The sequence below is a fragment of the Rutidosis leptorrhynchoides genome, chromosome 6 (genome assembly GCF_046630445.1).
Source record: "Rutidosis leptorrhynchoides isolate AG116_Rl617_1_P2 chromosome 6, CSIRO_AGI_Rlap_v1, whole genome shotgun sequence".
NCBI lineage: Eukaryota > Viridiplantae > Streptophyta > Magnoliopsida > Asterales > Asteraceae > Rutidosis > Rutidosis leptorrhynchoides.
This window is the reverse complement of record NC_092338.1, coordinates 377,114,976-377,259,154: the sequence shown is the minus strand read 5'-3', so window position 1 is coordinate 377,259,154 and position 144,179 is coordinate 377,114,976.

The following is a 144,179-nucleotide window of genomic DNA, read 5'->3' as shown; positions in this document are numbered from 1 at the left end:
AATTTTCTGATTTTAGAAACTAAAATAGTTTCTTTTATGATGTAACACATATAGTGCGAAGAGATGAATGATTTCCGATAAGAATAGGATTTCACTGTAGCACTGTAGCAAAATACGATTTACTGTAGCAAATAGTGTTTTACTGTAGCAAATAGTGTTTCACTGTAGCAAAGTCATTTTACTGTAGCAAATAGTGTTTTACTGTAGAAAATTTATTTTTACTTGTACATATATATATATATATATATATATATATATATATATATATATATATATATATATATATATATATACATACATACATATAATTGTTCATGAATCGTCGAGAGCAGTCAAATGTAATGAAACAGTTCTAAAATTTTGAGATTCAACTTCATAGACTTTGCTTATCGTGTCGAAAACATTAAATCTTATAAAGATTAAGTTTAAATTTAGTCAGAAATTTCCGGGTCATCACAGTACTTACCCGTTAAAGAAATTTCGTCCCGATATTTGAGTGAGGTCGTCGTGGCTAACAATAAAAATGTTTTCATGACGAATATGAGTTGTTAAATAGAATTTTATCACCATTGAATAATACGGATAAAACAATCCGATTACTCGAAGCGTATGAGAGAAGTTATCATAATAGAGTGAAATGGAGAATAGAGATTTATCTTATCTCTTGACGTAGTAACGATTGATTTTCGGAATTTAAGGAATAGAAAATCTTCATATTTTAAATAAGATTTGATTCTTCGGAATTTAAGAAAATTAGGATTTCCTTTGATTAAATGCGTAATCTGCCTAAATTGCTATGTATGATATTTTGCTATAAATTGACCTCTTCCGTTTCATTTATTTTCACCACTCCTATAATCTTCTTCCTTATTTCATACTTACAAAAGATTTGTGAAAATGCTTCATCCAGTTCTGATTCTTGATATTTTCTTGGCTATCATATCATTCATTCTTCTTTTTCATCTGCCACCAGAGGAGGATATTTTCTTCTACTATTACCTTGGGGTTATATTGTTTTTCATTCTCCCGTGTCTTTATTTTGCTATACGCATTGATATACACGGTTTATAATTTCGAGATTGTTTTCGGGCTTTATATTTTCCATTATATTTCGGAGCTTCATGCTTTCTTTTTCTCTTCCCGACTTTAAGTCAAGCGAATAATGGTCCAGAATTCGTAGGTATGAATTTCGGAATAAACATAATTAATTTTCTAAGAAAGAAACGGTAATGGCACAATCTGACTTGTCAAATTACCAGAATATTCGGAAAAGACCGAATCATCAAGAAATATATTTTCTTGATATATTTAGAGATTATATAGAATGAAAGAGTTATGTAACATGATTTATGATGAGGGTGTGATCTGTGAACCTTTGTCACGTTCCATTAGAAACTCAACATGACTTACTATAATATACTCACGTTGATCAAGTGTCATTATATTATACTAACTCATGCTTCAGTTCCCAACATTACTTCAAAACATCCATTTTTTCGAATTTTTCTGATTTTAGAAACTAAAATAGTTTCTTTCATGATGTAACACATATAGTGCGAAGAGATGAATGATTTCCGATAAGAATAGGATTTCACTGTAGCACTGTAGCAAAATACGATTTTACTGTAACAAATAGTGTTTTACTGTAGCAAATAGTGTTTCACTGTAGCAAAGTCATTTTACTGTAGTAAATAGTGTTTTACTGTAGAAAAGTCATTTTTACTTATATATATATATATATATATATATATATATATATATATATATATATATATATATACATACATATAATTGTTCATGAATCGTCGAGAGCAGTCAAATGTAATAAAACAGTTCTAAAATTTTGAGATTCAACTTCATAGACTTTGCTTATCGTGTCGGAAACATTAAATCATATAAAGATTAAGTTTAAATTTAGTCAGAAATTTCCGGGTCATCACAGTACCTACCCGTTAAAGAAATTTCGTCCCGAAATTTGAGTGAGGTCGTCGTGGCTAACAATAAAAATGTTTTCATGATGAATATGAGTTGTTAAATAGAATTTTATCACCATTGAATAATACGGATAAAACAATCTGATTACTCGAAGCGTATGAGAGAAGTTATCATAATAGAGTGAAATGGAGAATAGAGATTTATCTTATCTCTTGATGGAGTAACGATTGATTTCCGGAATTTAAGGTATAGAAAATCTTCATATTTTAAATAAGATTTGATTCTTCGGAATTTAAGAAAATTAGGATTTCCTTTGATTAAATGCGTAATCTGCCTCAATTGCTATGTCTGATATTTTGCTATAAATTGACCTCTTCCGTTTCATTTATTTTCACCACTCCTATAATCTTCTTCCTTATTTCACACTTACAAAAGATTTGTGAAAATGCTTCATCCAGTTCTGATTCTTGATATTTTCTTGGCTATCATATCATTCATTCTTCTTTTTCATCTGCCACCAGAGGAGGTTATTTTCTTCTACTATTACCTTGGGGTTATATTGTTTTTCATTCTCCCGTATCTTTATATTGCTATACGCATTGATATACACGGTTTATAATTTCGAGATTGTTTTCGGGCTTTATATTTTCCATTATATTTCGGAGCTTCATGCTTTCTTTTTCTCTTCCCGACTTTAAGTCAAGCGAATAATGGTCCAGAATTCGTAGGTATGAATTTTGGAATAAACATAATTAATGTTCTAAGAAAGAAACGATAATGGCACAATCTGACTTGTCAAATTATCAGAATATTCGGAAAAGACCGAATCATCAAGAAATATATTTTCTTGATATATTTAGAGATTATATAGAATGAAAGAGTTATGTAACATGGTTTATGATGAGGGTGTGATCTGTGAACCTTTGTCACGTTCCATTAGAAACTCAACATGACTTACTATAATATACTCACGTTGATCAAGTGTCATTATATTATACTAACTCATGCTTCAGTTCCCAACATTACTTCAAAACATCCATTTTTTCGAATTTTTCTGATTTTAGAAACTAAAATAGTTTCTTTCATGATGTAACACATATAGTGCGAAGAGATGAATGATTTCCGATAAGAGTAGGATTTCACTGTAGCACTGTAGCAAAATACGATTTTTACTGTAGCAAATAGTATTTTACTGTAGCAAATAGTGTTTACTGTAGCAAAGTCATTTTACTGTAGCAAATAGTGTTTTACTGTAGAAAAGTCATTTTTACTTGTACATATATATATACATACATATAATTGTTCATGAATCGTCGAGAGCAGTCAAGTGTAATGAAACAGTTCTAAAATTTTGAGATTCAACTTCATAGACTTTGCTTATCGTGTCGGAAACATTAAATCATATAAAGATTAAGTTTAAATTTAGTCAGAAATTTCCGAGTCATCACAGTACCTACCCGTTAAAGAAATTTCCTCCCGAAATTTGAGTGAGGTCGTCGTGGCTAACAATAAAAATGTTTTTATGACGAATATGAGTTGTTAAATAGAATTTTATCACAATTGAATAATACGGATAAAACAATCCGATTACTCGAAGCGTATGAGAGAAGTTATCATAATAGAGTGAAATGGAGAATAGAGATTTATCTTATCTCTTGACGTAGTAACGATTGATTTTCGGAATTTAAGGAATAGAAAATCTTCATATTTTAAATAAGATTTGATTCTTCGGAATTTAAGAAAATTAGGATTTCTTTTGAATAAATGCGTAATCTACCTCAATTGCTATGTCTGATATTTTGCTATAAATTGACCTCTTCCTTTTCTTTTATTTTCACCACTCCTATAATCTTCTTCCTTATTTCATACTTACAAAAGATTTGTGAAAATGCTTCATCCAGTTCTGATTCTTGATATTTTCTTGGCTATCATATCATTCATTCTTCTTTTTTATCTGCCACCTGAGGAGGTTATTTTCTTCTACTATTACCTTGGGGTTATATTGTTTTTCATTCTCCCGTATCTTTATATTGCTATACGCATTGATATACACGGTTTGTAATTTCGAGATTGTTTTCGGGCTTTATATTTTCCATTATATTTCGGAGCTTCATGCTTTCGTTTTCTCTTCCCGACTTTAAGTCATGCGAATAATGGTCTAGAATTCGTAGGTATGAATTTCGGAATAAACATAATTAATGTTCTAAGAAAGAAACGGTAATGGCACAATCTGACTTGTCAAATTACCAGAATATCCGAAAAAGACCGAATCATCAAGAAATATATTTTCTTGATATATTTAGAGATTATATAGAATGAAAGAGTTATGTAACATGGTTTATGATGAGGGTGTGATCTGTGAACCTTTGTCACGTTCCATTAGAAACTCAACATGACTTACTGTAATATACTCACGTTGATCAAGTGTCATTATATTATACTAACTCATGCTTCAGTTCCCAACGTTACTTCAAAACATCCATTTTTTCGAATTTTTCTGATTTTAGAAACTAAAATAGTTTCTTTTATGATGTAACACATATAGTGCGAAGAGATGAATGATTTCCGATAAGAATAGCATTTCACTGTAGCACTGTAGCAAAATACGATTTTACTGTAACAAATAGTGTTTTACTGTAGCAAATAGTGTTTTACTGTAGCAAAGTCATTTTACCGTAGCAAATAGTGTTTTACTGTAGAAAAGTCATTTTTACTTGTACATATATATATATATACATACATATAATTGTTCATGAATCGTCGAGAGCAGTCAAATGTAATGAAACAGTTCTAGAATTTTGAGATTCAACTTCATAGACTTTGCTTATCGTGTCGGAAACATTAAATCATATAAAGATTAAGTTTAAATTTAGTCAGAAATTTCCGGGTCATCTATATCGCTTCTCCATTGACAAAATTGACAAGAAAGAACGCAAGATTTAATTGGGAGAACGAGCAAGAAATTGCTTTTCAATTGTTAAAAGAGAAGTTATGTCAAGCTCCGGTGTTAGTGTTGCCGGAAGGTGTGGAAGACATGACGGTTTATTATGATGCTTCTTTAAATGGGCTCGGGTGTGTTCTAATGCAAAGAGGTAAAGTCATCGCTTATGCCTCTCGACAATTAAAGGAACACGAAACAAGATATCCGACTCATGATCTTGAGTTGGCGGCGGTTGTGCATGCGTTGAAAATTTGGCGCCATTACTTGTATGGTGTCAAGTGTACAATTTATTCGGATCACAAGAGTTTGAAACATCTTTTTGATCAAAGAGATTTGAATTATCGTCAACGTAGATGGATGGATGTGGTGAAAGAGTACGATTGTGAGATACTTTATCATCCGGGCAAGGCGAATGTGGTCGCGGATGTGTTAAGTCGTAAGATTCATCACCCGGCGTTACGATTGGGATTGTTACGTATGATTATTACTAATGATTTTCTTGAAAAACTTGGTGTGATTCAAATAGAGGCTTACGTACACAACAAGCATGCGGAGCGAATTGTAGGGCAATCAGAATTCATTACTATGGGTTCGTGTGGTTTGTTATCCTTTCAAAGAAGAGTGTGGGTGCCTAAGATGGGTGAGTATCGACAAGTGCTACTTGATGAAGCACATAAGTCAAATTATTCCATTCATCCGGGCGCAACGAAGATGTATCTTTATTTGAGGAAGGATTATTGGTGGCCGGGCATGAAACGTGATGTTGTAAAGTATGTTGAGCAATGCATCACGTGTTTGCAAGTTAAGGCCGAGCACCAGAAGCCGTATGATAAGTTACAACCGTTAGAAATCCCGAAATGGAAATGGGAGCACATTACCATGGATTTCATTACAAAGTTACCTAAGACGGCGAGAACCCAATTTGATTCGATTTGGGTGATAGTTGATCGATTGACGAAAAGTGCATTGTTTCTTCCCATTCGGGAAGCAATATCATTGGAGACTTTGGCTAAATTGTTTATCAAAGAGGTAGTCACTCGACATGGGGTTCTTATATCTATTATTTCGGATCGAGATACCCGTTTCACATCTCGGTTTTGGGAAAAGTTTCACGAAGATATGGGTACACAATTGAAATTGAGCACGGCGTATCATCCTCAAACGGACGGTCAAACCAACCGTACGAATCAAACTTTGGAGGATATGTTACGGGCGTGTATTATGGACTTCGGTGGTAGTTGGGATGAGCACTTACCTTTGGTGGAATTCTCGTACAATAATAGTTATCAGACTAGTATCGGGATGCCACCTTACGAGATGCTTTATGGGCGGAGGTGTCGAACTCCGATTTGTTGGGGTGAAGTTGGTCAAAAAGAAATCGGGAGTACCGATTTGGTTTTAGAAATGAATAGCAAGATCGATATAATTCGAGATCATTTGAAAAAGGCGCAAGATAGACAAAAGTCGTATGCCGACAAGCGTAGACGAATGATTGAGTTCCAAGAGGGCGACAAAGTGATGCTTAAAGTTTCGCCATGGAAAGGTATTATTCGGTTTCAAAAACGGGGAAAGTTAGCTCCTCGGTTTATTGGGCCATTTAAGGTTTTAGCTCGTGTTGGTGAAGTCGCGTATCGATTGGAATTACCCGAAGAGCTTGCGGGGATCCATAATACATTTCATGTTTCCCATCTCCGTAAGTGTCTTGCGGATGATTCATCATGGGTGCCTTTGGACGAAATCGAGCTAAACAATAAGTTAGAGTATATTGAGGAGCCGATTGCCATACTCGATGAGAAGGTCAAAAGGTTGAGAAATAAAGAAGTGAGAACTTTTAAAGGTCAATGGCATCGTAGTAAAGGTTCCGAGTTTACTTGGGAGCCCTAAGAATTAGTGTTGGTTTATCTTCCCTCTTGTCATGCGGCTTGGATCGCGAGGACGTGTTCTGATTCAAGTGGGGGAGAGTTGTAAGACCCTAATCTTCATTGTACAGCAGAGTAAATAGGGCACATGAAGTGTGGGTGACCTTGTATATTAAAACAGAGGTCAGAGGGCAAACTGAGCAGGGTGCGCTCAGCGCACACTTAGGGGTGCGCCTGGCGCACTCCTCACTGTAGCCGGGTTCTGTTTGTTTTAATCAGATATTTTGATGGGCATTTTAGTAATTTCACTTGTGGACGAGTTGGAGGCCAGTAGGTCAGATCTTGGGGTATCATTCACTCCATTTTCAACAACCTTATCTTCTTCACTTTAATTTTGGAGAGAGAGTGTGATTTCTTGAGTGAGAAAGCTTAAATCCAAGAGGAAGAAGTTGTTCTCGGGCCAAAGTGCGGGTATTAAAGTCGTTCATCTACTCGCTAGCTACGTTGTGGTTGTAGTGGTAAGCTTTAATCTTGTTTTCCTTACTTTGATTTTGTGTAGGGTTAGGGTTTGGGTAAACGAAGAACATAAAACCCGTATTTGTTGATTTTGGGTGTTCTTGGGTAAGATGGAGTCATGAAGACTCAATGGTAACTAACCTAGGGTTTCAAAGTGTTAATTGAGGTTTATGAGTCCTAATTGGTTAGTTAATTACTAGCACACCTAGCTAATTGGTAAATGGGTGTTAGTTGGGTTAGTGGATGACCCGAAATGGGTGTGTTGTTTTTATACTTCCGAATGCTTCAAAGCCGAGTACCTAATACAATAAGTACTCAATCAACAAACAAAGTTGTTGGGCTAAACACCAACAATTCACTCAAGTGCATTTAATGACTTAAATGCATTAAATGCTCCATTTTCACCAAAACCGCCTTAAGGGTTAAGACCAGCGTCAATCACTTAAAAGCTAGTGATTAAGATCTATCAACACTAACTATAACACAATTAGGGTAATTCATACCCATAATCCCCAACTAGGTCAATGATTAACCCCTTTGACTCATTTAAAATCAACACACCCATTTCGGGTCATCCACTAACCCAACTAACACCCATTTACCAATTAGCTAGGTGTGCTAGTAATTAACTAACCAATTAGGACTCATAAACCTCAATTAACACTTTGAAACCCTAGGTTAGTTACCATTGAGTCTTCATGACTCCATCTTACCCAAGAACACCCAAAATCAACAAATATGGGTTTTATGTTCTTCGTTTACCCAAACCCTAACCCTACACAAAATCAAAGTAAGGAAAACAAGATTAGAGCTTACCACTACAACCACAACGTAGCTTGCGAGTAGATGAACGACTTTAATACCCGCACTTTGGCCCGAGAAAAACTTCTTCCTCTTGGATTTAAGCTTTCTCACTCAAGAAATCACACTCCTCTCCAAAATTAAAGTGAAGAAGATAAGGTTGTTGAAAATGGAGTGAATGATACCCCAAGATCTGACCTACTGGCCTCCAACTCATCCACAAGTGAAATTACTAAAATGCCCATCAAAATATCTGAATAAAACAAACAGAACCCGGCTACAGTGAGGAGTGCGCCAGGTGCACCCCCAAGTGTGCGCTGAGCGTACCCTGCTCAGTTCGCCCTCTGACATCTGTTTTAATATACAAGGTCACCCACACTTCATGTGCCCTATTTATTCTGCTGTACAATGAAGATTAGGGTCTTACACAATAACTACAACAAACGTCCCAACAACAACAACAACTACAATAACCGTTTCAATAACAATAACAACCCCAACAACAACCTCAATAACAACAACGGCAACAAAAACCAAAAACAGACATGCCAAAGGTGTGAAGAAAATCACCCGGGGTTTTGCACGACATTTTACAACAGGTGTAAAAGAAATGGTCATAGCGCGACAAAGTGTGAGTTCTACGGACCAAGGTTTAATAGAACTAAAGGAACAAATAGTATCGGAATAAGTAATGCTGGAACGAGTAGTGTAGGAGCAAGTAATGTCAATGCAGTTTGTTATAAATGTGGAAAACCGGGCCACATTATTAGAAATTTTCCGAATCAGAGAAATACTAATGGGCAGGGCCGCGGAAGAGTTTTCAATATTAATGTGACAGAAGCACAGGAAGACCCGGAGCTTGTTACGGGTACGTTTCTTATTGAGAATAAATCTGCTTATGTTTTATTTGATTCGGGTGCGGATAGAAGCTATATGAGTAGAGATTTTTGTGCTAAACTAAGTTGTCCACCGAAGCCATTGGATAATAGATTTTTACTCGAATTAGCAAACGATAAATTAATTACAGCAGATAATATATGTCGGAATCGAGAAATTAAACTATTTAGCGAAACATTTAAGATTGATTTGATACCAGTAGAGTTAGGGAGTTTTGATGTGATAATCGGCATGGACTGGTTGAAAAAGGAGAGAGCAGAAATCGTATGTTACAAAAATACAATTCGCATTGTACGAGAAAAAGGAAAACCCTTAATGGTGTACGGAGAAAAGAGCAATGCGAAGTTAAATCTTATTAGTAACCTGAAGGCGCGAAAACTAATAAGAAAAGGTTGCTATGCCGTTCTAGCACACTTCGAGAAAGTCAACACTGAAGAAAAGAACATCAATGATGTTCCCGTCGCAAAAGAATTTCCCGATGTATTTCCGAAAGAATTACCGGGACTACCTCCATACCGATCTGTTGAATTTCGAATAGATCTCGTACCAGGAGCTGCACCAATAGCTCGTGCTCCATACAGACCCGCACCCAGCGAAATGAAGGAACTCTAAAGCCAATTATAAGAACTTTTAGAGCGTGGTTTTATACGACCAAGTACATCACCATGGGGAGCCCCTGTTTTGTTTGTCAAAAAGAAAGATGGTACATTCAGGTTATGTATCGACTACAGAGAGTTGAACAAACTTACCATCAAGAACCGTTACCCACTACCGAGAATCGACGACTTATTTGATCAACTACAAGGTTCGTCAGTTTATTCGAAGATTGATTTACATTCCGGATATCATCAAATGAAGGTGAAAGAGGATGATATTCCGAAGACTGCTTTTAGGACGCGTTACGATCATTACGAGTTTATGGTTATGCCGTTTGGTTTAACTAACGCACCAGCTATATTCATGGACCTCATGAACCGAGTGTATGGGCCATATCTTGACAAGTTTGTCATTGTCTTCATCGATAACATACTTATCTACTCAAAGAATGATCAAGAGCACGAAGAACATTTGAGAAAAGTGCTAGAGTTGTTGAGGAAAGAAAAATTGTACGCTAAGTTTTTGAAGTGTGCATTTTGGTTGGAAGAAGTTCAATTCCTCGGTCACATAGTGAACAAAGAAGGTATTTAGGTGGATCCGGCAAAGATTGAAACCGTTGAAAAATGGGAAACCCCGAATACTCTGAAACACATACGCCAATTTTTAGGATTTGCTGGTTACTACAGAAGATTTATCCAAGATTTTTCCAAAATAGGAGAACCCTTAACTACATTAACGCATAAAGGGAATAAATTTGAATGGAAGGATGAACGAGAAAAAGCATTTCAATTGTTGAAGAAAAAGTTAACTACGGCACCTATATTGTCATTGCCTGAAGGGAATGATAATTTTGTGATATATTGTGACGCCTCAAAGCAAGGTCTCGGTTGTGTATTAATGCAACTAACGAAGGTAATTGCTTATGCGTCTAGACAATTGAAGATGCACGAGCAGAATTATACGACGCATGATTTGGAATTAGGCGCGGTTGTTTTTGCATTAAAAACTTAGAGGCACTACTTATATGGGGTCAAAAGTATTATATATACCGACTACAAAAGTTTCCAGCATATATTTAATCAGAAACAACTGAACATGAGGCATCGTAGATGGATTGAATTGTTAAATGATTACGATTTTGAGATTCGACACCACCCGGGGAAGGCGAATGTGGTAGCCGACGCTTTGAGTAGAAAGGACAGAGAACCTATACGAGTAAAAGCCATAAATATAATTATTCTTATTAACCTTACTACTCAAATAAAGGAGGCGCAACAGGGAGTTGTAAAAGAAGGGAATTTGAAGAATGAAATACCCAAAGGATCGGAGAAACACCTTGATATTCGAGAAGACGGAACCCGGTATAGAGCTGAAAGAATTTGGGTATCGAAGTTTGGAGATGTGAGAGAAATGGTACTTGGGAAAGCACATAAAACCAGATACTCAATACATCTCGGAGCGGGAAAGATGTACAAGGATCTCAAGAAACATTTTTGGTGGCCGGGTATGAAAGCCGATATTGCTAAATACGTAGGAGAATGTTTGACGTATTCTAAGGTCAAAGCTGAACATCAGAAACCATCAGGTCTACTTCAATAACCCGAAATCCCAGAATGGAAATGGGAAAACATTACCATGGATTTCATCACTAAATTGTCAAGGACTGCAAGTGGTTTTGATACTATTTGGGTAATAGTCGATCGTCTTACCAAGTCAGCACACTTCCTGCCAATGAGAGAAGATGATAAAATGGAGAAGTTGGCGCGATTATATTTGAAGGAAGTCGTTTCCAGACATGGAATATGTGATGACCCGGAAAATTTCGACTTATTCTAAACCAAATTCTCGATATGGTTTAATATTTCTGACATGATAAGCAAAGTCTGTTAAACTGAATCTCAAAATTTTGAACTATTCAATTACCCTTCGATTGTTCTAAACGATTCGCGAACAATTATATGTAAATAGATACATATACTATAACTTGAAAACGTAACAAAGTGTTAAGTAAACGATACTGTGCATTAACCTTATTGGTTTGATTATCTGATTGATATATTTAACTACGGAGTTAAAAGATTATGCCAAACGATTGAATTAAAAGATATTTATTAAGTCCCTTAAGAATTATGATATTATTACGGGTCTCTGTTGTGAGGTCCACGTTGATTTGGGAAATCATTCATTTACCGGTATTCGGAATAAATGGTAAAGTGTTTGTTCATATAACGTAATTTGGAACTTTGGTTAAAAGATATATAAATAACTTGCGATATGTATTTTAAAAACGTGTTTATTAATATTGAAAATATATATTTAACAATACGATAAAATATAATATTAACTTGGTCATAAAACGAATTGTTATTATATATATATTAACAAATAGCGAGACGATGATTTATAGAAGTAAATGACTAAAACACTCAAGTGTATAAGTTACAATTCTAGTGGTATAGTTTATGGATAATTTAAGACTATATTTTGATAAAGGTACGATCCGCGAAACGTAAAGTACCAGTTTTCTCAGTATACGAAAGGACGTTCGAAAAATCAGAACCGGGACATAAGTCAAGTGACGACGTACGACTTATCGGAACAAAAATTACAAGTCAACTATGTACGTGAATTTAATATAATATATAATTAATTAATTTAAATTATATATATTATATATATTATTAATAAATATGTCGACAAACAAAATACAAAAAATTGTGAGCTGGAATCCTAGGCCATGCGATCGCATGGCCATTACACACAGAAACCATGCGATCGCATGGGGTCTGAAATCTGGCCACATCTATAAATTCGATCGTTTTTCCGATTTATGATGCATTCTTCACTTCTATCTATCTCGTACTCCCTCTATATTATTATTATTATTATTATTATTATTATTATTATTATTATTATTATTATTATTATTATTATTATTATTATTATTATTATTATTATTATTATTATTATTAAGATTAATATTATTATTATTATTATTAATCTTATTATTATTATTAGTATTTTTAGATATCGTTATTATTAGTATTATACATAAAATACTACGACGAGGTTATGAACGTGTCACTTTCAAAATAGGTTTCGAGCAGGATAGAGCTAAGGAAATTATGGGTTATAGCTATGGAGGTTATGGGTAATATTTGTGGGTAATATTCGCAAGTCAAACCTAGTGTTTATTATCTCCGTTACGTCTACGTACATTCCTACAATATTGAATCTCAATATTGATACGTAAGCACTCATATTTTATCTTTTATATATTAATTGTGTATCCATGTCTAGTGCTCGAGTATATATATTTATGCATGCTTGTATGCTAAATTTCGTCATTAAACAGTTATGATGAATCATGAAGTAAATACATATATTACTGATAAAAGGTATATGATATGCATGTTTTTGGAAAGCTGTCGAAAAATCAATAACTTTTCATTTAGATATCGAATAGTTTAGATGAACGGATTAAAAGATATGATCAACTGAATTATGATTGACGTTAATTGAAATTGCTTTTGAATCTGCAATTAAGATTTAAACAACTTGTTTACGAAACTAATAAAGTGAACTTTTAAATATTATCAACTGAGTAAATTAATCCTTATATAAGGCACGTCTCGTTTTGTTGAACTATTGTCAAAATTGACTTTTTGAAATGACTTTGGATAACTATTATATGTCGATCTCGAGCATTAGGATTGTGATACACTATGACCTGACCTAGCTTAATAGACATTTATTGACCAACATATGTTCTCTAGGTTGAGATCTACGATTAATTGGTAATCCGAGTTTTGGTCACATTTTGGTGAACAACTTTATATGCTGCTAAGGTGAGTTTCATTGCTCCCTTTTTAATTGCTTTTGCAATATATATTTTTGGGCTGAGAATACATGAAATTTATTTTAAACGCAAGGATACAAGTACATACTTAATTCTACACTGAGTTTGAACCGAAAATCCCTTAGCTTTGGTAACTAGTAGCTGCCAGTGCATAGAATATGGACTGGTGGGCGCGAATAACAGTATATGGATCCATAAGGCTTGACATCCCCGTCCGAGCTAGAGCGCTAGCCTTTTAACGGACGTGTGTTATTTGAGTTTAGGACACGTTGGTTTGCGTGTATTAAAACGAATGGGGTATTTATCATTATAACGTTAAAGCTTAGTTACCAGGGTGCTCTGTTACGTAGAATCTATTGACAAACTTTTGATAAACGTTTCTGGATGAAACAACTGAAATTTTGTGATCCACTTTTATATACAGATTATGCGAAACACTAAAACTATGAACTCACCAACCTTTGTGTTGACACTTGTTAGCATGTTTATTCTCAGGTTTCCTAGAAGTCTTCTGCTGTTTGCTTATATGTTAGACAAGCTATGTGCATGGAGTCGTACATGGCATATTTTTCAAGAAAACGTTGCATTCACCAAATCATCACCATGTATCTTATTTTGACTGCATTGTCAACGGAAGTACTATTGTAAACTATTATTTACGGTGATGTCTATATGTAGAAATTATCAGATGTCGAAAACCTTTGATTTAAATATTCATTTATGGTGTGCCTTTTCAAAAGAATGCAATGTTTACAAAACGTATCATATAGAGGTCAAATACCTCGCAATGAAATCGATGAATGACGTGTTCGTCCATATGGATTTGGAGGGATCGTCACAGTTGGTATCAGAGCGTTGGTCCTAGTGAACCAGGTCTTGCATGAGTGTGTCTAACTGATAGTTGTTAGGATGCATTTGTAAGTCTGGACTTCGACTGTGTCTACATGTCAAAAGTTTTGCTTATCATTTCTTATCGGAAATTACCTGTCTATCATCTTAAGTCTAAACGCGTCTTATTGCATTGATTGCATAGATAGTGTATAGACAAAATTCGTATCTTAGTGTATCTGCTAATTTATATCTTAGCGTACCTGTTACTGTAAACTTTGCCTGACAGCTTTTGAAAGATCCTCCGTAATTTGCGGATCCCTTGTACTATATATAGGTATTCTATGTAATTAGAATATCATCCGATATCCAAAAATCATTTCATATCAAAAATCCTTTATCTAACCGTGTAAGATGAATTCCGCATCTAGTTCGAATTCCTCAGATTCCGACAGCTATTCCGATATGGATTTCCACTCAAGCTCCGGAAACAGCGTAACCGGAATGGATCAACCAATTAGCCATCATCTATTCTGGATGAATTGGGGATGGGTTCGTAGCCTACTTAATCATTGGAGACAAGAAGAAGGCGATCCCTTCCATCCACCACATTGCCCTCTTGGCGAAGAACCTGAAGCACTTACCGGCGAACCTGTTCGAGACACCATTTTCTTTCTCATTTCCAGAGTTTCTCGTCATGACTATATACTATCTCGAATTTTAGATCTTATTTATCCGCTCGTCCGAACCGATCATCCTGGTATAATAGAAGAAGTCAACGAGCTTCGTGCTCGGGTAGTGGCTTTGGAGAATATGGTGCAAGGGTTACGAACACCAGCAGCAGCACCAGCGACATAACCAGTACCACCATCATCAACACCAACAATATCATTACCACCACCAACAATCACATCCGCATCACACGCCTCAACATCATAATCTGTACCTCGGATATCAACATCATACGCACCATAGGTACCAAGAAGTACCAACAACAATAAACGATGAAGTATTGATTCATAACTTCATCGGAGAAATATTCTACGGCGATTATGTAATCTCTAAAATTTTAGAGATTATTTATCCCAGTTCTAATCATAAATCAGATGAGTAGAGAGGAGAATAGAAACTCCGACAGGAATGGTGCGTAAGGTACAAGCTAGACTTGTTTTACCAACAACATCAACAGTACCCTTAGCCTCATCAGCACATTCAGTGCTGTCAACATCGTTAGAATCATCAGCACCTCTAACATCACAAGCTCCGCCAGTTCAAGAAAGCACCGTGGACATCATTACGAATCAATAACGCGTATATTGTATCAACGAGTTATGAAATATTAACCCATTTCCCCTGAAGAATTTTTATGTATATCTTATATATATAAATTTTAAAACCTTCATAAATCTTTTCGTACTAAGCTATTATGTATGAATTGAAAAAGGGTAAATATTACTCGGTTAAACTCATATTATTAATATACTATGATATGCATCCTTCGTTAACAACTTAACCTTCGTTAACTACAAGCTCTGTTTCAATTCAATGAATTTCGTTTCATAATAAACCTAGTGTATTATTCAATAACATAGTTGATTTTACACTTTCATCTTCGATGCATTCAAAATTTTCTAGAAAACCTCATTTGCACCTTGCGAAGTTTGCAAGAATTCCACAAATATCAACTCCCTTCACCGAGGAATATCAATAAGAATAAATAATGAAGTATTGATTTCATTAGTAAAATACTCCGCGAAGATTATGTAATCTCTAATGTTTTAGAGATTATTCATTTCTAAGTCAAGCCGAAAATCAAATGAGCTTAATATGATATTAACTCATTAAATCTGTATTACATCTGAAGAAAATATACATACATATATTTTCATAAAGACGGTAATAAAATTTTTTTTGTACAAAGTATTAATTATGAAATCTTTAACGGGTAGGTGATACTCGGGAAATATTTAAGTTCGCAATTAATATATTACACTGTACATTCTTCAACTTTGATTCAAAAATCATTAACTATACTCACTATCTTAACAATGATACACAATCATTCTCATACAAATTCGATTACATATTCTGATATTGACGGATCAGAATCCAAGTCAAAACTCTTAACCAGTAACATCATTCTTAGATCTCTACATCTTTAAAAGCTATACTTTGACTTCAAAACTGTGCAAAATCCTTTAAAGTTGTTATTACCGAAAATAATCTTGCAATCCTTTTCAAAGTCCAGTTTTATCACACTTCCAACAAGACAACTTCGACTTTTCCGATTAGCCTTATTGTAACCTTGACATATACGTTTTTGTTACCGGGGAACCTTTTATGTCCCACCACATTAGCAGTAAATTTACCAACAACTCCATTGATCTTTGACCTTTAGAAAAATCCTTATACTCATTGAAACCCTATCATGTACTCATCCACGTCTTGTAACGGTAATTGCCATACCAACTACCGGGAATTAGCAATCAGTATTTCGAATATCGCAGCAATTCTACGCCAACAGTTATATATAAACATATAATGTCTATCTCCTAGACTTATTTACTCCGAATGTGAAGTTTCTGAAAAACATCCCAAACTATGAACTAGTTCTCTAAAATTGGAACAATGCTGATGAAGCAACAAAAACTGTAAACGACCTTAACAGTCAAAAGTTTGATGATAAAGAATAGTATGGTGGTAAAGCTGAGAAAAAGAGAAGGTTTGAAACTGGAAAACGGATTGAGCAAACCATGAAGGAGGCTGTGGACAAATCACAAGGACGAAATCTACCTTCAAAGGATCCAAATGATTCAGTGTCTGCTAAAATCGTTAGCAAACACCTTACTCCTCATTCTAAACCTTCACAGACAGATTTTCTGCATCATCATCGGATATTAGAAATTCTAAGATATCATCGTATTCTTCATTATAAATATCCTCGATATTTCTGGAGATATCTTCAAAACTATTCTTATCTGAAATCATTCATCTCTTCGCGCTATCTGTATTACATCATAAAAGAAACTATTTTAGTTTCTAAATTCTGAAACCTTCAAGTTTAAAATATGAATGTTTTGAAGTAGTGTTGGGAACTGAAGCATGAATTAGTATAATATAATGACACTTGATCAACGTGATTATATTACATTAAGTCATGCTAAGTTTCTAATGGAACGTGATAAAGGTTCACAGATCCCATCCTCATCATGAACCATGTTACATAACTCTTTCATTCTATATAATCTCTAAATATATCAAGAAAATATATTTCTTGATGATTCGGTCTTTTCCAGATATTCTGGTAATTTGATAAATCAAGATCGTGCCATTACAATTCCCTTATTAGAACATTAACTATGTTCATTTCAAAATCCATACCTACGAATTCTGGACAATTATTCGCTTGACTTAAAGTCTGGAAGAGAAAATGAAAGCATGAAGCTCCGAAATATAATGGAAAATATAAAGCCCTATAACAATCCCGAAATTACAAACAGTGTATATCAATGCGTATAGCAATATAAAGACACGGGAGAATGAAAAACACTATAACCCCAAGGTAATGGTAGAAGAAAATAACTTCCTCTGGTGGTAGATGAAAAAGAAGAATGACATATATGAAAGTTAGGAGTATATCAAGAATCAGAACTGGATGAAGCATTTCACAATCTTTTGAAAGTATGAAATGAAGAAGAAGATGTAGAAGTGGTGAAAATAATGAAACGGAAGTATTTAATTTATAGCAAAATATCAGACATAGCAATCGAGGCAGATTACGCATTTAATCAAAGAAAATCCTAATTTACGCAAATTCCGAAGAATCAAATCTTATTATGAAGATTTTCTATTCCTTAAATTCCGAAAATCAACCCTTACTACGTCAAAGGTTAAAATGAATCTCTATTATCCATTTCACTCTATTACAATAATTTCCCTCATACGCTTCGAGTAATTGGATTGTTTTATCCATATTATTCAACGGTGATAAAATTCTATTTATAGACTCATATACGTCATGAAAACATTTTTATTATTAACCATGACAACCTCACTCAAATTTCGGGACGAAATTTCTTTAACGGGTAGGTACTGTGATGACCCAAAAAATTTCGACTTATTCTAAACCAAATTCTCGATATGGTTTAATATTTCTGACACGATAAGCAAAGTCTGTTAAACTGAATCTCAAAATTTTGAACTATTCAATTACCCTTCGATTGTTCTAAACGATTCGCGAACAATTATATGTAAATAGATACATGTACTATAACTTGAAAACGTAACAAAGTGTTAAGTAAACGATACTGTGCATTAACCTTATTGGTTTGATTATCTGATTGATATATTTAACTACGGAGTTAAAAGATCATGCCAAACGATTGAATTAAAAGATATTTATTAAGTCCCTTAAGAATTATGATATTATTACGGGTCTCTGTTGTGAGGTCCACGTTGATTTGGGAAATCATTCATTTAACGGTATTCGGAATAAATGGTAAAGTGTTTGTTCATATAACGTAATTTGGAACTTTGGTTAAAAGATATATAAATAACTTGCGATATGTATTTTAAAAACGTGTTTATTAATATTGAAAATATATATTTAACAATATGATAAAATATAATATTAACTTGGTTATAAAACGAATTGTTATTATATATATATTAACAAATAGCGAGACGATGATTTATAGAAGTAAATGACCAAAACACTTAAGTGTATAAGTTACAATTCTGGTGGTATAGTTTATGGATAATTTAAGACTATATTTTGATAGAGGTACGATCCGCGAAACGTAAAGTACCAGTTTTCTCAGTATACGAAAGGACGTTCGAAAAACCGAAACCGGGACATAAGTCGAGTGACGACGTACGACTTATCGGAACGAAAATTACAAGTCAACTATGCACGTGAATTTAATATAATATATAATTAATTAATTTAAATTATATATATTATATATATTATTAATAAATATGTCGACAAACAAAAATACAAAAAATTGTGAGCTGGAATCCTAGGCCATGCGATCACATGGCCATTACACACAGAAACCATGCGATCGCATGGGGTCTGAAATCTGGCCACATCTATAAATTCGATCATTTTTCTGATTTATGATGCATTCTTCACTTCTATCTATCTCGTACTCCCTCTATATTATTATTATTATTATTATTATTATTATTATTATTATTATTATTATTATTATTATTATTATTATTATTATTATTATTATTATTATTATTATTATTATTATTATTATTATTAATCTTATTATTATTATTAGTATTTTTAGATATCGTTATTATTAGTATTATACATAAAATACTACGACGAGGTTATGAACGTGTCACTTTCAAAATGGGTTTCGAGCGGGATAGAGCTAAGGAAATTATGGGTTATAGCTATGGAGGTTATGGGTAATATTCGTGGGTAATATTCGCAAGTCAAACCTAGTGTTTATTATCTCCGTTACGTCTACGTACTTTCCTACAATATTGAATCTCAATATTGATACGTAAGCACTCATATTTTATCTTTTATATATTAATTGTGTATCCATGTCTAGTGCTCGAGTATATATATTTATGCATGCTTGTATGCTAAATTTCGTCGTTAAACAGTTATGATGAATCACGAAGTAAATACATATATTACTGATAAAAGGTATATGATATGCATGTTTTTGGAAAGCTGGCGAAAAATCAATAACTTTTCATTTAGATATCGAATAGTTTCGATGAACGGATTAAAAGATATGATCAACTGAATTATGATTGACGTTAATTGAAATTGCTTTTGAATCTGCAATTAAGATTTAAACAACTTGTTTACGAGACTGATAAAGTGAACTTTTAAATATTATCAACTGAGTAAATGAATCCTTATATAAGGCACGTCTCGTTTTGTTGAACTATTGTCAAAAATGACTTTTTGAAATGACTTTGGATAACTATTATATGTCGATCTCGAGCATTAGGATTGTGATACACTATGACCTGACCTAGCTTAATAGACATTTATTGACCAACATATGTTCTCTAGGTTGAGATCTACGATTAATTGGTAATCCGAGTTTCGGTCACATTTTGGTGAACAACTTTATATGCTGCTTAGGTGAGTTTCATTGATCCCTTTTTAATTGCTTTTGCGATATATATTTTTGGGCTGAGAATACATGAAATTTATTTTAAACGCAAGGATACAAGTACATACTTAATTCTACACTGAGTTTGAACCGAAAATCCCTTAGCTTTGGTAACTAGTAGCTGCCAGTACATAGAATATGGACTGGTGGGCGCGAATAACAGTATATAGATCCATAGGGCTTCACATCCCCGTCCGAGCTAGAGCGCTAGCCTTTTAATGGACGTGTGTTATTTGAGTTTAGGACACGTTGGTTTGCGTGTATTAAAACGAATGGGGTATTTATCATTATAACGTTAAAGCTTAGTTACCAGGGTGCTCTGTTACGTAGAATCTATTGACAAACTTTTGATAAACGTTTCTGGATGAAACAACTGAAATCTTGTGATCCACTTTTATATACAGATTATGCGAAACACTAAAACTATGAACTCACCAACCTTTGTGATGACACTTGTTAGCATGTTTATTCTCAGGTTTCCAAGAAGTCTTCCGCTGTTTGCTTATATGTTAGACAAGCTATGTGCATGGAGTCGTACATGGCATATTTTTCAAGAAAATGTTGCATTCACCAAATCATCACCATGTATCTTATTTTGACTGCATTGTCAATGAAAGTGCTATTGTAAACTATTATTTATGGTGATGTCTATATGTAGAAATTATCAGATGTTGAAAACCTTTGATTTAAATATTCATTTATTATGTGCCTTTTCAAAAGAATGCAATGTTTACAAAACGTATCATATAGAGGTCAAATACCTCGCAATGAAATTGATGAATGACGTGTTCGTCCATATGGATTTGGAGCGATCGTCACAGAATACCCATCTCTATCATATCTTATAGGGATGGCAGATTTGTTTCAAGATTTTGGCAGGCATTACAGCAAGCAATTGGAACTCGTCTAGACATGAGTACTGCCTATCATCCACAAACTGATGGGCAGAGCGAAAGGATGATACAAACGCTTGAAGACATGCTACGAGCATGTGTTATTGATTTCGGAAACAGTTGGGATCGACACCTACCGTTAGCAGAATTTTCCTATAACAACAGCTACCATTCGAGCATTGAGATGGCGCCGTTTGAAGCACTTTATGGTAGAAAGTGCAGGTCTCCGATTTGTTGGAGTGAAGTGGGGGATAGACAGATTATGGGTCAGAGATAATAAAAGAAACTACCGAGAAGATCATCCAAATTCAACAACGGTTGAAAACCGCCCAAAGTCGACAAAAGAGCTACGCTGACATTAAAAGAAAAGATATAGAATTTGAAATTGGAGAGATGGTCATGCTTAAGGTTTCACCTTGGAAAGGCGTTGTTCGATTTGGTAAAAGGGGGAAACTAAATCCAAGGTACATTGGACCATTCAAGATTATAGATCGTGTCGGACCAGTAGCTTACCGACTTGACTTACCTCCACAACTCGCAGGGGTGCATAATACTTTAAATGTCTCGAATCTGAAGAAATGTTTTGCTAAAGAAGATCTCACTATTCCGTTAGACGAAATCCAAATCAATGAAAAACTTCAATTCATCGAAGCACCCGTTGAAATAATGGATCGCGAGGTTAAAAGACTTAAGCAAAATAAAATACCAATTGTTAAGTTTTGATGGAATGCCCGTAGAGGACCCGAGTTCACCTGGGAGCATGAAGATCAGATGAAGCTGAAATACCCTCACCTATTACTTGAAGATGCGTCAACACCTTCAACCGCTTAAAATTTCGGGATGAAATTTATTTAACGGGTAGGTACTGTAGTGACCTGAACTTTTCCATGATTATATATATTAAATGAAATTGATATTTACATGATTAAGTGTTTTCAACATGTTAAGCAATCAAACTTGTTAGAACTTGATTAAATGAGATGAGTTTCATGTAGACAATTGACCACCCAAGTTGACCGGCGCTTCACGAACGTTAAAAGTTGTAAAAACTATATGATGACATATATGGATATATGGATATATGGATATATATATATATATATATATATATATATATATATATATATATATATATATATATATATATAGATAACATGATATTATGATAAGTAAGTATCTCATTAGGTATTTTAACAATGAGTTATATACATAAAATGAGACTATTGAATAAAGAAACTCGAAACGATATATATAACGATTATCGTTATAACAACGTTTAATTAAAATAAATACATATGTATTGAATTAAGATATGAACACACTATGTTTAACATGATAAAATGATAATTAATTATATCATTAAGTGTATTAACAATGAACTACATATGTAAAAACAAGACTACTAACTTAAGGAGTTCGAAACGAGACATGTATGTAATGATTATCGTTGTAACGACATTTAAATGTATATATATCATATTAAGATATATTAATACATCATAATATCATGATAATGTAATAATGTAATAATTTAATATCTCATTAGATATAATAAACAATGGGTTAACAACATTTAACAAGATCGTTAACTTAATGGTTTCAAAACAACACTTACATATAAAGACTAACGATGACTTAACGACTCAGTTAAAATGTATATACATGTAGTGTTTTAATATGTATTCATACACTTTTGAAAGACTTCAAGAAATATATCAAAGAATTTCTACTTAACAAAAATGTTTCACTTTACGTCCTCATTCGTTTTCATCAACAATTCTACTCGTATGTACTCGTATTTGTACTCGTACAATACATAGCTTCTAAATGTATTTACTATTAGTATATACACTCCAATGATCAGCTATTAGCAGCCCTCATTTAGTCAACAAACATTTGGAACTAACCATTTGGCAACTAGCATGAAATATCTCACAAAATTACAAACTAATGTGACCTTAAATGAAGACCTAGTTCATGTTTTTCATCATCATCATTATCACTTTCATTTTTCAACATTCATGCACCAAACACATCTCTCTCTTGTTCTCTCTTGATGTTCTAAGTGTTCTTCATCATTTCCTTCAAAATCTACATCAATCTAGCTCATAAATCCTAACCTATATCAACTTATAAAACAACTACTCAAGAAAACTTCAAGAACACTTTCATGTTTGCAAGACTACTTCCAAGCTTTCTAATCCATTCCAAGTAATCATCTAAGCTCAAGAAATTTTTCTTATTTACAGTAACATATCTTTCTAATACAAGGTAATATTCATATTCAAACTTTGATTCAATTTCTATAACTATAACAATCTTATTTCGAGTGAAAATCTTACTTGAACTTGTTTTCGTGTCATGATTCTGTTTCAAGAACTTTCAAGCCATTCAAGGATCCTTTGAAGCTAGATCTATTTTTCTTATTTCTAGTAGGTTTATCCACAAAACTTGAGGTAGTAATGATGTTCATAACATCATTCGAATCATATATATAAAACTATCTTATTCGAAGGTTTAAACTTGTAATCACTAGAACATAGTTTAGTTAATTCTAAACTTGTTCACAAACAAAAATAAATCCTTCTAACTTGACTTTTAAAATCAACTAGACACATGTTCTATATCTATATGATATGCTAACTTAATGATTTAAAACCTGAAAACACAAAAAACACCGTAAAACCGGACATACGCCGTCGTAGTAACACCGCGGGCTGTTTTGGGTTAGTTAATTAAAAACTATGATAAACTTTGATTTAAAAGTTGTTCTTCTGGGAAAATGATTTTTCTTATGAACATGAAACTATATCCAAAAATCATGGTTAAACTCAAAGTGGAAGTATGTTTTTCAAAAAGGTCATCAAGACGTCATTCTTTCAACTGAAATGACTACCTCTTTCAATATTGACTTGTAACCTGTATTTCTGAATATAAACTTATACGTTTTCTGTTTAGTTTCATAAATTTAAGTTCATTATGAAACCATAGCAACTTGAATCACTCAAAACGGATTTAAAACGAAGAAATTATGGGTAAAACAAGATTGGATAATTTTGCTTGTTGTAGCTACGTGAAATTTGTAACAAATCTATACAAATCATAACTTAACCAACTTATATTGTATTATACATGTATTCTAATATATATTATGTAATCTTGGGATACCATAGACACGAATACAATATTTTTACATATCATATCGACCCATCTATATATATATTTCGGAACAACCATAGACACTCTATATGCAGTAATGATTGAGTTAGCTATACAGGGTTGAGGTTGATTCCAAAATAATATATATACTTTGAGTTGTGATCGAGTCTGAGACTTGTAGACACTGGGTCGTGGATTGATTAGAGATAATATATATTGCTTTATTTCTGTACATCTAACTGTGGACAACTAGTTGTAGGTTACTAACGAGGACTGATGACTTAACAAACTCAAATCATTAAAATGTAATAAACAATGTTGTAAATATATTTTGAACATACTATGATATATATGTACATATTTGTTATAGGTTCGTGAATCGACCAGTGGCCAAGTCTTACTTCCCGACGAAGTAAAAATCTGTGAAAGTGAGTTGTAGTCCCACTTTTAAAATCTAATATTTTTGGGATGAGAATACATGCAGTTTTTTAAATGTTTTACGAAATAGACACAAGTAATTGAAACTACATTATATGGGTGAATGATCGAAGCCGAATATGCCCCTTTTGTTTGGTAGCCTAAGAATTAGTAAACCGATCTACTAATTGACGCGAATCCTAAAGATAGATCTATTGGGCCTAACAAACCCCATCCAAAGTACCGGATGCTTTAGTACTTCGAATTCATTTTTATCATGTCCGATGGATGTCCCGGAATGATAGGGGATATTCTTATATGCATCTTGTTAATTTCGGTTACCAGGTGTTCACCATATGAATGATTTTTATCTCTATGTATGGGATGTGTATTGAAATATAAAATCTTGTGGTCTATTATTACAATTTGATAAATATAGGTTAAACCTATAACTTACCAACATTTTTTGTTGACGTTTAAAGCATGTTTATTCTCAGGTGATTATTAAGAGCTTCCGCTGTTACATGCTAAAATATGGACAAGATTTGGTGTCAGCATGATTGTATAATATTGTTTAAAACTGCATTCGAGATTTACTTTGTTGTAACATATTAATATTGTAAACCAATATGTATTGGTCGTGTGTAAGTGTTGAAATGTCCCGTTCATATTGATTATAAACGTTCCATATTAATTGATTTCGTCGCGAGGTTTTGACCTCTATATGAGACGTTTTTCAAAGACTGCATTCATTTTTAAAAAACCATAACCTTTATTTTATCTATAAATGTTTAAAAAGCATTACGTAGATTATCAAATAATGATAATCTAAAATATACCGTTTACACACGACCATTACATAATGGTTTACAATAAGAATATATTACATCAAAAATAAATTTCTTGAATGCAGTTTTTACATAATATCATACAAGCATGGACTCCAAATCTTGTCCTTATTTTAGTATGCAACAGCGGAAGCTCTTAATAATCACCTGAGAATAAACATGCTTAAAACGTCAATAAAAAAGTTGGTGAATTATAGGTTTAACCTATATATTATCAAATCAAAATAATAGACCACAAGATTTCATATTTCAATATACATCCCATACATAGAGATAAAAATCATTCATATGGTGAACACCTGGTAACCGACATTAACAAGATGCATATAAGAATATCCCCTATCATTCCGGGAAATCCTTCGGACATGATAAAAACGAATTCGAAGTACTAAAGCATCCGGGACTTTGGATGGGGTTCGTTAGGCCCAATAGATCTATCTTTAGCATTCGCGTCAATTAGTATATCGGTTTACTAATTCTTAGGTTACCAAGCAAAAGGGGCATATTCGGCTTTGATCATTCACCCATATAATGTAGTATCATTTACTTGTGTCTATTTCGTAAAACATTTATAAAACTGCATGTATTCTCATCCCAAAATATTACATTTTAAAAGTGGGACTATAACTCACTTTCACAGATTTTTACTTCGTCAGGAAGTAAGACTTGACCACTGGTCGATTCACGAACCTATAACAAATATGTACATATATATATCAAAGTATGTTCAAAATATATTTACAACACTTTTAATACATTTTGATGTTTTAAGTTTATTAAGTCAGCTGTCCTCGTTAGTAACCTACAACTAGTTGTCCATAGTTAAATGTACAGAAATAAATTGATATATATTATCTTGAATCAATCCACGACCCAGTGTATACACGTCTCAGGCTAGATCACAACTCAAAGTATATATATTTTTGGAATCAACCTCAACCCTGTATAGCTAACTCCAACATTACTGCATATAGAGTGTCTATGGTTGTTCCAAATAATATATATACATGGGTCGATATGATATGTCAAAACATTTGCATACGTGTCTATGGTATCCAAGATTACATAATATATTAGAATACATGTATAATACAATATAAGTTAGCTAAGATATGATTTGTATAGAATTGTTACAATATTTCCCGTAGCTACAACAATCAAAATATATCCAATCTTATTTTACCCATAACTTCTTCGTTTTAAATCCGTTTTGAGTGAATCAAATTGCAATGGTTTCATATTGAACTCTATTTTATGAATCTAAACAGAAAAAGTATAGGTTTATAGTCGGAAATATAAGTTACAAGTCATTTTTGTAAGAGGTAGTAATTTCAGTCGAAGAGAACGACGTCTTGATGACCATTTTGAAAAACATACATCCACTTTGAGCTTAACAATGATTTTTGGATATAGTTTCATGTTCATAAGAAAAATCATTTTTCCAGAAGAACAACTTTTAAATCAAAGTTTATCATAGTTTTTAATTATCAAACCCAAAACAGCCAGCGGTGTTACTACAACGGCGTATGTCCGGTTTTACGGTGTTTTTCGTGTTTCCGGGTTTTAAATCATTAAGTTAGCATATCATATAAATATAGATCATGTGTTTAGTTGATTTTAAAAGTCAATTTAGAAGGATTAACTTTTGTTTGCGAACAAGTTTAGAATTAACTAAACTATGTTCTAGTGATTTCAAGTTTAAACCTCCGAATAAGGTAGTTTTATATATATGAATCGAATGATGTTATGAACATTATTACTACCTCAGGTTTTGTGTATAAACCTACTGGAAATGAGAAAAATAGATCTAGCTTCAAAGGATCCGTGGATGGCTTGAAAGTTCTTGAAGCAGAATCATGACACGAAAACAAGTTCAAGTAAGATTTCCACTCGAAATAAGATTGTTATAGTTATAGAAATTAAATCAAAGTTTGAATATGAGTATTACCTTATATTAGAAAGATATCTTACTGTAAATAAGAAAGATTTCTTGAGGTTGGATGATCACTTTACAAGATTGGAAGTAAGCTAGCAAACTTGGAAATATTCTTGATTTTATGAAACTAGAACTTATAGAATTTATGAAGAACGCTTAGAACTTGAAGATAGAACTTGAGAGAGATTAATTAGATGAAGGAAATTGAAGAATGAAATTGTTTGTAGGTTTTTTTGGTCGTTGGTATATGGATTAGATATAAAGGATGTGTAATTTTGTTTACATGTAAATAAGTCATGAATGATTACTAATATTTTTGTAATTTTATGAGATATTTCATGCTAGTTGCCAAATGATGGTTCCCATATGTGTTAGGTGACTCACATGGGCTACTAAGAGCTGATCATTGGAGTGTATATACCAATAATACATACATCTAAAAGCTGTGTATTGTACGAGTACGAATACGGGTGCATACGAGTAGAATTGTTGATGAAACTGAACGAGGATGTAATTGTAAGCATTTTTGTTAAGTAGAAGTATTTTGATAAGTGTCTTGAAATCTTTCAAAAGTGTATGAATACATATTAAAACACTACATGTATATACATTTTAACTGAGTCGTTAAGTCATCGTTAGTCGTTACATGTAAATGTTGATTTGAAACCTTTAAGTTAACGATCATGCTAAATGTTGTTAACCCAATGTTTATTATATATAATGAGATGTTAAATTATTAAATTATCATGATATTATGATATATTAATATATCTTAGTATGATATATATACAGTTAAATGTTGTTACAACGATAATCGTTACATATATGTCTCGTTTCGAAATCATTAAGTTAGTAGTCTTGTTTTTACATATGTAGTTCATTGTTAATACACTTAATGACATGTTTACTTATCATTTATCATGATTAAACATAGTGTATCAATATCTTAATATGATTCATATGTATTTAGTAAGACGTTGTTATAACGATAATCGTTATATATACCGTTTCGAGTTTCTTAATTCAATAAACTCAATTTTATTTATATAACTCATTGTTAAAATACCTAATGAGATACTTACTTATCATAATATCATATTAACAATATATATAATCATATATATGTCATCATATAGTTTTTACCAGTTTTAACGTTCGTGAATCACCGGTCAACTTGGGTGGTCAATTGTCTATATGAAACCTATTTCAATTAATCAAGTCTTAACAAGTTTGATTGCTTAACATGTTAGAAACACTTAATCATGTAAAAAATAATTTCATTTAATATATATATAAACATGGAAAAGTTCGGGTCACTACAGTACCCACCCGTTAAATAAATTTTGTCTCGAAATTTTAAGCAGTTGGAGGTGTTGATGTATCTTCTGGAAATAAGTGCGGGTATTTCTTCTTCATCTGATCTTCTCATTCCTAGGCGAACTCGGGTCCTCTACGAGCATTCCATCGAACTTTAACAATTGGTATCTTGTTTTGCTTAAGTCTTTTAATCTCACGATCCATTATTTCGACGGGTTCTTCGACGAATTGAAGTTTTTCGTTGATTTGGATTTCATCTAACGGAATAGTGAGATCTTCTTTAGCAAAACATTTCTTCAAATTTGAGACGTGGAAAGTGTTATGTACAGCCGCGAGTTGTTGTGGTAATTCAAGTCGGTAAGCTACTGGTCCGACATGATCAATAATCTTGAATGGTCCTATATACCTTGGATTTAATTTCCCTCATTTACCAAATCGAACAACGCCTTTCCAAGGTGCAACCTTAAGCATGACCATCTCTCCAATTTCAAATTCTATATCTTTTCTTTTAATGACGGCGTAGCTCTTTTGTCGACTTTGGGTGGTTTTCAACCGTTGTTGAATTTGGATGATCTTCTCGGTAGTTTCTTGTATTATCTCTGGACCCGTAATCTGTCTATCCCCCACTTCACTCCAACAAATCGGAGACCAGCACTTTCTACCATAAAGTGCTTCAAACGACGCCATCTCAATACTTGAATGGTAGCTGTTGTTGTAGGAAAATTCTGCTAACGGTAGATGTCGATCCCAACTGTTTTCGAAATCAATAACACATGCTCGTAGCATGTCTTCAAGCTTTTGTATCATCCTTTCGCTCTGCCCATCAGTTTGTGGAAGATAGGCAGTACTCATGTCTAGACGAGTTCCTAATGCTTGTTGTAATGTCTACCAGAATCTTGAAATAAATCTGCCATCCCTATCAGAGATAATAGAGATTGGTATTCCATGTCTGAAGACGACTTCCTTCAAATACAGTCGTGCTAACTTCTCCATCTTGTCATCTTCTCTTATTGGCAGGAAGTGTGCTGATTTGGTGAGACGATCAACTATTACCCAAATAGTATCAAAACCACTTGCAGTCCTTGGCAATTTAGTGATGAAATCCATGGTAATGTTTTCCCATTTCCATTCCGGGATTTTGGGTTGTTGAAGTAGACCTGATGGTTTCTGATGCTCCACTTTGACCTTAGAACACGTCAAACATTCCCCTACGTATTTAGCAACATCGGCTTTCATACCTGGCCACCAAAAATGTTTCTTGAGATCCTTGTACATCTTCCTCATTCCAGGATGTATTGAGTATCTGGTTTTATGAGCTTCTCTAAGTACCATTTCTCTCATATCTCCTAATTTTGGTACCCAAATTCTTTCAGCCCTATATCGGGTTCCATCTTCCTGAATATTAAGATGCTTCTCCGATCCTTTGGGTATTTCATCCTTTAAGTTTCCCTCTTTTAAAAATCCTTGTTGTGCCTCCTTTATTTGAGTAGTAAGGTTAGTGTGAATCATTATATTCATAGATATTACACGAATGGGTTCTCTGTCCTTTCTGCTCAAGGCGTCGGTACCACATTTACCTTCCCTGGGTGGTAACGAATCTCAAAGTCGTAATCATTCAATAAATCAATCCATCTGCGCTGCCTCATGTTCAGTTGTTTCTGATTAAATATGTGTTGAAGACTTTTGTAGTCGGTATATATAATACTTTTGACCCCATATAAGTAGTGCCTCCAAGTCTTTAATGCAAAAAAACCCACGCCTAATTCCAAATCATGCGTCGTATAATTCTGCTCGTGAATCTTCAATTGTCTAGACGCATAAGCAATTACTTTCGTTCGTTGCATTAATATACAACCGAGACCTTGCTTTGAGGCGTCACAATATATCACAAAATCATCATTCCCTTCAGGTAATGACAATATAGGTGCCGTAGTTAACTTTTTCTTCAACAATTGAAATGCTTTTTCTTGTTCATCCTTCCATTCAAATTTCCTCCCTTTATGCGTTAATGCAGTCAAGGGTTTTGCTATTTTAGAAAAATCTTGGATGAATCTCCTGTAATAACCAGCTAGCCCTAAAAATTGGCGTATGTGTTTCGGAGTTTTCGGGGTTTCCCACTTTTCAACGGTTTCAATCTTTGCTGGATCCACCTGAATACCTTTTTTGTTCACTATTTGACCGAGGAATTGAACTTCTTCCAACCAAAATGCACACTTTGAAAACTTAGCGTACAGTTTTTCTTTTCTCAGCAACTCTAGCACTTTTCTAAAATGTTCTTCGTGCTCTTGATCATTCTTCGAGTAAATAAGTATGTCATCGATGAAAACAATGACAAACTTGTCAAGATATGGCCCACACACTCAATTCATGAGGTCCATGAACACAGCTGGTGCGTTAGTCAATCCAAACGGCATAACCATAAACTCGTAATGACCGTAACGCGTCCTAAAAGCAGTCTTTGGAATATCATCCTCCTTCACCCGCATTTGATGATATCTCGAACGTAAATCTATCTTCGAATAAACAGACGAGCCTTGTAGTTGATCAAATAAGTCGTCGATTCTCGGTAGTGGGTAGCGGTTCTTGATGGTAAGTTTCTTCAACTCTCGGTAGTCGATACACAACCTGAATGTACCATCTTTCTTCTTGACAAACAAAACAGGAGCTCCCCATGGTGATGTACTTGGTCGAATGAAACCATGCTCTAAAAATTCCTGTAACTGACTTTGTAATTCTTTCATTTCGCTGGGTGCGAGTCTGTATGGAGCACGAGCTATTGGTGCAGCTCCTGGTACAAGGTCTATTTGAAATTCAACGGATCGATGTAGGGGTAATCCCGGTAATTCTTTCGGAAATACATCGGGAAATTCTGTTGCGACGGGAACATCACTGATGTTCTTTTCTTCAGGTTTAACTTCCTCGATGTGAGCTAGAATGACGTAACAACCTTTTCTTATTAGTTTTTGTGCCTTCAAACTACTAATAAGATTTAATTTCGCGTTGTTCTTTTCTCCGTACACCATTAAAGGTTTTCCTTTTTCACGCATAATGCGAATCGCATTTTTGTAACAAACGACCTCTGCTCTTACATTCTTTAACCAGTCCATGCCAATTATTACATCAAAACTCCCTAACTCGACTGGTATTAAATCAATCTTAAACGTTTCATCACCCAGTTTAATTTCTCTATCCCGACATATATTATCTACTAAAATTAATTTACCATTTGCTAATTCGAGTAAAAATTTATTATCCAAAGACGTCAATGGACAACTTAATTTAGCACAAAATTCTCTACTCATATAGCTTCTATCCGCACCCGAATCAAATAAAACATAAGCAGATTTATCGTCAATAAAAAACGTACCCGTAACAAGCTCCGGGTCTTCCTGTGCTTCTGCTGCATTAATATTGAAAACTCTTCCACGGCCTTGCCCATTAGTATTCCCCTGATTCGGGCAATTTCGAATAATGTGGCCCGGTTTTCCACATTTATAACAAACAGCATTGGTATTACTTGCTCCGACACTATTCGTTTTGGCATTACTTGTTCCGACATTATTTGTTCCTTTAGTTCTGTTAAACTTTGGTCTGTAGACCTCACACTTTATCGCGCTATGACCATTTCTTTTACACCTGTTGCAAAATGACATGGCTGTTTTTGGTTTTTGTTGCCATTGTTGTTATTGAGGTTGTTGTTGGGGTTGTTATTGTTGTTGAAACGGTTGTTGTAGTTGTTGTTGTTGTTGGGATGTTTGTTGTAGTTAATGTTAGGATTTCGGTTATTGTTGCGATTTTTGTTGCGGTTGTTGGGATAGTTGTTACGATTGTGGTTGTAATTGTTGTTGTTGTTGTACTGGTGACTCTTGTCACCGTTTTCCTACCATTTCCTCTTGAGTTGTTTCGTGTTGGCTTCTTCGGTCGCCTGCTCTTTAATTCTTCCCTCAATCTGATTTATGAGTTTATGAGCCATTTAACTTGCCTTCTGTATAGAAACGGGCTCGTGTGAACTCACATCTTCTTGAATCCTTACTGGTAACCCTTTTACAAATGCGTCGATCTTCTCTTCTTCATCTTTGAATGCTCCCGGACGCAATAGGCACAACTCTGTGAATCATCGTTCATATGTGGTAACGTCGAACCCTTGTGTTCGTAACTCTATAAGTTCTGCCTTGAGTTTATTAACTTCGTTTCTAGGACAGTACTGCTCGTTCATCAATTGCTTGAATGCCGACACGGTAGTGCGTAAGCAGCATTTTGTCCTACCTGTTCAAGATAGGTGTTCCACCACGTTAACGCAATACCTATGAAGGTATACGTAGCGTACTTAACTTTGTCCTCTTCAGTACACTTACTTATTGCAAACACCGATTCGACTTTCTAGGTCCACCGTTTCAATCCAATTGGTCCTTCGGTTCCATCAAATTCCAAAGGTTTGCAAGCAGTAAATTCTTTGTAGGAGCATCGTACACGATTTCTTGCATCGTTAGCTGCATTGCTAGATTCAGAGTTATTGTTGGTATGTAGTGCAGCCTGTACTGCGGCTATGTTTGCAGCAAGAAAGGTACGAAATTCCTCTTCGCTCATATTCATGATGTATCGAGTAGTCGGTTTCATTTCCTTCAAAATAGCCAACTGAATCGAGTTAATCATACAGAATATTAAGAGTAGTCAATAGTATTTCGTAGCATAATATGAACTCATTTATAAAAGCTTTTTCTTCATATTAGCGTTTTATAAGTTTAAATTCGGGTACTACCTACCCGTTAAGTTCATACTTAGTAGCTAATATACAATTCAACTACTACAATTCCATATGAAAAACTGATTATAATAATATATCACATACAAATATTCTTCAAACTTACAACTTCGCTATATTACATATAACATGAAATATAGTACACTTTGATACAGGACAGTTTTTGAAGATAAACCTAGTTAATACGCAAGTTGTTCAGCAAAGGAAATAAAGACACGTAGTTCATAAGTCCAGAAACAAGTCATGCATTCTGGTTTTACTAAGACGACTTCCCATCCTTGGTCTTGTGGAAAATAACCGTTATGACCATTGGCTAGGCAGCATGTTTAAATGTCGTCAAAAGAACGAGGGTTTCGTAATGTCCAACAGCCCCGTAATAATCTAAAAACCTTGTTTCTCACCCCAACTACTGAATCCGTCACTTGTGAGAAGGTTTTATTTAAAAGTTGCAATCCGATGTTCTTTTTCTCACTTTGGTAAGAAGCGAACATTACTAACCCATAAGCATAACATGCTTCTTTATATTGCATGTTAGAAGCTCTTTCTAATTCACGAAATCCTATGTTGGGATATGTTGAGTCAAAATAGGTTCTTAACCCGTAGCGTAAAATTGCATTTGGGTTCCCCGCATTTAACGCTTTAAAGAAAACACGGCGTAACTTACGGTCTCCCTAATGTGATATACCCCACCTATCAAAGGAAAGCCTTTTATAAACTTAGGCATTTCTGGAAAGTCTTTCAAATGTTTGACAAGTTAATTTTGCCGTAATTAATTGTGCTGATGAATTCTGACCGACTCTAGACAAGATTTCCTCAATCATATCCTCTGGTAGATCTTCTAAAATATTCGGTTGTCTACCCTTAACGTCCATTTTGTTTTTATACTGTAAAATAGACAAGGATTAGATTCGTAAAAGATAATTAACAAACAATACAAGCAATTTTTACATAGAACATAAAAGTACAAGCACACTATAATACATATAATATACAACATGATTACAACCCTCTAATCTGAATCACTGGTTTCTTCTTCTTCGGACTTGGTTCGTTTTCCTAATTTTCTAGGAATATATGGTGTTCCTCTAATACGAGCCGTCGTTTTCCACAATGGTTTAGAAAAACCTGGTGGTTTAGAGGTTCCCGGGTCATTGTTACATTTTAGGAAATACGGATGTTGCCGATAGATATAAAGTTCATAGGGTTTGGAATCGGGTTTCTCTATTTTTATACCTTTTCCCTTATAATTTTCTTTCGCTTTATTAAATTGGGTCGAGGTAATTTCTATAACATCATCAGAATCCTCATCGGGATCCGATTCATTGGAAAATTGGTAATCTTCCCAATATTTTGCTTCCTCGGCGGAAACACCATTGACCATTATTAACTTTGGTCCGTTGGTTGAGGATTTTCTTTTATTTAATCGATTTACTATATGTATCAATATCTCTTCCTCCGGAACCTCTTCTTCTGATTCCTCCTCTTCCGGTTCCTCCTCTTCCGGTTCCTCTTCTTCCGATTCCTCTTCTTCCGGTTCCTCTTCAGGAATTTGTGAATCTTCCCAAAGTATATTCGACTCTTCATTATTATTAGGTGAGTCAATGGAATTTGTACTAGTGGTAGACATCTATCACACAATATCAAACACATTAAGAGGTTAATATATCACATAATATTTACATGTTAATAACATATAGTTTCCAACAAAAGTGTTAAGCAATCGTTTTTAAAGAAAACACGATCGAAGTCCAGACTCACTAATGTATCCTAACAAACTCGATAAGACACACTAATGCAAATTTCTGGTTCTCTAAGACCAACGCTCGAATACCAACTGAAATGTCCCGTTCATATTGATTATAAACGTTCCATATTAATTGATTTCGTCGCGAGGTTTTGACCTCTATATGAGACGTTTTTCAAAGACTGCATTCATTTTTAAAATAACCATAACCTTTATTTTATCTATAAAGGTTTTAAAAGCATTACGTAGATTATCAAATAATGATAATCTAAAATATACCGTTTACACACGACCATTACATAATGGTTTACAATAAGAATATATTACATCAAAAATAAATTTCTTGAATGCAGTTTTTACATAATATCATACAAGCATGGACTCCAAATCTTGTCCTTATTTTAGTATGCAACAGCGAAAGCTCTTAATAATCACCTGAGAATAAACATGCTTAAAACGTCAACAAAAATGTTGGTGAGTTATAGGTTTAACCTATATATTATCAAATCATAATAATAGACCACAAGATTTCATATTTCAACATACATCCCATACATAGAGATAAAAATCATTCATATGGTGAACACCTGGTAACCGACATTAACAAGATGCATATAAGAATATCCCCTATCATTCCGGGAAATCCTTCGGACATGATAAAAACGAATTCGAAGTACTAAAGCATCCGGTACTTTGGATGGGGTTCGTTAGGCCCAATAGATCTATCTTTAGGATTCGCGTCAATTAGTAGATTGGTTTACTAATTCTTAGGTTACCAAGCAAAAGGGGCATATTCGGCTTCGATCATTCACCCATATAATGTAGTTTCATTTACTTGTGTCTATTTCGTAAAACATTTATAAAACTGCATGTATTCTCAATCCAAAATATTAGATTTTAAAAGTGGGACTATAACTCACTTTCACAGATTTTTACTTCGTCGGGAAGTAAGACTTGGCCACTGGTCGATTCACGAACCTATAACAAATATGTACATATATATCAAAGTATGTTCAAAATATATTTACAACACTTTTAATACATTTTGATGTTTTAAGTTTATTAAGTCAGCTGTCCTCGTTAGTAACCTACAACTAGTTGTCCATAGTTAAATGTGCAAAAATAAATTGATATATATTATCTTGAATCAATCCACGACCCAGTGTATACACATCTCAGGCTAGATCACAACTCAAAGTATATATATTTTTGGAATCAACCTCAACCCTGTATAGCTAACTCCAACATTACTGCATATAGAGTGTCTATGGTTGTTCCAAATAATATATATACATGGGTCGATATGATATGTCAAAACATTTGCATACGTGTCTATGGTATCCCAAGATTACATAATATATTAGAATACATGTATAATACAATATAAGTTAGCTAGGATATGATTTGTATAGAATTGTTACAATATTTCCCGTAGCTACACCAATAAAAAAATATCCAATCTTGTTTTACCCATAACCTCTTCATTTTAAATCCGTTTTGAGTGAATCAAATTGCTATGGTTTCATATTGAACTCTATTTTATGAATCTAAACAGAAAAAGTATAGGTTTATAGTCAAAAATATAAGTTACAAGTTATTTTTGTAAGAGGTAGTCATTTCAGTCAAAAGAACGACGTCTTGATGACCATTTTGAAAAAACATACATCCACTTTGAGTTTAACAATGATTTTTGGATATAGTTTCATGTTCATAAGAAAAATCATTTTCCCAGAAGAACAACTTTTAAATCAAAGTTTATCATAGTTTTTAATTATCAAACCCAAAACAGCCCGCGGTGTTACTACGACGGCGTATGTCCGGTTTTATGGTGTTTTTCGTGTTTCCAGGTTTTAAATCATTAAGTTAGCATATAATATAGATATAGAACATGTGTTTAGTTGATTTTAAAAGTCAAGTTAGAAGGATTAACTTTTGTTTGCGAACAAGTTTAGAATTAACTAAACTATGTTCTAGTGATTTCAAGTTTAAACCTTCGAATAAGGTAGTTTTATATATATGAATCGAATGATGTTATGAACATCATTACTACCTCAGGTTTTGTGGATAAACCTACTGGAAATGAGAAAAATAGATCTAGCTTCAAAGGATCCTTGGATGGCTTGAAAGTTCTTGAAGCAGAATCATGACACGAAAACAAGTTCAAGTAAGATTTTCACTCGAAATAAGATTGTTATAGTTATAGAAATTGAATCAAAGTTTAAAATGAGTATTAACTTATATTTGAAAGATATCTTACTGTAAATAAGAAAGATTTCTTGAGGTTGGATGATCACTTTACAAGATTGGAAGTAGATGGGGTGAGAAACAAGGTTTTTAGATTGTTACGGGGCTGTTGGGCATTACGAAACCCTCGTCCTTTTGATGACGTTACAACATGCTGCCTAGCCAACGTTCATAACGGTTATTTTCCATAAGACCAAGGATGGGAAGTAGTCTCAGTAAAACCAGAATGCATGACTTGTTTATGGACTTATGAATTACGTGTTTTTATTGCCTTTGCTGAACGACTTGCGTATTAACTAGGATTGTTTTCACAACTATTTTGTATCAAAGTTATTGTGTGCTATATTTCATGTTATATGTAAAATAGCGGAATTGTAAGTTTAAAAAATATTTGAATGTGAAATATTATTATAATCAGTTTTTCATATGGAATTGTAGTAATTGAATTGTACTTTAGCTACTAAGTATGAACTTAACGGGTATGTATTACCCGAATTAAAACTTATAAAATGCTAATATGAAGAAAAAGCTTTTATAAATAAGTTCATATTATGCTACGAAATACTATTGACTACTCTTAATATTCTATATGATTAACTTAATTCTTTTGGCTATTTTTGAAGGAAATGGCACCGACTACTCGTCTGAACTTGAACATGAGCGAGGAAGACTTCCGTGTTTTCCTTGCAGCAAACATAGCCGCAGTACAGGCTGCGATGCAAAATAACAATAACTCTGGATCTAGCCGTGGAACTAATTTCACAAGAAATCGTGTAGGATGCTCCTACAAAGAATTCACTGCCTGCAAACCTCTGGAATTCGATGGAACCGAGGGTTCGATTGGATTAAAACGGTGGACCGATAAGGTCGAATCGGTGTTTTCCATAAGTAAGTGCACTGAAGAAGATAAAGTAAAGTACGCTACGCATACCTTCACAGGCACTGCGTTAACATGGTGGAATACCTATCTCGAGTAGGTGGGACAAGATACTGCCTACGCGCTACCATGGTCAGCATTCAAACACCTGATGAATGAACAATATCGCCCCAGAAACGAGGTCAATAAGCTCAAAGTAGAGCTTAGAGGATTACGAACACAAGTATCCGACATGAGATGGTAAACCAGCTTGAAAGTAACCAGAATGATATAATCCTGGAATCTTTTTTGAAGCATCATCTAAAATCTTAGGATCTTCATAATCTAACCCCCACTTTTCACCATGAATCGTTTTTGGTCTATTCATGAAAATTGTTTGTTTTGAAAGTTCCATATCAATGATAGCATTGGATTGCTCTGTGCGATAGAGTTTTTCCTCATATCGAGCAAGTCATGCTTTCATTTGAAAAGGCTCTTTTGACAGTGAAGAAATTTCAGTGTTCTTTTCAATTATGGTGTTTTCCAATTGAATAATTTTCGTGTTTAGCTTTGAAAGTATGGGTTCATATTGGTTTTTCAGATCAGAAAGATCTTTTTCTAAAAATTGAACTTTTTCTGCAAGTCGTTCTGATTTTAGACGATAATCTGTCCTTTCGACTTTAATCGAATGAATTGATTTTTTAAGATCTTCCAATTTAGTTTCAGTTGAGCTGAGTTGAACAGTCAATCTTTGCAATTCCAATTCTAATTTTGATGAAGAAGGTCTGGTCCCAAAATGTTTGATTTTATCTTTTAAAACCTTGTTTTCAGATTTTAAACCTTTGACCTCTTTTGACATTGAGACCAGATTCTTCATCATGTCATTTTACACTTTTATAAAATCAGGTGAGATTTCGGATGATTGTACCTCATCATCATTAGATGTTGAGTCAGAATTCTCCATTGCTTCCTTAGCTTTGATGAGCTTAGTCACCTCTGAATCTGAATCATCAGTCCAGTTAAACCAAGTATCATCAACTGGTTTCAGCTCTCCCCCAGTTTCTACAATCTTTGCCATCAACATTTTCTTCTTGTAGTAAGCTGCGTCCTTCTTCTTAGGCATCTTGCACTCACGAGAGTAATGACCAGCTTTGCCACAATTGAAACAGATTGAATCATCCTTCTTGGAATCATCAGCACGTTGTTGTTGTTTTGATTGATCAGCTTTCTTGTAGTACGAGGAAGACGATGAGTTCTTGTGTTGATTGCTTGATTTGCCTTTAAACTTGTGTTTGTTCAAGGCTTTTGTGAACATGGCTGCCATTTTGACTAATTCAAGGTGAGAATCATCAACATCAGAAAGATTCAACTCTTCAGAATCAGTTAATTCTTCTACAAGCACTTTCTTGGACAAACTTTTGGAAGTCGTAAATAATTTGCTCTTCTTTTTGGCAATTAGGACAAGTGGATTGCCCAGAGAAGACTCTTTCCTTTCTTCTTGAAGTTTAGACACTTGGGGTTGGTAATGCATAAGAACTCCAACAAGCTCATGAATAGTCAATTTGTCAATCTCTTTGGTAGATCGAACAATGGTTCCATAAGGAAACCAATCAACATTGAGCTTTTTGAGAAATTTCATGTTGACTTCAGCATGTACTTTTATGATCTTGCCCCTTTTCAACTCATTGAGAACAACATTGAAACGACGGTAGGTATCCTTGAGTGGTTCATCGGGTTCCTGCTTGAAATCTTCATAAAATCTCAGAGCCTTATTCAATTTAGTAACGTCTGACATGTCATAACCTTCTTGCTGCCGTTTGATCTCATCCCATATATCTTTTGCTGTGGTGTTGCTATCAACATTTTCAAACAACTCATACGGGATAGCTTGCATAACAATGTTCTTTGCCTCTACGTCACCTTGAGCTCTCTCACGTCTATCACCAGAAAGTTCATAGACTGGAATTGGCATACCAGTATCCGGATGATAATATACAACTGGACCATCTCTCATAGAAGCCCATATGTATTTTGCTTTCTCACCCTTGTAGTCTATGTACTGAGTGATACTGTGACGACCCGGAAAATTTCGACTTATTTTGAACCAAATTCTCGATATGATTTAATATTTCCGACACGATAAGCAAAATCTATAAAGTTGAATCTCAAAATTTTTGAACTGCTTTCATATATTCAATTACCCTTCGATTGTTCTCGATGATTCGCGAACAATTATATGTAAATAGATACATATACATAAATATATATGATAACTTGAAAACGTTAACAAAGTATTAAATGTATGATACCGTACATTAAACTTATTGATTTGAATATCTAATTGATATATTTAACTACGGAGTTAAAAGATAATGCCAAACGATTGAATTAAAAGATATTTTTATACATTTATCAATTCCATAAAAATTATGAATGCGTGTATATATATATATATATATATATATATATATATATATATATATATATATATATATATATATATATATATATATATTCAACTTATAAATATAAGAATTAATTATCTTATTTGTCATCTTAACAAAGTATTAAAAATATACATTTTGAAACTATTAACTAAAGAATTTTCTTTTAATATTTGTGTACTATTTAAACAACGTAAGTAAGTTATATATTATGTATCATGATTATAAATACATATTTAAAAGTATTGGGTACACTTTATAATATACATATACATATGAAAGATAGCTATACTCGTATTCCCGTTCATTTTTCTCAAGAATTCTAGTCATACTTATACAATATTTATACACGTATTATACGTAACTTTTTGAAGTATTTACTATTCGTATATACTAATAGTAATTTGAATGATTGATGAATTATGTCATGCATGACATCATCAATCTTATTATGTCATGTATGACATCATCAATTTAACTTATACTAGATTTTAGTCAAAAAAAAGACAACATAATACTTCTTGAAGTATTTACTATTCGTATATACCAATAATTTGCATGATTGATGTATTATGTAATGCATGACATCATCAATCTTATTATGTCATGCATGACCTCATGGTATTTAACTTATCCTAGATATTTATCATAAAACAACAAATTACAAGTAGTATATAAAGGCCTTACATGATATATTTTTTACACACATTTACATCCATTCTACTTTCAATTCTCTTCCAAGTATTCTCTTATTCGTTCTCTCTAAAAACAATCTCTAATATCCTCTCTTCAATTTCTAATAAACCTTCATCATCCACAACAAAAACTAGTTACAAAAACAATCCATAAACATCATATAAGAAGTGATCAAGAACACTTTCATTTGATTCAAGTTTTGCTTCCAAGTTTTATATTCTTTAAGCAACCTTTCATGGAGTCTTTCAATCTCTAGAAATCCTCTTCGTATTCAGCTACTTCCCTTTCTTAAATCAAGGTATTAGCCTTACCAAAACTCTTGTTCAATTCATATAATTATAGCTATCTATATAAGAGTTTATAAACTAGAACATAGTTTAGTTAATTCTAAACTTGTTCGCAAACAAAGTTAATCCTTCTAAATTGACTTTTAAAAACAACTTAACACATGTTTTAAATCTATATGATATGCTAACTTAATGAGTTAAAACTTGGAAACACAAAGAACACAGTAAAACCGGACATACGCCGTCGTAGTAAAACCAGAGGCTGTTTTGGGTTGGATAATTAAAAACTATCATAATCTTTGATTTAAAAGTTGTTCTTCTGGGAAAATGATATTTTATATGAACATGATAAAATATCCAAAAATCATGGTTAAACACAAAGTAGAAGTATGTCTTTCAAAATGGTCATCAAAATGTCATTCTTTCGACGAAAATGACTACCTCTTTAAAAATAGGCATGTAACCTGTAACTCAGACTATAAACCACAACTTTTTTAGTTTAGTTTTACAAATTTCAGTTCTTTACGAAACCATAGCAATTTGATTCACTTAAAACGGATTTATTATGAGCAAAACAATATTGGTTAAAAATGGCTAAAATGACTACGTGATGATTTTACAAAAATCTATACTAACCATATCTTAGCTAACTTTTCTTGTATTATACATGTATTCTAACGTGTCATGGTTACACAATACGTTGGGATAAGTCAAAAGACACCACATACACAATACGTGTAACTACAATAGCGGTATTGTGGGTCATGATTGAGTCTTATACAATACGTGTATACTATGTCTTGATTATTTCAAGGTGATGTATCGATCTATATATTTAGTACTAACTGTGGACTACTAATTGTGAACTACTAATTTTGGACTACTAACATTGGACTGCTAACTTGACAACATAAAACACGTGATTGAAACTATAAACTTAAACAATCACACGTGAATGAAAATATCAACTTAAACAATCACACGTGATTGAAAGTATGAACTTAAACAATCACATGTGATTGAAGATATGATATGAACTTGCTATATTAATTTTGTTCACATGTATTATTATCTGAATCATTGTTATTATTATAGGTTCGTGAATCCAAGGACGACGGCCATATTTTTAATAAGTTGAAAACTTATTATTAATATACTTTTACTACCGTGAGTATATAGTCCCATTTTTAAACTCTAAAAATATTTTGGGATGAGAATACATGCATTTTATGTTTTACACTATGGACACAAGTACTTAAAATATATTCAACGTTGAGTTGTACCACCTTGCATATTTTCCCTAATAGCTTGGTAACTAATATTTACATGTTGTAAGAACATGTAAGCGCGAATCCTATTGATAGATCTATCGGGTTTGACAACCCCAACCGGGCTAGTTGCTCTAGTAACGTAAATGGTTGCATAGTACTTCGTTTTTACTACACTTGGTATAGTGTAGGGAGATTTCATAATAAAGATAATATGCCATATTAATGGTTAAGTATGGTTACCGAAGCGCTCAGCAACTTATAGAATATCTTTATTGAAATATTTATAACTATGAAATCTTGTGGTCTATATTTATATCGATGCTAGCTTTAAACCTATATATTTCACCAACCTTTGTGTTGACTGTTTAAGCATGTTTATTCTCAGGTCCTTAAGAAAGTCTTCCACTGTTGCATTATCTGAGCAAGCTGTGCATGGAGTCTCATGCTTTTGTTTAAATGAAGTGTTGCATTCAATAAAACCTTTGTGCATGGAGTCTTTTTCCTTTATTTAAACATCGATCCTTGCAATATGGTGAATTAGGTCATCGGTAGTTTTTCGCAGATTCATGAGCTCGTACTTGGCATCAACTTCATCGTAGGAAGGAGATCGGGATCTTTTCTTTGACGGGCCGATTTCTTCAAAACGTTTCTTTTTGCCTTCCGATCTTGGAGTCGGGTGGTGATCGGGAGAATTAGGTAAAGTATCCGGACTATAGTTTGGTGAGGGAGGACCACCAAAGCCATAAGGTGGACCTTGGACTGGTCTTTCAATGGAAGACCTTTCAGTATCTTTTTCGGTTGGCTTGAAAAGATTCATTTTGGTCGCTTGGTGAGAATTAGACATCCTAACATTAGGAATGAGATTTTGATCAGTCTTAGGATAAGATTGTAAAGCATATGCTTTAAGATTACAAGGCATCCCTAAGTGCTTTAAAGTCTAAGGCAGGAAAGGATATAGTTTCCTAGATTGCTAAGTGTGATGACCCATCCTTATCCACCTGGACGAAGTCATCAACATTTGGTCCCATTGCGATGATCGACTCCAAGTAATGTCCTTAAAATGAGCAAATGCACAGCGGAAGACTTAATTCGTACCTGAGAATAAACATGCTTAAAAGTGTCAACCAAAAGGTTGGTGAGTTCATAGGTTTATCATAACAATCATTTCAATATTTTAATAGACCACAAGATTTCATAATCATAAACATAATACACTCGCAAGTGTATGTAAAGCATTCTAAGTGGTTGAGCACTTGGTAACCATACTTAACATTTAATCAACGTCGCATATTCCCTTTATTATGAAATCTCACTACACCGTACCAAGTGTAGTCACGAAACGAAGTACTGTGCAACCGTTGAATACTGGTCGTCTTGTCCGGTTGGGGTTGTCAGGCCCGATAGATCTATCAACAGGATTCGCGTTTACAATACCCATGTAAATAGTAGTTACCAAGCTACAGGGAAGTATGCCAGCGGTACAACTCAACGTAGAATATATTTTTAAGTACTTGTGTCTATTTCATAAACATTTATAAAAGCAGCGCATGTATTCTCAGCCCAAAAATATATATTGCAAAAGCAATTAAAAAGGGAGCAAATGAAACTCACCATACTGTATTTTGTAGTAAAAATACATAGGACGACATTGAACAAGTATAAGGTTGGTCTCGGATTCACGAACCTATATCATTTCTTTATATATTAATATATATAATTGAAATCAAGCAATTTACATATTATTAATGATATAATTGTGATTTTAATATATTATAGGTTTCATTCATATCATAATTAGATATTTTTATTTTTGTATACATTAAATAGATAATTCACATTTATTACAAAAATATTAATATAGTTATGTCTTATGTTATAATTATATTTTTTTTAAAAAAATCTTTATTTGATATATTAATAATACAAATAATAATAATGATAAAATTTTTACTAATTATGATAAAAATCATAATAATTCTAATAATGATAATTTTAATAATAAAAATGATAATCTGGATAAAAATGTTTGTTTCAATAATAATACTAATTTTAATAAACATGATAAAAATAATGATACTTTTAATTATAATAATAATAATAATAATAATAATAATAATAATAATAATAATAATAATAATAATAATAATAATAATAATAATAATAATAATAATAATAATGATATAACTACCTTTGAAGGATAAATCATCAAAAAGGAACACATAATCTGCCCCAACCCGGGCTCGAACCCGGGACCTCCCGTTCACACCACAATACCCTCAACCATCGGACCATGTTTGCTTATCTGTTATGTTTTAACTTTTTATAAATATAAGTCGTATATACTTCTATTTCCCTCTTCAACTTCTTCTTCTCAACCATAAATCGACCAAGTTGATATCAAACACAAAAAGAAAACGTTTCTTGATAAATTTTTGGATTTGTAAACAATACAAAAGCGATTTGATGATGAATTAAATTAAAACAAAGTAATAATGAAAGAGATTAAATATGATGTCTGTTCGTCGAGCATATATATAAAAAAATTTTGTGATATTCGATTTTAATGCATTATAGCTGATGACTATAACACGAAATAATTTCCTAATCTCCTATAGAAACTATAGGAATCATCAATTTACATTGAAACATCGAAACCATTTTGAATTTCATGATAATCCGAAAGTTTGACTTATAAATTCGAAAGTTTGACTCCGAAATTAATCCTTGGTTTCGAAAATTAAGACTTGAAAATTTGCAGATAGTTTTAGTGAAAGATTTATAACACTTCTGCACTTTTAGATTTTTAAAAATGATTCAAAATCGATCTTTTGGTGTTCTTGGTCAATAACAGAGGGAACGGCTTTATTTTCATAATTTCTGTTTTAATTCTATCAGTTTAAAGCAAATGTAAATGATAATTTGATAATGGGAAAATCGAGTGATCCTTTTAACACCTTGAGTGAATCGATTTATATAAAGAATATGTGGGTATCGACATTTAGATACAGACAAGGAAAGAAAGAAAATAAAAAATAAAAATAAAAATAAAGTAGACAAGGATGCGTAACAACTTCAATTGTCTGTTGTGTGATTACAGATATCGATTTGTAAATAAGTGATAATGCTAAAAACGAACATATATTTCATAGCATTATTCCTCAAGAAAGACAAGCTTTTAGTTGCAATTGTTCTATTTACAAGTGATATTCGTTTAAATAATAAAAGGTGAAGACAAAAGACAGATTCGACGAATTGAAGACGCAAACGACCAAAAAGCTCAAAAGTACAAAATACAATCAAAGAGGTTCCAATTATTGATAAGAAACGTCTCGAAATTACAAGAGTACAAGATTCAAAACGCAAAGTACAAGATATTAAATTGTACGCAAGGACGTTCGAAAATCCGAAACCGGGACCAGAGTCAACTCTCAACGCTCGACGCAACGGACTAAAAATTACAAGTCAACTATGCACATAAATATAATATAATATTTAAATAATTCTTATAATTATTTAATATATTATATTATTTATAAAACCGTCGGCAGAAGAAAACAACCAAATATGAGCCTCCCCAGCTGGCCATGCGATCGCATGGCCTGGAAGGCATAAATCCATGCGATCGCATGAGCCCCAGTTCCAGCCCACATGCCTATAAAAATCGAGCTTTGGTGCACCACAAAATCTATCTATCTTTCTCTTCTCTCCATATATACGTAAAATATATATTTATAATTTATATTTTAATTTTAATTTTAATTATAATTCTAATAATAAGGGTATGTTAGCGAATATTGTAAGGGTGTAAGTCGAAATTCTGTCCGTGTAACGCTACGCTATTTTTAATCATTGTAAGTTATGTTCAACCTTTTTAATTTAATGTCTAGTAGCTAAATTATTATTATGCTTATTTAATCCGAAGTAATCATGATGTTGGGCTAATTACTAAAATTGGGTAATTGGGCTTTATACCATAATTGGGGTTTGGATAAAAGAACGACACTTGTGGAAATTAGACTATGGGCTATTAATGGGCTTTATATTTGTTTAACTAAATGATAGTTTGTTAATGTTAATATAAAGATTTACAATTGGTCGTCCCTATAAATTACCATATACACTCGATCGGACACGATGGGCGGGGTATTTATATGTACGAATAATCGTTCATTTAACCGGACACGGGAATGGATTAATAGCCACTAGAATAATTAAAACAGGGGTGAAATTATGTACAAGGACACTTGGTATAATTGATAACAAAATATTAAAACCTTGGATTACACTCAGTCGACATCCTGGTGTAATTATTAAACAAAGTATTAAAATCTTGTTACAGTTTAAGTCTCCAATTAGTTGGAATATTTAACTTCGGGTATAAGGATAATTTGACGAGGACACTCGCACTTTATATTTATGACTGATGGACTGTTATGGACAAAAACCAGACGGACATATTAAATAATCCAGGACAAAGGACAATTAACCCATGGGCATAAAACTAAAATCAACACGTCAAACATCATGATTACGGAAGTTTAAATAAGCATAATTCTTTTATTTCATATTTAATTTCCTTTATTTTATATTTAATTGCACTTCTAGTTATCGTATTTTTATTTATTGTTATTGTATTTAATTGCACTTTTAATTATCGTACTTTTTAATTATCGCAAGTTTATTTTATCGCACTTTTATTATTCGCAATTTCATTATCGTTATTTACTTTACGCTTTAATTTAAGTCTTGTATTTATTTTTAATATTTTACATTTGGTTTTAACTGCGACTAAAGTTTTAAAATCGACAAACCGGTCATTAAACGGTAAAAACCCCCCTTTTATAATAATAATATTACTTATATATCTATTTGTATTTTTATAAAAGTAAACTAATATAGTGTTAAGCTTTGTTTAAAAGAATCCCTGTAGAACGAACCGGACTTACTAAAAACTACACTACTGTACGATTAGGTACACTGCCTATAAGTGTTGTAGCAAGGTTTAAGTATATCCATTCTCTAAATAAATAAATATCTTGTGTAAAATTGTATCGTATTTAATAGTATTTTCTTACTAAAATTAATAGTATTTTATATACACCTCGCGAAACATCAAGTTATTTTTGGCGCCGCTGCCGGGGAAAACTCTTAAACGCCGGAAGCGCAACGCTAATATAAAAAAAAAAGATTTTTAGTTTACTTTTATTAAAATTCGTTTTTATAAAAATACATTTTAAATATTCGAAAATATAAAAAGAAAAATAAAAATATAAATATTTTTTTTAGAGTTTGGTAAATATTTAAGTTTTATAAAGTTTCTTTATTTTTATTTTTTTAGTTTGTAAAAATATAAGTTTTATTTAATTAATAAATATATTTTATATTTTACAGCAAAAACATAAAAAAAAAAATTTATTAATTCGGCCTGTACTGTAGCAGCCCACTCTGTGGCCCGAAACCCTAGCCCATGCGATCGCATGGCTGGGCAACTGAGGACTCATGCGATCGCATGAGCCCATCTGACACGCCCTACTGAACTTGCCGACAGCATTAATTACGGATTATTATTAATTATTATTAATATTAAACCCTAATTAGGGTTAGTTATTATATTAATTAATTTTAGATATTAATTAATTTGTATTTTTAGTTTAATTAGTTTATTTAAATTGTAAAATTAATAGTTTTATAAAATAAATAATATAAAAATAATATTTTTTGTACTTTTTACAACTTTTTATATATTTTTATATTTTGTCCCTTTTTAATCGTTTTTGCGTAACTTTTGTATTTTTCGCTCATATTTAGTTTTAATTCATAGTTTTTGCCAAAGTTATTTTTACTTCTAGATTTTTAGGCTTTGCCATATAATTCCTTAACTGCTTTTTCTTTAGACTAAGATTTAAGTGCTTTAAAATTTTGCGACGCCTTTTTAAGTTTTAGTTTCTTTTTAAGTTATTTCCATTTGGGATTTAGTTTTTCCTGTAAGCTTTAATATTTTTAGACGACTTTTACCTATGTATCAATTATCATTCCAATTATTAATCTCAATTTGCGATTATAATTTTAAGTTAGTTGTAGTAATAAGGTTAGGTTAGTCAAGTGTTTTTAAGTTTTATAAGTTTCTTTTATTTTTCCGTCACCTTTTATTTTTCAACCATTTTTCTTTTTCGACCTTTTTCCGACGAGCTCTTTTTCTTTCTTATTTCTCGCTATTCTAGTTTTAGGACATAGATTTTTATTCTACTTCTTATCTAATTTTCTTAAAATTACGAAAATTTATTTTAAGTGGTTAAATTGATAGACATCAAAATTTTCTGGTTCGTAGTAATAGTTGGATTTGTACGTGGACCGGGTTATTGGAGCCAAACAGTCCTCAATTATATTGAGACCAAACGAATCCTGCCCCTCTGCTGCATCTTTTGGCTATTCGAAACGTGGGCAAAATCAGAAAATTCTATTGATTGGATAACTTATTATAATTTTTCTTTCCTTTTAAAAACTAATAGGATATTCAGTGAATGCACCGAGCAAGACTGTAACGACCCGCACTTTTTCGATCATACTATACTTATAAGATTAATATTTACATAAATTAAACCTTGCCAACATGATAAGCAATCCAAATTGTCGAGACTTATATTTCCGAAAAGAGTTTTACACAACGTTTGACCGTCTAGTTTGACCGATGATATCACGAACTATACAATATATGATAATTATACGTTTGTGTATATAAATGTATATATACATATTTAACATGATTAATAAATGTTTTAATATCTCATTTTGTATTAATAACAACAAGTTATATGTGTATTTTGAAACTACTAACTTAAGTTTTCAAAACGATAACTATACGTAACGTTATTTGACATAAATATTTAAGACATATAATGTTTATACATATATTGTATAAGTAATGTATTTAATCACTTTTAAAGACTTAAATACATAAAACCATATAAGTGTATTCACAAAAGATAGCTATATTTGAATCCTCATTCCATTTTTCACAAAATTTCTATACGTATACCTAGAGTATTTGTACTCGTATCATACCAAGCTCCTATACGTATTTACTAATAGTAAATACACATCAAAATCACCACCTAACCAGCCATTATTCATGCCATGAGGGCTAGGTAATTGAATTTGGAAGCAATTAGGACTAGATACATAAAATTATAACTTGGAATTTTTGTCCATATACACCATGGAACACGTTTTTGGTGTATATATATACATGATCATTTTGCTTCATTTTTACTACCATTTTCTTATCAAAAACACACACTCTTTCTTACTCTCTAAACTCCATAAACATCCAGCAAGAAACCTTGAAGATCTAACTTCAAAAACCATACTAAAACACCATAAGAAAACCATACAAAAACACTTCAAGAAAACCCTCCAAGAACACCAACTTACTTCCAATCTTTCATCCACTTCTATCACCCTTTTGATTCTAGCTTCTTACTTCTCTCTTACAGCAACTTCATCCAAGGAACTTGAGGTAGAATCTATGTTCATAACCTTATTCGATTCATATATATATACCTATCTTATTTTGTGGTACAAAAGTTTAACAACAAGAACATAGTTTGAATGTTTTCAAACTTGTTTGCAAACTAAATAGATCCTTCTAACTTAACTTTTAAAATACTTCAAGACCTGTAATATAACTTATGTATATGCTAATTTAACAAGGTAAAACTTGGTTTTTCAAAGTATAAGTATTTTTAGAAAAATGGTCATTAAATGATTTTGTTGTAACAAAAATGTTTAACTTCATATGTTTCACTAATGTTTCACTTATGCCGTATGATTTTGAATACAAACCAAGGTATTTACAGTTCATAGTCTTAAAGAAGAACTCGATCCAAGAAGATGGCAATTTGAATCAACGAAAACGGATTTGTAACGAAGAAACTATGACCGAAACAAAATTGGTTATCCTAGATCATTTCAACTACGGGATCAATTGGAAAAAAATGATATAAATCACATATTTCTAAGATAACATGATATTTTATATATATGTACTTATAATTCAATTTTATATGGTTCAGGATCACCCGTAAACAACACGAGAAGATTAATCATAAGATCCCATGATTGTACGCAACACGTCATTTGACAACACCGGTACCATGGGTCAAGATTAATCTCGACCAATACATATACGATGGGTTTTTATTTATTTCGTTGGGGGTTTTATTTATTTCATTGCGGGTATATTAAACATCTAAAAATGAACCATTAAAATTGAATTACTAACATCGGACTGCTAACTACGGACTAAGGAATTATTCAAAGTATTAAAAGTATAACAAGTATATATTTATAACGTTTGTTTAAAAATGAAAACATATTGATATATTATATATGGATAGGTTCGTGATATCAACCGGAAGACCGAGTCAAAATATATATATCATCAAGACAAGAGTGAGTATATAGTCCCACTTTTAAACTCTAAATATTTCGGGATGAGAATACATGTATTTTATGTTTTACGATATGGACACAAGTAACTGAAAAATATGTTCTACGTTGAGTTGTACCACTGGCATACTTCCCTGTAGCTTGGTAACTAATATTTACAGCGGTATTGTAAACGCGAATCCTGTTGATAGATCTATCGGGCCTGACAACCCCAACCGGACTGGACGACCAGTATTCAACGGTTGCACAGTACTTCGTTTTGTGACTACACTTGGTACGGTGTAGTAAGATTTCATATTAAAGGGAATATGCGACGTGAAAATGTTAAGTATGGTTACCAAGTGCTCAACCACTTAGAATATTTTTATTAAACTGTTTATATACGAAATCTTGTGGTCTATATATATATTGCTGCCGGCACTAAACCTATATCTCACCAACTTTATGTTGACCTTTTAAAACATGTTTATTCTCAGGTGATTTCTAAAGCTTCCGCTGCATCATGTTGGATCTAACCAGAATCTTGCGTACGCATGTTTGTGTCAAAAATAAAACTGCATATCCGAGATGTTGTATTGTAAAATATGCTAGAAACCGTGTTGTTGTCATTATTTGTAAAGTTTGTAAGTCGAAGATTATCGCTAAACGTTAATCTTCTTTTTATTGTCTTAAGCTTGTAACAAAAATAATGGTTATGGTTTGTAATGTATAATATATGCAGTTTTCTTTCAAAAATGTCTCATATAGAGGTCAATACCTCGCAATGAAATCATACGTTATCTAACGCGTTCTTATGGTTAAGGACGGGTTATGACATGTGGTATCAGAGCGGTGGTCTTAGCGAACCAGGTTTGCATTAGTGTGTCTAACCGATAAGTCGTTAGGATACATTAGTAAGTCTGGACTTTGACCGGGTCTGATTTAAAAACCATTGCTTATCATTGTTGGTTAAAATTTATATGTAAATATTATGTAGTACTAATGGGTTAGTTGTTGTATGATAGATGTCGGGCTCAAAACTTGTTATCACATTCAGCGACTCCGAACCAGAATCTTCAGATTGTGTTTCAGTCATTAACATATCCGATGACGAAAGTGGTATTTTTGGGGAAGACTCACAATTTCCGGATGAACCAACTATAGAAATATCGGAAAGTGAACCCGAGGAGGAAAGTGAACCCGAAGAGGAAAGTGAACCCGAGGAGGAAAGTGAACCCGAAGAGGAAAGTGAACCCGAGAAAGAAATACAGGAAATTACAAAGGACGAGTTCGAACTAGGAAAGAAACGAAAAGCTAGTGAATTAGAAAATCCAAATCCCGAGTTTAATGAGAATGAAGTGGCACCAATTCCACTCAACACTACCACCCCTATCCCCGCTATTCCTATTAGTGCTATCCCCGCATCTAGTTCTTCGGCACCTCAGCCAAAACGTAGGGAGACAGCTAGGATTCGCGTTGGGGGATTCCCTGGACATAAATGTTTTGGGAAATAGACCAAACGATGCGCTGCCAAATTAAACCATGGAATCAAATAATGTTTTGTATAATATTATTAGTGTGGTTTGTTTAATGTTCGATGTAAGATAAGCATATGTAAAATAGCGAAGTATGAAATGCAATAATTTTCCATGGTTAAGTATTATTTAGATTGTAGTAATTGGTTCTGTACTAAGCTATTAAGTATGAACATTAACGGGTAGGTACTACCCTAGATATAATTATAAAACGCTAATAAGAAGAAAAGGCTTTTATAATAATACCTGGTTCATATTATTAACAAGCTATAATGTACTATAAATACACACTACATCTATAATAATCCATGTGAATAATTATTTTCTTTCATTAGGAAATGGCGCGATTGAACCGAATGACGGAACAAGAAGTCGAGAACTTCATCAACCAGCGAGTCAACGATAGAATGCTATGGGTCGAAGCTGCAAGAGCTACTGCAGTTAATCCAAATCCTCGTGTAGGATGCTCCTACAAGACGTTTCAAGCTTGCAAACCTTCATCATTCAGTGGAACGGAAGGACCTATCGGTTTAACCCGATGGATAGAAAAGATGGAGACTGTGTTCAAAATCAGTGGTTGTGATGAAAAAGACATGACCAAGTTTGCATCGTGCACTTTACAAGATAGTGCACTCACATGGTGGAAGAATTATGTGAAGGCGGTAGGAGGAGATGTAGCTTATGATACTCCATGGGAAGAATTCAAAGCAATGATAATCACCGAGTATTGTCCAAGGAATGAGGTTATTAAGTTAGAAGATGAGTTACGAAGTTTGAAGGTGGTTGGTACTGAAATCACCAACTACAACCAGCGATTCATGGAATTGGTTTTACTATGTCCTGAATTGGTTCCAACCGAAGCACGGAAGATTGAAATGTACAAAGGTGGTTTGCCCAAAAAGGTCAAGGCAAACGTTACGGCGTCGAAACCTAAGACAATTCATGAAGCTATAACCATGGCGAACGAGTTAATGGATCAGGTCATTCTGGATAAGAAAGCATTCACTACTGAGGTGAAGGTATCGAGTAACAAAAGGAAGTGGAACGGAAATTATGATCGAGGTTACCAACAGCAATCTTTTAAGAAACCAGAAACCCCGAAAGGTGCGGGTAGCAGTTCAGGCTTTGGTTACAAAGGACAAAGTCCTTTATGCAACCGTTGTCACAAACATCACTTTGGTTACTGTAGTGTGTTGTGCACCAAATGCAATCGACAGGGACATCTTGCTGAAGATTGTAAGGCTCTCGTTACAAATGCAAATGGTAACAAGACTCCTGCCACCAACGCAAATAGAACTGCTTTGGCTAACATTACTTGTTTTGGGTGTGGAAAACAAGGTCATTATAAGAGCCAGTGCCCGAATCAGAATGGCGGACCTGCACGTGGAAGAGCGTTTGTTATTAATGCTAGAGAGGCACGAGAAGACCCGGAGCTTGTTACGGGTACGTTTACCATCAATAACTTATCAGCATCTATTCTATTTGATACTGGCGCCGATAGAAGTTATGTGTGTAGAAATTTTTACACTAAATTGAATTGTTCATCATTACCTTTAGATGCTAAGTACTTGATTGAGTTAGCTAATGGTAAACTAATTAAAGCCGATAAAATTTGTCGTGGTTGTGAAATAAATCTAGCCGGAGAAACGTTTAAAATCGACTTAATACCCGTAGAATTAGGAGGTTTTGATGTAATAGTCGGCATGGACTGGATGTCCAAAATAGGAGCGGAAGTTGTTTGTGCTAAGAAGGCAATTCGTATTCCTGGTAAGGATAAAATACCGGTGATGATTTATGGAGAGAAGGGTAATTCAAAGCTAAAACTCATTAGCTGTTTGAAAGCCAAGAAGTGTTTAGAAAAGGGATGTTACGCTATTTTAGCACATGTTAATAAAGTCGAAAAGAAAGAAAAGTGCATCAACGACGTGCCTGTGGCAAGAGATTTTCCTGAAGTTTTTCCGGAAGAATTGCCGGGATTACCTCCATTTAGATCGGTAGAATTTCAAATAGATTTAGTACCAGGAGCTGCACCAGTGGCTCGTGCTCCATATAGACTTGCACCGTCCGAGTTAAAAGAACTTCAAAGTCAGTTAAAAGAATTACTGGACCGTGGATTCATACGACCGAGTACTTCACCGTGGGGAGCTCCAATTTTGTTTGTTAAGAAGAAAGATGGATCTTTCAGGATGTGTATAGATTATCGTGAATTAAATAAGTTAACTATCAAGAATCGGTATCCACTACCGAGAATTGATGATTTATTTGATCAATTGCAAGGATCATGTGTGTATTCGAAAATCGACTTAAGATCGGGCTATCATCAACTACGCGTCAAAGAAGAGGACATTCCGAAAACTGCTTTTCGGACACGTTATGGTCATTACGAATTTTTGGTCATGCCGTTTGGATTGACAAATGCGCCAGCTGTATTCATGGACCTCATGAATCGAGTTTGTAGTCCGTATTTAGATAAGTTTGTTATCGTTTTCATTGATGATATTCTTATCTATTCCAAGAGTGAGCAAGAGCATGAAGAGCATTTAAGGTTGATATTGGAGTTGTTAAGAAAAGAACAGCTATATGCTAAATTTTCTAAGTGTGCTTTTTGGTTGAAAGAAGTGCAATTTCTTGGCCATGTTGTTAATAGCGAAGGAATTCAGGTTGATCCAGCAAAAACTGAAGCTATTGAAAAATGGGAGACTCCTAAGACACCAACACAGATACGCCAATTTTTGGGTTTAGCCGGTTATTATAGAAGGTTTATTCAAGATTTTTCCCGAATAGCTAAGCCGTTGACAGCGTTAACGCAAAAAGGGAAGAAATATGAATGGACCTCGGAGCAGGAGAACGCATTTCAAATACTGAAGAAGAAGTTAACTACGGCGCCTATATTATCGTTACCAGAAGGGAACGATGATTTTGAAATATATTGTGACGCTTCGCGACAAGGTTTTGGTTGTGTTCTTATGCAACGGAAGAAAGTAATTGCATTTGCATCCCGACAATTGAAGATTCACGAGCGAAATTATACGACGCATGATCTAGAATTGGGAGCAGTCGTGTTTGCATTGAAGATGTGGAGACACTACTTGTATGGGGTTAAATTCACTGTGTTTACTGATCATAAAAGCCTTCAACATATTTTTGATCAGAAACAATTGAACATGAGGCAACGTAGGTGGGTCGAGTTAATAAACGACTATGATTGTGAAATTCGTTATCATCCCGGAAAGGCGAACGTGGTGGCCGATGCTTTAAGCAGAAAGGAACGAGAACCAATTCGAGTTCGAGCAATGAATATAAAAATTCGCATGAATCTCAACTCACAAATCAAAGAAGTTCAACAAGAAGCACTCAATAAAGAAAACATAAAGAATGAAATAATGAAGAAGTATGAGAAGCAACTCGTTATACGGGAAGACGGAATTAGATATTTTGCAAATCGTATTTGGGTACCGAAGTTGGGTGGATTAAGGAAGTTGATATTGAATGAGGCACATAAGACAAGATACTCGATACATCCTGGAGTTGGAAAGATGTATCAAGATCTTAAGACACGTTATTGGTGGCCTAACTTAAAGACCGACGTTGCAACATATGTTGGGGAATGTTTGACTTGTTCCAAAGTCAAAGCAGAACATCAAAAGCCGTCAGGGTTACTTCAACAACCAGAAATCCCAGAATGGAAATGGGATGGTATTACCATGGATTTCATCACGAAGTTACCAAAGACTGCCTGGGGATACGACACCATCTGGGTGATTGTTGATCGTCTCACCAAGTCTGCACATTTCTTGCCTATAAAGGAAACAGATAGAATGGAGAAACTATTACGATTGTATATAAAGGAAGTTGTTTCAAGGCATGGAATACCTATTTCCATTATATCCGATCGTGATAGTAGATTTACCTCAAAGTTTTGGCAATCACTACAGGAGGCACTAGGAACTCGTTTGGATATGAGCACCGCATATCATCCGCAAACCGATGGGCAGAGTGAAAGAACAATTCAGACTCTCGAAGACATGCTCAGGGCATGTGTGATCGATTTTGGAAACGGATGGGATAAATATTTACCGTTAGCAGAATTCTCGTATAATAATAGTTATCATGCGAGCATTGGAGCTGCGCCATTCGAAGCATTGTACGGAAGGAAGTGTAGATCTCCTATCTGTTGGAATGAAGTAGGAGATCGACATTTAACTGGTCCCGAGATCATACATGAAACGACTGAGAAGATAGTGCAAATCAAGGAGAGATTAAAAACAGCCCGCAGTCGCCAAAAGAGCTACGCCGATGTCCGAAGGAAACCATTAGAGTTTCAGGTCGGGGACATGGTTATGCTAAAGGTGTCACCTTGGAAAGGTGTGATACGTTTTGGCAAAAGGGGTAAACTGAACCCAAGGTACGTAGGCCCGTTCAAGATCATCGAACGCATTGGACCGGTAGCTTATCGACTCGAGTTACCGCAACAACTCGCCGGAGTACATAATACCTTTCACATCTCGAACCTTAAGAAGTGTCTTGCAAAGGAAGACCTTACCATTCCTCTTGAAGAAATCCATGTCGACGAGAAACTACAATTCGTCGAAGAACCAATCGAAATCATGGACCGTGAAGTTAAAAAGCTCAAACAGAGCAATATACCGATTGTTAAGGTTCGTTGGAATGCTAGAAGAGGTCCCGAGTTTACTTGGGAACGAGAGGATCAGATGAAGCAAAAGTATCCACACTTGTTTCTCGATGACGCAAAATAGGTACAATTTTAAAATTTCGGGACGAAATTTATTTAACGGGGAGGTAATGTAACGACCCGCACTTTTTCGATCATACTATACTTATAAGATTAATATTTACATAAATTAAACCTTGCCAACATGATAAGCAATCCAAATTGTCGAGACTTATATTTCCGAAAAGAGTTTTACACAACGTTTGACCGTCTAGTTTGACCGATGATATCACGAACTATACAATATATGATAATTATACGTTTGTGTATATAAATGTATATATACATATTTAACATGATTAATAAATGTTTTAATATCTCATTTTGTATTAATAACAACAAGTTATATGTGTATTTTGAAACTACTAACTTAAGTTTTCAAAACGATAACTATACGTAACGTTATTTGACATAAATATTTAAGACATATAATGTTTATACATATATTGTATAAGTAATGTATTTAATCACTTTTAAAGACTTAAATACATAAAACCATATAAGTGTATTCACAAAAGATAGCTATATTTGAATCCTCATTCCATTTTTCACAAAATTTCTATACGTATACCTAGAGTATTTGTACTCGTATCATACCAAGCTCCTATACGTATTTACTAATAGTAAATACACATCAAAATCACCACCTAACCAGCCATTATTCATGCCATGAGGGCTAGGTAATTGAATTTGGAAGCAATTAGGACTAGATACATAAAATTATAACTTGGAATTTTTGTCCATATACACCATGGAACACGTTTTTGGTGTATATATATACATGATCATTTTGCTTCATTTTTACTACCATTTTCTTATCAAAAACACACACTCTTTCTTACTCTCTAAACTCCATAAACATCCAGCAAGAAACCTTGAAGATCTAACTTCAAAAACCATACTAAAACACCATAAGAAAACCATACAAAAACACTTCAAGAAAACCCTCCAAGAACACCAACTTACTTCCAATCTTTCATCCACTTCTATCACCCTTTTGATTCTAGCTTCTTACTTCTCTCTTACAGCAACTTCATCCAAGGAACTTGAGGTAGAATCTATGTTCATAACCTTATTCGATTCATATATATATACCTATCTTATTTTGTGGTACAAAAGTTTAACAACAAGAACATAGTTTGAATGTTTTCAAACTTGTTTGCAAACTAAATAGATCCTTCTAACTTAACTTTTAAAATACTTCAAGACCTGTAATATAACTTATGTATATGCTAATTTAACAAGGTAAAACTTGGTTTTTCAAAGTATAAGTATTTTTAGAAAAATGGTCATTAAATGATTTTGTTGTAACAAAAATGTTTAACTTCATATGTTTCACTAATGTTTCACTTATGCCGTATGATTTTGAATACAAACCAAGGTATTTACAGTTCATAGTCTTAAAGAAGAACTCGATCCAAGAAGATGGCAATTTGAATCAACGAAAACGGATTTGTAACGAAGAAACTATGACCGAAACAAAATTGGTTATCCTAGATCATTTCAACTACGGGATCAATTGGAAAAAAATGATATAAATCACATATTTCTAAGATAACATGATATTTTATATATATGTACTTATAATTCAATTTTATATGGTTCAGGATCACCCGTAAACAACACGAGAAGATTAATCATAAGATCCCATGATTGTACGCAACACGTCATTTGACAACACCGGTACCATGGGTCAAGATTAATCTCGACCAATACATATACGATGGGTTTTTATTTATTTCGTTGGGGGTTTTATTTATTTCATTGCGGGTATATTAAACATCTAAAAATGAACCATTAAAATTGAATTACTAACATCGGACTGCTAACTACGGACTAAGGAATTATTCAAAGTATTAAAAGTATAACAAGTATATATTTATAACGTTTGTTTAAAAATGAAAACATATTGATATATTATATATGGATAGGTTCGTGATATCAACCGGAAGACCGAGTCAAAATATATATATCATCAAGACAAGAGTGAGTATATAGTCCCACTTTTAAACTCTAAATATTTCGGGATGAGAATACATGTATTTTATGTTTTACGATATGGACACAAGTAACTGAAAAATATGTTCTACGTTGAGTTGTACCACTGGCATACTTCCCTGTAGCTTGGTAACTAATATTTACAGCGGTATTGTAAACGCGAATCCTGTTGATAGATCTATCGGGCCTGACAACCCCAACCGGACTGGACGACCAGTATTCAACGGTTGCACAGTACTTCGTTTTGTGACTACACTTGGTACGGTGTAGTAAGATTTCATATTAAAGGGAATATGCGACGTGAAAATGTTAAGTATGGTTACCAAGTGCTCAACCACTTAGAATATTTTTATTAAACTGTTTATATACGAAATCTTGTGGTCTATATATATATTGCTGCCGGCACTAAACCTATATCTCACCAACTTTATGTTGACCTTTTAAAACATGTTTATTCTCAGGTGATTTCTAAAGCTTCCGCTGCATCATGTTGGATCTAACCAGAATCTTGCGTACGCATGTTTGTGTCAAAAATAAAACTGCATATCCGAGATGTTGTATTGTAAAATATGCTAGAAACCGTGTTGTTGTCATTATTTGTAAAGTTTGTAAGTCGAAGATTATCGCTAAACGTTAATCTTCTTTTTATTGTCTTAAGCTTGTAACAAAAATAATGGTTATGGTTTGTAATGTATAATATATGCAGTTTTCTTTCAAAAATGTCTCATATAGAGGTCAATACCTCGCAATGAAATCATACGTTATCTAACGCGTTCTTATGGTTAAGGACGGGTTATGACAAAGACGTTCACCACCTTTTGTACGTTCACCACCTGTAACTAGATCAAGACATTTAGCAAATATTACTGCCGTTGATTTCTCTTTAGAATCGTCATCCAGTCGACCAAGTACTTCAGTTCAAATTTCCGATAATCCATTTTTTGAACCCGACCTCACAATTGAGAATCCGGAGAATATTCAGGAACTGTTCGTAGATCCTGAACCATTAAATTTTCCTCCGGAACCACCAATCATTCAAACAGAGATTGTTGAGGAACGAACCATTAAATCAGAATCCTCTAGTGATTCAGATTCAACAAGTTCAATTATGGAGAATCTGGAACCTTTAAGTATGGAAGACCGAATGAGAGCTAAACGCACTGGCCAAGGTCACGCAATTACTCATCCAGACATTAATGCGCCAGATTATGAAATCAAAGGACAAATTCTACACATGGTGACTAATCAATGCCAATTTAGTGGTGCGCCGAAGGAAGATCCAAATGAACATCTACGTACCTTTAATAGGATCTGCACACTATTTAAAATCCGAGAAGTGGAGGATGAACAGATATATCTCATGTTATTTCCCTGGACTTTAAAGGGAGAAGCCAAAGATTGGTTGGAATCGTTATCTGAAGGGGCGATTGATACATGGGATGTTTTAGTTGACAAATTTCTTAAACAATTCTTTCCTGCATCTAAAGCCGTAAGACTTCAAGCAGAAATTGTTACGTTTACACAGAAACCGAATGAAACTCTATATGAGGCATGGACTAGATATGGAAAGTTGTTAAGAGGATGTCCGCAACATGGTTTAGACACCTGTCAAATAGTACAAATATTCTACCAAGGATGCGACATCACTACAAGGAAAGACATAGATATAGCAGCTGGTGGTTCTATTATGAAGAAAACCGAAACTGATGCTTACAAAATTATTGATAACACTGCTTCCCACTCACATGAGTGGCACCAAGAAAAAGATATCGTTAGATCATCTAAAGCAGCTAGAGCCGATTCTAGCCATGACTTAGATTCCATTTCCGCAAAGATAGATGCTGTGGAGAGACGAATGGAAAAGATGACTAAAGATATTCACTCAATACGAATTAGTTGTGAGCAATGTGGAGGACCACATTTGACAAAAGATTGTCTCAGTATTGAATTAACAATGGAACAAAGAGAGAATATTTCATACATAAACCAAAGGCCTGGAAATAATTATCAGAATAATTATCAACCGCCAAGACCAATTTACAATCAAAACCGGAATTATAACCGAAATATTCCATACAACAACCAACAAGGTCCTAGCAATCAACAAGTATCCAATAATACTTACAATCAGCAAAGACCTAATTTTCAAAACAAACCACCACAACAAACCGATGATAAAAAGCCGAATTTAGAAGATATGATGACGAAGCTAGTTGAAACTCAAACGCAGTTTTTCACATCTCAAAAACAAACCAATGAACAAAATGCTCAAGCATTTAGAAATCAACAAGCTTCTATTCAAAATCTGGAACAAGAAGTAAGTAACCTAGCAAGGTTAATAGGTGAAAGAAAACCGGGAAGTCTACCTAGTGATTCAAATGCTAACCCCCGGAATGAAACAGCTAAAGCCATTACCACAAGAAGTGGTACAACACTTAAACCACCTGAAATACCCGTAACTTCTAATGAAGCTATTCCTACTCCACAAGAACCACAACCTGATCAAGATAAGGAAAAAGAACCGGTAGTTGAAAAGGTTAATGAAGACAACACAGTTAAGGCTAAACCTTATGTTAAACCATACCAACCACCACTTCCTTACCCGAGTAAAATGAAGAAAGAGAAACTTGAAGCCGAGCAATCCAAATTCTTGGATATGTTTAAACAGATAAATGTAAATCTTCCTTTCATTGATGTAATTTCAGGAATGCCTAGATATGCTAAATTCTTGAAAGATCTAATCTCAAATAGAAAGAAAATGGAAGAACTCTCGGCTGTTACTATGAATGCTAATTGTTCAGCAGTGCTGTTGAATAAGATACCAGAAAAACTATCTGATCCAGGAAGTTTCATAATTCCATGTTTTCTGGGTAGTCTTAGTTCAATAGAAGCATTGGCAGACTTAGGTGCTAGTATAAATCTAATGCCGTATTCAATATACGCTAAACTAGACCTTGGAGAATTGAAACCAACCAGAATAAGCATACAACTAGCCCATAGATCAATAAAATATCCTAGAGGGATAATGGAGAACATGCTAGTTAAAGTTGGTACTTTAGTATTTCCAGTAGATTTTGTTGTTCTGGACATGGAAGAAGATTCTCAAGTTCCTCTCATATTAGGAAGACCATTCTTAAACACGGCTAAAGCAATGATAGACGTGTTCGGTAAGAAACTGACCCTAAGTATAGAGGATGAGAGTGTTACCTTTTCAGTTGATAGAGCAATGCAACAACCGCAATCTGCAGATGATACATGTTATTATATTCAAACTATAGATGCACATGCAGAATTATTAGAAGAATTTCCAGAATTACAAGGAACAGGAGAATGTTCTTTAGGAGAAGGTAATGAACCAATTGATGAAGCTGAAATGTTAGCTACACTTATAGCTAATGGATATGAACCAACAACAGAAGAAATTCAAATGCTAAAAGAAGAAGACAAATATCGATATAAATCATCGATAGAAGAACCTCCGAAATTAGAGTTAAAGCCACTTCCAAACCATTTGGAATACGCTTATTTACATGGTGAATCTGAATTACCTATAATAATATCATCTTCTCTTACTGAAAATGAGAAATCACAACTCATTTCTGTGTTGAAAGCTCATAAACCAGCCATTGCATGGAAGATTCATGATATTAAAGGAATAAGTCCTTCGTATTGCACACATAAAATCCTTATGGAAGAAGGTCATAAAACGTATGTGCAACGCCAACGAAGACTAAATCCTAATATGCAAGATGTAGTTAAGAAAGAGATTATTAAACTGCTAGATGCAGGTTTGATATATCCAATTTCTGATAGTCCATGGGTAAGCCCAGTTCAATGCGTGCCTAAGAAGGGTGGCATGACTGTCATTACAAATGAGAAAAATGAGCTTATTCCTACTAGGACTGTAACAGGATGGCGTGTATGTATTGATTATATAAAATTAAATGTCGCCACCAGAAAAGATCACTTTCCCTTACCTTTCATTGATCAAATGTTGGAAAGATTAGCCGGAAATAGTTACTATTGTTTTCTAGATGGATTTTCCAGATATTGTCAAATTCCAATAGCACCCGAGGACCAAGAGAAAACCACATTCACGTGCCCTTATGGTACTTTTGCTTACAAACGCATGCCATTTGGACTTTGCAACGCCCCTGCAACCTTTCAAAGGTGTATGATGGCGATTTTTCACGACATGATAGAAGAATGCATGGAAGTTTTCATGGATGATTTTTCAGTCTTCGGTGATACATTTGAATCATGTCTAATTAATCTTGAACGAATGCTTATTAGATGCGAACAATCAAATCTAGTTCTTAATTGGGAGAAATGCCATTTCATGGTTAAAGAAGGCATCGTTCTTGGTCATAAAATTTCAAAAGAAGGAATTGAAGTGGATAGAGCTAAAGTAGATGTAATTGCTAAACTTCCACATCCCACCAATGTTAGAGGAGTTAGGAGTTTTCTAGGGCATGCCGGTTTTTATCGACGTTTCATAAAAGATTTTTCTAAAATTGCCACTCCTATAAATAAACTCCTAGAAAAGGATGCTCCATTCATCTTTTCAGATGAGTGTATCAAATCTTTTAATATTCTTAAAGAGAAACTCACTAATGCACCGATCATGATAACACCAAATTGGAATCTACCATTTGAACTAATGTGCGATGCGAGTGATTTTGCAATGGGAGCCGTTTTAGGACAAAGGATTGAAAAACGATTTCAACCTATATATTATGCTAGTAAGACGTTACAATGAGCACAAACGAACTATACAACTACTGAAAAAGAACTCCTTGCTATTGTCTTTGCTTTTGACAAATTTCGATCATATCTCGTTCTAGCAAAAACGGTGGTCTATACCGACCATTCTGCTTTTAGATACCTATTTTCGAAACAAGATGCTAAACCAAGATTAATCCGTTGGATCTTACTATTACAAGAGTTTGATATTGAAATCCGAGATAAAAGAGGAGCAGAAAATCTCGCCGCTGATCATCTTTCTCGTCTTGAAAATCCTGAGTTAGAAGTTCTAAATGAATCGGCCATACAAGACAACTTTCCTGATGAATATCTATTGAAGATAGATTATAATGAAATTCCATGGTTTGCAGACTATGCAAACTACTTAGTTTATGGATTCCTTGAAAAAGGATTATCGTACCAAAGACGAAAGAAATTCTTCAGTGATATAAAACACTATTTTTGGGAAGATCCACATCTGTTTAAAAGTTGTCCCGATGGAATAATACGCCGATGTGTATTTGGAGATGAAGCTAGTAAAATATTAAACCATTGTCACACAGGACCAACTGGAGGGCATTATGGGCCTCAACTAACAGCAAGAAAAGTTTATGATGCTGGATTCTATTGGCCTACAATTTACAAAGACGCACACCTTCTTTGCAAATCCTGTGATGCTTGTCAAAGGGCAGGAAAAATAAGTCAACGTGATGAAATGCCACAAAATGTCATCCAAGTATGTGAAATATTTGACATTTGGGGTATTGACTTTATGGGTCCATTTTCAAAATCTCATAATAATCTATATATACTCGTAGCCATTGATTATGTATCTAAATGGGTGGAAGCACAAGCTCTCCCAACTAACGATGCACGAGTTGTAGTCAACTTTTTAAAACGTCTTTTTGCAAGGTTTGGAACACCGAAAGCTTTAATAAGTGATCGGGGTACTCATTTCTGTAATAATCAACTTGAGAAAGTTCTTAAAAGATATGGAGTAACTCATAAAATCTCCACCGCATATCATCCACAAACAAGTGGACAAGTTGAAAATACCAACCGAGCTTTAAAACGTATTCTAGAGAAAACCGTAGGATCAAATCCGAAGGAATGGTCCATTAAATTGGAGGATGCACTCTGGGCTTTTAGAACAGCCTACAAAACTCCAATTGGAACCACACCTTTTAGACTTGTTTATGGAAAAGCATGTCATCTTTCAGTAGAAATTGAACACAAAGCATTTTGGGCTTTGAAGACATGTAATCTTGATATACATGAAGCTGGACGTCTACGATTAAGTCAACTAAACGAATTAGAAGAATTAAGACATGAAGCATACGATAATTCGTTAATCTATAAAGAAAGAACGAAGAAATGGCATGATAAAAGAATCAGAAGTTCAAAAGATTTTAAAGAAGGAGACAGAGTTCTTCTTTTCAATTCACGATTCAAGCTATTTCCTGGAAAATTGAAATCAAGATGGTCTGGACCATTCATAGTTAAAAGAGTTTTCCCATACGGAACAGTAGAATTGATAAATTCAAATGGGATTGAATTTAAAGTTAATGGTCACAGAGTTAAACACTACATAGATAGTCCGATGGAAGTCGACAACGAAGTTAATCACAATTTCGACACCACAGCTAACTAAGTGTGGGGAGAATCAAGTCTTTAAAGGATAATATGTATTTCTGTTAGAGTTAGATTGTCTGTTTTCGTGTAGTTCTCGAAAATGGAACTCGAATGGTCTTTCCCTAGCAGACCCTAAAGAACTAGTCTTCTCCCCCCATTCTGAATTTTTATTATTTTTAGGAAATGAAGACTGCCTGTGAACTAAACCATGGTCTAATGCTACATGCTTTGATCACTAAATGTAATAATGACACACTTCCGAGTGAATTTGTATCAGTAATCAGAGAAAGAATGGACGGAGTTAGAAAAGAATCCAGATGCGAAGATAATAAGTTACAATTTGGTAAAGGAAAATCAAAATCCGCAGCGAAAAGAAGAGCATGACACCTAGAACGATGTCACAAATGCGGAAAATTGTCACATGGAGGTAAATGTTCAAATAATCAAACCTATTCAAATACCGAATTTGTTACTTTATGCAGAGACGGACCGTTCATATGTTTAGAAGAAAAAACACTGAATGCTCGAGGTTACGCCTATGTAGCTATGGAAAACCAATTAAACCGACTATCTTATGAATGGGATAGATCATATAACTAATAATACTATCTCATAGGTAAGTCTGTACAGTTTTTATTTTTTATTTATTTTTATTTTTAAACCTTTTGATAATAAACGCTAATTTGTTCGCTATAAAGTATTAAATTGGTATTGAATAAAATTAGGTTTGGCGACCGAAATTATTGATATCATTTAAAAAAAATTATTACATCACTGCGAAATTTAACGTTTATTCTTAAGGTATAAATATCTTTAATCAATCAACCCAAAATATTTCAAAAATTCGTCATGAGTTAAATTAGGTCTTGGAACCGAAATTACTTTACCGAAAAGAGGGGCGCATATTTTTGATAATATTTGATTGATTAAAGTGGGATAAAAAGCCAAAAAGATTTTTAATTTTATTTTTACCATGTTTTCAAAATTAATATTTAAATCTTAAATTAATATTGTAAACTTTGTAAAAATAATATTTTTAAAATTGTAAATATTTGAATTTTTAAATTAAGTTTGGTGTGAATTTTTAATTTTTAAAATATGAATTTTTAATTTTATGCATTTTAAATTTTAAGATTGGTATGAATTTTAATATTAATTTTGAATTTTATATTTAAATTGTGTGAATTTAAAAACAAAAATTTACTTTATCTCATTAAGTTAAAAATATGATTTTTAAAATTCGTCGTGAGTTGAAGGTCTTTGAACCGAAATTGCTTTACCCGAGGGAGGGACGAAAACTTTTATTATCATTATTTTTAATCTTATTGAATTAAAGTATGCCAAAAACATTAAAAAAAAAAAAAAAAAAAAAAAACCCAAAAATCTTTACTTTTAAAAACCGCGCTTTGATTTGACAAATTTTAAAATTTTGTCAAGGAACAGACTAGGACAACGATCTGAAACGCCCTCGCTCCTAAAGGAAAACAAAATTTTTAAAATTTAATTATTTATAAGTTTTATAAAGTATAAGGTTTTAGCTATAAAAAAAAAAAAAATCAGAAATCACTGTAGCCGGCACCCCATGCGATCACATGGGGTTTGCACTTGGAACCCATGCGATCGCATGGGGACCAAATGCAGGTCAGAAACAAATACAGCAGCGAGTTCTGCTCTTCACCACAGCACACACACATTCACGAAACTCACCCAAAAATTCACCAATTTTCGCCATTTTTCCACCGTAATTCATCAAATTTCTTGCTCTAATCATGCCTAGATTCTCATTCTTCAGCAATTTGGTAAAAATTACACCCCTAAACTCTATAAATTCCTAATTTTTGTGATAATTACCAATTTTTTACCTAATGCAATTTTGTTAATTTCTAGTGTAATTAGTGTTAAATTGTTAGTATTTTATGCATGTATAACATAGATTGATGCTATTTAACATGATTTGAAGCCAAAAACTTCAAAATTTTTAGAAATCTAGGGTTTGTGTTCTTGAGCAATTTGGGGCTTTTTGATATAAACAGGTTATGGCCGATTTTTGTCATGAATTATTGCTAAATTGAGTAGTGTAACATGTTTAGATAGTTAAATGATCCAAACAATGATCCTAAACATAATTTTTGGAGATTAAAGTGGACTTTTTAAGTCCAAAATTCATGAACTTGATTAATTTGATATATTTGCCATTTGAGACTTGTTTAATTATTAGTAATGAATATTTTGACATGTTATTTGAATTAAATGCTTATGAATTTTGTATACATTTTCATATGTGCTTATTTGAAAAGTGTAGAATTGTGAAAAATTGTGAAAATGTGTATAAGTTTAATTTTGATTTAACATGTTATAGTGATTGTTTTAAGTTGTTATTTTGCTAACACTAATGCATATTTGGATGCACAAATTTTGTGTTTAATGTGTTTTGCAGAAAGCCGATACTGGAGGTTCAGGAGCATCATCATCTAGACGATCAGCACCAGCACCAGAACCAGAAATGCAACACGAACAAGAACCACAACAGGAACAACAACAACAACAACAGCCTGATCAGCACATACCTTATTATGATCCGGTACAGTTTGTTAATGAATTCATAGTATTCCCAATGAGGCCGCCAGTAGAATTCCCAACGATTCATGAGCACACTCTACATCATAATCTGAGATTTGATAGAAGATGGAGAGATTACGAGACATATCAAAGGAACAAATTCAAATTGGTAACAAAAAATGTAGAGGTGCCAAGGGTAATCGATTGGGCCCCTTTGGAAACGATCCATCTAGCTGACCGTGTTAGACAGCTTTTAGTTCAAAGGTATGGCAGTTCTTCTTTTACAGATTGGGAACGTCTTTTCACCATTCGTAGACCTGTATATAAGGAATGGTGTGTTGAATTGATGAGTGCTGTATCACTTGATACAAATATAGTTAGAATAGATGATAGAAGATTTCTTAGGTTTATCCTTGGCGGGAGGATGTACAGAATGTCCATGCTGGACATGGCCAGGGCCTTACAGATATATACTCCTGGTGAGTTGCTATTACCCGATTGTACAAACTTGATTCATTATGGTGAACGGGTAGATAGTAACTTTGACGCTGACGCCATTTGGAGGCGTATGTCACATTTTGATGTTTTTACACGAGCAGGAGGACACTCCTATACACATATTGACAGAGCCGAGCTTCGTATTATTCATAGATTTTTTGCTAACTCGATTACACAAAGAGGTCATAATAAATAAAAAATTACCTTATATGATTTATTCTACCTAAAGTGTATTCAGGAGCCTAGAAGCTTTGTCAATATCCCTTACTGTGTTGCTTTTTATTTATCTAAAATGGTAGAGGGAATGCAGGACGGGAGTATAATAGGAGGAGGTATTTTTGTTACTCTCATTGGACAGGTTGAGCCCTTAGGATTGAAAGTTTATGTGGGTGCTAAGGTATTGAAAAGTAGACGTAACCAGGCAGTACCCTATGAGGGATCTCATCCTCAGGTAGAAAGAGGCTCAGACGAGGAAATGGAGGAGGCGGAAGACATTAGGGATGTCTTTCGAGATGCTATTCTTGACGTCCACGTTCGTATAGATGAGGAAGCAATGACGAACGCAGCAAGACATAGTATGTATGAGCAGTGGAACTCCGAGCGAGTATACGAGGATTATAGGCGACGCCAACACGATAGCTGGTTAGTTCATCAGCACCAAATCATGAGCCAGCTATCATATCAGGTACCAAATAACTATGTACCTACTCGACCTGCTCATTTTCCGCCACATAGCCCCGATATCCGACTACCCTTTAACCGGTATGACTATAACCAAGCCTATCAGAACACCTATAACCAACAATGGAACCCACCCGATGATATGAACTGGAACCCCTATCCAGACTGATTTAGTTCCATTTGGTTATTTTTATGATTTTTATGTTTTTATCTTTTGCCTTTTTCATGTTTAAACTTATGTTATTGGATATATTTGTGTAATTTTTATTTTTATTATTATTGTGTACTAATATTTCATATTTAGAATTTGAAAGTGGGATATTAAGTCCCATTTCAAATTGCCATGCATGATTATATTTGTATGTATGTATATTGTCGATTGTACAAAACAGGGTAAAACAGCGCAATTTCAAAGACTGGCATTAAGTTCAGCAAAAGCTACTAATTTTGACGACAAGATGACAAATAAATGTGATGTAACAACAGACGAAATGAATAAATGCTATGCACCATTTATCATTCAGCAAACAAACGCCAATATGTTTGGAAACTTTGGTAAAATTTAATCATTTCTACGCTAATCACCCTCAATAATTTAAATTGTACTGATTTCTTGCAAATGAGGGCATTGCAAGATCTTAAGTGTGGGAAGGGGTTAAATTCTTGCGGATTTTTAAAAATTTTTATCTTTATACACTTGGTTACCATTAAAAATACTAGTAAAGCAGTAGTTGTATTAGAATCTAGTGCTCTCTGATAATAAAGAACAGCCCTAGTCTTATATACTGACTACCCAATTCTAGTAAAATTTTTCAAAATTTTCAATTAAATGAACTCAAAATCATGTTTATACATATTTATGAACGATAAAACTAGGTGTTAACACCGAAATTATTGTTACCTCGGAAAGGACATAAATTGAGAAACAAACCAAAATGTTAAAATTCATTTAAAATGGAATAGAGAACAATAAAAAGGAAAATAAAATCCAAGTATGGGAAAAATTATCAAGTTATCTTAAACATATGTCACATATTTCTGTAACAAATAACTGAAAATACTTTTGCTTTGGACTAAACTAAACTATTTTACCTGATGAAAGAAAAGAAGAGATGGATCTACACGATGAATCAATTCCATCATTAAAAGGAAGTAAAGTCTTCTTAAAAAGAAACGCGCTTCTTGATTTAGGTCAGGAAGTTGTCGTCCAGACCAGCTGTAGGTTGACGAAAAATCCAGAAAAGTCATCACTAAAATCAGCAGGAAATCCACGGACCTCTGCATTAAACAAGGTCGCCAAGTGGTCAGATTTATCCTAACCATGAGAAGGATTTATCTCGTAAAATAGGGGGCACCATGCAAATTAGCTGGATAAGACTAATGAATCAGATCCCCAGAAAGGATAATCTCCTTAAAAGATCAAAAATCATCTTTTAAGCCTGATATTACTCAATCCTTGAGATTGACCTTAAAGATTGAGAATTACAAACTCATGGAATTCAATGATATCTAAACTCGAGCTTGAACGAGAAAATATTTTGATCAAAATTACAAACCGATTTGTTTTCTGAAAACCCTATTTTCAATACGTTCATTACCATTGAACGTAAAATCTTAGGAATTCACCTGGAATTCATTAGGTCACCTGAACTAAATCGGGTGTCAACCGAGAGAACGGTGGTTGCATAGCATGGTCAAAGACAGGACCTTGTGCCAGACCGAAAAATTATAAGGATGAGCTTTACTATTGCTCCTACCAAGGATAGTAATTGCGTCCGACACGTTATAGACCATAATTAAAAGCATGTCAGGGGACATTGCCTTAACAGTTGCTTGTTCAACGCTTTCCTTTACAACCGGACGGTAGTTTACCGAAAGGTAATATACGGGACAAGTAAACTGGATGTGTTGCTTTCCAAATACAAGGTTAGCAAGTAGGTGACACAAAACCGCAAGTTTTGAGCTAAAATTTTCAAATCTGAAACCCACCAAAACCACAAAAATATTTTGCAAACACCGGTAAAGGGTTATTCCGGAAAACTTATCTAGGGTAAAAACTAGATTTAATTTTCAAAAGATCAAATGTTTTCATAAAGATCCAATTTCCTTAATGGATCTAAATTTTTATAGTCATGTGGGACTGTAAACCATATCGTTACTACCATTGTTTATACCGCCGTATAGAAATCACTGATGTACAAAGTGTGAAGAATAAAGAAGTGATTCTAGTATTTCAAGACGATATTGCTTGAGGACAAGCAACGCTCAAGTGTGGGAATATTTGATAATGCTAAAAACGAACATATATTTCATAGCATTATTCCTCAAGAAAGACAAGCTTTTAGTTGCAATTGTTCTATTTACAAGTGATATTCGTTTAAATAATAAAAGGTGAAGACAAAAGACAGATTCGACGAATTGAAGATACAAACGACCAAAAAGCTCAAAAGTACAAAATACAATCAAAGAGGTTCCAATTATTGATAAGAAACGTCTCGAAATTACAAGAGTACAAGATTCAAAACGCAAAGTACAAGATATTAAATTGTACGCAAGGACGTTCGAAAATCCGGAACCCGGACCAGAGTTAACGCTCAACGTTCGACGCAACGGACTAAAAATTACAAGTCAACTATGCACATAAATATAATATAATATTTAAATAATTCTTATAATTATTTAATATATTATATTATTTATAAAACCGTCGGCAGAAGAAAACAACCAAATATGAGCCTCCCCAGCTGGCCATGCGATCGCATGGCCTTCCAGGCATAAATCCATGCGATCGCATGAGCCCCAGTTCCAGCCCACATGCCTATAAAAATCGAGCTTTGGTGCACCACAAAATCTATCTATCTTTCTCTTCTCTCCATATATACGTAAAATATATATTTATAATTTTAATTTTAATTATAATTCTAATAATAAGGGTATGTTAGCGAATATTGTAAGGGTGTAAGTCAAAATTCTGTCCGTGTAACGCTACGCTATTTTTAATCATTGTAAGTTATGTTCAACCTTTTTAATTTAATGTCTCGTAGCTAAATTATTATTATGCTTATTTAATCCGAAGTAATCATGATGTTGGGCTAATTACTAAAATTGGGTAATTGGGCTTTGTACCATAATTGGGGTTTGGACAAAAGAACGACACTTGTGGAAATTAGACTATGGGCTATTAATGGGCTTTATATTTGTTTAACTAAATGATAGTTTGTTAATGTTAATATAAAGATTTACAATTGGACGTCCCTATAAATTACCATATACACTCGATCGGACACGATGGGCGGGGTATTTATATGTACGAATAGTCGTTCATTTAACCGGACACGGGAATGGATTAATAGCCACTAGAATAATTAAAACAGGGGTGAAATTATGTACAAGGACACTTGGTATAATTGATAACAAAATATTAAAACCTTGGATTACACTCAGTCGACATCCTGGTGTAATTATTAAACAAAGTATTAAAATCTTGTTACAGTTTAAGTCTCCAATTAGTTGGAATATTTAACTTCGGGTATAAGGATAATTTGACGAGGACACTCGCACTTTATATTTATGACTGATGGACTGTTATGGACAAAAACCAGACGGACATATTAAATAATCCAGGACAAAGGACAATTAACCCATGGGCATAAAACTAAAATCAACACGTCAAACATCATGATTACGGAAGTTTAAATAAGCATAATTCTTTTATTTCATATTTAATTTCCTTTATTTTATATTTAATTGCACTTCTAATTATCGCATTTTTATTTATTGTTATTGTATTTAATTGCACTTTTAATTATCGTACTTTTTAATTATCGCAAGTTTATTTTATCGCACTTTTATTATTCGCAATTTCATTATCGTTATTTACTTTACGCTTTAATTTAAGTCTTGTATTTATTTTTAATATTTTACATTTGGTTTTAACTGCGACTAAAGTTTTAAAATCGACAAACCGGTCATTAAACGGTAAAAAACCCCCTTTTATAATAATAATATTACTTATATATATATTTGTATTTTTATAAAAGTAAACTAATATAGCGTTAAGCTTTGTTTAAAAAGATTCCCTGTGGAACGAACCGGACTTACTAAAAACTACACTACTGTACGATTAGGTACACTACCTATAAGTGTTGTAGCAAGGTTTAAGTATATCCATTCTCTAAATAAATAAATATCTTGTGTAAAATTGTATCGTATTTAATAGTATTTTCTTGCTAAAATTAATAGTATTTTATATACACCTCGCGAAACATCAAGTTATTTTTGGCGCCGCTGCCGGGGAAAACTCTTAAACGCCGGAAGTGCAACGCTAATATAAAAAAAAATATTTTTAGTTTACTTTTATTAAAATTCGTTTTTATAAAAATACGTTTTAAATATTCGAAAATATAAAAAGAAAAACAAAAATATAAATATTTTTTTTAGAGTTTGGTAAATATTTAAGTTTTATAAAGTTTCTTTATTTTTATTTTTTTTAGTTTGTAAAAATATAAGTTTTAATTAATTAATAAATATATTTTATATTTTACAGCAAAAACAGAAAAAAAAAATTTATTAATTTGGCCTGTACTGTAGCAGCCCACTCTGTGGCCCGAAACCCTAGCCCATGCGATCGCATGGCTGGGCAACTGAGGACTCATGCGATCGCATGAGCCCATCTGACATGTAGTGACCCGAACTTTTCCATGTTTATATATATTAATTGAGATTGATGTTTACATGATTAAATGTTTCCAACATGTTAAGCAATCAAACTTGTTAAGACTTGATTAATTGAAATAGGTTTCATATAGACAATTGACCACCCAAGTTGACCGGTGATTCACGAACGTTAAAACTTGTAAAAAAACTATATGATGACATATATATGGTTATATATATAGTTAACATGATATTATGATAAGTAAACATATCATTAATTATATTAACAATGAACTACATATGTAAAAACAAGACTACTAACTTAATGATTTTGAAACGAGACATATATGTAACGTTTATCGTTGTAACGACATTTAATGTATATATATCATATTAAGAGATATTCGTACATCATAATATCATGATAATATAATAATTTAAAATCTCTTTTGATATTATAAACATTGGGTTAACAACATTTAACAAGATCGTTAACCTAAAGGTTTCAAAACAACACTTACATGTAACGACTAACGATGACTTAACGACTCAGTTAAAATGTATATACATGTAGTGTTTTAATATGTATTTATACACTTTTGAAAGACTTCAATACACTTATCAAAATACTTCTACTTAACAAAAATGCTTACAATTACATTCTCGTTCAGTTTCATCAACAATTCTACTCGTATGCACCCGTATTCGTACTCGTACAATACACAGCTTTTAGATGTATGTACTATTGGTATATACACTCCAATGATCAGCTCTTAGCAGCCCATGTGAGTCACCTAACACATGTGGGAACCATCATTTGGCAACTAGCATGAAATATCTCATAAGATTACAAAAATATGAGTAATCATTCATGACTTATTTACATGAAAACAAAATTACATATCCTTTATATCTAATCCATACACCAACGACCAAAAACACCTACAAACACTTTCATTCTTCAATTTTCTTCATCTAATTGAACTCTCTCAAGTTCTATCTTCAAGTTCTAAGTGTTCTTCATAAATTCCAAAAGTTCTAGTTTCATAAAATCAAGAATACTTTCAAGTTTGCTAGCTCACTTCCAATCTTGTAAGGTGATCATCCAACCTCAAAAAATCTTTGTTTCTTACAGTAGGTTATCATTCTAATACAAGGTAATAATCATATTCAAACTTTGGTTCAATTTCTATAACTATAACAATCTTATTTCAAGTGATGATCTTACTTGAACTTGTTTTCGTGTCATGATTTTGCTTCAAGAACTTTGAGCCATCCAAGGATCCATTGAAGCTAGATCCATTTTTCTCTTTTCCAGTAGGTTCATCCAAGGAACTTAAGGTAGTAATGATGTTCATAACATCATTCGATTCATACATATAAAGCTATCTTATTCGAAGGTTTAAACTTGTAATCACTAGAACATAGTTTAGTTAATTCTAAACTTGTTCGCAAACAAAAGTTAATCCTTCTAACTTGACTTTTAAAATCAACTAAACACATGTTCTATATCTATATGATATGCTAACTTAATGATTTAAAACCTGGAAACACGAAAAACACCGTAAAACCGGATTTACGCCGTCGTAGTAACACCGCGGGCTGTTTTGGGTTAGTTAATTAAAAACTATGATAAACTTTGATTTAAAAGTTGTTATTCTGAGAAAATGATTTTTATTATGAACATGAAACTATATCCAAAAATTATGGTTAAACTCAAAGTGGAAGTATGTTTTCTAAAATGGTCATCTAGACGTCGTTCTTTCGACTGAAATGACTACCTTTACAAAAACGACTTGTAACTTATTTTTCCGACTAGAAACCTATACTTTTTTTGTTTAGATTCATAAAATAGAGTTCAATATGAAACCATAGCAATTTGATTCACTCAAAACGGATTTAAAATGAAGAAGTTATGGGTAAAACAAGATTGGATAATTTTTCTCATTTTAGCTACGTGAAAATTGGTAACAAATCTATTCCAACCATAACTTAATCAACTTGTATTATATATTATGTAATCTTGAGATACCATAGACACGTATACAATGTTTCGACCTATCATGTCGACACATCTATATATATTTCGGAACAACCATAGACACTCTATATGTGAATGTTGGAGTTAGCTATACAGGGTTGAGGTTGATTCCAAAATATATATAGTTTGAGTTGTGATCAATACTGAGATACGTATACACTGGGTCGTGGATTGATTCAAGATAATATTTATCGATTTATTTCTGTACATCTAACTGTGGACAACTAGTTGTAGGTTACTAACGAGGACAGCTGACTTAATAAACTTAAAACATCAAAATATATTAAAAGTGTTGTAAATATATTTTGAACATACTTTGATATATATGTATATATTGTTATAGGTTCGTGAATCAACCAGTGGCCAAGTCTTACTTCCCGACGAAGTAAAAATCTGTGAAAGTGAGTTATAGTCCCACTTTTAAAATCTAATATTTTTGGGATGAGAATACATGCAGGTTTTATAAATGATTTACAAAATAGACACAAGTACGTGAAACTACATTCTATGGTTGAATTATCGAAATCGAATATGCCCCTTTTTATTAAGTCTGGTAATCTAAGAATTAGGGAACAGACACCCTAATTGACGCGAATCCTAAAGATAGATCTATTGGGCCTAACAAACCCCATCCAAAGTACCGGATGCTTTAGTACTTCGAAATTTATATCATATCCGAAGGGTGTCCCGGAATGATGGGGATATTCTTATATATGCATCTTGTTATTGTCGGTTACCAGGTGTTCACCATATGAATGATTTTTATCTCTATGTATGGGATGTGTATTGAAATATGAAATCTTGTGGTCTATTGTTACGATTTGATATATATAGGTTAAACCTATAACTCACCAACATTTTTGTTGACGTTTTAAGCATGTTTATTCTCAGGTGATTATTAAGAGCTTCCGCTGTCGCATACTTAAATAAGGACAAGATTTGGAGTCCATGCTTGTATGATATTGTGTAAAAACTGCATTCAAGAAACTTATTTTGTTGTAACATATTTGTATTGTAAACCATTATGTAATGGTCGTGTGTAAACAGGATATTTTAGATTATCATTATTTGATAATCTACGTAAAGCTTTTTAAACCTTTATTGATGAAATAAAGGTTATGGTTTGTTTAAAAATGAATGCAGTCTTTTAAAAACGTCTCATATAGAGGTCAAAACCTCGCAACGAAATCAATTAATATGGAACGTTTTTAATCAATAAGAACGGGACATTTCAGTTGGTATCCGAGCGTTGGTCTTAGAGAACCAGAAAATTTGCATTAGTGTGTCTTATCGAGTTTGTTAGGATGCATTAGTGAGTCTGGACTTCGACCGTGTTTTCTTTAAAAATGATTGCTTAACATTTTTGTTGGAAACTATATATTTTTAACATATGAATATTATGTGATATATTAATCTCTTAACGTGTTTGATATTATGTGATAGATGTCTACCTCTAGAACAAGTCCCATTGACTCACCTAATAATAATGAAGAGTCAAATGTAAATTGGAATGATTTGTGGACTGATTCACAAGTTCCCGAAGAGGAACCGGAAGAAGAGTCGGAACCGGAAGAAGAATCGGAACCGGAAGAAGAATCGGAACCGGATGAAGAAATAGAACCGGTGGGGGAAATAATAAAACGGTTAAGTAAAAGAAAATCCTCAACCAACCGACCAAAGTTAATTATGGTCAATGGTGTTTCCGCCAAGGAAGCAAAATATTGGGAGGATTACCAATTCTCCGATGAATCGGATTTCGACGAGAATTCCGATGATGTTATAGAAATTACCCCAACTGAATTTAAAAAGGCAAAAGAAAATAATAAGGGAAAGGGCATAAAAATAGAGAAATCTAATTCCAACCCCGATGAACTTTATATGTATCGTCAACCCCCGAAGTCCTTAAGTTGTAACAATGACCCGGGAACCTCTAAACCACCAGGTTTTTCTAAACCAATGTGGACAACGACGGCTCGTATTAGGGGAACATCATATATCCCTAGAAACTTGGCAAAACGAACCAAAACCGAAGAAGAAGAAACGAGCGAGTCGGAATAAGATAGTTGTATTCGTGTGGTGTAATATATGGAATATAGTGTTCTTATGCTTTATGATATATGTAAAAATTGCTTGTATTAATAAGTATTTTTTTTTTATGAATCTAACTCTTGTCTATTTTACAGTTTAAAAACACAAAATGGATAGACAACCCAATATTTTAAGAGACCTACCCGGAGACATGATTGATGAAATCTTGTCTAGAGTCGGCCAGAATTCTTCGGCACAACTATTTAAGGCGAGATCAGTTTGTAAGACATTCGAAGAACGTTCCAAGAATGTCTTGGTTTATAAGAGACTTTCGTTTGAAAGATGGGGGATATCACATTGGGAAACCCATAAGTTACGATGTGTTTACTTTGACGCATATATTGCGGGGAACCCAAATGCTATTTTACGCAACGGGTTAAGAAATTATTTTGACTCAATATATCCGAATATTGGACTTCGTGATTTAGAAAAAGCGGCTAACATGCAACATAAAGAAGCATGTTATGCTTACGGATTAGTAATGTTCGCTTCTCACCAAAGTGAGAACAAGAACATCGGGCTACAACTATTAAACAAAACGTTTCCACAAGTGACGGAGTCGGTAATTGGGGTAAGAAATGAGGTTTTTAGATTATTACGGGACTGTTGGACATTACGTAACCCTCGTCCCTTTGATGACGTTACAACACGCTGTCTTATCAACGGCCATAACGGTTATGTTGCACAAGACCAAGGATGGGAAGTAGTCCTAGTAAAACCAGAATGCATGACTTGTTTCTGGACGTATGAATTACGTGTCTTTATTGCCTTTGCCGAACGACTTGTGTACTAGCTAGAATTGTCTTCACAACTATCTTGTATCAAAGTTATTGTGTGCTATATTTCATGCTTTATGTAAAATAAGCGGTATTGTAAGTTTGTAAAATATTGTATAAAAGTTTGAACGCGAAATATTATTACAATCAGTTTTTCATATAGAATTGTAGTAGTTGAATTGTATATTAGCTACTAAGTATGAACTTAATGGGTAGGTACTACCCGAATTTAAACTTATAAAACGCTAATATGAAGAAAAAGCTTTTATAAATGAGTTCATATTATGCTACGAAATACTATTAACTACTCTTAATATTCTGTATGATTAACTTGTTCCATTTAACTATTTTGAAGGAAATGGCACCGACTACTCGACACACCGTGAATATGAATGAAGAGGAATTCCGTACTTTTCTAGCTTCAAACATAGCCGCAGTACAGGCTGCGCTACATACCAACAATAACCTTGGATCTAGCAGTACAGGAAATCGTGTAGGATGCACCTACAAAGAATTCACTGCCTGCAAACCTTTGGAATTTGATGGAACCGAAGGACCGATCGGATTGAAACGGTGGACCGAGAAGGTTGAATCGGTGTTTGCCATAAGTAAGTGTACTGAAGAGGACAAAGTGAAGTACGCTACGCATACCTTCACAGGTTCTGCGTTAACATGGTGGAATACCTATCTAGAGCAAGTGGGACAAGATGATGCGTACGCACTACCGTGGTCAGCATTCAAGCACTTGATGAACGAGAAGTACCGTCCCAGAACCGAGGTCAATAAGCTCAAGACAGAACTTAGAGGGTTACGAACCCAAGGATTTGATATTACCACGTACGAAAGACGATTCACAGAATTGTGCCTATTGTGTCCGGGAGCATTCGAAGATGAGGAAGAGAAGATCGACGCGTTTGTGAAAGGATTACCGGAAAGAATCCAAGAAGATATAAGTTCACACGAGCCCGCCTCCATACAACAGGCATGTAGAATGGCTCACAAACTAGTGAACCAGATTGAAGAAAGAATTAAAGAACAGACTGCTGAAGAGGCCAATGTGAAGCAAGTCAAAAGAAAGTGGGAGGAAAACGGTGATAAGAATCACCAATACAACAACAACAGCAATTACAACAATAATCGCAACAATTATCCCAACAATCGCAACATCAATCGCAACTACAACAAACGGCCCAACAACAACAACAACAACAACAACAACAACAACAGCAACTACAACAATCATCCCAACAACAATAATAACCGCAACAACAACAACAATCAGAAGCAACTATGCCAAAGGTGTGAAAAGAATCACTCGGGGTTCTGCACCAAATTTTGCAACAAGTGTAAAAGAAATGGTCATAGCGCGGCGAAGTGTGAGGTCTACGGACCAGGGGTTAATAGAACGAAAGGAACAAATGGTGTCGGAACGAGTAATGGCGGAGCAAGTAGTGTCGGAGCAAGTTATGCCAATGTAGTTTGTTATAAATGTAGAAAACCAGGCCACATTATTAGATATTGCCCGAACCAGGAGAACACGAATGGACAAGGCCGTGGAAGAGTTTTCAATATTAATGCGGTAGAGGCACAGGAAGACCCGGAGCTTGTTACGGGTACGTTTCTTATTGACAATAAATCTGCTTACGTTTTATTTGATTCGGGTGCGGATAGAAGCTATATGAGTAGAGATTTTTGTGCTAAATTAAGTTGTCCATTGACGCCTTTGGATAGTAAATTTTTACTCGAATTAGCAAATGGTAAATTAATTTCAGCAGATAATATATGTCGGAATCGAGAAATTAAACTGGTTAGCGAAACATTTAAGATTGATTTGATACCAGTAGAGTTAGGGAGTTTTGATGTGATAATCGGTATGGACTGGTTGAAAGAAGTGAAAGCGGAGATCGTTTGTTACAAAAATGCAATTCGCATTATACGAGAAAAAGGAAAACCCTTAATGGTGTACGGAGAAAAGGGCAACACGAAGCTACATCTTATTAGTAACTTGAAGGCACAAAAACTAATAAGAAAAGGTTGCTATGCTGTTCTAGCACACGTCGAGAAAGTACAAACTGAAGAAAAGAGCATCAATGATGTTCCCATTACAAAAGAATTTCCCGATGTATTTCCGAAAGAATTACCGGGATTACCCCCACATCGATCCGTTGAATTTCAAATAGATCTTGTACCAGGAGCTGCACCAATAGCTCGTGCTCCTTACAGACTCGCACCCAGCGAGATGAAAGAACTGCAAAGCCAATTACAAGAACTTTTAGAGCGTGGTTTCATTCGACCAAGCACATCACCGTGGGGAGCTCCTGTTTTGTTTGTCAAGAAGAAAGATGGTACATTCAGGTTGTGTATCGACTACCGAGAGTTGAACAAACTTACCATCAAGAACCGCTACCCACTACCGAGAATCGACGACTTATTTGATCAACTACAAGGCTCGTCTGTTTATTCAAAGATTGACTTACGTTCCGGGTATCATCAAATGCGGGTGAAAGAAGATGATATTCCAAAGACTGCTTTCAGAACACGTTACGGTCATTACGAGTTTATGGTCATGCCGTTTGGTTTAACTAATGCACCAGCTGTGTTCATGGACCTTATGAACCGAGTGTGTGGACCATACCTTGACAAGTTTGTCATTGTTTTCATTGATGACATACTTATTTACTCAAAGAATGACCAAGAACACGGTGAACACTTGAGAAAGGTGTTAGAAGTATTGAGGAAGGAAGAATTGTACGCTAAGTTTTCAAAGTGTGCATTTTGGTTGGAAGAAGTTCAATTCCTCGGTCACATAGTGAACAAAGAAGGTATTAAGGTGGATCCGGCAAAGATAGAAACTGTTGAAAAGTGGGAAACCCCGAAAACTCCGAAACACATACGCCAGTTTTTAGGACTAGCTGGCTACTACAGAAGGTTCATCCAAGACTTTTCCAGAATAGCAAAACCCTTGACTGCATTAACGCATAAAGGGAAGAAATTTGAATGGAATGATGAACAAGAGAAAGCGTTTCAGTTATTGAATAAAAAGCTAACTACGGCACCTATATTGTCATTGCCTGAAGGGAATGATGATTTTGTGATTTATTGTGACGCATCAAAGCAAGGTCTCGGTTGTGTATTAATGCAACGAACGAAGGTGATTGCTTATGCGTCTAGACAATTGAAGATTCACGAACAAAATTATACGACGCATGATTTGGAATTAGGCGCGGTTGTTTTTGCATTAAAGACTTGGAGGCACTACTTATATGGGGTCAAAAGTATTATATATACCGACCACAAAATTCTTCAACACATATTTAATTAGAAACAATTGAATATGAGGCAGCGTAGGTGGATTGAATTATTGAATGATTACGACTTTGAGATTCGTTACCACCCGGGGAAGGCAAATGTGGTAGCCGATGCCTTGAGCAGGAAGGACAGAGAACCCATTCGAGTAAAATCTATGAATATAATGATTCATAATAACATTACTACTCAAATAAAGGAAGCGCAACAAGGAGTTTTAAAAGAGGGAAATTTAAAGGATGAAATACCCAAAGGATCGGAGAAGCATCTTAATATTCGGGAAGACGGAACCCGGTATAGGGCTGAAAGGATTTGGGTACCAAAATTTGGAGATATGAGAGAAATGGTACTTAGAGAAGCTCATAAAACCAGATACTCAATACATCCTGGAACGGGGAAGATGTACAAGGATCTCAAGAAACATTTTTGGTGGCCGGGTATGAAAGCCGATGTTGCTAAATACGTAGGAGAATGTTTGACGTGTTCTAAGGTCAAAGCTGAGCATCAGAAACCATCAGGTCTACTTCAACAACCCGAAATCCCGGAATGGAAATGGGAAAACATTACCATGGATTTCATCACTAAATTGCCAAGGACTGCAAGTGGTTTTGATACTATTTGGGTAATAGTTGATCGTCTCACCAAATCAGCACACTTCCTGCCAATAAGAGAAGATGACAAGATGGAGAAGTTAGCACGACTGTATTTGAAGGAAGTCGTCTCCAGACATGGAATACCAATCTCTATTATCTCTGATAGGGATGGCAGATTTATTTCAAGATTCTGGCAGACATTACAGCAAGCATTAGGAACTCGTCTAGACATGAGTACTGCCTATCATCCACAAACTGATGGGCAGAGCGAAAGGACGATACAAACGCTTGAAGACATGCTACGAGCATGTGTTATTGATTTCGGAAACAGTTGGGATCGACATCTACCGTTAGCAGAATTTTCCTACAACAACAGCTACCATTCAAGCATTGAGATGGCGCCGTTTGAAGCACTTTATGGTAGAAAGTGCAGGTCTCCGATTTGTTGGAGTGAAGTGGGGGATAGACAAATTACGGGTCCGGAGATTATACAAGAAACTACCGAGAAGATCATCCAAATTCAACAACGGTTGAAAACCGCCCAAAGTCGACAAAAGAGCTACGCTGACATTAAAAGAAAAGATATAGAATTTGAAATTGGAGAGATGGTCATGCTTAAAGTTGCACCTTGGAAAGGCGTTGTTCGATTTGGTAAACGAGGGAAATTAAATCCAAGGTATATTGGACCATTCAAGATTATTGATCGTGTCGGACCAGTAGCTTACCGACTAGAGTTACCTCAACAACTCGCGGCTGTACATAACACTTTCCACGTCTCGAATTTGAAGAAATGTTTTGCTAAAGAAGATCTCACTATTCCGTTAGATGAAATCCAAATCAACGAAAAACTTCAATTCATCGAAGAACCCGTCGAAATAATGGATCGTGAGGTTAAAAGACTTAAGCAAAACAAGATACCAATTGTTAAGGTTCGATGGAATGCTTGTAGAGGACCCGAGTTCACCTGGGAGCGTGAAGATCAGATGAAGAAGAAATACCCGCATCTATTTCCAGAAGATTCGTCAACACCTTCAACAGCTTAAAATTTCGGGACGAAATTTATTTAACGGGTAGGTACTGTAGTGACCCGAACTTTTCCATGTTTATATATATTAATTGAGATTGATGTTTACATGATTAAATGTTTCCAACATGTTAAGCAATCAAACTTGTTAAGACTTGATTAATTGAAATAGGTTTCATATAGACAATTGACCACCCAAGTTGACCGGTGATTCACGAACGTTAAAACTTGTAAAAAAACTATATGATGACATATATATGGTTATATATATAGTTAACATGATATTATGATAAGTAAACATATCATTAATTATATTAACAATGAACTACATATGTAAAAACAAGACTACTAACTTAATGATTTTGAAACGAGACATATATGTAACGTTTATCGTTGTAACGACATTTAATGTATATATATCATATTAAGAGATATTCGTACATCATAATATCATGATAATATAATAATTTAAAATCTCTTTTGATATTATAAACATTGGGTTAACAACATTTAACAAGATCGTTAACCTAAAGGTTTCAAAACAACACTTACATGTAACGACTAACGATGACTTAACGACTCAGTTAAAATGTATATACATGTAGTGTTTTAATATGTATTTATACACTTTTGAAAGACTTCAATACACTTATCAAAATACTTCTACTTAAGAAAAATGCTTACAATTACATTCTCGTTCAGTTTCATCAACAATTCTACTCGTATGCACCCGTATTCGTACTCGTACAATACACAGCTTTTAGATGTATGTACTATTGGTATATACACTCCAATGATCAGCTCTTAGCAGCCCATGTGAGTCACCTAACACATGTGGGAACCATCATTTGGCAACTAGCATGAAATATCTCATAAGATTACAAAAATATGAGTAATCATTCATGACTTATTTACATGAAAACAAAATTACATATCCTTTATATCTAATCCATACACCAACGACCAAAAACACCTACAAACACTTTCATTCTTCAATTTTCTTCATCTAATTGAACTCTCTCAAGTTCTATCTTCAAGTTCTAAGTGTTCTTCATAAATTCCAAAAGTTCTAGTTTCATAAAATCAAGAATACTTTCAAGTTTGCTAGCTCACTTCCAATCTTGTAAGGTGATCATCCAACCTCAAGAAATCTTTGTTTCTTACAGTAGGTTATCATTCTAATACAAGGTAATAATCATATTCAAACTTTGGTTCAATTTCTATAACTATAACAATCTTATTTCAAGTGATGATCTTACTTGAACTTGTTTTCGTGTCATGATTTTGCTTCAAGAACTTTGAGCCATCCAAGGATCCATTGAAGCTAGATCCATTTTTCTCTTTTCCAGTAGGTTCATCCAAGGAACTTAAGGTAGTAATGATGTTCATAACATCATTCGATTCATACATATAAAGCTATCTTATTCGAAGGTTTAAACTTGTAATCACTAGAACATAGTTTAGTTAATTCTAAACTTGTTCGCAAACAAAAGTTAATCCTTCTAACTTGACTTTTAAAATCAACTAAACACATGTTCTATATCTATATGATATGCTAACTTAATGATTTAAAACCTGGAAACACGAAAAACACCGTAAAACCGGATTTACGCCGTCGTAGTAACACCGCGGGCTGTTTTGGGTTAGTTAATTAAAAACTATGATAAACTTTGATTTAAAAGTTGTTATTCTGAGAAAATGATTTTTATTATGAACATGAAACTATATCCAAAAATTATGGTTAAACTCAAAGTGGAAGTATGTTTTCTAAAATGGTCATCTAGACGTCGTTCTTTCGACTGAAATGACTACCTTTACAAAAACGACTTGTAACTTATTTTTCTGACTAGAAACCTATACTTTTTTTGTTTAGATTCATAAAATAGAGTTCAATATGAAACCATAGCAATTTGATTCACTCAAAACGGATTTAAAATGAAGAAGTTATGGGTAAAACAAGATTGGATAATTTTTCTCATTTTAGCTACGTGAAAATTGGTAACAAATCTATTCCAACCATAACTTAATCAACTTGTATTATATATTATGTAATCTTGAGATACCATAGACACGTATACAATGTTTCGACCTATCATGTCGACACATCTATATATATTTCGGAACAACCATAGACACTCTATATGTGAATGTTGGAGTTAGCTATACAGGGTTGAGGTTGATTCCAAAATATATATAGTTTGAGTTGTGATCAATACTGAGATACGTATACACTGGGTCGTGGATTGATTCAAGATAATATTTATCGATTTATTTCTGTACATCTAACTGTGGACAACTAGTTGTAGGTTACTAACGAGGACAGCTGACTTAATAAACTTAAAACATCAAAATATATTAAAAGTGTTGTAAATATATTTTGAACATACTTTGATATATATGTATATATTGTTATAGGTTCGTGAATCAACCAGTGGCCAAGTCTTACTTCCCGACGAAGTAAAAATCTGTGAAAGTGAGTTATAGTCCCACTTTTAAAATCTAATATTTTTGGGATGAGAATACATGCAGGTTTTATAAATGATTTACAAAATAGACACAAGTACGTGAAACTACATTCTATGGTTGAATTATCGAAATCGAATATGCCCCTTTTTATTAAGTCTGGTAATCTAAGAATTAGGGAACAGACACCCTAATTGACGCGAATTCTAAAGATAGATCTATTGGGCCTAACAAACCCCATCCAAAGTACCGGATGCTTTAGTACTTCGAAATTTATATCATATCCGAAGGGTGTCCCGGAATGATGGGGATATTCTTATATATGCATCTTGTTATTGTCGGTTACCAGGTGTTCACCATATGAATGATTTTTATCTCTATGTATGGGATGTGTATTGAAATATGAAATCTTGTGGTCTATTGTTACGATTTGATATATATAGGTTAAACCTATAACTCACCAACATTTTTGTTGACGTTTTAAGCATGTTTATTCTCAGGTGATTATTAAGAGCTTCCGCTGTCGCATACTTAAATAAGGACAAGATTTGGAGTCCATGCTTGTATGATATTGTGTAAAAACTACATTCAAGAAACTTATTTTGTTGTAACATATTTGTATTGTAAACCATTATGTAATGGTCGTGTGTAAACAGGATATTTTAGATTATCATTATTTGATAATCTACGTAAAGCTTTTTAAACCTTTATTGATGAAATAAAGGTTATGGTTTGTTTAAAAATGAATGCAGTCTTTTAAAAACGTCTCATATAGAGGTCAAAACCTCGCAACGAAATCAATTAATATGGAACGTTTTTAATCAATAAGAACGGGACATTTCATGACACGCCCTACTGAACCTGCCGACAGCATTAATTACGGATTATTATTAATTATTATTAATATTAAACCCTAATTAGGGTTAGTTATTATATTAATTAATTTTAGATATTAATTAATTTGTATTTTTAGTTTAATTAGTTTATTTAAATTGTAAAATTACTAGTTTTATAAAATAAATAATATAAAAATAATATTTTTTGTACTTTTTACAACTTTTTATATATTTTTATATTTTGTCCCTTTTTAATCGTTTTTGCGTAACTTTTGTATTTTTCGCTCATATTTAGTTTTAATTCATTGTTTTTGCCATAGTTATTTTTACTTCTAGATTTTTAGGCTTTGCCGTATAATTCCTTAAGTGCTTTTTCTTTAGACTAAGATTTAAGTGCTTTAAAATTTTGCGACGCCTTTTTAAGTTTTAGTTTCTTTTTAAGTTATTTCCATTTGGGATTTAGTTTTTCCTGTAAGCTTTAATATTTTTAGACGACTTTTACCTATGTATCAATTATCATTCCAATTAGTAATCTCAATTTGCGATTATAATTTTAAGTTAGTTGTAGTAATAAGGTTAGGTTAGTCAAGTGTTTTTAAGTTTTATAAGTTTCTTTTATTTTTCCGTCACCTTTTATTTTTCAACCATTTTTCTTTTTCGACCTTTTTCCGACGAGCTCTTTTTCTTTCTTATTTCTCGCTATTCTAGTTTTAGGACATAGATTTTTATTCTACTTCTTATCTAATTTTCTTAAAATTACGAAAATTTATTTTAAGTGGTTAAATTGATAGACATCAAAATTTTTTGGTTCGTAGTAATAGTTGGATTTGTACGTGGACCGGGATATTGGAGCCAAATAGTCCTCAATTATATTAAGACCAAACGAATCCTGCCCCTCTGCTGCATCTTTTGGCTATTCGAAACGTGGGCAAAATCAGAAAAGTCTATTGATTGGATAACTTATTATAATTTTTCTTTCCTTTTAAAAACTAATAGGATATTCAGTGAATGCACCGAGCAAGACGTTCACCACCTTTTGTACGTTCACCACCTGTAACTAGATCAAGACATTTAGCAAATATTACTGCCGTTGATTTCTCTTTAGAATCGTCATCCAGTCGACCAAGTACTTCAGTTCAAATTTCCGATAATCCATTTTTTGAACCCGACCTCACAATTGAGAATCCGGAGAATATTCAGGAACGGTTCGTAGATCCTGAACCATTAAATTTTCCTCCGGAACCACCAATCATTCAAACAGAGATTGTTGAGGAACGAACCATTAAATCAGAATCCTCTAGTGATTCAGATTCAACAAGTTCAATTATGGAGAATCTGGAACCTTTAAGTATGGAAGACCGAATGAGAGCTAAACGCACTGGCCAAGGTCACGCAATTACTCATCCAGACATTAATGCGCCAGATTATGAAATCAAAGGACAAATTCTACACATGGTGACTAATCAATGCCAATTTAGTGGTGCGCCGAAGGAAGATCCAAATGAACATCTACGTACCTTTAATAGGATCTGCACACTATTTAAAATCCGAGAAGTGGAGGATGAACAGATATATCTCATGTTATTTCCCTGGACTTTAAAGGGAGAAGCCAAAGATTGGTTGGAATCGTTACCTGAAGGGGCGATTGATACATGGGATGTTTTAGTTGACAAATTTCTTAAACAATTCTTTCCTGCATCTAAAGCCGTAAGACTTCAAGCAGAAATTGTTACGTTTACACAGAAACCGAATGAAACTCTATATGAGGCATGGACTAGATATGGAAAGTTGTTAAGAGGATGTCCGCAACATGGTTTAGACACCTGTCAAATAGTACAAATATTCTACCAAGGATGCGACATCACTACAAGGAAAGACATAGATATAGCAGCTGGTGGTTCTATTATGAAGAAAACCGAAACTGATGCTTACAAAATTATTGATAACACTGCTTCCCACTCACATGAGTGGCACCAAGAAAAAGATATCGTTAGATCATCTAAAGCAGCTAGAGCCGATTCTAGCCATGACTTAGATTCCATTTCCGCAAAGATAGATGCAGTGGAGAGACGAATGGAAAAGATGACTAAAGATATTCACTCAATACGAATTAGTTGTGAGCAATGTGGAGGACCACATTTGACAAAAGATTGTCTCAGTATTGAATTAACAATGGAACAAAGAGAGAATATTTCATACATAAACCAAAGGCCTGGAAATAATTATCAGAATAATTATCAACCGCCAAGACCAATTTACAATCAAAACCAGAATTATAACCGAAATATTCCATACAACAACCAACAAGGTCCTAGCAATCAACAAGTATCCAATAATACTTACAATCAGCAAAGACCTAATTTTCAAAACAAACCACCACAACAAACCGATGATAAAAAGCCGAATTTAGAAGATATGATGACGAAGCTAGTTGAAACTCAAACGCAGTTTTTCACATCTCAAAAACAAACCAATGAACAAAATGCTCAAGCATTTAGAAATCAACAAGCTTCTATTCAAAATCTGGAACAAGAAGTAAGTAACCTAGCAAGGTTAATAGGTGAAAGAAAACCGGGAAGTCTACCTAGTGATACAAATGCTAACCCCCGGAATGAAACAGCTAAAGCTATTACCACAAGAAGTGGTACAACACTTAAACCACCTGAAATACCTGTAACTTCTAATGAAGCTATTCCTACTCCACAAGAACCACAACCTGATCAAGATAAGGAAAAAGAACCGGTAGTTGAAAAGGTTAATGAAGACAACACAGTTAAGGCTAAACCTTATGTTAAACCATACCAACCACCACTTCCTTACCCGAGTAAAATGAAGAAAGAGAAACTTGAAGCCGAGCAATCCAAATTCTTGGATATGTTTAAACAGATAAATGTAAATCTTCCTTTCATTGATGTAATTTCAGGAATGCCTAGATATGCTAAATTCTTGAAAGATCTAATCTCAAATAGAAAGAAAATGGAAGAACTCTCGGCTGTTACTATGAATGCTAATTGTTCAGCAGTGCTGTTGAATAAGATACCAGAAAAACTATCTGATCCAGGAAGTTTCACAATTCCATGTTTTCTGGGTAGTCTTAGTTCAATAGAAGCATTGGCAGACTTAGGTGCTAGTATAAATCTAATGCCGTATTCACTATACGCTAAACTAGACCTTGGAGAATTGAAACCAACCAGAATAAGCATACAACTAGCCGATAGATCAATAAAATATCCTAGAGGGATAATGGAGAACATGCTAGTTAAAGTTGGTACTTTAGTATTTCCAGTAGATTTTGTTGTTCTGGACATGGAAGAAGATTCTCAAGTTCCTCTCATATTAGGAAGACCATTCTTAAACACGGCTAAAGCAATGATAGACGTGTTCAGTAAGAAACTGACCCTAAGTATAGAGGATGAGAGTGTTACCTTTTCAGTTGATAGAGAAATGCAACAACCGCAATCTGCAGATGATACATGTTATTATATTCAAACTATAGATGCACATGCAGAATTATTAGAAGAATTTCCAGAATTACAAGGAACAGGAGAATGTTCTTTAGGAGAAGGTAATGAACCAATTGATGAAGCTGAAATGTTAGCTACACTTATAGCTAATGGATATGAACCAACAACAGAAGAAATTCAAATGCTAAAAGAAGAAGACAAATATCGATATAAATCATCGATAGAAGAACCTCCGAAATTAGAGTTAAAGCCACTTCCAAACCATTTGGAATACGCTTATTTACATGGTAAATCTGAATTACCTGTAATAATATCGTCTTCTCTTACTGAAAATGAGAAATCACAACTCATTTCTGTGTTGAAAGCTCATAAACCAGCCATTGCATGGAAGATTCATGATATTAAAGGAATAAATCCTTCGTATTGCACACATAAAATCCTTATGGAAGAAGGTCATAAAACGTATGTGCAACGCCAACGAAGACTAAATCCTAATATGCAAGATGTAGTTAAGAAAGAGATTATTAAACTGCTAGATGCAGGTTTGATATATCCAATTTCTGATAGTCCATGGGTAAGCCCAGTTCAATGCGTGCCTAAGAAGGGTGGCATGACTGTCATTACAAATGAGAAAAATGAGCTTATTCCCACTAGGACTGTAACAGGATGGCGTGTATGTATTGATTATAGAAAATTAAATGACGCCACCAGAAAAGATCACTTTCCCTTACCTTTCATTAATCAAATGTTGGAAAGATTAGCCGGAAATAGTTACTATTGTTTTCTAGATGGATTTTCCGGATATTTTCAAATTCCAATAGCACCCGAGGACCAAGAGAAAACCACATTCACGTGCCCTTATGGTACTTTTGCTTACAAACGCATGCCATTTGGACTTTGCAACGCCCCTGCAACCTTTCAAAGGTGTATGATGGCGATTTTTCACGACATGATAGAAGAATGCATGGAAGTTTTCATGGATGATTTTTCAGTCTTCGGTGATACATTTGAATCATGTCTAATTAATCTTGAACGAATGCTTATTAGATGCAAACAATCAAATCTAGTTCTTAATTGGGAGAAATGCCATTTCATGGTTAAAGAAGGCATCGTTCTTGGTCATAAAATTTCAAAAGAAGGAATTGAAGTGGATAGAGCTAAAGTAGATGTAATTGCTAAACTTCCACATCCCACCAATGTTAGAGGAGTTAGGAGTTTTCTAGGGCATGCCGGTTTTTACCGACGTTTCATAAAAGATTTTTCTAAAATTGCCACTCCTATGAATAAACTCCTAGAAAAGGATGCTCCATTCATCTTTTTAGATGAGTGTATCAAATCTTTTAATATTCTTAAAGAGAAACTCACTAATGCACCGATCATGATAACACCAAATTGGAATCTACCATTTGAACTAATGTGCGATGCGAGTGATTTTGCAATGGGAGCCGTTTTAGGACAAAGGATTGAAAAACGATTTCAACCTATATATTATGCTAGTAAGACGTTACAAGGAGCACAAACGAACTATACAACTACTGAAAAAGAACTCCTTGCTATTGTCTTTGCTTTTGACAAATTTCGATCATATCTCGTTCTAGCAAAAACGGTGGTCTATACCGACCATTCTGCTCTTAGATACCTATTTTTGAAACAAGATGCTAAACCAAGATTAATCCGTTGGATCTTACTCTTACAAGAGTTTGATATTGAAATCCGAGATAAAAGAGGAGCAGAAAATCTCACCGCTGATCATCTTTCTCGTCTTGAAAATCCTGAGTTAGAAGTTCTAAATGAATCGGCCATACAAGACAACTTTCCTGATGAATATCTATTGAAGATAGATTATAATGAAATTCCATGGTTTGCAGACTATGCAAACTACTTAGTTTGTGGATTCCTTGAAAAAGGATTATCGTACCAAAGACGAAAGAAATTCTTCAGTGATATAAAACACTATTTTTGGGAAGATCCACATCTGTTTAAAAGTTGTCCCGATGGAATAATACGCCGATGTGTATTTGGAGATGAAGCTAGTAAAATATTAAACCATTGTCACACAGGACCAACTGGAGGGCATTATGGGCCTCAACTAACAGCAAGAAAAGTTTATGATGCTGGATTCTATTGGCCTACAATTTACAAAGACGCACACCTTCTTTGCAAATCCTGTGATGCTTGTCAAAGGGCCGGAAAAATAAGTCAACGTGATGAAATGCCACAAAATGTCATCCAAGTATGTGAAATATTTGACATTTGGGGTATTGACTTTATGGGTCCATTTCCAAAATCTCATAATAATCTATATATACTCGTAGCCATTGATTATGTATCTAAATGGGCGGAAGCACAAGCTCTCCCAACTAACGATGCACGAGTTGTAGTCAACTTTTTAAAAAGTCTTTTTGCAAGGTTTGGAACACTGAAAGCTTTAATAAGTGATCGGGGTACTCATTTCTGTAATAATCAACTTGAGAAAGTTCTTAAAAGATATGGAGTAACTCATAAAATCTCTACCGCATATCATCCACAAACAAGTGGACAAGTTGAAAATACCAACCGAGCTTTAAAACGTATTCTAGAGAAAACCGTAGGATCAAATCCGAAGGAATGGTCCATTAAATTGGAGGATGCACTCTGGGCTTTTAGAACAGCCTACAAAACTCTAATTGGAACCACACCTTTTAGACTTGTTTATGGAAAAGCATGCCATCTTCCAGTAGAAATTGAACACAAAGCATTTTGGGCTTTGAAGACATGTAATCTTGATATACATGAAGCTGGACGTCTACGATTAAGTCAACTAAACGAATTAGAAGAATTAAGACATGAAGCATACGATAATTTGTTAATCTATAAAGAAAGAACTAAGAAATGGCATGATAAAAGAATCAGAAGTTCAAAAGATTTTAAAGAAGGAGACAGAGTTCTTCTTTTCAATTCACGATTCAAGCTATTTCCTGGAAAATTGAAATCAAGATGGTCTGGACCATTCATAGTTAAAAGAGTTTTCCCATACGGAACAGTAGAATTGATAAATTCAAATGGGATTGAATTTAAAGTTAATGGTCACAGAGTTAAACACTACATAGATAGTCCGATGAAAGTCGACAACGAAGTTAATCACAATTTCGACACCACAGCTAACTAAGTGTGGGGAGAATCAAGTCTTTAAAGGATAATATGTATTTCTGTTAGAGTTAGATTGTCTGTTTTCGTGTAGTTCTCGAAAATGGAACCCGAATGGTCTTTCCCTAGCAGACCCTAAAGAACTAGTCTTCTCCCCCCATTCTGAATTTTTATTTTTTTTAGGAAATGAAGACTGCCTGTGAACTAAACCATGGTCTAATGCTACACGCTTTGATCACTAAACGTAATAATGACATACTTCCGATTGAATTAGTATCAGTAATCAGAGAAAGAATGGACGGAGTTAGAAAAGAATCCTGATGCGAAGATAATAAGTTACAATTTGGTAAAGGAAAATCAAAATCCGCAGCGAAAAGAAGAGCACGACACCTAGAACGATGTCACAAATGCGGAAAATGGTCACATGGAGGTAAATGTTCAAATAATCAAACCTATTCAAATACCGAATTTGTTACTTTATGCAGAGACGGACCGTTCATATGTTTAGAAGAAAAAACACTGAATGCTCGAGGTTACGCCTATGTAGCTATGGAAAACCAATTAAACTGACTATCTTATGAATGGGATAGATCATATAACTAAGAATACTATCTCACAGGTAAGTCTGTACAGTTTTTATTTTTTATTTATTTTTATTTTTAAACCTTTTGATAATAAACGCTAATTTGTTCGCTATAAAGTATTAAATTGGTATTGAATAAAATTAGGTTTGGCGACCGAAATTATTGATATCATTTAAAAAAATTTATTACATCACTGCGAAATTTAACGTTTATTCTTAAGGTATAAATATCTTTTATCAATCAACCCAAAATATTTCAAAAATTCGTCATGAGTTAAATTAGGTCTTGGAACTGAAATTACTTTACCGAAAAGAGGGGCGCATATTTTTGATAATATTTGATTGATTAAAGTGGGATAAAAAGCCAAAAAGATTTTTAATTTTATTTTTACCATGTTTTCAAAATTAATATTTAAATCTTAAATTAATATTGTAAACTTTGTAAAAACAATATTTTTAAAATTGTAAATATTTGAATTTTTAAATTAAGTTTGGTGTGAATTTTTAATTTTTAAAATATGAATTTTTAATTTTATACATTTTAAATTTTAAGTTTGGTATGAATTTTAATATTAATTTTGAATTTTATATTTAAATTGTGTGAATTTAAAAACAAAAATTTACTTTATCTCATTAAGTTAAAAATATGATTTTTAAAATTCGTCGTGAGTTGAAGACTAGGTCTTTGAACCGAAATTGCTTTACCCGAGGGAGGGACGAGAACTTTTATTATCATTATTTTTAATCTTATTGAATTAAAGTATGCCAAAAATATTAAAAAAAAAAAAACCCAAAAATCTTTACTTTTAAAAACCGCGCTTTGATTTGACAAATTTTAAAATTTTGTCGAGGGACAGACTAGGACAACGATCCGAAACGCCCTCGCTCCTAAAGGAAAACAAAATTTTTAAAATTTAATTATTTATAAGTTTTATAAAGTATAAGGTTTTAGCTAAAAAAAAAAATCAAAAATCACTGTAGCCGGCAACCCATGCGATCGCATGGGGACCAAATGCAGGTCAGAAACAAATACAGCAGCGAGTTCTGCTCTTCACCACAACACACACACATTCACGAAACTCACCCAAAAATTCACCAATTTTCGCCATTTTTCCACCGTAATTCATCAAATTTCTTGCTCTAATCATGCCTAGATTCTCATTCTTCAGCAAATTGGTAAAAATTACACCCCTAAACTCTATAAATTCCTAGTTTTTGTGATAATTACCAATTTTTTACCTAATGCAATTTTGTTAATTTCTAGTGTAATTAGTGTTAAATTGTTAGTATTTTATGCATGTATAACCTAGATTGATGCTATTTAACATGATTTGAAGCCAAAAACTTCAAAAATTTTAGAAATCTAGGGTTTGTGTTCTTGAGCAATTTGGGGCTTTTTGATATAAACAGGTTATGGCCGATTTTTGTCATGAATTATTGCTAAATTGAGTAGTGTAACATGTTTAGATAGTTAAATGATCCAAACAATGATCCTAAACATGATTTTTGGAGATTAAAGTGGACTTTTTAAGTCCAAAATTCATGAACTTGATTAATTTGATATATTTGCCATTTGAGACTTGTTTAATTATTAGTAATGAATATTTTGACATGTTATTTGAATTAAATGCTTATGAATTTTGTATACATTTTCATATGTGCTTATTTGAAAAGTGTAGAATTGTGAAAAATTGTGAAAATGTGTATAAGTTTAATTTTGATTTAACATGTTATAGTGATTGTTTTAAGTTGTTATTTTGCTAACACTAATGCATATTTGGATGCACAAATTTTGTGTTTAATGTGTTTTGCAGAAAGCCGATACTGGAGGTTCAGGAGCATCATCATCTACACGATCAGCACCAGCACCAGAACCAGAACCAGAAATGCAACACGAACAAGAACCACAACAGGAACAACAACAACAGCCTGATCAGCACATACCTTATTATGATTCGGTACAGTTTGTTGATGAATTCATAGTATTCCCAATGAGGCCGCCAGTAGAATTCCCAACGATTCCTGAGCACACTCTACATCCTAATCTGAGATTTGATAGAAGATGGAGAGATTACGAGACATATCAAAGGAACAAATTCAAATTGGTAACAAAAAATGTAGAGGTGCCAAGGGTAATCGATTGGGCCCCTTTGAAAACGGTCCATCTAGCTGACCGTGTTAGACAGCTTTTAGTTCAAAGGTATGGCAGTTCTTCTTTTACAGATTGGGAACGTCTTTTCACCATTCGTAGACCTGTATATAAGGAATGGTGTGTTGAATTGATGAGTACTGTATCACTTGATACAAATATAGTTAGAATAGATGATAGAAGATTTCTTAGGTTTATCCTTGGCGGGAGGATGTACAGAATGTCCATGCTGGACATGGCCAGGGCCTTATAGATATATACTCCTGGTGAGTTGCTATTACCCGATTGTATAAACTTGATTCATTATGGTGAACGGGTAGATAGTAACTTTGACGCTGACGCCATTTGGAGGCGTATGTCACATTTTGATGTTTTTACACGAGCAGGAGGACACTCCTATACACATATTGACAGAGCCGAGCTTTGTATTATTCATAGATTTGTGGCTAACTCGATTACACAAAGAGGTCATAATAAAGAAAAAATTACCTTATATGATTTATTCTACCTAAAGTGTATTCGGGATCCTAGAAGCTTTGACAATATCCCTTACTGTGTTGCTTTTTATTTATCTAAAATGGTAGAGGGAATGCAGGATGGGAGTATAATAGGAGGAGGTATTTTTGTTACTCTCATTGGAGAGTATTTAGGTGTTGATAGGAACCAAGGGGGTCCATTACAGATTTGTAGAGAACAGGTTGAGCCCTTAGGATTGAAAGTTTATGTGGGTGCTAAGGTATTGAAAAGTAGACGTAACCAGGCAGTACCCTATGAGGGATCTCATCCTCAGGTAGAAAGAGGCTCAGACGAGGAAATGGAGGAGGCGGAAGACATTAGGGATGTCTTTCGAGATGCTATTCTTGACGTCCACGTTCGTATAGATGAGGAAGCAATGACGAACGCGGCAAGACATAGTATGTATGAGCAGTGGAACTCCGAGCGAGTATACGAGGATTATAGGTGACGCCAACACGATAGCTGGTTAGTTCATCAGCACCAAATCATGAGCCAGCTATCATATCAGGTACCAAATAACTATGTACCTACTCGACCTGCTCATTTTTCGCCACATAGCCCCGATATCCGACCACCCTTTAACCGGTATGACTATAACCAAGCCTATCAGAACACCTATAACCAACAATGGAACCCACCCGATGATATGAACTGGAACCCCTATCCAGACTGATTTAGTTCCATTTGGTTATTTTTATGATTTTTATGTTTTTATCTTTTGACTTTTTCATGTTTAAACTTATGTTATTGGATATATTTGTGTAATTTTTATTTTTATTATTATTGTGTACTAATATTTCATATTTAGAATTTGAAAGTGGGATATTAAGTCCCATTTCAAATTGCCATGCATGATTATATTTGTATGTATGTATATTGTCGATTGTACAAAACAGGGTAAAACAGCGCAATTTCAAAGACTGGCATTAAGTTCAGCAAAAGCTACTAATTTTGACGACAAGATGACAAATAAATGTGATGTAACAACAGACGAAATGAACAAATGCTATGCACCATTTATCATTCAGCAAACAAACGCCAATATGTTTGGAAACTTTGGTAAAATTTAATCATTTCTACGCTAATCACCCTCAATAATTTAAATTGTACTGATTTCTTGCAAATGAGGGCATTGCAAGATCTTAAGTGTGGGAAGGGGTTAAATTCTTGCGGATTTTTAAAAATTTTATCTTTATACACTTGGTTACCATTAAAAATACTAGTAAAGCAGTAGTTGTATTAGAATCTAGTGCTCTCTGATAATAAAGAACAGCCCTAGTCTTATATACTGACTACCCAATTCTAGTAAAATTTTTCAAAATTTTCAATTAAATGAACTCAAAATCATGTTTATACATATTTATGAACGATAAAACTAGGTGTTAACACCGAAAATATTGTTACCTCGGAAAGGACATAAATTGAGAAACAAACCAAAATGTTAAAATTCATTTAAAATGGAATAGAGAACAATAAAAAGGAAAATAAAATCCAAGTATGGGAAAAATTACCAAGTTATCTTAAACATATGTCACATATTTCTGTAACAAATAACTGAAAATACTTTTGCTTTGGACTAAACTAAACTATTTTACCCGATGAAAGAAAAGAAGAGATGGATCTACACGATGAATCAATTCCATCATTAAAAGGAATTAAAGTCTTCTGAAAAAGAAACGCGCTTCTTGATTTAGGTCAGGAAGTTGTCGTCCAGACCAGCTATAGGTTGACGAAAAATCCAGAAAAGTCATCACTAAAATCAGCAGGAAATCCACGGACCTCAGCATTAAACAGGGTCGCCAAGTGGTCAGATTTATCCTAACCATGAGAAGGATTTATCTCGTAAAATGGGGGGGGGGCACCATGCAAATTAGCTGGATAAGACTAATGAATCAGATCCCCAGAAAGGATAATCTCCTTAAAAGATCAAAAATCAGCTTTTAAGCCTGATATTACTCAATCCTTGAGATTGACCTTAAAGATTGAGAATTACAAACTCATGGAATTCAATGATATCTAAACTCGAGCTTGAACGAGAAAATATTTTGATCAAAATTACAAACCGATTTGTTTTCTGAAAACCCTATTTTCAATACGTTCATTACCATTGAACGTAAAATCCTAGGAATTCACCTGGAATTTATTAGGTCACCTGAACTAAATCGGGTGTCAACCGTGAGAACGGTGGTTGCATAGCATGGTCAAAGACAGGACCTTGTGCCAGACCGAAAAATTATAAGGATGAGCTTTACTATTGCTCCTACCAAGGATAATAATTGCGTCCGACACGTTATAGACCATAATTAAAAGCATGTCAGGGGACATTGCCTTAACAGTTGCTTGTTCAACGCTTTCCTTTACAACCGGACGGTAGTTTACCGAAAGGTAATATACGGGACAAGTAAACTGGATGTGTTGCTTTCCAAATACAAGGTTAGCAAGTGGGTGACACAAAACCGCAAGTTTTGAGCTAAAATTTTCAAATCTGAAACCCACCAAAACCACAAAAATATTTTGCAAACACCGGTAAAGGGTTATTCCGGAAAACTTATCTAGGGTAAAAACTAGATTTAATTTTCAAAAGATCAAATGTTTTCATAAAGATCCAATTTCCTTAATGGATCTAAATTTTTATAGTCATGTGGGACTGTAAACCATATCGTTACTACCATTGTTTATACCGCCGTATAGAAATCACTGATGTACAAAGTGTGAAGAATAAAGAAGTGATTCTAGTATTTCAAGACGATATTGCTTGAGGACAAGCAACGCTCAAGTGTGGGAATATTTGATAATGCTAAAAACGAACATATATTTCATAGCATTATTCCTCAAGAAAGACAAGCTTTTAGTTGCAATTGTTCTATTTACAAGTAAATATTCGTTTAAATAATAAAAGGTGAAGACAAAAGACAGATTCGACGAATTGAAGACGCAAACGACCAAAAAGCTCAAAAGTACAAAATACAATCAAAGAGGTTCCAATTATTGATAAGAAACGTCTCGAAATTACAAGAGTACAAGATTCAAAACGCAAAGTACAAGATATTAAATTGTACGCAAGGACGTTCGAAAATCCGGAACCAGGACCAGAGTCAACTCTCAACGCTCGACGCAACGGACTAAAAATTACAAGTCAACTATGCACATAAATATAATATAATATTTAAATAATTCTTATAATTATTTAATATATTATATTATTTATAAAACCGTCGGCAGAAGAAAACAACCAAATATGAGCCTCCCCAGCTGGCCATGCGATCGCATGGCCTGGAAGGCATAAATCCATGCGATCGCATGAGCCCCAGTTCCAGCCCACATGCCTATAAAAATCGAGCTTTGGTGCACCACAAAATCTATCTATCTTTCTCTTCTCTCCATATATACGTAAAATATATATTTATAATTTATATTTTAATTTTAATTTTAATTATAATTCTAATAATAAGGGTATGTTAGCGAATATTGTAAGGGTGTAAGTCGAAATTCTGTCTGTGTAACGCTACGCTATTTTTAATCATTGTAAGTTATGTTCAACCTTTTTAATTTAATGTCTCGTAGCTAAATTATTATTATGCTTATTTAATCCGAAGTAATCATGATGTTGGGCTAATTACTAAAATTGGGTAATTGGGCTTTGTACCATAATTGGGGTTTGGACAAAAGAACGACACTTGTGGAAATTAGACTATGGGCTATTAATGGGCTTTATATTTGTTTAACTAAATGATAGTTTGTTAATGTTAATATAAAGATTTACAATTGGGCGTCCCTATAAATTACCATATACACTCGATCGGACACGATGGGCGGGGTATTTATATGTACGAATAATCGTTCATTTAACCGGACACGGGAATGGATTAATAGCCACTAGAATAATTAAAACAGGGGTGAAATTATGTACAAGGACACTTGGTATAATTGATAACAAAATATTAAAACCTTGGATTACACTCAGTCGACATCCTGGTGTAATTATTAAACAAAGTATTAAAATCTTGTTACAGTTTAAGTCTCCAATTAGTTGAAATATTTAACTTCGGGTATAAGGATAATTTGACGAGGACACTCGCACTTTATATTTATGACTGATGGACTGTTATGGACAAAAACCAGACGGACATATTAAATAATCCAGGACAAAGGACAATTAACCCATGGGCATAAAACTAAAATCAACACGTCAAACATCATGATTACGGAAGTTTAAATAAGCATAATTCTTTTATTTCATATTTAATTTCCTTTATTTTATATTTAATTGCACTTCTAATTATCGCATTTTTATTTATTGTTATTGTATTTAATTGCACTTTTAATTATCGTACTTTTTAATTATCGCAAGTTTATTTTATCGCACTTTTATTATTCGCAATTTCATTATCGTTATTTACTTTACGCTTTAATTTAAGTCTTGTATTTATTTTTAATATTTTACATTTGGTTTTAACTGCGACTAAAGTTTTAAAATCGACAAACCGGTCATTAAACGGTAAAAACCCCCCCTTTTATAATAATAATATTACTTATATATATATTTGTATTTTTATAAAAGTAAACTAATATAGCGTTAAGCTTTGTTTAAAAAGATTCCCTGTGGAACGAACCGGACTTACTAAAAACTACACTACTGTACGATTAGGTACACTGCCTATAAGTATTGTAGCAAGGTTTAAGTATATCCATTCTCTAAATAAATAAATATCTTGTGTAAAATTGTATCGTATTTAATAGTATTTTCTTGCTAAAATTAATAGTATTTTATATACACCTCGCGAAACATCAATAAGAAACAAGAATTAAAATAGTATAATTGCGATAAGAAACTACATTATATTCCAAAAGCCGTACATATAAATTTTTATATAATTATTAATAATTATTGATTATAATTAAACTAATAATAATAATCTAAAGAAAATAATTCTGGTTATATCTGTATCTAACTATTTATACGGAGCATATATATATATATATATATATATATATATATATATATATATATATATATATATATATATATATATATCTAATCTATATTTACACATATACATATATATCTGTATAACTATTTGTATATACCATATATTTATGTCATTATTTGTGTATGTATTTATATATATAAATATATAACTGTATGTTTATATATATGTATATATATAAATCTGCTTTTTCTATGTTTGTACATATACATTCATAAATTTTTATAATTATAATATATATTAATATCATTAATAATACTATTATTAATATTACTTGTAATAACAATAATGAGAATTTTAATAATCTTAATTACTAATAATGATGATATTGATATTATAAATGTTAATAACAGTCTTATTTGTTGTAATAGTATTAATATCATTAATGATAATAATTATATAATAATATCATCACTTATATCTATCAAACTTTATATACTTTAGTTTAAAATCATTAATATTAATAATACAATTATTAGTACTTACAATGATGATAAAGAAAATAAAAAAAAACATTTATATATTAATCTTATTTTACATAATTAACTTTAATGTTTATATTATATTTTATTATTTTCGATTATTATATATATACATACATTTATATTTACGTATTTATTACACACAATTGTTCGTGAATCGTTGAGAGCAGACGAAGGTCATTTGAATATATAAAATAGTTCACAATTTGAGACTCAACCTAACAGACTTTGCTTATCGTGTCAAAATACAAAATCGTATCGAGAGTTTGGTTTAAAATAGTCGAAATTTTCCGGGTCGTTACAGTACCCACCCGTTAAAGAAATTTCGTCCCCGAAATTTGATAGAGGTCGTCATGGCTAACAATAAAAATGTTTTCATGACGAATATGAACTGATAAATAGGTTTTATCAATATTGAGTAATATGGATAAAACAATTCGATCATGCGAAGCGTACGAGTGAAGCTATCACAAAGGAGTGAAATGAAGTGATTAGTGGTTCGTCTTAACTTCTGACATAGTCAAGGTTGATTTTCAGTATTCAAGAGATTTAAGAAAACCTTCTAATCAGAAAGAAAATGTATTAGCACGAATTATTAACAAATTTTGGAATTACGGAAGAACAGAAATATCAATGAAATATTTTCGTGATATGCTTAGAGATTGAGTAGGATGAAAGAGTCGTGTAACATGGCACATGATGATGGTACTAAGAATCATCACGTTTCATTAGAAACTCAGCATGACTTACTGTAATATAATCACGTTGGCCTGACGTCATTATATTATACAAACTCATGCTTCAATTCCCAACACTTCTCTAGGAAATCATTCATAATTCAAACTCGAATTTTAAAGAATGTAGAAACTAAAACAGTTTCTTTTAGGATGTAACACAGATAGCACGAAGAGATAGATAATTTCGAACAAGAATATTTATGAATATATCTTTAGAAATATCGAAGATATTTATGACGATATTTTGGAGTTTCTAAGTTTGAAGGTTGATGAAGAAAGATTTCCGCAAGATTTTAACATGACTTTGGAGCAAGATATTCTCTAAAGTTTTCATCGGATCCAGAAGATATACGTTATATATAGATATATAACTATTGATGTAAGAACGTTGCGAAATTCGAGAATTAATGATTAATGCTTCCCGGTATTTAGTATGGCAACTATCGCTACAAGATGTCGATGAGCACATGATAAGACTTCAATAGATAAATATAGTGATTTGTCAGAGAGATTTAAGTCAAAGAGTAATGAGGTTGCTACTATATATATATATATATATATATATATATATATATATATATATATATATATATATATATATATATATATATATATACGTCTGCTGGCAATATGATGGAATAATAAAGGTTCTCCGGTAATGATGATGAAGGGCAACTTATATATCAAAGTTATAATATGATTTGTTCAATGAAAAGTCGAAGTTGATTTGCTGGAGCTGTGACAAAATTGGCTACTTTGGAAAGGGATTGCAAAGTTATTTTCGGTAATAACAACGCTAAAGAAGCTAGCACAAATACGTGATAATCGTTTACTCAGGTTCCGAGTGTTTTCCGGTGCATAACTATATGCATAATCTTTCCTTCCGTAGATGAAGTGCAGTTGGTTCATCCTCTCGATTGAGGTGTTTTCAAGAATCATGAAAGATTTGAACGCGGATTTTAATTGTCGAGGTACAATTGAGGTTTAAGATGAAATCAAGTGGCAAACTTGAAGAACTGTTTAGTTTCATATGTTATAATCAATATTTTAATTCATTTTAATTGTCCAAAGTTATCAGTCCAATAGTCCAATTGTCCAATAGTCCAATGCATTCATATATAATTTAATATAACATTCGAATTAATTAATACGTAACGTGACCCGTGTACCGATCTCAGTATTGATCACAACTCAAACTATAAATATATTTTGGAATCAACCTCAACCCTGTATAGCTAACTCCGTCATTTGCATATAGAGTGTCTATGGTTGTTCCAAGATAGATATATAGATGGGTCAATATGATATGTCGAAACCTTGTATACGTGTCCCGTTATTTAAAGTGCGTAAAAGTAAATAACAGAAATTAAATGACGATAAATAAAATTGCGATAAATAAAATGCAATCAGTTAGCTAGGAACAGTTAGCTGGAACAGTTAGCGTGGATTCTTAACAAAATTTCAATTAGTTAATTCGTTTGTTTCTAACAAATTTTATTTTATCCAATGTTTTCTTCATTATGTCACTTGCTAGATTTTGATAAGTCAAAATCCAGTTATGAAATTGAATGAAAAGGGTTATTCTGCGGTGAACGGATACGTATATTGGTGGATGTAAGTAGGATAGTAAATAACTGTTGAATCAGATTCGACAAATGTACAGTGTAACTTATTAATGTGAAATCTAAATATTCCTTGGGTACTACCTACCCGTTAAAATATTTTTCATCATTAACAGTTTGTACGAAAGAATTTTCAATTACAATCTTTATGAAAATATACTTACATATATATTTTCTTCAGATGTAATCATGGATTTAATGAGTCAATAAGATATTAAACTCATTTGATTTATCGTTAACACTAGATTACGTAATCTCTAAAACTTTAGAAATTACATAATCGCCATGTCGAGCGAAGATAAATGAGGTACAACGATACGTAAAGCGAAGATAATCGATGTAGAACGATATGTAGAACGAAGATCATATTCGAAGTACAGATGGTGATATTGAGGCATGTGATGTTGAGGCTTGTGTTATTGGTGGTACAGGTGCCGATGCTGGTGGTACTGTTGGTGTCGGTGATATTGCTGAAACGGTTATGTTTTGCACCATATTGTCCAAATTGATTTCTCGATCGCGAAGTTCGTTATCTTCTTCTATTATTCCAGGATGATTGTCGGTAGGAACGAGCGAGTGAATAAGGTTTTGAATTTGAGATAGTATATAATCATGGCGAGATATTCGAGAAATGAGGGTGAAAATGGTGTTTCAAATAGGTTCGCCGGTAAGTGCATCAGGTTCTTCGCCAAGAGGAAAATGTAGTGGATGGAAGGGATCACCTTCTTCCCGTCTCCATTGGTTAAGTCGACTACGAACCCATCAGATGAATTGGGGATGGATGATTGGTTGATTCATTCTGGTAACGCTATTTTCGGAGCTTAGGTGAAACTCCATATCGGAATAGCTGTCAAAATCCGAGGAATTTGAACTAGTGGTGAGTTCCATTTCGTATGATTGAATGAAGGATTTTTCGATATGAAATGATTTTTAGATATCGGATGCTATTCTAATTACATAGAATACCTATATTTAGTATAGAAGATCCCGTAGATTACGGAGGAAACTAAGGAAACGTGTCAGGCAAAGTTTACAGTAACTGATAAGCTAGGATATGAATTTATCTATACACTATCTATCAAATAAGTGCAGGAAATCGTGTCTAGACTTAGGAATAATAAGCAGGTAATTTTCCACTAGGAATGATAAACAATACGTATAATATGCAGCTAAGGTCAAAGTCCAGACTCGCTAATGCATCCTAACAACTATCAGTTAGACACACTAATGCAAGACCTGGTTCGCTAAGACCACTGCTCTGATACCACCTGTGATGACCCGTCCTTATCCATCTGGACGAAGTCATCAACATTTGGTCCCATTGCGATGATCGACTCCAAGTAATGTCCTTAAAATGAGCAAATGCACAGCGGAAGACTTAATTCGTACCTGAGAATAAACATGCTTAAAAGTGTCAACCAAAAGGTTGGTGAGTTCATAGGTTTATCATAACAATCATTTCAATATTTTAATAGACCACAAGATTTCATAATCATAAACATAATACACTCGAAAGTGTATGTAAAGCATTCTAAGTGGTTGAGCACTTGGTAACCATACTTAACATTTAATCAACGTCGCATATTCCCTTTATTATGAAATCTCACTACACTGTACCAAGTGTAGTCACAAAACGAAGTACTGTGCAACCGTTGAATACTGGTCGTCCAGTCCGGTTGGGGTTGTCAGGCCCGATAGATCTATCAACAGGATTCGCGTTTACAATACCCATGTAAATAGTAGTTACCAAGCTACGGGGAAGTATGCCAGCGGTACAACTCAACGTAGAATATATTTTTAAGTACTTGTGTCTATTTCGTAAACATTTATAAAAGCAGCGCATGTATTCTCAGCCCAAAAATATATATTGCAAAAGCAATTAAAAAGGGAGCAAATGAAACTCACCATACTGTATTTTGTAGTAAAAATACATAGGACGACATTGAACAAGTATAAGGTTGGTCTCGGATTCACGAACCTATATCATTTCTTTATATATTAATATATATAATTGAAATCAAGCAATTTACATATTATTAATGATATAATTGTGATTTTAATATATTATAGGTTTCATTCATATCATAATTAGATATTTTTATTTTTGTATACATTAAATAGATAATTCACATTTATTACAAAAATATTAATATAGTTATGTCTTATGTTATAATTATATTTTAAAAAAAAATCTTTATTTGATATATTAATAATACAAATAATAATAATGATAAAATTTTTACTAATTATGATAAAAATCATAATAATTCTAATAATGATAATTTTAATAATAAAAATGATAATCTGGATAAAAATGTTTGTTTCAATAATAATACTAATTTTAATAAACATGATAAAAATAATGATACTTTTAATTATAATAATAATAATAATAATAATGATAATAATAATAATAATAATAATAATAATAATAATAATAATAATAATAATAATAATAATAATAATAATAATAATAATAATAATAATAATAATAATAATAATAATAATAATAATAATAATAATATAACTACCTTTGAAGGATAAATCATCAAAAAGGAACACATAATCTGCCCCAACCCGGGCTCGAACCCGGGACCTCTCGTTCACACCACAATACCCTCAACCATCGGACCATGTTTGCTTATCTGTTATGTTTTAACTTTTTATAAATATAAGTCGTATATACTTCTGTTTCCCTCTTCATCTTCTTCTTCTCAACCATAAATCGACCAAGTTGATATCAAACACAAAAAGAAAACGTTTCTTGATAAATTTTTAGATTTGTAAACAATACAAAAGCGATTTGATGATGAATTAAATTAAAACAAAGTAATAATGAAAGAGATTAAATATGCTGTCTGTTCGTCGAGCATATATATAAAAAAAAAATTGTGATATTCGATTTTAATGCATTATAGCTGATGACTATAACACGAAATAATTTCCTAATCTCCTATAGAAACTATAGGAATCGTCAATTTACATTGAAACATCGAAACCGTTTTGAATTTCATGATAATCCGAAAGTTTGACTTATAAATTCGAAAGTTTGACTCCGAAATTAATCCTTGGTTTCGAAAATTAAGACTTGAAAATTTGCAGATAGTTTTAGTGAAAGATTTATAACACTTCTGCACTTTTAGATTTTTAAAAACGATTCAAAATCGATCTTTTGGTGTTCTTGGTCAATAACAGAGGGAACGGCTTTATTTTCATAATTTCTGTTTTAATTCTATCAGTTTAAAGCAAATGTAAATGATAATTTGATAATGGGAAAATCGAGTGATCCTTTTAACACCTTGAGTGAATCGGTTTATATAAAGAATATGTGGGTAACGACATTTAGATACAGACAAGGAAAGAAAGAAAAAAAAATAAATAAAAAAATAAAGTAGACAAGGATGTGTAACAACTTCAATTGTCTATTGTGTGATTACAGATATCGATTTGTAAATAAGAAACAAGAATTAAAATAGTATAATTGCGATAAGAAACTGCATTATATTCCAAAAACTGTACATATAAATTTTTATATAATTATTAATAATTATTGATTATAATTAAACTAATAATAATAATCTAAAGAAAATAATTCTGGTTATATCTGTATCTAACTATTTATACGGAGCATATATATATATCTAATCTATATTTACACATATACATATATATCTGTATAACTATTTGTATATACCGTATATTTATATCATTATCCGTGTATGTATTTATATATATATAAATATATAACTGTATGTTTATATATATGTATATATATAAATCTGCTTTTTCTATGTTTGTACATATACATTCATAAATTTTTATAATTATAATAAATATTAATATCATTAATAATACTATTATTAATATTACTTGTAATAACAATAATGAGAATTTTAATAATCTTAATTACTAATAATGATGATATTGATATTATAAATGTTAATAACAGTCTTATTTGTTGTAATAGTATTAATATCATTAATGATAATAATTATATAATAATATCATCACTTATATCTATCAAACTTTATATACTTTAGTTTAAAATCATTAACATTAATAATACAATTATTAGTACTTACAATGACGATAAAGAAAATAAAAAAAAAACATTTATATATTAATCTTATTTTACATAATTAACTTTAATGTTTATATTATATTTTATTATTTTCGATTATTATTATGTATATACATACATTTATATTTACGTATTTATTACACACAATTGTTCGTGAATCGTTGAGAGCAGACGAAGGTCATTTGAATATATAAAATAGTTCACAATTTGAGACTCAACCTAATAGACTTTGCTTATCGTGTCAAAATACAAAATCGTATCGAGAGTTTGGTTTAAAATAGTCGAAATTTTTCGGGTCGTTACACTAAGGCACCCTAGCTAACAAGTAAGGCACACATAAAAATGCAATTCTGGTTCTCTATAACAGCCTGGTTATGCTCTGATACCAATCTGTAATGCCCTCCCAATAGGGTCTGGAAGAAACGTTACTAATATCAAAATAAACCAACATATTATAATACGATAACAATACTAAATGAGAAAATTTAACTTTTTTGAGTACGCAGCGGAAAATGAAATGTCGTTTACAATAATGGAAATAATGATAAAGTAATTATTCATATACAGAAGTAATAAATGCGATATCTCTTGATCCTAAGTCCAAGTAGCATCACATAAGTAGTAGATAAGAAAGCTTGAATCAAACAGCACCTGAGACAAAAACATGCTAAAGTGTCAACTAAAAAGGTTGAGTGAAGTTCATAGGTTTAACAAAAGTAGTTATCGTTATTTTTAGACCACAAGATTTAGTTTGTAAAGTAGATTACACAGATCTTAAGTTTTCAAGGAAGATCACAAAGATCTTTAAAGTTGATCTCGCAAGATCAAAAGTTTATGCCAATGCGTGATATTTAGAATAAACGTTGTTTGCCCCATGACAAGTTAGTTCTCCTTGTCGGTTAAATATCATTATCAAGTAATACAAAGACTTAGTCAAATGTATCGGGGACGTTACTCCCGATAGGCCTACCCCCAATAATTAAGCATGCCGCAGCAATTAAAAATATCACTGTAGGGACTTAGTCGAACATAGCTGGGTATAGCATAGTTTAATAGTTTGTACTGACATTTAGACTAGACTTTCAAGTTTGCCCCGTGACAAGTTATCGTTCATACTTGTCGGTTGGGGACTTGCTGGTCATAGCCCAATATATCATAGTTTAATAGTTTGGTACTTGTGTCTAAGTTGTAAAAAATAAAAACAGCATGTGTCTCATCCCAAAAGTAAGTAAGTTTGCTAGCAATAAAGAGGGGCTATGAATTCACCTTAGTAAGTAGAGAGAGATATCTTAGCAAATCGTATTGTAGTCGAACAATCACGACCGAACAATGTAACCTAGTCAAATAGGTTATCTTAAGTATACACATATAGGTCATAATGTCAACCCATAGTGTACGCAAAGTCCTAGTGCTCAGACTGACTCAACGAACAAGTAAAAGTCAACTAATCCAAGCAAGTCAACCAAAGTCAACCCTAAAGTCAACTCGGTCAAAGTGGTCCACTAAAGTCAATCATCTCAGTAGGTCATGCAAACATGGTCAACAAGTCAAAATTAAGTCATATAACATGTTATCGCTCGTAGTTTAGCAAATCGCATTTTCCACACCTTAGAGTAATCCTTCGAAATTCATACGTCGTAAAGAAATACATTCATAGCACATAGCACATAATTCATAAAATTATGATCAACTCCAGATCATAACTATACTTAAAATTGATTCCAAAAAGTCTGGCCAAAGCCTCATACTACAATTAAAAGTCTAATATAAAAAAGGATCAAGTTCAGGTTCGTTACAGAAATTTCTGCTCGCGCGTCAGTTTTTAAACATTTTTCATAAAATATAGAAAATAGATTTTGACAAACAGCCAATTGGTGTGATCTCATAACATCACAAAATGTTAGTGATAAAATAATCAGAAGCATTGCTTTAGCCAATTTGTACAGTTTTGCAAAACAACACAGACTCTTCAGTTTTTGAGCATCAATCGGGCACATCACAAAGATAAGCAAATAACTCATGGAAAATCACGTTATCGCAAGTTCGCATACAAATGAAACATGTCAAGGAACAATTAGAATAACATATTCCAGAAGCTAAAAGTCTAAATAAATTCCTAGTTCGTTCTATCAATTTTTATGTAAACTTAAAAACAGATTCAACATACTTTACAAATCGAATCTTCGTTTTATCATATCGGGAGTATTACATAACCTTTCGACGCAAATCTTTAGTCTAAATTGCATAAATTTTCACAAGGAATACAGTAGCATAACTTTCATAAGCTAAATCACAAAGCATATAACTCAAAAAATTCGGATTACATGTGAAACCCTAACGAAACTTCGATTAATCATAACTTAAGCATCCGGTAACGAAATCATGCAAATCCAAAGTCCAAATTTATTAATTTTTTGAGATATACATATCTAGATACATTATATGACTAGTAAATAAACTCATATAATCAGATTCATAACAATAAAATACGGTTTTCATAACAAAGACAACAATCGAGCAAATTAACGACGAACAACGACTCTAACCGCAATCAATTGAGAACTAGACTCTTGTACACCATGTAATTGATTGAAATCAGATCTAAATAGATTAGGGTTAATGAAATTATACCTCATAAGCTTAAATTGATTATAATAGCTCGTAGAGAACGATCAAAGGAAGCACTTTCGTGTAGAACGCAAGAGCAAATAATCAAAATTGAATGGAGGATGATGGTGATGATGATTGATGATGAAGATGATGATATGTGGCTGCAAATTTCGTGGGTTAGGGTTAAGGGAGGATAAATGGGTGTATTTCTCTAGTTAGGGGTTTTAAGGGTTAGTTTTTGGGCCCTAATCAAGGTTAAATGGACACTAGGAGAAGTAATAGCCCAATATAGATCAAAGAAAGCCCCCTTCTTGTGGATTTCGGCCTAGAGGCTGGAAGAAGACTCCTTGGGATTTATTTTGTCTAGGTAGTTTAAGTATTGTGAAATCCATCGAGTGTCGTTAACCGAAAACGTGAACCGGAACGTTAAACGTCAATTTCTCGCGTTTTTAATCTATATAAATTCTAATAAATTGAAAATATGTTTAAAACATAATATTTACATAAAATAATTATTAAAAGTGAAGCATCATTCGTTTTGTTATTTTCTTGTACGCGCGTGGTCTGTATCGAGTGCCGTGAGCCAAAGGAGAGGGAGAGATTGTTGTTGAGAGAGGACTGTGAGAATTGTTTGGGTATTTAATATTAAAAAAATATAGAATGGAAAAATGAGGGTCATTATAGTACCTCCCCGTTATTGAAAACTTCGTCCCGAAGTTTTAGGTAGAGTTCTCGTTTGCATCAGCAGTTGAGAAGAGATGGAAATATTTCCGTATCATTTAGTCTTCACGTTCCCATGTGTGTTAGGGGCTGCTACGCGAATCCCAACGGATTTTAACAATAGAGTTTGATTTTCACGTTCCCTGGTACAATCGGGGCCCTTTCGTGAATTCCAATGAGTGTTAACAATAAGTATATTGTTTTGTTTATACGTTTGATCACATGATCCTTAACCTTATTAGGTTGTTTACAGAGTGCATTAAATGCGGAGATTTTCCAAGGAATAACAAGAGTATCGTTGACTAGTTTCCCTTTAAAAGGAAAGATGACGCTATACCAGCATTAAATGTGTCGTTGAGTTCGTTAGAGTCTTGAGTGTTTATGCTGCTCTAGTAGGGAAGATAAAATAAAGTAGAGTACGTAAGATTTCAGTTACGTAGTTTGATGTATGACTGGTGTTTGTTAGAGATGGCACCAGCTTCAAGTTTCGAAAGGTAACCATAATACCTTTAGTTTTCAAGAGATGTCTAATGGACAACTGAGATGTTTAGTTGAGGATCCATTGACCTCAGGATACTATAGTTTCAGAATGTAGCATCAAGATTTATGATTTCAGTTTCATGTCGATCCATAAGTTAAAACTTGACTAGAATAACATCTAGTTGCAATCCATGAAGGAAGAAATGTGTAGAGTGTCTTCATAAATGTTTAGGGTAACTCCTTCGGAGTAAGAAAAGTGTTTTCACACAAATGGCGAGTCGGTCTATTATTGACTTATGAGTTTAAACGCGGATTCGAATAAAGGTGAATCATTATTTATGAGATATTGTTTCTATTATGGAGGAACCCCTGCTTCCTTGTTCGAAAGATCGTAGTATCGATGTTTACGAGGGTGTTGCGGTTTAGCCGCGAAATACCGGAAGTAGAAACTTCTTAATGATTAGCATAGCAAGGAATAGATGATGTACGTAGAGAGGTAAGTCTCGGTCTAGCATGGAGAATGAAAATAAAGGTAATCCAAACACATTGGAGAGCAATACGAAAGTCCTAATAATAAGCCAAAGTAATTTTTTGAAAAGTTGCGACGTTTGATATAACAATATAAACGAAGCGGAGCTATTAGTAAGACTTGAGTTATGTACAACACGTACTATTTTACGTGAAATAATTTGAACAATACGAAAAAGAGTTGATTAAAAGAATTTTTAATTTAATAAAACAAAGGTAAATTGATAAAAATGCGAAAGTATTTATACTATTAGTGAAAGTAATTTTAGAGGAGGTGACGAAATGATGTTCATAGTAAAACTAGGGTTACGTAAAATTTGTAAAGTAATTTTGATTTAATCAAAGTGGAAATTTGTAGAAGCGAAAGTATTTATTTAATATGTACTAGTCAAAGTACGTAAAGTTAAATTTATGTATAAGATTTTATAGATCGCATAAGTGAAAAATCATTTTTTTTTTATAAATTTTGAGATAGTTTGAAAATAAAGACTCGTGTAAGAAATCTTTGGAAAACAGGATATTTGTATTTAAGAGTTTATTGGTTTGAGAAAAATTGATTGAAGATTTTAAAATTTCGGAGGATAATTGTGTAATAATTGTTTCGAGGTAGTGAAAACTAATGAATTGACTTTTATCAGGGCATGAGTCCTTGGACTCAGAATGTTAACGTTAAAGTAAGAAGGATGATAATGTGATTATCATCAAATGAGTAAATCCCTTGGATTTAGAGTTATGTATGAAAGAACTTCAAATAAGATTTGCAACTTCGAATTGTTCGAGTGATAGTGAGAGTTCGAGAACTCGGCATGAATAATCTGGCAGTCGCATAGACAAGTATAAATGCTAAAGCAGTGACTTTCAAGTATGAAATGATCGTTTGAATTCAGCCTTAATTGGCACGAGGGGAGGATATGTTAAAGTATGATGGAATCGTTTCAGTTGTTACAGCAGTTCTTCAGATGTAGTGATCACAACTTGAGATAGTGTATTTCACCTTTGATTTTCGAGTTGACAATGATCGATTATTGTTTGAGTATGACACCATTACTTGCATGGTGCCAAGTATTATAAATAGATGTTTGAGAAGTTTCTTGACTATGATAGTCAGAACGTTACACGTATGGAGGTTCCATGCTTTATTGGCCCTGGTGTTTGTAATATCGACGTTTGAGGGTTCAAAAGTCGTACCAAAAGTGTAATAATAGAGAGGATCTGGATATAACAAGTGATGATTAAGTATCTGATGTGGTAGCGTGGGGGTACGAAATAGTATTATTTTTACTAGGAAATACTACAAAATATGACACAAGTTTTATTAATTTACGGATGGGATATACCTAAACCTTGCTACAACACTATAGGCAGTGTACCTAATAGTAGAGTAGTGTAGTTTTTAGTAAGTCCGGTTCGTTCCACAGGGAGCTGGTGATACTTACTATATTTTTAACTATATTTTTACAAAATATATATAATTATATAAGTAGTAATATTATTATAAAAGGGGGGTTTTACCGTTTAATGACCGGTTTGTCGATTCTATATTTTAAGCGTAAAGATAAATGACGATAATTAAAGTGCGTAAAATAATGACAATAAATAAAATGACAGTAAATAAAATTGCGAGTAATAAAATGACAGTAAATAAAGATACGATGAGAAATATAATAAAAGAATTATGCTTATTTAAACTTCCGTAATCATGATGTTTGACGTGTTGATTTTAATTTATTACCATGGGTTAATTGTCCTTTGTCCTGGTTTATTTGATACGTCTATCTGGTTTTTGTCCATAATAGTCCATCGGTTATAAATATAAAGTGCGAGTATCCTCGTCAAATTACCCTTATACCCGAAGTCAAATATTCCAACTGATTAAGGATTTAAACTGTGACGCAGTTATCACTTCTGTCAACAATTACACCAGTTATCACTGTATGTAATCCACCCCTGTTTTAATTAGTTTATGAATATTAATTCATCCACTTGATCAGAATGAATAATCAATTACCCAACCCAATTGATTAATTAAATGATTATAACAGATTCCATATGAACATCACTAAATAGGACAACCATAATCATTATTAATTATTAGGTTAATTAATTTGAAGATAGGTTCGACAGACTCCAATGAGTTGTCACTCAATTAGACAATACCCCCCATCTATTAATAGTCAATAGTCTAATTTCCACAAGTGTCGGTCTTTTGCCCAAACCTTAATTATGGTACAAAGTTCAATAACCCCGTCTTAATATTTTAGCCCAACATCACGATTACTTCGGCTCAAATAAGCATAATAATAACTTAGTTACGAGACATTAATTTAAAAAGGAAGAACATAGCTTATAGTGGTGATTAATCGCGTAGCGTTACACGGGCAGAGTTTCGACTTTAAAACCCGTAAAACATTTCTTACATTAACCCAACTAAACCATAACTTTATTATTAAAATTAACTTAAATTAAAATTATGATATAAATATTATTTCTTTACAGAAGGAAGAAAGAAAGAAAAGGTGTACTTAAATTCATCGATTACATGGCCTTTTATAGGCAAATGATTAATTTGAATTTTCACTTATGACCCCTGAACTATGCTCAATTAACAACTTTTTAATATTTAATATTATTCTTATTATGAATTATTTAAATATTATATTATATTCTTGTGCATAGTTGACTTGTACTTTCAGATCCGTTGCGTTGAGCGTTGAAAGTTGGTTCATGTGTCGGTTCTGGATTTTCGAACGTCCTTTCGCACAATTTTATATCGTGTACTTTGCGTTTTGTAACTTGTACTCTTGTCGTTTTTAGACGTTCCTCATCAATAATTTGAACCTTTTTTATTGTATCTTGTACTTTTTAGCTTTTTGGACCTTTGCGTCTTCAATTCGTCATTTTCGCCTTTTGTCTTCGCACTTATTTAATATAAACGGATATCACTTGAAAATGGAACAATTGCAACTAAAATCTTGTCTTTCTTGGGGAATAATGCTATGAAATATATGTTCCTTTTTAGCCTTATCAATATCCCCACACTTGAGCGTTGCTTGTCCTCAAGCAATACATAACTTGAAATAAAAACATACAAATCACTTCTTTATTCTTCACACTTTGTACATCAGTGATTTTGATAGAGCGGTATAAACAATGATATTAACAATAGAACCATGGTTAAAGGTGGGTGTGTCATCCACAGTTGCCTTGGGTTTAGGTCAACGACACTTGCAATCAAATAGCCGATTTACTTTCGGTTTCCAAAGCAAAGTGCACATTTTAAAGGCGGTTTACAGTCCCACATGACTATAAAAATGTAGATCCTTTAGGAAATTGGATCTTTATGAAAACATTTGAACTTTTGAAAATTCAAGCTAGATTTTACCCTAGACAAGTTTTCTGATTTGATCCACCATCGGTGTTGCAAAATATATTTGTGGATCAATATTTTGGCTAAAAACTTTTAGGCTCGTGTAATCCACTGCTATCCCTGTATCGGAAAGCACACATCCAGTTTACTTGTTCCGTATATTACCTTTCGGCAAACTACCGTCCGGTTGTAAAGGAAAGCGAGGAACAAGAAACTGTTAAGGCAATGTCTAATGACATGCATTTGTTTATGGTCTTTTTAACGTGTCGGATGCTAGTACTATCCTTGGTATGAGCAATAGTAAAGATCATCCTATAATTTTTCGGTCTGGCACAAGGTCCTGTCTCCGACCATGCTATGCAACCACCGTTCTTACGGTTGACACCCGATTTGGTTCAGGTGACCTAATGAATTCCAGGTGAATTCCTAGGATTTTACGTTCAATGGTAATGAACGCATTGAAAATGGGTTTTCAGAAAACAAATCGGTTTGTATTTTTGATCAAAATATTTTCTCGTTCAAGCCCGAGTTTAGATATCATTGAATTCCATGAGTTTGAATTCTCAATCTTTAAGGTCAATCTCAAGGATTGAGTAATATCAGTCTTAAAAGCTGATTTTTAATCTTTTAAGGAGATTATCCTTTCTGGGGATCTGATTCATTAGTCTTATCAAGCTAATTTTCACGGTGCCCCCCCCATTGTACGAGATAAATCCTTCTCATGGTTAGGATAAATCTGACCACTTGGCGACCCTGTTTGATGCTGAGGTCCGTGGATTTCCTGCTGATTTTAGAGATGACTTTTCTAGATTTTTCGTCAACCTACAGCTGGTCTGGACGACAACTTCATGACCTAAATCAAGAAGCGCGTGTCTTTTTCGGAAGACTTTACTTCCTTTTAATGATGAAATTGATTCATCGTGTAGATCCATCTTTCTTTAATAAATCGGGTAAAACAGTTAATTTAGTCCAAAACAAAAACACCTGCAATAACTTTACAGAAACATGTGATAGATAGTTTTTAATTGAATAACTTGGTACATTCTCCCCACACTTATTTCTTTCTTTGCCTTTTTATTCTCCTTTATTTCATTTTAAATGAATTCAAGCATTTTAGGGTGTTTCTCAATTTATGTCCTTTCCAAGGTAACGATAATTTCGGCATTAACACCTAGTTTTCATCGTTCATAAATATGTGTAAACATGATTTTGACTTCATTTAGTTGAAAATTTTTCAAATTTTCACAAAATTTGGCAAATAAACCAAGTATAAACCCGAGAGAATTTATAACCCTTCCCCACACTTAAGATCATGCAATGCCCTCATTTGCATGAAATCAGACTATAATTATAAATTCATGAGGGTGATTAGTGTAGAAAAGTGATTAGAAATACCAAGTTCGCAATCATATTGTTGTTATTTCACATTTGATCTTTCGCGTCTTGTTGTCAAAATTAGTACCTTTTGCTGAACTTAATGACAGTCTTTGAAAGTGCGCTGTTTTACCCTGTTTTGTATATAATAAAATACAAACATATATATATACATATTTTTGAAGTTTGGTATATAACCCCACGTTCAAAAAATTATAAAATATAATATTTTTTTTTTGCATACTTTATATCAATAAAATTAAAAATAATGATAACAAAATTTGTCGCCCCGCCCTCGGGTAAAGTAATTTCGGCTTAATGACCTAGTCTTCAACTCACGACGAATTTTAGAAATCATTTTTTCAACTTAATGAATTAAAGTAAATTTTGTTTTTAAAAACTTAAATTAAAATGCATATTAATTTCATAAAAAACCTACAAAACAAAAATTCAGAATGGGGGGAGAAAACTAGTTCTTTAGTGTCTGCTAGCGGAAAAGACCAATCGGATTCCATTCTCGGAACTACACGAGAACAGAACAACTAACTCTAGACAGCATTTTCTTTTTAGAACACTTGAATCTCCCCACAGTTAGGTAGCTGTGGTGTCGAAATTGTGATTAACTTCATCATCAATTTCTCTTGGTCCATAATCAACTTGCATATCTGTGACTTTTTCTTTAAGCCATTGACTAGCTTCTCCCGTAATATCCACAATTTCAACTAGTTTCGCCTTTTCTTTAGGCGACAGATTGGATACTAATCGGTTACATAACTTAAAGTTCCCCTTACTTTTAGCATCAATAACCCGTTTAAAAAGTTTCTTCATTGAACTGTTAATAACGGGGTCATCTAATTTCGTATCAACAACGGGGTTCTTTATTATCAAGTCATCATTAGGTGTTACTTCATTTTCCCCACACTTAGGCGTTTCATTATTGTTTAGCACTACCGCTGGAGTTGGTAAAACAACATGGTTATTACCAATCATTTTTATTGATTCAATGGTTTTGGTTGGTGGAGATTTAGACTTTCGAATCATAAAGGTGATTGATTTGTCACCTCTTTTAAGTGTCATTCTTCCATTTCCTACATCAAATAACGCCCCGGTGGACGCAAAGAATGGTCGACCTAAAATTAGAGGAACGTTTGGGTCCTCTTCTATGTCAATGACAATAAATTCGACTAGAAAGGTTAAATTACCTACTTGAACGGGTAGGTTGGCAGCAATTCCAACTGGGTGCTTAATGGTTTGATCAAAGAGTCGAACACTCATATCCGTTGGACTTAACTCACCTACCCCTAATCTCTTATATAATGAAAGAGACATAACACTCACACTTGCACCTAAATCTGCTAGTGCATCATACATGACACAATCACTAAGTAGACAAGGAATAATAAATTCACCCGGATCACCTACCCTAGGTGGAGGTTTTGGTGGAACTGTATTCACCGAGTTTACTTCTACGGCTTTTGTTTCTTGTACTTTCTTATTCTTTTTCTTCTTCTTCTTTCCAGAAGTATCACAATCTTTATTACTTATTACTTGCTCATACTCAACTCCTTTTCTTGGAAACGGGATGGGTGGTTTGTATGGTGTCACCACTAGCTTTACATACTCGGGTGGTGGTGGTGATGTAACTTCTTCATTGTTACTCACATCTAAAACCTTCCCATCTTCTGGAGCTGGTTTTTCAGAATTTGTTGACACCATATTAACATTCTCTTTTCGAGGATTTACTTCAGTATTACTCGGTAGCTTTCCTTGTTCCCTCTCACTCATCATGCTAGCAAGAGTACCTACGTGTTTTTCAAGATTCAAAATGGAAGCTTGTTGAGTTCTTAATGACTGATCAAACCTCTCGTTCGTTTGGGTTTGAGATGTAATGAATTGTGTTTGAGATTCAATCAGCTTTGCCATCATTTCTTCTAGATTTGGCTTTTTCTCTTCGGTTTGTTGTGGTGGTTTATACAAGCTAGGTCTTTGTTGATTGAAAGTGTTGTTTTGAGTTGGTTGGTTATTCGGACCTTGTTGGTTGTACGAGTTGTTGTTGGGTCCGTTTGGATTGTAAAGAATGTTTTGATTTCGATTGAAGTTTAACTTTGGCGGTTGATAATTATTTTGATAATTATTTCCAGGCCTTTGGTTCATATAGGAAACATTCTCTCGTTGTTCCAATGTTGGTTCAATGTGACAATCTTTCAATAAGTGTGGTCCACCGCATTGCTCACAACTGATTCGTATTGCGTGAATATCTTTATTCATCTTTTCCATTCGTCTTTCGAAAGCATCTATTTTTGCGAAAACGGAATCAAAGTCATGGCTAGAATCGGCTCTAGCCGCTTTAGATGATCGAAAGATATCTTTTTCTTGATGCCACTCATGTGAGTGGGAGGCTGTATTATCAATAATTTTGTAAGCTTCAGTTGCGGTTTTCTTCATGATGGAACCACCAGCTGTTATGTCGATGTCTTTTCTTGTAGCGATGTCTACGCCTTTATAGAAGATTTGCACTATTTGAAAAGTATCTAGACCGTGTTGAGGACATCCTCTCAACATCCTTCCGAATCTTGTCCACGCCTCATATAGAGTTTCGTTTGGCTTTTGCGCGAACGTAACAATTTCTCCTTGAAGTCTCACGGCTTTGGATGCCGGAAAGAATTGTTTAAGAAAATTTTCAACTAAAACATCCCATGTGTCAATCGCCCCTTCAGGTAACGATTCTAACCAATCTTTGGCTTCTCCCTTTAAAGTCCAGGGAAACAACATGAGATAGATCTGTTCATCCTCAACTTCTCGGATTTTGAATAGTGTACAGATCCTATTAAACGTACGAAGATGTTCGTTTGGATCTTCCTTCGGCGCACCACTATATTGGCACTGATTAGTTACCATGTGTAGGATTTGTCCTTTGATTTCATAATCTGGCGCATTAATGTCTGGCTTAATAATGGCGTGACCTTGGCCCGTGCGTGTGGCTCTCATTCGGTCTTCCATACTTAGAGGTTCCAGATTTTCCATAATTGAATTTGTTGAATACGAATCACTAGAAGATTCTGATTTAATGGTTTGTGGTTCAGGAGGAATGATTAGTGGTTCAGGATCTCTGAATTGTCCTTGAATATCCTCCGGGTTCTTAGTTGTGAAGTCGGGTTCAAAAGATGGATTGTCGGAAATTTGAGTTGGAGTTCTTGGTCGACTAGATGACGATTCTAAAGAAAAATCAACGGCGGCAATATTGGCTAGATGTCTTGATCTGGTTACAGGCGGTGAACGTATGAAAGGTGGTGAACGTTTTGCTCGGTGCATTCACAGAATATCCTATTAGTTATAAAAATAAGAAAAACTTATATAAGTTGTCCAATTAATAGAGTTTTCTGATTTTGCCCACGTTTCGAATAGCCAAAAGATGCAGCAGGAAGCCAGGACCCCTTAAATCGGAAGCCCACAACTTGCCACTAACAAATCCAACTATTACTACGAACCAGAAAAATGTCAACGTCTATTAACTTAACCGCTTAAATAATTTTTCTTTCCGTTTGAAGAATTAGATAAGAAGTAAAGAAAATTCTATATCCTATAACTAGAGCGTCGAGAAATAAGAAAGAAAAAGATTGCGCGTCGAAAAATAAAAAGGTCGAAAAATAAGCGTCGAAAAATAAAAATAAGAAGGTAGCACGAAAAATGGCGTCGCAAAATTCTAAAGCACCTAAATCTTAGTCTAAGGAATAAGCACTTAAGGGATTTTACGGCAAAGCCTAAAAATCTAGAAATAAAAAAAATAACTACGCCAAAAATAAACTTAATACTAAAAGTTGCGACTATAATCTAAAAATCTAAAGGTAATAAAACTTAAAAAAAAAAATATATTATTATTTATTATTTTTTTTAAATTTTTTTTTTTTTTTTTAAAAAAAGATTTTTTTTTTACAATTTTTTTTTTTTAAAACGAATTTTTTTTTTCTTAAAAAAAACGTTTTTTTTTTTTCAATTTTTTTTTTATAAAAAACGAATTTTTTTTTCTTTAAAAAAAAACGTTTTTTTTTTTTACACAATTTTTTTTAACTCATTTACTATTCATGAATAGTAAATGAAAAGAAATTAATTAATTTACTATTCACATGAAAGCGACATTATAGAAATTATTAATTATAAGTTACATAATATACCCCTGAAGTATTTAATAAATACGACTTTTTTAAAATTTACGTATCAAATTTTGATTCTAAAATATTATTATATTATTATATTCTATCTAAAATATTATTATATTATTATATTCTATTTCAATATTATTATATTATTATATTTTATTTCAATATTATTATATTTAAAAATATAGCGTTTTAGCGCTCCCCGGCAGCGGCGCCAAAAACTTGATGTGGTAGCGTGGGGGTACGAAATAGTATTATTTTTACTAGGAAATACTACAAAATATGACACAAGTTTTATTAATTTACGGATATGATATACCTAAACCTTGCTACAACACTATAGGCAGTGTACCTAATCGTAGAGTAGTGTAGTTTTTAGTAAGTCCGGTTCGTTCCACAGGGAGCTGGTGATACTTACTATATTTTTAACTATATTTATACAAAATATATATAATTATATAAGTAGTAATATTATTATAAAAGGGGGGTTTTACCGTTTAATGACCGGTTTGTCGATTCTATATTTTAAGCGTAAAGATAAATGACGATAATTAAAGTGCGTAAAATAATGACAATAAATAAAATGACAGTAAATAAAATTGCGAGTAATAAAATGACAGTAAATAAAGATACGATGAGAAATATAATAAAAGAATTATGCTTATTTAAACTTCCGTAATCATGATGTTTGACGTGTTGATTTTAATTTATTACCATGGGTTAATTGTCCTTTGTCCTGGTTTATTTGATACGTCTATCTGATTTTTGTCCATAATAGTCCATCGGTTATAAATATAAAGTGCGAGTATCCTCGTCAAATTACCCTTATACCCGAAGTCAAATATTCCAACTGATTAAGGATTTAAACTGTGACGCAGTTATCACTTCTGTCAACAATTACACCAGTTATCACTGTATGTAATCCACCCCTGTTTTAATTAGTTTATGAATATTAATTCATCCACTTGATCAGAATGAATAATCAATTACCCAACCCAATTGATTAATTAAATGATTATAACAGATTTCATATGAACATCACTAAATAGGACAACCATAATCATTATTAATTATTAGGTTAATTAATTTGAAGATAGGTTCGACAGACTCCAATGAGTTGTCACTCAATTAGACAATACCCCCCATCTATTAATAGTCAATAGTCTAATTTCCACAAGTGTCGGTCTTTTGCCCAAACCTTAATTATGGTACAAAGTTCAATAACCCCGTCTTAATATTTTAGCCCAACATCACGATTACTTCGGCTCAAATAAGCATAATAATAACTTAGTTACGAGACATTAATTTAAAAAGGAAGAACATAGCTTACAGTGGTGATTAATCGCGTAGCGTTACACGGGCAGAGTTTCGACTTTAAAACCCGTAAAACATTTCTTACATTAACCCAACTAAACCATAACTTTATTATTAAAATTAACTTAAATTAAAATTATAATATAAATATATATTTCTTTACAGAAGGAAGAAAGAAAGAAAAGGTGTACTTAAATTCATCGATTACATGGCCTTTTATAGGCAAATGATTAATTTGAATTTTCACTTATGACCCCTGAACTATGCTCAATTAACAACTTTTTAATATTTAATATTATTCTTATTATGAATTATTTAAATATTATATTATATTCTTGTGCATAGTTGACTTGTACTTTCAGATCCGTTGCGTTGAGCGTTGAAAGTTGGTTCATGTGTCGGTTCCGGATTTTCGAACGTCCTTTCGCACAATTTTATATCGTGTACTTTGCGTTTTGTAACTTGTACTCTTGTCGTTTTTAGACGTTCCTCATCAATAATTTGAACCTTTTTTATTGTATCTTGTACTTTTTAGCTTTTTGGACCTTTGCGTCTTCAATTCGTCATTTTCGCCTTTTGTCTTCGCACTTATTTAATATAAACGGATATCACTTGAAAATGGAACAATTGCAACTAAAATCTTGTCTTTCTTGGGGAATAATGCTATGAAATATATGTTCCTTTTTAGCCTTATCAGTATCCATGATCAGGAGATATTCATTTAGGGTAAATGAATGTAATAATATCAAGATGATCATTTTTATCCTTTCATGCCCTTGCATTTGGGTTCTTGAACAGATAGCTTGAGAGTTTTCTTTGATTCACTTTCTATTCCATATGTGATGATATTGGAATATCTCTATGAATTACCGGAATATAATCACGTTGGTCACCGTCATTATATTTCACTAATTCATATTTCCATTTCAATATCACTTCATAAGGTCAGGATATGTGATCAATGATGATTTATAGTGTGTTAAGGATAGCAGTAATCTTAGCTCGATCGACAACATGTCGGTTTTAAGCCAAAACTTGCACTTGGAAAACTTTGCGTAGAGTTGTTCTTTTTCTTAAGAGTTCAAGAATGAATTTGCAAATGTTGCTCATGTTCCTTCTCACTCTTGGAGTAGATCGAAATGTCATCCATGAAAATAGTTACGAACTTGTCGAGTTATGGTTGGCTAGTTCTAAGTTGCAGTCTTTATAGACTTGGTCAACCTTCATATCTTTGAAAGTTATGGAGGTTGTGAAAGCTAGGAAGTGGACGTAGTCAGGCGAGAAAATTATGAAACATCGTGGTAATAGTTGGTACAGTTGGACGAACCATGATTCTTCACTACATAAGGGTGTATGGAAGTTTGATAAATCTGATAGGTCATAAGTTTGAAATTTTTTAAGCGAGATAAAGATGAATATGATATTAACAAAACACTTTATTTTATTAAGAACGAGGCATTAAATAAGCCTTTATTATACGAGTTGGAAATAGGAATAGTTAAGGCATAGCCTTTACATGGATAAGAATTTGGAAAGATAACTTAAGATTGAAGTAGTCTTCATATTCCTTCTTCTCATCCTCAACCTTCTTCGTAAACTTCTCAACTTTCTCATTCTTCGCCTTTTGTTTCTCATGCAGGAACTCGAGATTATCATAAAGATTAGAAACTTCATTGTTGATTACATGGTACTTGTGGTCCTTTATAGAAAGTCGATTATTCACGCGGTTTTCCTCCCTCTTTAATCTAAGGTCAACATCTTCTCTTAGGTAAGAGAGAGATTGCTTCCCCCATTGGGTATTTCTATCACCTTCATACTTCACCAACTTTATCTCTTTCTTTAGTTCAGCATTTTCCTCCATGAACTTCTTGATCGCTAGGTCTTTTTCCTTTATTTGAACATCGATCCTTGCAATATGGCGAATTAGGTCATCGGTAGTTTTTCGCAGATTCATGAGCTCGTACTTGGCATCAACTTCATCATAGGAAGGAGATCGGGATCTTTTCTTTGACGGGCCAATTTCTTCAAAACGTTTCTTTTTGCCTTCCGATCTTGGAGTCGGGTGGTGATCGGGAGAATTAGGTAAAGTATCCGGACTATAGTTTGGTGAGGGAGGACCACCAAAGCCATAAGGTGGACCTTGGACTGGTCTTTTAATGGAACACCTTTCAGTATCTTTTTCGGTTGGCTTGAAAAGATTCATTTTGGTCGCTTGGTGAGAATTAGACATCCTAACATTAGGAATGAGATTTTGATCAGTCTTAGGATAAGATTGTAAAGCATATGCTTTAGGATTACAAGGCATCCCTAAGTGCTTTAAAGTCTAAGGCAGGAAAGGTTATAGTTTCCTAGATTGCTAAGGCACCCAAGCTAACAAGTAAGGCATACATAAAAATGCAATCATGGTTCTCTATAAAAGCCTAGTTATGCTCTGATACCAATCTGTAACGCCCTCCCAATAGGGTCTGGAAGAAACGTTACTAATATCAAAATAAACCAACATATTATAATACGATAACAATACTAAATGAGAAAATTTAACTTTATTGAGTACGCAGCGGAAAATGAAATGTCGTTTACAATAATGGAAATAACGATAAAGTAATTGTTCATATGCAGAAGTAATAAATGGGATATCTCTTGATCCTAAGTCCAAGTAGCATCACATAAGTAGTAGATAAGAAAGCTTGAATCAAACAGCACCTGAGACAAAACATGCTAAAGTGTCAACAAAAAAGGTTGAGTGAAGTTCATAGGTTTAACAAAAGTAGTTATCGTTGTTTTTAGACCACAAGATTTAGTTTGTAAAGTAGATCACACAGATCTTAAGTTTTCAAGGAAGATCACAAAGATCTTTAAAGTTAATCTCGCAAGATCAAAAGTTTATGCCAATGCGTGATATTTAGAATAAACGTTGTTTGCCCCATGACAAGTTAGTTCTCCTTGTCGGTTAAATTTCATTATCAAGTAATACAAAGACTTAGTCAAATGTATCGGGGACGTTACTCCCGATAGGCCTACCCCCAATAATTAAGCATGCCGCAGCAATTAAAAATATCACTGTAGGGACTTAGTCGAACATAGCCGGGTATAGCATAGTTTAATAGTTTGTACTGACATTTAGACTAGACTTTCAAGTTTGCCCCGTGACAAGTTATCGTTCATACTTATCGGTTGGGGACTTGCTGGTCATAGCCCAACATATCACAGTTTAATAGTTTGGTACTTGTGTCTAAGTTGTAAAAAATAAAAACAGCATGTGTCTCACCCCAAAAGTAAGTAAGTTTGCTAGCAATAAAGAGGGGCTTTGAATTCACCTTAGTAAGTAGAGAGAGATATCTTAGCAAATCGTATTGTAGTCGAACAATCACGACCGAACAATGTAACCTAGTCAAATAGGTCATCTTAAGTATACACATATAGGTCATAATGTCAACCCATAGTGTACGCAAAGTCCTAGTGCTCAGACTGACTCAACGAACAAGTAAAAGTCAACTAATCCAAGCAAGTCAACAAAAGTCAACCAAAGTCAACTCGGTCAAAGTGTTCCACTAAAGTCAAACATCTCAGTAGGTCATGCAAACATGGCCAACAAGTCAAACTTAAGTCATATAACATGTTATCGCTCGTAGTTTAGCAAATCGCATTTTCCACACCTTAGAGTAATCCTTCGAAATTCATACGTCGTAAAGAAATACATTCATAGCACATAGCACATAATTCATAAGATTATGATCAACTACAGATCATAACTATACTTAAAATTGATTCCAAAAAGTCCAGCCAAAGCCTCATACAACAATTAAAAGTCCAATATCGGAAAGGATCAAGTTCAGGTTCGTTACAGAAATTTCTGCTCGCGCGTCAGTTTTTAACATTTTTCATAAAATAGAGAAAATAGATTTTTACAAACGGCCAATTGGTGTGATCTCATAACATCTCAAAAATTTTAGTGATAAAATAATCAGAAGCATTTCTTTAGCCAATTTGTACAGTTTTGAAAAACAACACAGACTCTTCAGTTTTTGAGCATCAATCGGGCACATCACAAAGATAAGCAAATAACTCATGGAAAATCACGTTATCGCAAGTTTGCATACAAATGAAACATGTCAAGGAACAATTAAAATAACATATTCCAGAAGCTCAAAGTCTAAATAAATTTCTAGTTCGTTCTAGCAATTTTTATGTAAACTTAAAAACAGATTCAGCATACTTTACAAATCAAATCTTCGTTTTATCATATCGGGAGCATTACTTAACCTTTCGACGCAAATATTTAGTCTAAATTGCATAACTTTTCACAAGGAATACAGTAGCATAACTTTCATAAGCTAAATCACAAAGCATACAACTCAGAAAATTCGGATTACATGTGAAACCCTAACGAAACTTCGATTAATCATAACTTAAGCATCCGGTAACGAAATCATGCAAATCCAAAGTCCAAATATATTAATTTTTTGAGATCTACACATCTAGATACATTATATGACTAGTAAATAAACTCATATAATCAGATTCATAACAATCAAATACGGTTTTCATAACAAAGACAACAATCGAGCAAATTAACGACGAACAACGACTCTAACCGCAATCAATTGAGCACTAGACTATTGTACACCATGTAATTGATTGAAATCAGATCTAAATAGATTAGGGTTAATGAAATTATACCTCATAAGCTTAAATTGAGTATAATAGCGCGTAGAGAACGATCAAAGGAAGCACTTTCGTGTAGAACGCAAGAGCAAACAACCAAAATTGAATGGAGAATGATGGTGATGATGATTCATGATGAAGATGATGATACGTGGTTGCAAATTTCGTGGGTTAGGGTTAAGGGAGGATAAATGGGTGTATTTCTCTAGTTAGGGGTTTTAAGGGTTAATTTTTTGGCCCTAATCAAGGTTAAATGGACACTAGGAGAAGTAATAGCCCAATATAGATCGAAGAAAGCCCCCTTCTTGTGGATTTTGGCCTAGAGGCTAGAAGAAGGCTCCTTGGGCTTTATTTTGTCTAGGTAGTTTAAGTATTGTGAAATCCATCGAGTGTCGTTAACCGAAAACGCTAACCGGAACGTTAAACGTCAATTTCTCGCGTTTTTAATCTATATAAATTCTAATAAATTGAAAATATGTTTAAAACATAATATTTACATAAAATAATTATTAAAAGTGAAATATCATTCATTTCGTTATTTTCTTGTACGCACGTGGTCTGTATCGAGTGCCGTGAGCCAAAGGAGAGGGAGAGATTGTTGTTGAGAGAGGACTGTGAGAATTGTTTGGGTATTTAATATTTAAAAAATATAGAATGGAAAAATGAGGGTCGTTATACAAAGTATCTTGAGTAGACATTGTGACGACCCGGAAATTTCCGACCAAATTTAAACTTAATCTTTATATGTTTCCGACACGATGAGCAAAGTCTGTAATATTGAAATCTCAAAAAAACTTTGAACTGTGTTCATGTATTCATTTACCCTTCGACTGCTCTCGATGATTCACGAACAATTAATTGTAAATAGATATGTGTGTATGTATATATAAATAAAGTATATTAAAAATAAATATTAAATGATTGTAATACTCGGTTAATGTTCTGATTGATATTAAGCAAGTTAAATTCAAACTTATGTAATTTTAAAATAAATGATGATACAAAAATGAGTTCTATAAATTTTAGACTTATTAAAAATGTATTTAGGAGCTATTTGTTAAGTTTTAACACTTTCATATTTTACCCATAATTGAGAGGGACAGTTGATGTAATTTTTATTTAACAAATTAAGGATCAAATTTTATACCATAATGACCAAAATAAATAAATATAGTTAATTTAAATATATGGTATTTTTCTGAACACTTTTATTCGTCACTGAGTAATAATGGAGTACGAAGTAATAGTCCGTGAAAACTGTCGGCACATAATTACAATATATGAGGCTGCTAACTGTATATCATTGCAGGTTTATTATATTTGATTATTTTATCAATTAGATGATTGATAATTAATTGGTATGATCATTTGAATTATGAATGGGGAATTACTATTTCTCATATATTATTATATCTATTATATCTATATGTAAGCATATAGATTTGTGATATACAGATCACATACTCAATCATCTGCCTCATTCTCTTAAACCTTCACCCTCAACTTTCACCTTCGATCAACATTATCAACCACCACACCATCACCTCTACACCTCCCATCATCCGCCACCATGACACCAAGAACCGCCACTCAACACGTATAACCAAAACTAAAACGCCATCTCTCTACTTCTCTCTCTCTCTTCTAAACGTGTTCATCAATTAACCTGTGATCAAAAACCAACACTTCCATCGTTGTTACTGCTGCTTTATACGGCCTGTTTGTTTCTCGATCACTCAAAACTTACCATCACAAAACACCACACCAAACCGCCATCTTTAAACTAAATTAATCAATATCAAAACCACCCGTCGAGATAACACCACAACCATCATCACTTCTATAATGTTTTACTGCTGCTATCGCTGTTTCTGGCCACCAAAACAACACTCATTTTCTACTATTCAAAAATCCATTGCAGCTGCTACTAAGCTCATCATTTTTTTTATTGTCGTCGATCATCACTTCCACCAATTAACCACAATCATCTTTGATCAATCACTAAAACCATCACTCAATCATCTCTACTCATGACTGCTACTGTGTTACCTTTTATTTCTGTTTTTAAACCAAATACTACCATTCTCTCTCTCTCTCTTAATGAACACAACAACCCTCCACACCACCTGCTATTAACCATGAGAAAACTCAAAACAAACACCCATTGAACATTGCCGGACTATTACACTTTTGTTTTCATTGTTGACCGTCGAAGACAACCATCTCAAACCATCGAGCAACAACTGCTGTTATACGCCTTCTGTTTACAGCTCATGTACCACATTGTGCTGCTACTATCATTCTGTTTTTTTTCCTGTTCGATGAACCAAGAACATCACCGAGACCATCATTATTGTGAACTGTTTTGCTGCTGCGTATATTCCTTTTTATATTCGAATTACCACCAAAACCCATTTGATAGATATTGAAGATGATGAATTGAACTACTATAGCGTACCTTTTTCTTTTTGGGCGACAGGTACTAAGTAGTTAACCCCACCTCACCCACTTGTTTTATTTTATATTTTCGCCTACTGTTACTCTCTGTACAATTCCAAGAGATGCAGCTCAACAACCCTACTATCATTTATTAAGTTACTATGAATATATATAAATATATATGTTGCTATAAAATATATATAAATATATAAATATCAACTATTTAGTGAAAGTCATCACATTACATAAATCATACATAATATTATATTAAATTACAAATTTGAATATAATTAATATATTAATATTATTACCATTAAAATTCATCATTTTTATTATTGTTAATACTAATATTAATATTTGTATTAGTACTTCTAAAATAAAATATATATATAAGATCTAAGTTGTATTATTATCAATAATAATATTAATATTATTATAACTAGTATTATTATTTGTATCATTAACAAGATTATTATTATCATTATTATTAATTAAATTTATTAAAATTTTCATTATTTTTAATATTAACATTATTTATTATCTAATATTACTAGGCTTTTTACTAATAATTTTATTATTGCATTATTAATAATATTAACATATTTATACTTGTAATTACCAGATTAGGAATTTTATATATATATATATATATATGTATATATATATATATATATATATATATATATATATATATATATATATATATAAACAGATTTATACATACAGGTTTATATAAATACATATATATATATACAAAATACAACTGTATATATCTATATAAATACATAAACAAGTATATGGATATATATAAACAACTGATATAAATAAATTTAAATACAAGAAATTTCGTATTTCTGTTTCCCATCGTAATCAGACTGTTATGAACTTTGTTTGTTGTCTTTAAACTGGTTGCGTATCGAATATAATATGTGGTACACAACAAAATTTGTTAACAATCGGTGTCAAACTTTTATCCCCATTTTTGTTTAATATCTCTGTCTGATTCAAATGATTTTAATCGACCCCTTCAATTGTTATAGAATAAATTGATTCTCTTTGAAATTCTACTACAATCATTCTAAACCAAACAGCAATATCACTTACACATTACCCATTTTTGTTATGATCCAAAATCAAATGATATTGAAAGAAAACGAAATCGTACCCTGTTCTTGATAATTTTTTTTTTACATTAGCTCAAATTAGTATAAAATTTCAAAATCTAAAATTGTAGTTTTGTTAGGATTCCCTTACTCGAACTATCTGCAATGTTTCAATTTCCAATTCTTTCTTTTGATCCCAAATTTTGGAGTCAAACTGTAAATGTTAAAAAGTCAAACTTCGTGTTCATATTAAAATTTGAAATCTATTTGATGTTTCAGAATCAATTGAGAATTCATAGAGTTTCAATGAGTCATTTACAACCTATTTCATGTTGAAAGAATGAGCTAAAACAGTGTGAATTTCAAAATCAATGTTCAAGTGTTCATCGTGATTTTTTTTCTGTAAAAGCTAGATATTCTTTTATTTTTCTGTTTTAAATTAATGTCATCACTCTCTAAGGAACGTTTCTGCTTAAATTCACTATGTAATGCACCTACTATGATTTTCGTTTGGTAAACTTTGGGTCGGCTGGGAATTTTGAAGAAGATGAAATAGGAAATACATGTATTACGGGTTATATATTAATGGGTGGAGGTATTAATCAGGAAAAAATGAGTAGATCAGCTAGTTGGGTGTTGGTTTGTGTGAGCGAGAGGTCTCGGGTACGAGCCCAGCTTGGTTCAATGTTTTTAAAATTTACTCCTAAGGTAGTTTTTATACTTTTAAAAAAATCTTTATTATTATTGTTATTGTTATTGTTATTATTATTATTATTAGAAATTATTGTTGTTGTTAATTGTTATTATTATTAATATCATTAGTATGTTTATTAGAATAATTAAAAGTATTACTATTATGGTTATTACTAGTATAACCATTATTATTATTAACATGATTAGGAATATTAATATTATTATCATTAATATTAAAATTTGTATCATTTTATAAAAATTAGTATTATCAATATGTTTATAATTATTAATATTATCAATACTAATATTATCGTTATTGTAGTATCATTATTATTATTAGTATTATTATTATGATTTCAAGGATATTAAACATATTAATAACATAAATAAATAATTAAAGATAATAGGATAAAGATTATAGAAAAATAGTTGTAAGTATATAAATACATGTAAAAGTTATGATTATAGGTACAAATTAATGTTATAAGAAACTATAGTTGTTATCATAGAAATTTGACATGAAGATTATGATTGTGATTAGGATTATTATTATTGTTATTATAAAAACAATACAAGTTATTATTATTTTTCACTAATATTAGTATTAATATCATTTTTGTAATTATTAGTTTTACTAATATTATTATTAACATAAGTATAAATTTTTACAATATCATTATTATTATTAGTATTATCGATATTAAGAAAGTTATTATTATTGGTAAATCATTAATATCAAAACTATCATTTTGTTACAAATAGCTATTTCGTACCTAAAATATACTTAAAACATATATTATAATTATATTAATAGTTTATATACCTACATATCAAACATAATAACAATATTTATATAAATACTTATATAACAAAATAATGATATTTTTTTTTATATAATACTAACCATATATATATAGATATATTAATATAACTAAATATATAGATATTAAACATTTTGAAATTATACACAAACTAAATAAGTATAATATATAATTTAAGATAATATATAAACTTGTTCGATTATGATTATACGTTTTAATTTATATAAAAATGATATAGGTTCATGAATCCGAGGCCAACCCTACATTGTTCAGTTGTTCAATGTCGTCATATGTATTTTTACTACAAAATACAGTATAGTGAGTTCCATTACTCCCTTTTTAAATGCTTTTGCAATATATATTTTTTGGAACTGAGAATACATGCGCTGTTTTATAAATGTTTGACGAAATAGACACAAGTAACCGAATATCGCCCTTCAAGTCTGGTAACCTAAGAATTTAGGGAAATGGCCCCTAGTTGACACGAATCCTAAAGATAGATCTATGGACCTTGACAAGTCCCATTCGGGGTACGAATGCTTTAGTACTTCGAGATTATATTATACAGACGAGAGGTTCTGTTTGGGGATATTCTATGCATTGAAGTTAATGTCGGTTACCAGGTGTTCAATTCATATGAATGATTTTATCTTTATACAGACGAGAGGTTCTGCTTATAAATATATGAAATCTTGTGGTCTATTAAAATAATGGAAATGATTGTTTACAATAAACTAATGAACTCACCAACCTTTTGGTTGACACTTTTAAGCATGTTTATTCTCAGGTATGAAAGAAATCTTCTGCTGTGCATTTGCTCATTTTAGAGATATTACTTGGAGTCATTCATGACATATTTCAAAAGACGTTGCATTCGAGTCGTCGAGTTCATCAAGATTATTATTAAGTCAATTATAGTTGGATATATTATGAAATGGTATGCATGCCGTCAACTTTTGATGAAATGAAAGTTTGTCTTTTAAAAACGAATGCAATGTTTGTAAAATGTATCATATAGAGGTCAAGTACCTCGTTATGTAACCAAATGTAATGTATTCGTCTAGATAGATTAGGACGGGTCGTCTCAGACATCTTGAAATTGATGTAGATTCGGTAAAGATTCGATATTACACAAATCTAGGATGAAAAATCACAACAATCTAACAAAAATGTCAGATTCTGTATCTGATTCGGTACTGTAGCAGATTCGGTAAGGATTCGGTACTGTAGCAGATTTGGTAAACCAGATTTTGTACCAGAAACTGATCAAAAATACAAGTAACACACCCAGATTCAGTATAGATTTGGTAACCACAATATTTGTAGCCTGAGAACACTTAAAACCAATGAATTAAGTGATAACGAGATCCTGATTCGGTATCTGACTCGGTATTCAGATTCTGTATGAATTTGAATTCAAACACAATTCAATTCCTCTGAATTAGATTCTGTAACCTTGCTGTACAAGGAAACAAGTTAGTATCACACAAAATATCAAAGATACCGAATGTATGGGATACCGAATGTCGACTGTAGCAGTTGATAATACCGAGTCTAAGTATGAAAACTTAGAAATTCTACAGAATCCTTTCTGAAACCACACCAATTAGCTGCGTATGATCAAACCGAATGTGATAGAATCACAAACACACCACAATCTGCAACACTGATTAAGAATTAATAACTTTGAAGCAGATTCGGTATGGCAATTACGATACCGAATGTATATCAAATCTTCAAAACTTGAAGAATTGATGAAATTAAACCGTCAGAAATGTGATTAAACACCTCACGATCACAACTGAAACCTCAAACCTTTACTAAAATACAAAATAAAGCTGGAATTGATCAATACCAAGAGTTTTAGCCACGAACTCTAAAAATCAACTTGATTCTTCATAATTGATGTTAAAAAGCTGTAATGATGATCGAAACTCTTTCTAATCAACCTAATACACCTTCGCTGAACTTATCACAAGATTCTGAACGTCAGATTATCAGATTCGATAATACCGAATCTGATTCAATATACCGAGAGTGCTCAGATTCTGTAATCTTCAATCTCTGGATCGATCTAGTGATGTAATATCACTCCCTGGAAGCTCTGATACTAAATGATAGGTCAGATCATGTTGAGATTAGAAGAATCGACAAGTTAGAATGAGATTCGGTAAAGATGAAGGAGACTCGGTATGAGAGAGAATCAATAAGATTTACATTCCACAGCTTCTAGAACTCGTTTACAATGCAATGGCTATCTAATTAGGACTACTTAGGTTCCTCATATAGCCCTCTTCTAAGGAACCATCATTTAAACTTATTTCACATTAACACTATACAACTTCGGGGTCCTAACACGTTCGTTTAAAAACTCATTCTAAAACCCTAATTTCTAAATCCTAAACCCTAATTTCTAAACCCTAATTATTAAACCCTAAACACTGTTTTTTTTAATCAAAAGTCATTTTTTCTTAGTTTTTTGTTAAGATGCATCTGCTGCATGAAAGGCAGTTAACATGCATCAAACAGCGGATAACATACATCAGATGCATCTTAACGCTCCAGTTAAAAAAAATTATTTTTTTCTGAATCTGCACACTGAAAATAGATACTAGCAATTTTTTTTTTTAATTCGGAGTTGTAGAAATAAAGATATAAAAATCACAAAATCACTTATCCCCTTATCCCACCAACACCCACTTAGCGCTTGATCTTCACCCAATATATATACATATATATATATATATATATATATATATATATATATATATATATATATATATATATATATACATATATATATATATATATATATATATATATATATATATATATATATATGCATGCATCAGAATTTGCCACGTGGCAAAACCGGAGTTTCAAACTTCGGATTTGCCACGTGGCAAATTCTGATCACAGTTAGTCAAAAAGTGTACAAACCGAAATTTGAAACTTCGGATTCACCAAAACTGATTTTTCAAACTTCGGTTTTACTATTTTTGTAGCACTTTTTTTCCAAATTTCTATTTTTGTAAGATCACCTCAAGATAGTACTATATATATATATATATATATATATATATATATATATATATATATATATATATATATATATATATATATATATATATATATATATATATATATATATATGCATGAATCAGAATTTGCCACGTGGCAAAACCGGAGTTTCAAACTTCGGATTTGCCACGTGGCAAATTCTGATCAAGTTAGTCAAAAAGTGTACAAACCGAAATTTGAAACTTCGGATTCACCAAAACCGATTTTTCAAACTTCGGTTTTACTATTTTTGTAGCACTTTTTTTCCAAATTTCTATTTTTGTAAGATCACCTCAAGATAGTACTATTTAAAAAAAATCGGAAGACCGATGATGACTTCAGGAGCCCTATAAGACCGAGATTATACATATAGTGACAATTCGACGTTTTGAAAGCAACTTCTTCCAAGATCTATAACGTTGATCTCACATCTATTTAGCTTTTGATGACAATAACTACGTAATGAATCCCAATTCATGTAAGTAATTTGGGACTTCTAAAAATTTTCTAGTTATGGCCCAGTAATGGAAAGAAGTCAACATTTTATGATAAATAAACGGGATTATTGGCACAAATCTAAACGGTCAAGTTATAATCATTTCAAGTAAACTGGGTTAATGTTGTTTTTATTCGATCTCAAACGGGTTAAACATATCAAATTCTAAAATTTAGCTACAATGAAAAAGAGTTAAAATGATCCAAATTCATCCCCTTTGTTTTCAAATGACCTTATAGATTATTGTGTACACTGACCTTAATAATTTTAGCTACCGTGACCGTAATTTCAATGTACAAGAGACCTTAATTCGTTGAATCCTTATTGAAAAGCTGAAATCTTATTGTGTACTTTAATAACTCACATTGATTTACCGTGACCGTAACGCATGCATTAGTTATTACATTACATAGTAAATTAAAATAAGTAAAGAAAAGCCATATAACATGTACAAATAATAATGATTTAACTCAAACCAACCCCTGTCTGACAATTTACATAATTCACCGACCCACCAAGTTGCTACCAACAGTGATCTCTCATTTTGTGAAAGGCCCAACTACACTTTTGATTTATTTTTATAAAGTACAAGGACCTAAATATAAGAATGATAAACACAAAATGACCTATTTAACACGGAGACCAAATTAGTCAACTATTGAAAAAAAGGTGTTAACAACATATAAAAATAACAACAATAAAATAAATAAATGATAAACACAAAATGACCTATTTAACACGGAGACCAAATTAGTCAACTATTGAAAAAGGGTGTTAACAACATATAAAAATAACAAAAATAAAATAAATACCTCTCAACCAGAGCACACCATTTTGCTAGTGATCAATTACCTCAAAGTACTACATACCTATGTATTCGAAGATTTATCAGAAGACCTGAGTTCACCAAATGAAGCATTGATGTAGACTATACTGATATAGATTTTGAATCTTATCTTCCACACACAGACATCCTCTCTATCAAAGATTCGTGCTTCATTAGCCAATCTTTCAAGGTATGCCATTGTTTGAGTTGGTCCCAAGAACGTTTGACTCGGGTTTTTGCACAAAATGGCATCTGACTTAATCAAAAACGTTTCTAGAGCAAATGTTCGAGCAACCACTCTGATACCAATTGTAAGTAACTAGAGGGGCTGTATAGTTACTTAATACGATTTTTAAAACTTTTTCGTTGATCAACAAGATTTAAACAATCCATGATCAGTTTAATCAATTCAAACCATGCGTGACGTGTGATAATGCTAAAAACGAACATATATTTCATAGCATTATTCCTCAAGAAAGACAAGCTTTTAGTTGCAATTGTTCTATTTACAAGTGATATTCGTTTGTATAATAAAAGGTGAAGACAAAAGACAGATTCGACGAATTGAAGACGCAAACGACCAAAAAGCTCAAAAGTACAAAAGACAATCAAAAAGGTTCCAATTATTGATAAGAAACGTCTCGAAATTACAAAAGTACAAGATTCAAAACGCAAAGTACAAGATATTAAATTGTACGCGAGGACGTTCGAAAATCCGGAACCGGGACCAGAGTCAACTCTTAACGCTCGACGCAACGGACTAAAAATTACAAGTTAACTATGTATATAAATATAATATAATATATAATTAATTATATTAATTATATATATATTATATATATAATAAAAACCGTCGGCAGAGAAAACTCCAAGATGTGAGCTGTAATTTCTATCTCCGCGACTCGCGGAGTGTGAAGGCCAAAAGGGCCGCGAGTCGCGGAGCCCCAAAAATCACAAATCCCTATAAAGCAAACCGAATTCTGATCAAAATTTCATATTCTATTTTCTCTCTTCTCTATCTATACGATATATATATATATATAATTTATATTTTAATTTTAATTTTAATTATAATTCTAATAATAAGGGTATGTTAGCGAATGTTGTAAGGGTGTAAGTCGAAATTCTGTCCGTGTAACGCTACGCTATTTTTAATCATTGTAAGTTATGTTCAACCTTTTTATATTAATGTCTCGTAGCTAAGTTATTATTATGCTTATTTAAAACGAAGTAATCATGATGTTGGGCTAATTACTAAAATTGGGTAATTGGGCTTTGTACCATAATTGGGGTTTGGACAAAAGAACGACACTTGTGGAAATTAGACTATGGGCTATTAATGGGCTTTATATTTGTTTAACTAAATGAAAGTTTGTTAATGTTAATATAAAGATTTACAATTGGGCGTCCCTATAAATTACCATATACACTCGATCGGACACGATGGGCGGGGTATTTATATGTACGAATAATCGTTCATTTAACCGGAAACGGGAATGGATTAATAGCCACTAGAATAATTAAAACAGGGGTGAAATTACATTCAAGGGTAATTGGTGTAATTGTTAACAAAGTAGTAAAACCTTGGTTTACACGCAGTCGATAACCTGGTGTATTCATTAAACAAAGTATTAAAACCTTGTTACAATTCGAATCCCCAATTAGTTGGAATATTTATCTTCGGGTATAATAATAATTTGACAAGGACACTTGCAATTTATATTTATGACTGATGGACTGTTATGGACAAAAACCAGACGGACATATTAAATAATCCAGGACAAAGGACAATTAACCCATGGGCATAAAACTAAAATCAACACGTCAAACACCATGATTACGGAAGTTTAAATAAGCATAATTCTTTTATTTCATATTTAATTTCCTTTATTTTATATTTAATTGCACTTCTAATTATCGTACTTTTTAATTATCGCAAATTTTATTTTATCGCATTTTTATTATTCGCAATTTCATTATCGTTATTTACTTTACGCTTTAATTTAAAGTCTTGCATTTATTTTATATTTTACATTAGGTTTTAACTGCGACTAAAGTCTTAAAATCGACAAACCGGTCATTAAACGGTAAAAACCCCCCTTTATAATAATAATATTACTTATATATATATTTGTATTTTAATAAAAGTAAACTAATATAGCGTTGAGCTTTGTTTAAAGATTTTCCTGTGGAACGAACCGGACTTACTAAAAACTACACTACTGTACGATTAGGTACACTGCCTATAAGTGTTGTAGCAAGGTTTAAGTATATCCATTCTATAAATAAATAAATATCTTGTGTAAAATTGTATCGTATTTAATAGTTTTTCCTAGTAAAATATAAACTATTTTATATACACCTCGTACGACATCAAGTAATTTTTGGCGCCGCTGCCGGGGAATCATCTTAAAAGCCGGAAGCGCAACGCTAATATATAAAAAAAAAAAAAAATTTAGTTTACTTTTATTAAAATTCGTTTTGTAAAAATACTTTTTAAATATTCGAAAAATATAAAAAGAAAAACAAAAATATAAGTATTTTTAAGATTTTGTTAAATATTTAAGTTTTATAAGTCTCTTTATTTTTATTTTAGTTTATAAAAATATAAGTTTTATTTTAAAATCTTTTATTTATTTAAAAAAAAAACAGAAAACAGAAAATAAAAAAAAATAAATAAATAAATAAATAAAGAAAAAACGCGTCGAATATTGCAAGCTGTCAACTGAATTTCTGAACCCCGCGACTCGCGGGGTTTAAAGCTTTAATTGCCGCGACTCGCGGAGCTTCTCTGACACGCGACAGAAACCCTAATCCTGCATTAATTACGGGATTTAATTAATTATTATTATTATTTAACCTAATAATAATAATTATTATTATTATTAGTTTTATTTTTACTTTTACTTTTTATTTAATTTATGTATTTAGTATTAATTAGTTTTATTAAATTGTAAAATTAGTAGTTTTAAAAAAAAAAAATATAAAAATAATATTTTTATAAAAATTGTACTTTTTACAACTTTTTGTATATTTTTATATTTTGTACCTTTTTAATCGCTGTAGCGTAATATTTGTATTTTTTCGCTCATATTTAATTTTAAACTTAGTTTTTGCCATAGTTATTTTTACTCCTAGATTTTTAGGCTTTGCCGTAGAATTCCTTAAGTGCTTTTTCTTTAGACTAAGATTTAGGTGCTTTAGAATTTTGCGACGCCTTTTTAAGTTTTAGTTTCTTTTTAAGTTATTTCCATTTGGGATTTAGTTTTTCCTGTAAGCTTTAATATTTTTAGACCTTTTACTATGTATCAATTATCATTCCAATTAGTAATTTCAATTTGCGATTATAATTTTAAGTTAGTTGTAGTAATAAGGTTAGGTTAGTTAAGTATTTTTAAGTTTCTTTTATTTTTCCGTCACCTTTTATTTTTCAACCATTTTTTTTTCTTTTTCTACCTTTTGCGACGAACTCTTTTTCTTTCTTATTTCTCGCTATTCTAAGTTTTAGGACTTAGAATTTTTTTTCTACTTCTTATCTAAATTTCTTAAAATTACGAAAATTTATTTTAAGTGGTTAAATTAATAGACATCAAAATTTTCTGGTTCGTAGTAATAGTTGGATTTGTACGTGGACCGGGTTATTGGAGCCAAACAGTCCTCAATTATATTGAGACCAAACGAATCCTGCCCCTCTGCTGCATCTTTTGGCTATTCGAAACGTGGGCAAAATCAGAAAAGTCTATTGATTGGATAACTTATTATAATTTTTCTTTCCTTTTTAAAACTAATAAGATATTCAGTGAATGCACCGAGCAAGACGTTCATCACCTTTTGTACGTTCACCACCTGTAACTAGATCAAGACATTTAGCAAATATAACCGCCGTTGATTTTTCTTTAGAATCGTCATCCAGTCAACCAAGTACTTCAGTTCAAATTTCCGATAATCCATTTTTTGAACCCAACCTCACAATTGAGAATCCAGAGAATATTCAGGAACGGTTCATAGATCCTGAACCATTAAACTTTCCTCCGGAACCACCAATCATTCAAACAGAGATTGTTGAGGAACGAACCATTAAATCAGAATCATCTAGTGATACCGATTCAACAAATTCAATTATGGAGAATCTGGAACCTTTAAGTATGGAAAACCGAATGAGAGCTAAACGCACTGGCCAAGGTCACGCAATTACTCATCCAGACATTAATGCGCCAGATTATGAAATCAAAGGACAAATTCTACACATGGTGACTAATCAATGCCAATTTAGTGGTGCGCCGAAGGAAGATCCAAATGAACATCTACGTACCTTTAATAGGATCTGCACACTATTTAAAATCCGAGAAGTGGAGGATGAACAGATATATCTCATGTTATTTCCCTGGACTTTAAAGGGAGAAGCCAAAGATTGGTTGGAATCGTTACCTGAAGGGGCGATCGATACATGGGATGTTTTAATTGACAAATTTCTTAAACAATTCTTTCCTGCATCTAAAGCCGTAAGACTTCAAGCAGAAATTGTTACGTTCACACAAAAGCCAAATGAAACTCTATATGAGGCGTGGACAAGATATGGAAAGTTGTTAAGAGGATGTCCGCAACATGGTTTAGACACCTGTCAAATAGTACAAATATTCTACCAAGGATGCGACATCACTACAAGGAAAGATATAGATATAGCAGCTGGTGGTTCTATTATGAAGAAAACCGAAACTGATGCTTACAAAATTATTGATAACACTGCTTCCCACTCACATGAGTGGCACCAAGAAAAAGATATCATTAGATCATCTAAAGCAGCTAGAGCCGATTCTAGCCATGACTTAGATTCCATTTCCGCAAAGATAGATGCTGTGGAGAGACGAATGGAAAAGATGACTAAGGATATTCACTCAATACGAATTAGTTGTGAGCAGTGTGGAGGACCACATTTGACAAAAGATTGTCTCAGTATTGAATTAACAATGGAACAAAGAGAGAATATTTCATACATAAACCAAAGGCCTGGAAATAATTATCAGAATAATTATCAACCGCCAAGACCGATTTACAATCAAAACCAGAATTATAACCGAAATATTCCATACAACAACCAACAAGGTCCTAGCAATCAACAAGTATCCAATAATACTTATAATCAGCAAAGACCAAATTTTCAAAACAAACCACCACAACAAACCGATGATAAAAAGCCGAATTTAGAAGATATGATGACGAAGCTAGTTGAAACTCAAACACAGTTTTTCACATCTCAGAAACAAACCAATGAACAAAATGCTCAAGCATTTAGAAATCAACAAGCTTCTATTCAAAATCTGGAACAAGAAGTAAGTAACCTAGCAAGGTTAATAGGTGAAAGAAAACCGGGAAGTCTACCTAGTGATACAAATGCTAACCCACGAAATGAAACAGCTAAAGCTATTACCACAAGAAGTGGTACAACACTTAAACCACCTGAAATACCTGTAACTTCTGATGAAACTATTCCTACTCCACAAGAACCACAACCTGATCAAGATAAGGAAAAAGAACCGGTAGTTGAAAAGATTAATGAAAATAACACAGTTAAGGATAAACCTTATGTTAAACCATACCAACCACCACTTCCTTACCCAAGTAAAATGAAGAAAGAAAAACTTGAAGCCGAGCAATCCAAATTCTTGGATATGTTTAAACAGATAAATGTAAATCTTCCTTTCATTGATGTGATTTCAGGAATGCCAAGATATGCTAAATTCTTGAAAGATCTAATCACGAATAGAAAGAAAATGGAAGAACTCTCGGCTGTTACTATGAATGCTAATTGTTCAGCAGTGCTGTTGAATAAGATACCAGAAAAATTATCTGATCCAGGAAGTTTCACAATTCCATGTTTTCTGGGTAGTCTTAGTTCAATAGAAGCATTGGCAGACTTAGGTGCTAGTA